A 143,098-nucleotide genomic window follows, 5' to 3' on the forward strand; every position below is an offset into this window, starting at 1 on the left:
CCCAGCCACAAACATTATTTTTAATTCTCACCAGAATCCTGCTAGGGAAGTAATCGTCACTCATATTTTACAAACAGAAAGCCTGAGAATCTGAGAGATTTTTAAAAACCTCCCCCCAGTGACCCACCTGGGCCATCAACCCACACACATGGTAACGACTCCTGGTGTTCCCACCCCCAGCAAGCTGACCGACCCCTCTCCTATAATCCTATCTCAATACTCCCATCGTCCAATAGGAAGCTAGTGGCACTGGCCCCACCCCACCCTGGAGGGCCGAGGCCTTGGATTTTCTGGGGTGACAGGAGTGGGCTATTGGTTGACACATTTGCTAAGCCAGTCAGCTTGGGGTGGGAGAGGGACGTTGGGGGAAGCAACAGAAAGGCTGGCCTAGCGTCATCCACTCTGCACTCCCACCACCGAGCTAAATGACACCAGGACCCCTTAAAGGAGACGCAAAAGAATCTTTTCACTAAACATAGAGCCACTATTCAATGCAGCAATCCCTACTGGGTAGCTATCCAAAGGAAATGAAATCATTCTATCAAAAAGATACCTGTTCTTGTACATTTATCGCAGCACTATTCACAATAGCAAAGATATGGAATCAACCTAAGTGTCCATCAACAGGTAAATGGATTTGAAAAGTGGTATATACACACAATGAAATCATATTCAGCCATAAAAAGAATTAAATCATGTATTTTGCAGTAACATGGATGGAACTGGAGGTCATTATCTTAAGTGAAACAAACTAGACACAGAAAGTCAAATATCACCTGTTCTCATTTGTAAGTGGATGCTAAAAATGTGTCCACACGCACACAGAGAGGAATGGTGGACAATGGACATGTGGATGGCTGACGGGGGTAGGGGGTGGATGATGATAAGTTAGTTAATGGGTACAGTGTACATGATTCAGTTGGTGGACACCCTAAAAGCTCTGACTTGACTAATATACAAACCACACATGTAACAAAACTGCACATGTACCCTGTAAATTGGTATGATGATAATAATAATTAGTAAATAAGAATCTTTCACACGGTGATCTCCCCATAGTCGGCATTGCCTTAATGAAACACTGTGAACTTCCTCCCTCGAGTATCCTCAAATGTTAGCACATTACCAAAGCTACCCTCAGGCAGAGGCCAGAAAACACAGAAGCAAAGAGTTGAGAGAGAATCTTTTGGCCTACCTGGTCCAAGGCCCCTCCCTGCTTGCCTTAGAAATAGGAGACGACCGGCTGCCGCACACCCATCTCAAAAGCAAGGGGTCTGAAATGCGTTTGGTCAAAGAGAAAGGATTTTGCAATTGCAATTGCAATCTGAAGTCATGTATCACTCCAAGAGGGTTTTAGGGCTAGTCATTTGAGTTTTCATAAAAAGGACAGAGAATGGGAGGTACAAAGTGATTGTGAATTCTGAAATGTACTTATGTGCAGTACTTTTTTATTGCTTTTAGAGAAACCTAAATGTATGTGATGAATCTTTTCTCTTAGAAAAACTGAAGGGACATTAAAACTGCCAGGCGTAGTGGCTCACGCCTGTAATCCCAGCACTTTGGGAGGCCGAGGCAGGTGGATCACTTGAGGTCAGGAGTTCGAGACCAGCCTGGCCAACATTGTGAAACCCCATCTCTACAAAAAAATACAAAAATTAGCCAGTGTGATGGTGTGCGCCTGTAATCATGGCTACTCAGGAGCCTGAGGCAGCAGGATAGCTTGAACCCGGGAAGGGGAGATTGTAGCGAGCCAAGATCGCACCATTGCACTCTAGCCTGGGCGATAGAGCAAGACTCTGTCTCAAAAACAAAACCCTGCACATACACTCACACATGTACACATTCACATGTATACACACACCCATACATGTGTACACACATCCATACATGTGTACACACGCACACCACCATCACCACCTCTGCGTTAATGAAACCAGAATGAAATTTAGCAGATTTTAAGGGTTTTATTTAAAGAAATGGTATGTTAAACCATTGAAAATGATAAAAAGATGATTAAGAAAACCCAAGATTTCATGAAACACGAAGCTGACAAGGAGCTGAAGTTTCTTCTTTGGTTTTGGAACACCCAGTGAGCCAGATGCATCCTCTGGAACCAGCCTCTCTTAGTAATGGCAGTCTAGAAATTTAAATGCAAGACGGTTGGTAAGGGAACCCCAGAAATGGGGGCACCTAGGCTGTGAAGCTGGGGTGGGCCCACGTCACTTTGCCCAGGAGCTTCCTACTGAAGAAGGAGCCCCTTTCCCGGGGAGGGGATTTAAGGGGACCAAATCCCCCCACCCCAGGCTAGAGTTTCCTCTAGCATTCCTAGAGCATTCTCCCCAGACCTTTTTTATGACCTTTAGGTCACATAAGAAAATCACTCGGAAAATCCTGAACATGAAATATTTTGCTCTTTGGAATACTTTGATATCCTAAGAAAAGGCATCCTTCAAGGACCAGCACGCTCTTTCCCCGTTTTCCTGGATCTGCTTGGTCTTTTTTTTATCTTGTCACACTCTGTGTCAGGAACACACTGTCACTAAGTGGCTGGGAGAAGTGGACCCGTTCCCCTCCGTGGGCGGGACCCTCCCAGGACTGCCCGGAGCAGGACGTTGTGGGGGACGTTTGTCACTCGGGGTCATGTGGGCGAGAACGGGGAGGCCACGGGAGCAGGGGCCAGGTCTGCTTGAATTGGGCCCTTTCTGGTACCCAGCACAGCGCAAGACACTCAGTAGCCTCCAAACACAGATCAGATTGCAATAAAATAGGCAACCCCCCTGAACGTTGCAACACCTGAGGAGGCGACAGGGATGAGCTGCTGTTTCTAGAACCATCACAGATGACGCAGTGGCAATGCTGGAGGTTATAAACTTATTGAAAAGACACTGTCTTTGCCACGAACATTCTGGAATTGCCTTCAGAATCCCATAGGAGGCAGGGGCCCTGGCCTCGATGGCGTTGAGGCAGCGAGGCAGCTGCCCTCCCCGCACCCCACCTTTAGGGATGGAGGAGGAATCATGGTGTCCAGGAACCAGACGGCGCGTCCCACAGCCATGTTACCTTCCACAGACTTCGGGAAGAAGCACCAGGGCACTTCAAAGATGAGGTTGGAGAAGCAGCAATTCCGAGAGGCGCATTCCTCGGGGCTGATGCCCCGGTAGCCACAGTCTTTTCGGGCTGAGACCTCCATGACGCACTGCTCCGACTCTGCCACGGGACAGGCACGACACCGAGACCCAGTCAGGCCTGCAGTGCCCTGGAAAGCTCCACCCCTTCCTCCTCTGAGAGCAGCGCTGGTTTGCAGCCTCCGTGGATGGTGAGGTGCAGCATCCCCTGGGACCGCCTCCCCCGGGGACCGCCTCCCCCACGGACTGTGAGTGTCCGCCCCAGCGACGCTTGGTTGGCCTGTCCTCCCCGAAGGTGGGGCCCATGTCGGGTGGTCACAGTCGGAAGCTCTGGAGTCCCCCACCTTGGGGAAATCATTTTGCCTCTCAGAACTCAGTGTTATCCTCTGTAAATGGGCTGGTCCCCCTGACCAATATGAGAAAAGGTTTGTGGGCACCTTGGAAAGATGGAAAGCGTTTGGACACGGTATTGATACCCAAAGACACTGCCATTCGGTGGGCGCTTGTGAACAATCCACCATCTGCCTGGTTTACCTGCCAGGCCCAGCAAGCCTCCCAGCAACAATCTGGGGGAAGAATCGCCCTTCTCCAGAGGACGTGCCCGGTTCCACGCACACAGGTGCTCGGCACACTTGCAATCTTCCTTTGAGCATCCTCGGTGGTTACGACTTGGGTCCTGATCCCTTGCGCTGACATAAAACTCACTCCCAAAGAACCCTAGAAGGCTTCACTTCCTTCCCCAACATCTGAGGTCTGTCAGCCCTTATGTTACTACTGTCCTATTAAATAACCTTCATTTCCCCATGGAAGCTTCCTCAGAAGTCACACTTCAAAAGCTAGAGAAGACCTATTATTGTTTTTTTTCTTTTTCTCAACTAAAATAAAACTGATGTCTCCACACATACATGTCTGCTGAAGGAAATAACGGTGTAGAAACGGGATAGGTGGAACATTTTCATCTCACTGTTGGCTGACCTGGGCTACCCTCTAGACTAACAGTCCAGGCTAGTCCCAGACTAACCAACCTGGGCTACCTCGAGACTAACAGTCCAGGCTAGCTCCAGACTAACCAACCTGGTCTAGCCCCAGACTAACAAACCTGGGCTACCTCTAGACTAACAGTCCAGACCAGTCCCAGACTAACCAGCCTGGGCTACCTCTAGACTAACCGGCCTATGCTAGCCCCAGACTAACCAACCTGGGCTAGCTCCAGACTAACTCACCTGGTCTAGCCCCAGACTAACCAACCTGGGCTAACCCCAGACTAACCAACCAGGGCTAGCTCCAGACTAACCCACCCAGGCTAACCCTAGACTAGCAACTGGGCCTCCTCCAGCCCCTGCTCTGATCTCTGCCTGTGAAGCTATGGCAGCCCAGAGAGAGTCTGTGGCTTCCCTGGAAGATTACCTTGCTTCGGGAGGGGTTCGAAACACCAGGGGACCCCAGCGACACTGGAGTCGAAACAGCATCCTTTGTCAAAGCACTGGTCGCTGGTGATGCCAGGGAAGCCGCAGTTCTTCCTTTTTTGGGGGCTCAACCTGGAGCACTGGCAGGGGGCTGTGGAAAGACCCTCGGTCAGCCCCGCCCGGGTACCCCAGACCACACTGCTCCTTCTCAGGGGTTTTAGGGGTGCCTCTACTGTCTTGCTGCCACATAGAGAAACACAAAGTCTTATCTTGCCCATATTTAAGCAATGCAGTTTCCTCCTGAGAAACTGGTAGGGCTTTGCTGAAATTGTTATATTAGTTTAAAAAAAAAAAAAAAAAAGCCAGGCATGGTGGCTCATACCTATAATCCCAGCACTTTAGGAAGCCGAGATGGGCAGATTGCTTGAGCTCAGGAGTTCAAGACCACCTGGGCAACATGTCAAAACCCCATCTCTACAAACAATACCAAAAAAAAAAAAAAAAAAAAAAAGGGCCAGGCATGGTGGTCCACACCTGTGGTCTCAGCTACTCAGGAGGCTGAGGTGGGAGGATCACTTGAGCCTGGGAGGCAGAGGTTGCAGTGAGCCAAGATCACACCACTGCACTCCTGCCTGGGTGGCAGACCAGATCGTGTCTGAAAAAGCAAAAAAAAAAAAAAATCCCTTCTAGAGGAAGATGAACAGATGGACCCAAGGCTAAGATCGAGGTGACAGGTGAGTGCTCTGGGACTCCAAGGACCCTTGGTGGGAATGCCCTGCTAGCCTGACACGGGGTCCACTGACACCTGCCATCACTCAGCCTTTCCCTAGGAGGGAGGCCCTTCTTGGAGCCACCCTCCTGAGCAGCAGGGAATCCCGTGTGAACAACACACATTGCCAAATGCCTTTATGGCTACTTCCCCTCTCAAGTAAATTTATTTCTTTAAGAGAAATAAAGAAAGCACGTAAAGAGACCCTCTCCTTCACTTACAGGGTTTCTCACCCCCCGCCAGGGCACACAGCCCCAGGACGAGGAGCACTGCCAGGAGCTGGGCGTCTCGTGGTCCCATGTCCAGCTCAGCTGCACCCCAGGACGGCTTGCAGAATGCATGGCGCCCACTGCCTGGTGTGTTTTATAATCTCTTCTCTGTTTGTCTAACAAGCACAGATAACCTTTCTTCTCTGCACCACGGCCCCAGCCCTTTGATAACCTTTCTTCTCTTCCCTGTGGCCCCAGCCCTTCCACCGTGGAGGCGAAGAGGAGGCAAGCGGCAGGCGTGCTCTGGGCAGGCGAGGCTTCCGGGCGAGGGTGACTCCCTGCTCGGTGAGGCCTCCTCCTGCCCTGGCCAGGGAGTCGGGTCGTGCCAGGCTGCCAACGTGAAAACCCAGCCACGTGCAGGTCTGGGGCCGGGCATACCCAGGGTCACACCCAGGAACGGATAAGCCATGCATTTCTGCTGATAGAGTGGGCGGCACCACAGGAATTCAGAAAATATTAGGGCCAAGTTTACTGGGGGAAATGAACAGGCCAGCAGGCAGTATGGAAAAGACCCTCCCCAAGGAAGGGAAGCATCTCAGAGGAGGGAAGAGACTGCTCCCGGTGTTGTGGTTAGAGCCTCCCCAGCCACAGCACCGTGTGCTTTGTCTCAGCTTCAGCAGGAGGAGCTGCTCTCCACGGAGATGAGACTGACAGGGTCAGCAGAGCAGCCTGTGACAGGCAGGTTTTAATAAGTTCATTTTCAGCCAACCCCTGAAATGGGTTATTTTTGTTCCATGGGAACGCTCTGCATCTCCTAAAAGATGGCACCTGGGACCCCGTCCATGGCCTCCCCGGGGTAGGATGTGCTGGAGAAGGAGTCTGTGGACTGGACAGAGAGGACAGCAGCCAGAGGGGAGACACCTGGAAAGAAAGAGGGGAAGGTGTGGTGGGAAGGACAGAGGGGGACCCAAAGTTCTGCATGCCGGGGAGTGGCAGGGGGTTGCCAGTCTCTTTCTGATGGCTGAGAGGTCAGGGGCCCAGAGACACAGGAAACCCAAAATTCTTGGTCCACCACAGGGCTGTCCTCAGGGTCTGGAGAGCAGGCCCCGTACTACAGGTCCCCATCCTCCAGGCTTCGTCCTCCAGGCCCTTGTCCCCTAGGCTCCGTCTTCCAGGCCCCCATTCTCCAGGCCCCCATCCTCTAGGCCCCCGTCCTCCAGGCCCCGCCCTCTCTGCTGCAGTCCTCCAGGCCCCCATCCTCCAGGCCCCCATCCTCCAGGCTGTCATCCTCCAGATTCCATCCTCCAGGCCCCCATCCTCCATGACCCCATCCTCCAGGCCCCCATCCTCCAAGTCCCTGTCCTCCAGGCCCTCGTCCTCCAGGCCCCCGTCCTCCAGGCTCCATCCTCCAGGCCCCCGTCCTCTAGGCTTCATCCTCCAGGTCTCCTCTGGATCCGGGTCAAGTGCCTCCAGGCTCGCCGCTGACTGTTCACCACTGGGCAGCCACAGGGACTCAATCCATGAAAACTCTGGCAGGTCACTTTACTCACCTTCATGACATAAGTCATTGTTTTCTCTCATATTCCCATCCACCTCTCTTCTCTGCTTCCTCCCCATCGACCCGACTCCCCACTACTCACTGCAGCCCCTTCAGGATTCCTGCTGCTGCAACCACCTGACCCATGCAAAAGAGACCACTTCTCAGCCTCTCGCACTTTCCTGGCCCTGGCCGAAGCCTGTGTTGTCCTAGGGATGCTTCCCTGGAATCCTGCTCAGGCCCCCACGCAGGGACACTGAGTGCCCACAGAATTGGGAAACCATTACATAAGATGGGACATCTGCAATAGAGTGGCATTGCTGGTTGAAAGTGGAGCTGCTCACAACCTCCACAACTGTACTTGGCCACCTCCTCATCACATGGGCTCAGACTAGGGGACTGGACATTGACTTTGAGCCCCAAGTCTTCACCCTCATGCAAAAACCATCCTCCTTGGAGATGCAGGCTGGGAAGGGCGCCATGTCCGGGGTCCCTGCCTTGCTGTCATCTACTGACCTTGGTGCAGCCTGTCCCTTTTGTTAAGAATTTCAGCACTGAGTTCACCATGTTCCTTGTCATGCTGAGACTTGGTCACATCCCAGATATCTTCAACATGGCGGTGGACGTTTCATCCAAATGCAGTCGCTCAGATTTTATTTTTCCTCATCTCTAGGAACTTCCGTCTCCACTCCACTTCTGCCACTTCTGCCACCCTCCCATGACCACACTCAGAACTTGAGCTCTACCTCCGAAAGATGGTATGCAAATGTCCTTTCTGCCCAGGATGTCCTAATCTCCTAACATTCTCCCTGCCACCACACCTTTGTCTGAATCCTGAAGCCCTCCAATCCCCTACCCCCGCGTGAGCCCCCTCCTGTCTATCCTTCCTTCTTGCTTCTCCAACCTGATTTCCATGGTGCTCTCTTCACCCATTGTCTTCCTCACTGCTGTCTCGCACTGTCTCTGTGCCTACGCCATCTGCCCAGCATGGCCGACACTTGCCTTGGATTGTTGTCACTCTCAATGCATGATCTCAGCACCATCCAGGCACTCAGGGCTGGCACCCTCCTTCTTTCTGTCTATCCTTCTCCACCCCTGCTCACTTCCATTCTGCACACTTTGGGGATGATACTCTCCATCAGTTCACATAGAAAGTCAACAAATGGGAACCACCTCAAATATCATCCATGTGGACCTCCGCTTTTGACTATGGAGTCATGGCTACCAGGCTAGCCTCCCACCGTGAGGCTAAACTCTAAAACTACATGAGTAACTGTCTGCAGTTGCTGAGCAGCAGGCAGGGCCAGACAGCGATCCCCGAGAGAAGGGAAACAATAGGGGGAGTCGCACGGCTGCCTTGGTTTTCTGGAGACACTCTCCAGACTACAGCACAGGGAGGGGAACCCGAATGGTACTGCAGTCCCACCGGGCTGAGGACACAGAGGCCGGAACTGGAAGCTTCTGAGGCAGGCGGGTTATCAGGGTAAGAGAAGGGAGCTCCAGAAATATAAATGGGGGTCCTTTAAGCTTTTCGTCAAATACTATGCTGTTCGTGCCCACAAGGCCAGGCTAAATAGCTCCTGGAGACAGAACAATCACCAGGGAGGCTGAACTGAATGACTAGTGCAGGGTTCATGGGGCCGGAAAGCATTTGAGCTCTGAGCAGCCAAAGGTGTTGACCACTTCAAACATTCAGTAAAGGCCATGCCGTAAAAGGAAGCCTGATCTTTCTAAAGGAAAGCTACTCTAAACCCATTTGAACAAAACTTTAACACGAGTCTTGCAAGAATCAAGTTAACCTCCAACTAAATTAACTGCTTGTATTAGTTCACTCAGGTTGCTATAACAAAATACTACAGATTGTGTGACTTAACCAACAGAAATGTACTTTCTCACAATTCGGGTGCCCAGAAGTCCAAGATAGGGTGTCAGCACATCTGGTTTCTACTGAGGCCTCTTTCTGCTTGCAGATGGCTGTGTTTTCCCATATCTCACATGGTCTTTCCTCTGTGCACGCACATCCCTGGTGTCTCTCTTCTTATAAGGACACCAGTCAGATTGAACCAGGGCCCACCCTAAGAGACTCATTTTAACTTGATTACCCCTTTTAAGACACTGTCTCCAAATGTAGTCACATTCTTAGGTAATGGAATTTAAGGCTTCATATATGAATTTGGGAGGAATAATTCAACTGATGACACTACCTGAGAGAGCAAAGCTTCCAACACTTTACTAACAAAGACAGCGAAACCTAAATATGCAACATAACATCCCTAATGTCTAACAGAAAATCAGAAGTTTACTAGATGTGTGGAGAGAACTAGGAAACATGGCCCACTGTCATTAGAAAAATCAGTGAACAAAAACAGACTTAGACATGGCATAAAATGTTCAAAGATTGAAAGAAGAACATAATATAATAAAGGAACAAAAAGAAATCTCAATAGATAGATGGAAACTAAAAATTAACCAGGTACAAATTTTAGAAATAAAAAATACAACATCTGAAATGAAAAATACACTGTGTGGGTTTCAGATTAGATACTATTAGATACTGCAGAGGAATGGTCAGTTTACTTGAATGAAGCCAGTGCAAGATAAACTATGCAAACTAGAGCATAAAGTGAAAAAGGACTAAACAAATAAACAGGATTCCAATGACTGGTAAGACAATATCAAGCAATCTAACATACATGTGATTGATGTACCAATAGGAGAGGAGAGAAAAAAATCTTTTAAAGAAATACTTGATCAAGAATGAGTATTGAGTAAATATTCATTAGATTTTTCTAAAGTTGATGAAAAGTATAAACCTACAAATCTTAAAGGCTTAAAGAATTTCAAGGAAAATAAATACAAAAAAAAAAAAAAAATCACATCAAGGCACAGCATGATTCAACTGTTGAAAATCCCGTGATTTAAAAAATTCTTAAAGCAGCTGGAGAAAAAGACTTCTAGGGTTTGAATGTCCCTCCAAATTAATGTCGAAACTTAATCCCCAGTGTGGCCGTATTGAGAGGTGGGGCTTTTAAGAGGTGATTGGATCATGAGACCTCTGCTCTCATGAATAAATTAATCCACTCATGAATTAATGGATTCATGGGATGATGGGTTCATGGGTTATCGTGGAAGGGGACCTGGTGGCTTTGTAAGAAGAGAGACCTGAGCTAGCACATTGACACATCCTCGCCCTTTCCATGGAATACCCTGGGCTGCCTTGGGACACATCTGAGAGTCCCCACCAGCAAGAAGGCGCTCAAGAGACACAGCCCCTCAACCTTGGACATCCTAGTCTCCAGAACTGTAAGAGATGAAGTTCATTTCTGATAAATCACCAGTTTCAACTTAGCAACAGAAAATGGGCTAAGACAAAGACATACAGCATGGAGGAGAACATAATAACAATAATGACTTGTAACACAGTACTATTTACTCAATATGCATTCTTGATCAAGTATTTCTTTTTATCTGATAATGCAAACCAGAAAACAGTGGGATAACATGTGTAAGTGCTAGGGAAAAGTTCTACACTCTGAATATATGCTTTCAAAACAATTTTTCAGGTGAACAAAAGTTTAGAGAAGCTCTCACTTGCAAATCCGCTCTTCAAGGAACTTTAAAGAAAATTAAAAAGTGCTTTAGGCTGAAGTTACAGGCATCCCTTAACACAAGACATGAATTCTCCAGGTTGCTCCAGCCAATTCCCACCTGGATGAATTTGTTCAGCTATGGCCCCTGCTTGACCTCTGTTAGCATTTGAGTTTACAACCCTGTCCGGTCTGCAGGATTTCTCACTTGGTTCACTACAACTGTCTCCTAACTAGACTCTAAAATGAAAATGGTGTTGTCCCTATCCAGGAAAAAAAACTTGCTTAATTTTTTTTTTTTTTTTTTTTTTTTTTTTTTTTTTTTTTGAGATGGAGTCTCGCTTTGTCGCCCAGGCTGGAGTACAGTGGCGCAATCTCGGCTCACTGCAAGCTCTGCCTCCTGGGTTCACACCATTCTCCTGCCTCAGCCTCCTGAGTAGCTGGGACTACAGGCACCTGCCACCGCACCCGGCTAATTTTTTGTATTTTATTTTTTTAGTAGAGACGGAGTTTCACCGTGTTAGCCAGGATGGTCTTGATCTCCTGACCTCGTGATCCGCCCGTCTCGGCCTCCCAAAGTGCTGGGATTACAGGTGTGAGCCACCGCACCCGGCCCTGCTTAATTTTTATATAATAAAAATCTGTGTCACTTCTCTGTCACTCTCTGGCTCCTCACGGCCTGTAGGGTAAAGACCAAACTCCTGAGTATGAAAAGCAAGACCCTTCATGAATGAACTGGACTCCACATGTGCCGCCACCTCCTTTTAATTGCTAAGCCCTGCCTCATCACACACGAGTCTGCATTTCTCTAAACACGCTCTCATCTTGGAGCCTTGGCTCATGTGTGCTCTCCACCCCCACAGCACCCTTCCCCTGCTCTTTGCCTTGCTAACACTCATCTTTCCCTCAGCTCTTAACTCAGGAGTCACTTCCTCCAGGAAACCTCCCTTTATTTCCTCCTGAGTAAAGACGTGTACTCTTCACCCAGTTCTCCACAGCACCCTTTATCTATCTGAATCATAACACTTAGCCACACCCATACTGTAAATGAATTTTTTGCTTCTCTGGGTCCTTTATTAATTGCACCAAAGAGAAAAACTAATGCTTACTACAGGTTTACGTGTGCCAGGCATTATTCTAAGAATTTTGCTTTTTGCTCTTTTTAATCCTTACATCAATCCGAAGTAAGGCTAAAATGATCATCCCCATTTTATCATCACATCGGCAAAATCGTTTGCCCAAATAACACAGCAAGCAAATGGAGGAAAGATCCAGAGTCAAGCCCATGCCTCATTCATGTGCATCCCCAGAAGCCATCCTAGCTCTGGTACATGGTAGACTAAATGAGAGGGAGTCAGTGGAGAAACAGATAACTGACATCGCAGGAGTCTGGGGGATAGAAATTTGCCACCTAGCGTTGCCCATCACTCAAATTACCTTTTGAAATTCATAAAATAATATCTGGGCATGGACAACATGAATGTATGCAAATAAATGAGTCAAGCCTCTTTACTTCTCTGATCAGTTTCCTTGTCTGTGAAGGGGAGGTGCAGTGAAAACTTATCAGATGCTCTCCAACGCATCTCCTAAAACCCAAGTGTGCTAATATCTCATCTTTACACTATTATGGGGGGACAGTATTTTATTACTAATATTTACATGCTGAATGTTTCTGAGTGTCGAAGGGCAAGGCTGAGTGACTTACACATTCAATTTCTCTTCCCAGCATCCCAGGATTCCAGAGTCGTGTTGTGCTGATGAATACAGTGGGTGAAGAGTAGAGTTTTTTAGAGCCCAGGACTAGATTTATCTACATCATAAAGAACTTGACCAAAGCTAGTAGAAGACATAAGCAGATGAACCAGTGCTGATGTTAATACTGAGTCTGGGGAAGAATGAAATTAGAAATGTCTTATTATATTTGGGAGATAAAATTGGAGGGACATAAATTTTAGCACATTTTTAATGTGCTGTGCAAGGTAATTCCTCTTTGCACTTCTTTTTTTTTTTTTTTTTTTTTGAGACGGAGTCTCGCTCTGTCGCCCAGGCTGGAGTGCAGTGGCACCATCTCGGCTCACTGCAAGCTCCGCCTCCTGGGTTCACGCCATTCTCCTGCCTCAGCCTCCCGAGTAGCCGGGACTACAGGCGCCCGCCACCTCACCCGGCTAATTATTTTTGTATTTTTTAGTAGAGACGGGGTTTCACTGTGTTAGCCAAGATGGTCTCGATCTCCTGACCTCATGATCCGCCTGTCTCGGCCTCCCAAAGTACTGGGATTACAGGCGTGAGCCACTGCACCTGGCCCTCTTTGCACTTTTTTGAGAAGACTTTACTCAAGAAGTAAATTACTTTTAAATGTCTCTTTAGTATCTGAATGGGTTGTTTATTTGAGACCATGCTCAGACAAGACATGATCTGACCAGCCTTAAACCTGAAAAGTATTCTAACCATTTAGGTTATCACATGTCAAAATAAAATGGTGGATGACAGTAGGGGTTGGACAATGATGGTTCTTGGTCTAATGGCCTGTTTTTTAAATAAAGCTCTATTGAAATATAACTAAGTCCATTGATTTACATATTATCTATGGCTACTCTAGCTACAATGCAGAGTTGACTTGTTGTGACAAAGACTGTAAGGTCCCCAAAAACTACAATATTTACTATGTAGCCCTTTAAAAAATCCAGGCCGGGTGCGGTGGCTCACGCCTATAATCCCAGCACTTAGAGAGGCCTAGGTAGGCAGATCACCTGAGGTCAGGAACAGCCTGGCCAACATGGTGAAATTTTGTCTCTACTAAAAATACAAAAATTAGCCAGGCATGGTAGCTCATGCTTGCGATCCCAGCTACTTAGGAGGCTGAAGCAGAACAATCACTTGAACTCAGGAGGCGGAGAGGTTGCAGTGAGCCGAGATAGTATCACTGCACTCCAGCCTGGGTGACAGACCAAGACTCTCAAAAAAGAAAAAAAATATCCATATACCCCTATATTATAGTCTTAAGCTGTCTAAAATTTTAAAATAACAATGGAGGGAAATATTCGCATTCTATTTTTCTTAATAAAATGTTACAGAAATGAGCCTTAATCGTTTTTCCTCCCTCTATAATCTTGTCCTGAAAATAAGATATTTAGTATACTGGTTGTTGGGAGACAGTTCTCCATAAATTTCTCACATTTCTGCACATCGCGTGAATAAGAAACTAACTATCCTTATGGCGTAAGACCTAAACTTAAGGCACAATATTAAGTGCTGCCTTGACATCTAGTGAAACAGGGAGGGCCTCAAGCAGCCTCACCAAAAGTTCCCCTCCCACCTCTACTCCCATGGATAAGGTCCCCTAGCCAAACAACCCTGCCTATCAAGGGATTAGGCACTGTGCTTGCTTATCCGTGAGCTGCAGATTTCAGTTTTCTGCCAGCCCACAGAATTATTTAAACAAGCCAATTGCATCTTCGTGTGGGAGCCACTGGCCACCACGCCCTCTTGATACTACAAAGCCTGCTTCCCACAACCTTTGCTTATTCTCTCTGCCCCTGAATGCCACCTCTGTGTGGTCCCACATGGCACAATGTCCTCAGCCCCTGGGCTATAAGGATATGGGACTCACAAACTGCTATTGTTCTCACCTATGCGATGTTGGGGGTGGCGTGTTCAGCCATCCCATCGTCCTAGGGTGAAATCCCCCCCTCACCAACCACAGGAGGCAATGAAAACAGTCCTTTCTTCCAGACTATCTCTCCAAGGATGTTTGGGTCACAAACAATCTTGGAAAGTGGATAAGATGTCTCCCTCTGGAGCAAAGAGCAGGTGAGCTCACTGTCCCTTATAAAACACTTGGATCCCTAAATCCAGGGCTTCTCTCCCATAAGGCAACCCACTGTGTGTGCAGGCACCCATCTGAGTGCATTCCCAGTCCCAGTCCCTTGGGGGTCTTGGAGGCAAACAGAACCGACACAAGTAACCTTTCTTCATGCTGCTTGCTGTAGCATGAGTAATAAAGTCATTTATCTTTGAACCAGGAATTTCCTGTCTTCTGGAAACAGGAAATTGTGGCAGACTCACCTGTTAGCTTGCACATAAGATATAATAAATAAATAAGCTCAGCCCTTCCAACTTCTCGACACTGATAGATGAGATCAGATGAAATGTAGAAAATCCTTCCAATACTTGCCTTTAGCTTCACTGAGTCCCCTTGTAGCACGTGCATGTGTGGGCATGTGTGGGCACGTGTGGTTTGATCTAATTTAGTCTGTTTGCTACCTCAAAGATGTCCAGCTCAGGGCACTGTTAAGAGCTGAAGAGAACAAGTCAGAAATCCTTTAAAAACAATACTATTTATTCTTGTGTTACCAACTGGTATCTTCTGTCTGCTTGGACCTTTAAGTCAGGGAGCCTCATGGGTATCCCTTCCTCCTGGTACGTTACTAGGATTGGGATTTGCCAGGCATGTGTTTCTTATGAGCTGATGTTTCCTATCAAATTCATAAAAATAAAATATTGCAACAAACCATCCCTCCCTTTACTTGCAAAGAAAGGTGAGGGAGTTTTCTTAACAATATCTTTCCCAACGACCCTACAAATATGAACTTAAGCTGCAGCTTGGCTTCGAGAATTAGTTCCTGGTCTGACCTTTAGTTCAATACATGCCCTGAACAGAACCCTATTGTGTGGGAAATTATCTAGAAGCAATTGTGGTCTCCGAGTACATGGCCAGTGGCAGAACAAAGGGGTGCGCAGACCAAATTAAGGTGTGAAACCTGCTATTTATTAAATTGATTGACAGCACGAAGTGGAAAATGAGGGAAAAAGGAGGTGAACACCTCATAGAGGTGTGGGAGGGTAAAAGGACCGCACACCTGAATTCTGGCCACGAGGCAGTCGTGCGTCCTCTCCTTCTCTCCACCTTCTCCACCAGGGTCATGGTAATGGAGATCTCAGCTGGGGACCAGGAGGTGGAGGGAGCCTGGCGCTAACACATGTTCTTGCTTCGTCTAAGAGATTCTGGGTGAGGGCTCCTGAGCCCAGCTGCAGCCCCGCATGATCCTCAGAGCAGCCCATGTTTACTGCGTATTTCCAGGGCCAAGTGCACAGGGCGGTCACCGTGAGATGCTGGTTCAAGGCTGAAGGAGATGTCAGCCTAGAGTGCACCATCGGTTCCCTGTGATGCGGCCTTCTTGTCGTTTTATTATTATTATTATTATTATTATTTTTGAGACAATGTCTCACTCTGTCACCCAGGCTGGAGTGTAGTAGCACAATCTCAGCTCACTGCAGCCTCCACCTCCTGGGCTCAAGAAATCCTTCCACTTCAGCCTCCCTACTAACTGGGACTACAGGCATGCACCACACACTCAGCTAATTTTTGTATTTTTAGTAGAAACAGAGTTTTGCCCTGTTGCCCAGGCTCCACTGGGTGGAGGCCCAGGGAAACCACAGGAAGGCAGTGACTCACCTTGTTAACTGGCTCTACCTGCAGTCCTTGGTGAGAGCAGTTGTTCCTGGCCATTGTGGCTGGGCCATAGGCTCACTGCTCTATGGTAGAGGGAAGATATGGGCCTTGGTAATATGCTGAAATGTAACAGGAAACCAAACTGGCAGTGGTTTAACCCATAAGCACACTTAGGTTTATTTAACATGATGTCTGGAGGTGGTTGAGGGGCTCAAATCAGCAACTCAGGGTTATTAAGGCTCTGGCGCTTGGGCCTTACCTCATTATCACAGAATGGCTGACTGCAACACTACATCACACCTACCTTCCACAATACCCAAAGGCAGGTTGCAGGGGCTGGCCCAGGAAGCCAGAGGGCGCTCTTCAATCATCAAGGGAGAAGCCTGTCCCACATTCAAGTAGATGCCCCCTACGTCTCATGGGCCACATAGAATTGCATGGCCATTTCTGGCTAAAAGAGGGGCTAGAAAAGTGAACTCTTTTCCCCCCTTCCTTTGTAGAGTGCAAATTAGGTAAGAAAGAAGGGAAGGAATGGATGGTGGACAGCCAGGAAACAGTCGGCTACGAGGTGTCATGGGGAAAGCCTGCCTTTCGGGCACTGGGGAACCGTGGGGAGAAGGGACAGGCCACACACCAGCTGGGCTCTGAGAACCCCCAGCCACTGCTCCACAGTGGGCCAGCAGGAATCCAAGGGGCATGGGCAGACCCAGAGAGTCCTTCACCCCACTCAGGGGTAGAGAGGGCAAGATGGGGTGGAACAAGGTAAGAGAATGAGCAATGCGTCCCCGAAGACTGTGACCGACAGAAGCTGTGCAAATTATTATGACAAACTGAATTTTAAGAGGAATTGGACTAAATAAATAGCTAGCTTGTTTTTGCCTGTAATTAGCAGACAGAGAGTGTAAGATCAGACATACTGTAGATGGAAAAGAGAAGCTAAAACTTCCTTGCACATCTGAGAGGTAAGAGGAGGTGTCTGTGGCCCCCTGACACATATGTGACAACATGTATTGTTACAGCTCATGTGTGTGCTGCTGTGTGCTGGGGGCAGGGGGCTTCCCGTTCCTGATGGTTCTTCATGGTGGGTGTCTCCTGGCCTCTTGGGCCTCTTTACCTGCTGACCCTAGTGGCCAAGGGTTTGGGAATGATTTACCGGACTGGTTAATGTGGAACGAGCTGGCCGCACTCAATTCTGCACCTCCCTCTTCCTCCCTGGAACCAGCTGGCTGCAGAGAGCAGTTTTCCAGAGCTCCTGGGACCCCATCTCCAGTATAATTGTGCAACGTATGCCCAGCACAAGAGCACCAGATGGAGGGACAGGTGGGAGGAGCAGGAACCCAGGGTGCAGTTGGCTTGGGGCTTGCTGAGCTGAGGCCCCTGGAGCAAGGACAACTAGGTCGGGGGGTACACCCTCTCCCAATCCTCGCCAAGAGGGGCCAGTGGGAATAAAGTGACATTTTGGCTTCTGTATCCCTCCCCTGCTGTTCTATTTTCTAGTTCATTCAGATCTCAGGCTGGGGAGGGGTTTTCCTGGAGGGGGCAGCCCATGCCACCCTCTGCAATTTTTATTACACATGCTTTCAGACACTCTGCTATGGGTTTCGTCTCCTACGCCAGTTTCTATTTGGGAAAGCAAATATATGGAAAGGGAACTTGTATCATTTGGTCGCTGGGGCATCCGCGGTGAGTTAAGAAATGCCAGGGGAGTTGGTGTCCATTTTCACTACTGGACAAGAGTGCGGCTTGGACTTGCTTCTGGGGGACTCTGTGGTTTCATAGAAGGAGCCTGAGGTCTGGTCCTCGGGCATCAGCACTGAGCGCTGAGCCGGGCACCTGCTGCACACCCCACCATTCCTGCTTTCTACACTCAGCTGCCCACTCCTATCCCAGCTTAGGAAGCCCAGAAGGCTCAGAACCCACAGAGAGAGCCCAGGGTGAAAGGCTGTGCTTCGCTTTCAAGAAAGGAAAATCATTCGTATTCTTTAAAAGAATGAAAAGCACAGATTAACATCGATCTCTTTTAATTTTTAGGCCAATTTTGAGTAGTCAAAGTCAGAGCAGTCAATCTGTGTTGTGAGCCGACAGCTGCAGAAGCGTGTCTGAGGTGTCCGGTGGAGGTGGTGGCTGAGCTCTGGGACTAACCACCGTGCTGGGGATGGCACCGCGTCAGGATGCAGGCAGATTCACGCAGAAGTGTCTAAAATTCACACTCCTCTACAGGGGTGAGGGAGAGGGAGGAAGAGATGCTTTAGTGAGGATAAATAGTTTCTTTCACATTTAAGCAATTACAGAGTTTTTACTTCAAAGTATCAACAGGCACATTCTTTAGAAAACATGAACTGTCAGCCGGGCACAGTGGCTCACGCCTGTAACCCAGCCTCTGGGAGGCTGAGGCAGGCAGATCACCTGAGGTCAAGAGTTCAAGACCAGCCTGGCCAAATGGTGAAACCCCGTCCCTACTAAAAATACAAAAAAATATTAGCTGGGCACAGTGGCACACGCCTGTAATCTCAGCTACTAGAAAGCTGAGGTTGTCCTGGCTAACCCGGTGAAATCCCGTCTCTACTAAAAACTACAAAAAACTAGCCGGGCGAGGTAGCGGGCGCCTGTAGTCCCAGCTACTCGGGAGGCTGAGGCAGGAGAATGGCGTAAACCCGGGAAGCGGAGCTTACAGTGAGCTGAGATCCGGCCACTGCACTCCAGCCTGGGCGACAGAGCGAGACTCCGTCTCAAAAAAAAAAAGAAAGCTGAGGTTGAACTCAGGAGGCGGAGGCTGTAGTGAGCCGAGATCCCACCATTGCACTGCAGCTCAAGGGCAACAGAGCGAGACTCCATCTCAGGGGGAAAAAAAAAAAAGAAAAGAATACATGAACTGTCTTCAAATTTTGTCATGCCTTCTCCCTCTATCCTAGGCAAGCTGGAAAACATTACCAATAGTGGCTCTTCACAGGCTTTTGGTTAGAGATGTGAAGAGAAGCCGGGGAAAAATCAGGTTTCTTCCCAAGCCCCTCAGCCCTGCCTTTCTATTCCCGGACCTGAACGCAGCCTGACTCAGGCTACCCCATTGCGCCACCACCTGCGGCCACGACTCCGGGGAAAGGCACAGCTGGTGATGCCGATCAGAGCCTCTGCAGTCTTATGTGGCTTTTCTAACTAATTCTAAATATTCAGAACCCATGGTATAAAAAGGTCGTACCTTCTGGAGGGATGTCGATGGTGTTAGGATGGAAGCACCAGGGGAACCCACGAACGCTGTCATTGAAACAGCAGCCCCTACTTGTACATTGGGAGGCCGTGATACCAGGAAAACCACAATTCTGTCTTTCACGGGGGGCCACTGTACATGTCTCTAGAAGTGCACAGGTAAGAAGCAAAGTAAGTTGTGGGCTGAATTCCTTGATGTTATTGTGCACACACCCATCCAGCTTCCTTCTCCAATGACATCAGCAACCGTCCGGTGAGGCAGATATAAAACCCTCAGGACACGAGAGGGAGATGTGGTCTTCACATCCTGATGTGCAAACATCACACTCAGGAAAAATGCAAGGTGCCCCAGGTTTGTGGACTTTGCTTCTTTCTAGGTAACTTATTTATTCACTTTTTAATTTCAACAAATGATTATTAAATTTTACTCAATACATAAATATTTACTGAGCACCATCTGTGTGCATGAGAAGTGGGAGCTAGCATGGCAAAAGCCAGGCACTGTGCCAGGTGAGAGGGACCCAGAAATTAAAACCAGAGAAGTCGTCGTTAAGAGTCTAAGGATCTGGGCCAGGCTCACGCCTGTAATCCCAGCACTTTGGGAGGCCAAGGGAGGTGGATCACTTGAGGTCAGGAGTTCAAGACTAGTCTGACCAACATGATGAAGCCCCATCTCTACTAAAAATACAAAAAATTAGCCGGGCGTCGTGGCACACATCTGTAATCCCAGCTACTTGGGAGGCTGAGGCAGGAGAATCACTTGAACCCAGGAGGCAGAGGTTGTAGTGAGCCAAGATCGCGCCATTGCACTCCAGCCTGAGTGACAGAGCAAGACTCCGTCTCAAAAACAAAACAAAACAAAACAAAACAAAACAAAAGAGTCTGAGGATCTGATGCAGGAGAAAGGCAAGAAAATGTGTGAGACAACCCAAGGCCATCATCCCAGGGTGCCCAGGGTAACCACGGGGGTACGGGGCACTCCCAGGAGGGGCCAATGACAAGCAGGCTGAACAAAGCAGGGGGGCCCCCTGTAGGAGGAGATTCACCAGTGGAAGATGGGGCCACATGGGCAAAGGCCATTCCAGAGACCCAGATGTGTTCAGGAGGTGGAAGCCCATTGCAGGTAAGGTGAGAGGACGACGGGGTGGGGTGGTCTAGGAGGAGCCGACAGAGGGCTGTGAGCTGTGAAACAGCTTGAAGCAGGGCAGTGAGGAAAGGGGCTAGAGGGGGAGGACACGTGGACAGATGGAGCTGGCTGGGGGCTGCCACAGGATCTTATGCAAGACATTCTAACACAAGAGCTTCAGACTCAGAGCTCCGCGGAATCAAAGGTCTAAGAAGGCAACCTATTAGGATCTGGCGGTTGACAGCCTGCAGCAGCAGGGGAAAGAGGAGCCCAGAGCACCCTCCCTGTCCCTGTCCCTGTCTGTGTCCCTGTCCCTGTCTTGGAGCATAGGAGGAGAGGAGCTCCGTCTGGCCACACTGGCTCAGGTGAGGGTGCCCCAGGGAGGCCCGGAGGGGCTGCTCTCTTGTCTGCTTTGCTATCGGAGATGGCCTCGAGCTCTCTTTGGAGACAGTGCTCCTGGCTTGCTGGGAAGGATCCGGGTTCACCTCCCACTGCCCAGCAGCTTCCATGGGAACGTTGCCCTCCTGGGGTCTGGATCCATCACGAAGTGAAGGTGACCATCGCCCACCCCCAGGGCATTGTGGGGTCAAGAGAGGCCCCGTGGTGAGGGAGGATCATCATCCTGGGAGGTGGGGGAGTTTCCTCCTCAGGAAGGAGGATTTCCAGCCCCGGCGCTCTGCCTCCAGCAGACGCTGTCTTGCCCACCCGCTTTGTCGCATGACAGAAATAAATGGAAATGGTTTCCACACGCGAATGCGCTAAATTGTAATCACAATTTTCTAGATTTCTGTTGTAAGAGGGTCATGGACCTGAGTGACCCACAAGGAAGCTCTGAGCCTTGAGCCAGAGGGTGTGTGGGGCCGGGAGAGGGGAGTTAACCGCGGCCTCTGTGATCCCACAGCACAGGGGGCAGGGCTGGGGGCTGGGTGGGGGCAAGGGCGGAGGCAGATGGGCCTGGGGGTGGCCAGCATGAGGACCCACCCGGTTCATTCTGTACACAGAGGCCGCCTCCTCTCTCGGGTTCCAAAGCTCCCCCGCTCCCTGCCATGGGCTTGGGGGCTTCCCACTGCCGCCCGATGCCGGCTTCTCTTCTATGCTGCGCAAGCCCACCCCTCAGGCCCCGTACCCCACAGCAGTGATCAACAGGTGGCTGGAGGGCAGTAGAGGCATGGACACCACCACTGGGCGCCCCCTCTTCAGGCCTCTCTGGAAAGCCTTGCTTTGGAAACGTGGAAAGCCCTTTCTCCTGCCCCCAGCTTGAAACTGAACCTAACAACAGCGAATAACTTCTTCATCTCCCTGCAGCTGGCGAAGTGCAAGTCCCAGACGCTGCCACGCCGCATTTCCCGACAGCCCTAGGGCAGACCATTGATCCATTCTGCAGGTAAAGGAGTTGAAATGCAAACACTTCCCAAGGAAGCAAGAGTGGGCTCTTCCTCCACTCCCTAGAAGGAGCCAGGGCAACCGATCCACGCGACAACACCGGGGAACAGGGGTTGCCAGCCAACGCATTCATGGGATAGATGGCTTTGACTCCCAGAGCATGGATCCCAGGGGAGCCCGGGCACCTGTGGGAGAGGGTCTCCCAGTTGGCTACCACTGGGATGGGCATTTGGGCCTGTGGAAGAGGGTCTCCCAGTTGGCCATCACTGGGACAGGCATTTGGGCCTATCTGGATGGGCCTTGGGAGGGCCTGCCCCTGGGGGAAATGTTGCATGAACACTCGGAAGCACTATTCTGAGACTCCACACCAACACTTCCTCTTTGAAACATGACACTTGGGAGGATTGTAAAGTCTTCCCAACACGGGAAAACAGCCCCGACCGAGGGCAGCACCCTCCTCGTCGCACATCTCAAAGGCCTCCCGGGGCCCTGCCACCCTGTGTTAGTTATTCTCCCCCTGCTTTTGCCGATCCTGTAACATGGGATATACTTTTAAGGGCCTAGAACAGCACCTGGCACAAAACAGGTGCTCAAAAATATGTATGTAAAACAGTGGCTCCCGGCAGAGGCTGCCCGAGCTGGCTGTGGCCCCACAGGGCAGGAAGAAGCACACCTTACCTGTCTGGGACTGGGCCAGGGTGCCAAGGGCCAGCATGGACACCAGGACCAGGGCGCAGATCACCTTGTTCTGCATGGGGGCCATTGCCTCCTCTCTGCTCCAAAGGCGACCCCGAGTCAGGGATGAGATTGCGTCCGAGCCCCGGATTTTATAGGGCAGGCTCTGTTTGCTTAAAGAGCGTTAGGTAACATTTGCCTAAGGAGGTTCTGGGATCCTCTGAGACAATAATCTCCACTGATTTTTAGCAAAGGTGTTTCCCAGACATGGTCAAGCCACATGGACGGATTTGCTGATAGAAGAGAGGGCATGTGGTGAGGTCATCTTGGCTGAGGGATCTGAGATTCAGAAAGTCCCTCTTATCCCGTGGGAGTCTCCTCCAACCTGACCTTAATCCGGGTCCTACTCATATCTGAGGGGCCCTCCCACCAGGGTAAATACTGCACTCACTGCAGAAGTGATTCATAGTGAGAGATGGCCGGAAAAGGCTCGGCCGTGACAAGAGTGGCTCACAGGGTGGCCACCGTGACCTTGCAGGGAGAAGGGAAGGAGCTCATGAAGCCCATTCCATCTGCTCTGGTCTCAGATTGAAATGGGCCTGTGAGCGGTTTTCAACTATTTTGAAATCCAAGTCTCCAAGTCTGTGTCTGAACAAGATGAGTAGGGAAATACAAGGCGTGTTCCTCCCTCTTTCCTTCTGTCCCCAAGCGATCTGGGCCTTCAAACTGCATCTTTTCTCATGAATTTCGTCCGGTTAGACATGTCCACAGCAAATTTGCATGTGAGCAAAGCACCTGAGGTCCTTCATGAGGGAAACGTGGCCCCATCTAAAGAGGCTCCTGCTTGGGTTTGCACGGACGGCAGTAACTATCAACCGTTCAGCATCCTAAGCCAAGGAACTGTATGCACATTTTTACTTATGTATCTGAGCTAATTCTTTTCTGTTCTTTTCCCTTTTACAGTGGAATTGTTTTAGTAATGAAATTGTAGGCCTGGCGCAGTAGTTCACACCTGTAATCCCAACACTTTTGGAGGTCGAGGCAGGCAGATCACTTAAGGTCAGGAGTTCAAGACCAGCCTGGTCAACATGGTGAAACCCCGTCTCTACAAAAAACACAAAAATTAGCCGGCATGGTGGCGGGTGCCTGTAATCCTAGCTACTCCCGAGGTTAAGTCAGGAGAATCACTTGAACCTGGGAGGCGGAGGTTACAGCAAGTCGAGATCACGCCACTGCACTCCAGCCTGAGTGACAGATTAAGTCTCTTTCTGGGAGGGGCTGAGGGCAGGGGGGGGGAAACAAATTGTATATACAAGCTGCTATCAAAAACTGACAAAGTGAACATGGTTCACTCCTCTGTGTCTATGGGACTCCCTCCCTCCCCCTCCCACGCCTTCCCAGTTAGTCCCCCGGACTCCTGTATTTTAAAGGACAGCCTCCTCCTCTCCTGCTCCAGGCCTCCAGAACTGTGCGAGAATCCATCTCTGTTGTTTAAGCCACTCAGTCTGTGGGACTTTATTACAACAACTCCAGGAAGTTAACACAACCAGAGTGACTCTGCCCTGGGAAGAAGAAAGTATCGAGATCTGACTGCACTAAATATTAGCTCTGAACTGACACCAGTCAGAGACCCAGACCCCACCGTGGTTCACCAAAGGCTGCAGCTTGTGGGTTGGAGGTGACGGGGCAGTCTGGGCCCACGTGGGTCTCACAATGGGTCTAATAAGGTCACACACCCTCCACTGGGGGAAACAGATACCTACAGACACAGAAAGTGGAAATCAGTGTCATCTTTTTGGAAATTAACATGGTACTTTGTATCAAGAGTCTGAGGAAAAGTCCACTCTTAGACCCAGTAAATCTGCACTGGTGGGCGTTCTCCCATCCAAGTCCTAACCAGGCCCAACCCTGCTTAGCTTCTGAGATTCAGACAAGATCAGACGCACTCAAGGTGCTACAGCTACAGACTATGTTGGTGGATGAGCTAAAGAAAAAATCCTATACACAGGGAAAATCACTTTGCATGAAGATGTCCATCAAAAGAAATCTTAGTTCATAATAAAAACGTGTAATATGAGGAATTATTAACTAAATGTTAGTTTAGCTACGTGATGAAATATTATGGAACCCTCACTAGCATATTTCTGTGGAATTTGTAATAACATGGAATAGTTTCATGCTTTAGTGTTAAATCAAAGAGAACAGGATACAAAAGTTTACAAACCACTCAGTAGAAAAAAGCAAAGAAAAAAAAGAAAATATACCAGTGGGCATCAGAGAGTGCTTAAGTATCAGTTACGTCTTTTTTCCTGGATTCTGCCTTCCTATTTACTGAAATAGCTCTATGATGAGCATCATTAACTTTTACAGTGGAAAAATACTGTATGCTTACAAATAAAATGCAATGATTTTACTCTCCCCAAAAAGAGAGAGACAGAGGAGTTCCCCTACCTTCCCCAGTCGATGACTCAGTGAGTAAGAGACGGAGGCAGGTGTTTAACTTTGGGGTTCTCTGCAGGCCATGTCCCATGTCACGCTTGCCCCATGACCTGTGTCCTCACACCTTCCCTGAAGTTAAACACAGGTCTAAGGTTGTGGTGTGAGTGGCCTGTAATCTCTTAGATTTTAGCACCTGCTAGGGAGAAGCTGCCTATTCCTGCCCGCTGAGTCCTCCTTGTCCCACCCAACAAATCCCAGAGGCCCAACTCAGTACAAATCAGTGAGATGCAGATGTGCCCATGGAGGGAGGAGAACACATCTGGCCCCCTCAATGGTAAAACGGCCCCCGGCCCTCCTCGCCACACTCCCTGCCCCTCACAGCCACCTGCTGCAGCTCCCACCACCCTTCCTGTTCAGAGGGGCACGGCAAGGCAGGGCAGCCCTTCCATCGATCATGACTCCAAGAGCCAAGAAAGCCTAACCGTGGCCTCCAAGGAGCTGAGAACTGGGAGTGAGACATCACTCACATCATCAAATGTCGAAGAGAAAAACCTGACAGAAGCAATGGGGAAAAGATTCCCTATTTAATAAGTGATGTTGAGAGAACTGGCTAGCCATATGCAGAAAAATTGAAACTGGACCCCTTCTTTATACCTTAGACAAAAATTAGCACAAGATGGACTAAAGACTTAAAGGTAAAACCCAAAACCATAAAAACCCTAGAAGAAAATCTAGGCAATACCATTCCGAACATAGGTACAGGGAAAGTTTTCATGACAAAAATGCCCAAAACAATTGCAACAAAAGCAAAAACTGACAACGGGTTCCAATTAATGAGCTTCTGCATGGCAAAAGAAACTATCATCAGAGCAAACAGACAGCCTACAGAATGGGAGAAAGTTTTTGCAATCTATCCATCTGACAAAGGTCTAATATCCAGTCTACAGGGAACTTAAACAAATTTACAAGAAAAAACAACCCCATTAAAAAGTGGGCAAAGGACATGAACAGACGTTTCTCAGAAGAAGATATTCATGTGGCCAACAAATGTGAAAAAAGCTCAACATCACTGGTCATTAGAGAAATGCAAATCAAAACCACAACGAGATACCATCTCATGCCAGCCAGAATGGCAGTTACTAAAAAGTCAACAAACAATAGATGCCGGTGAAGTTGCAGAGAAAAGGAACGCTTTTACACCGTTGGTGGGAATGTAAATTAGTTCAACCATTGTGGAAGACAAAGACAATGTGACGATTCCTCAAAGATCTAGAAGCAGAAGTATCATTTGACCAAGCAATCCCATTACTGGGTATATACTCAAATATAAATCATTCTATTATAAAGATACATGCACGCATATGTTCATTACAGCATGATTCACAATAGCAAGGACATGGAATCAACCCAAATGCCCATCAATGATAGACTGCATAAAGAAAAGGTGGTACACCAATGGAATACTATGCAGCCATAAAAAGGAATGAGATCATGTCCTTTACAGGGACATGGATGGAGCTGGAAGCCATTATCCTCAGCAAACTAACACAGGAACAGAAAACTAGGCACCAAATGTTCTCACTTATAAGTGGGAGCTGAATGACAAGAACACGTGGATACATCAGGGGAAAAAGGCACACTGGGGCCTGTGGAAGAGGGACAGGGTGGGTGGAGGAAGATCATCAGGAAGAAAAGCTAATGGATGCTGGGCTTAATACCTGGGTGATGGGTTGATCTGTGCAGCAAACCACTGTGACACATGTTTCCTTATGTAACAACCTGCACTTCCTGCCCACGCACCCTGGAACTTAAAAGTTGAAGAAAAGAATAAGAATAAGAATAATAACTCCTCTTGTATTGGTAATTTAGGTTGCTTACAATATTTCACTATAAAGGAAGATTTCTTTTGATGGACATCTTCACACAAAGTGATTTTCCTGAGTTTAGGATTCTTTCTGGGACGCAGATACACAGGTCTCAATTCTACACCCTGCTTTCCAGGTGCCACCAGCTCTGCCAAGCTGTAGTTACTTAAACTACCAATGCCTGGGCACAACTCCAACCAGGCTGGAATGCAGACCTGCTCCTCCCAGTGAGTGACTTCGGAATTAAGCTGCTGACTCCTTGCCAAGGTTTCAGCCTGGGTTAGTGTGGACGCTGTAGATTCTCATTTATCAGCACCCCAGTCCCTGCAGTGAGTGGACTGGGCAAGCCCCTTCCTCGACACCATGTCCCTTCCTCTCTCTCACGGGCACTGCTGGAGCCTTGGCTCCTTGACCTCTGTGCTCTCCCTATCCTGGCCACGTGCCCTGGCTGGTGCAGCCTCCCATGACCCAAGTATTCCCTCTGGCCATCTGCCCACCACCCCGGCCTCAACCCTGTGAATATGGCCCCTCGTGGTGGTCAACTCATACCTACCCAAGACAGAGACATGTGGTGAAGTTTTTAGTCCAGGTGTGAGGATTTTCTGTCTGGTTTGGACTGATGATGAACAGTTCCTGCTTCTACTGAGGAAAGGTCAAAAACTACAAATTATCTGTACGGAGAAGGTCCCAAGGATGGTGGTGGCTCATCCCTGGTACTGCTTCCAAGGCCTGTTCCCACCATGATACTCCATGAGTCCCAGAGATAAAGACATGATGAAGAAGAGGCCGGAGTGTCCATTGGTTTAGTGATCCATCAAGATTGACCAAGAGGAAAACTTTCATTTGCTGGACAAAGGCCCAGGATTTGATCACCTCTAAAGACACTCATTACACTTTATTTCTATTTTTATACCTTGTAACCATGTCTTCCCTTTGTCAATTACTTGCTCTGAAGCCCAGGCACCCTGACCGAATGTCCATCGTCTATCGGTGGGGGATGCGCGCGGGATTGTGCCGTCTGGGCATATCCTATCTCGTTGGTTGTGTCCTTATCCAAGTCTCTGTGTCCCTGCTGTGCTGTGCCTTTGGAGGACAGAGGCCCTGACAACAGGTGTGGCCTGGGCCGCCTGTCTGAGGGGGCCACCAGTCTTCTGCCTCTGTACAAACTTCACACCTGCAGGAGACACCGAAGACGTTCATACTATTCGACTTGCTGCTGGAAGTTAATGCAAAAGCATAGGGTCCCTCCCAACAACAATCCTGTTTCGTCATCCTAACAACCCTAAGATTTAGCTAAGACAAGTTACGAGGGAGGACTCTGGAGAAGAGGGGCTTAAGGAAAATGCCTGAGCTGCATGATCACCCAGGGGGCAAGGCCTGGACTCCTGGGGTTCCTATTCCCACCCCAGGTTCACTGCCCATGCTCTAGGGTAGCACTGCCTCCCTCTTGGGCCGTCCTCACCACTGAAGAACCACTGAGGCACTCAGCGGCACGCAGGCTGTTGCGCTTGGTAACAAGGGCCCACGCATGGTGTGGCCGCAGTCAGCACTGCTCAGCAGTCCTCCAGGATGTCACAAGGCATGTTAAATGCGTGACTTCATTGTTAAATATATGTTGGGGGAGATCCAAGCATCTCTCTATCAAGCTGCTCTCCCTCTTTTGTATCCTCACATACTTGCTTCAGCACGAGAGGAAGGGGTGACTGTGTTCTCTCAAGCTCAGAGCTGAACGTAGCCAGGCTCCCCGTGACAGACTCATCTTTAATGCACATGGCAGAGAATGCGTGAAGTGCACTCATCTGTCCGTTACTTTCTGTTTTAAATTCCTACTTTACCAAGGGGATGGAATGTTTAGAAAACTCCTTTGCAAGTCCACCCTTCATCTCTTTTCATTTTTCCACAGAAGGAGAAGTGTAAAAACATTTCCCAAGACTGATTAAAGCAGCAAGTCAGCTTCTGAGGCCCAGACCTCCATGGGCCTGGTCTTTCCTGCCTCTGTCTGCACTGAGGATGGCGTGATGAAGAAACGAATGTGGTTCGAGGAGAAAAAATGGGGTGTATGTATTCTCAAATGTGTTATGACAATTACATAGCTCTAAAAACGATTTTCCATTTAAATTTTTCAAAAGAATTAGTCCTCACCAAACAGCAAAGCTTCAAAATACACAGAAGAAAATGGATGGAGCAGAAAGGAAGAAGAGACACATCCATAGTTAGAGTGGGAGACTTCAAGACTCCTTCACAGCAATGAACACAGACAGAACTACTAGACGTACAATCAGCAAGGATCTGGAAGATCTGAGCTATCAACTAACCAATAGTGTCTCATTGATACTTATAAGGCATTCCACCCAACAGTAACAGAATACAGATTTTTCTAAGGATCCATGTAAATCCACCAGGATAGAGCATATATATCCCAGACCATAAAACAAACCACACCAACATGTAAAACAGTTGAAATCATACAGAGTGGGTTCTCTGACCACAATGGAATCAACTAGAAGTCAATAAGAGACAACAGAAAAATCTCTAAACCTGTGGAAATTAATAATACACTTTCAAATAATCTATGGATTATAAAATAAGTTTCAAAAGAAATTTTAAAATACATAGAACCAAATGAAAATAAAAACACAGCATATCAAAATTTGTCAGGCTCAGCTGAAGCAGTGCTGAGAGGGAAATTTACAGCACTAAATTACATCAGAAATAAGGAAGGCTCTCAAATCATTAAGCTAGGTTTTGAGAGTAGAAAAAAAAAAAAAAAAAAAAAGAGCCAAATAAACCCAAAGCAAAGAATAGGAAGGAAATAATAAAGAAAAGAGCAGAAATCAATGAAATCGAAAATAGAAAAACCACAGAAAAAAATATCAATGAGACAACTGGTTCTTTGGAAAAATCAATAAAATTGACAAACAGCAGATAAGACACAAATAACTAATGTCAGGAATGAAACAGAGGACATCATTACAGATCCCACAGATGTCTAAAGGATAATAAGGAAAAATGGTGAAATGCTTTACATTCATGAATTGACAACTTAGAAAAAAATGAACTAATTCCTCAAAACTCACAAACTATCAACACTCAACCAAAACTCAACAAAGATGTCAATTCTTTACAATCTGAAAAACTCTACAGCCATCAGAGAAATTGCATTCATAATTTAAAATCTCCTCCCCCAAAGAAATGTATAGGCCCAGTTTTTAAAGAAGAATTAACATGAATTTTACACAATCTCCTCCAGAAAAATAGAAAAGGAGTGAACATTTCTCAATTTATTTTGTAAGGCCAGTATCACGCTAATAACAAAACCAAAGGCAAGACACAAAAAAGAAAACATCAGACCACTATCTCTCATGATCTTAGATGCAAAATTCCCCAACAAAAAATTAGCAAATCTAATAAACAATGCATAAAAAATAATTAAATATGTGACCAAGTAGGGCTTATTTCAACTGCACAAGACTGGATCAGTATTATGAAATAATTAGTACAATCCATCTATCAACAAGCTAAAGAAGAAAAGTCATTTGATCACATCAAACTGATGTGGACAAATATTTGACAAAATCTAACACCTATTCATGATTAAAACTCTCAGCAATTCAGTAATACAGGGGAATTTCCTTGACTTGAAAAAGAGCATCTAAACACACTATGGCTAATGTCATACTTAACAGTGAAAGACTGAATACTTTGCCCCTAAGATTGGGAATGAGGGAAAGATGTTCATAGTCCTAGATGTTCTGGTCACTGGAATAAGGCAAGAAAAACAAAAAACAAAAATGATACAGATGGAAAGGGAAGAAATAAAATTAGCTCTTTGTAAATGGCCCTATGCACAAAATCTCAAGGAGTCTGTGAAACAAAATGAAAACAAAAAAACTTTCAGAAATAGGAGAGCTCAGCAAGATCATAGCACACAATATCAGCACACAAAAACTAACCACATTTCTATATACTATCAGTGAATGTGAAGAAACTCACATGAAAATCACAAATGCCATTTACAATCACTCAAATTGAATATGTAGGTATACACTTCACAAAACATGTACAGGATCTATATGCTGGAAATGACAACGTTCTGACAAAGGAAATTAAATAACAAATGGAGAGGCATACCATGTTTATGGATTGGAAGACAATGTAGCAAAGATGTCATTTCTCCCCAGATTGATTTATAGGGTTAATGCAATTCCTATCAAAACCCCAGTAGGCTTTTTGGTGAACACAGATACACTTATTTTAGAATTTTCAAGGAAAGACACACCCCCTGGAATAGCTAAAACAGTAAGAAGCAAATGGAAGGGATCACTCCACATGATACGAAAGTTTACTATAGAGCTGTAGGAACCAAAGTAGTGTGGTAGTGGCAGCAGGATAGACACAGAGATCAATAGAACAGACCAGAGAATGCTGAAATAGCACCACACAGATATGCCCAGCAGATTTTGGCAACGGTGTAAAAGTGATTTGATGGAAGAAATAGAGGCTTTTCAACAAACGGTGCAAGAACAATTGGACCTCCATGGGGGGAATGGGGAGAATGAAACTTGATCTAAATAAACCTTGTACAAAACTCAAAATACATCATAAAGTGTAAAGCATAAAACCATAAAACTTTCAGAAAAACATCTTTGGGACCTCAAACTGAGCAAAGGCTTCTTCAACTTGACACCATGAACATGATACTTAAAAGGAAAAATTGATAAATTAGATCTCATTGAAAGCAAAACTCTTGCTCCGTGAAAGCCCATGAGAAGAGGATAAAGAGTTAAGCCACAGACTGGGAGAAAATATTTACAAACTACATATTTGGCAAAGGAGTTGTATCTAGAACATATAAAAACTTTCAAAACTCAGGACCTTTGCAATCCAATGAAAATATGGGCCAAAGACATGAGCAGACATCTTACCAACGAGGATATACAGCTGGCAGAAAACATCATTTGCCATCAGGGAATCCAAATTAAAAGCATAATGAGATACTGATCAGAGTGGTAAACACAGTGGCAACACCAGATGCTGGTGAGGGTTTGGAAAATCATATCCCTCCTGTGTTGCTGGTGGAAATAAATGAGCGGCGCTCACTCTTGAAAAAGAATGTGGTGCTTTTTCTTCTTTCTTCTTCCTTCCTTCCTTCCTTCCTTCCTTCCTTCCTTCCTTCTTCCTTCCTTCCTTCCTTCCTTCCTTCTTTTCCTCTTCCTTCCTCCTTCCTTCCTTCTTCTCCTTCCTTCCTTCCTTCCTTCCCTCCCTCCCTCTCTCTTTCTCTCTTTCTCTCTTTCTCTTTCTTCTTTCCTTCTTTCTTTTCTTTTATTCTTTTTAGATGGAATCTTGCTTTGTCACCAGGCTGGAGTGCAGTGGCACTATCTTGGCTCACTACAAGCTCCGCCTCCTGGGTTCAAGCAATTCTCCTGCCTCAGCCTCCCAAGTAGCTGGGGCTACAGGTGTGCACCACCATGCCTGGCTAATTTTTTTGGTATTTTTAGCAGAGATGGGATTTCACCATGTTGGCCAGGATGGTCTTGATCTCTGGACCTCGTGATCTGCCTGCCGCCTCAGCCTCCCAAAGTGCTGGGATTACAGGCGTGAGCCACCGTCCCTGACCCAGTTTCTTAAAAATTGAAGTATGCAGCTATTAAATCCCTCAGTAATTGCACCTGGGCTTTTACTCAACAGAAGTGAAGACTTGTACACAAATGCAAAAACCTGAACACAAACCTTCGTGACAGTCTTAATTGTAAGGGTCTTGCCTGAACCTTATGGAAGCCCCTGGGCTGCAGAACTGTTCTTAGCATTGCCCAGCTGAAGGGCTGACTCCTAGTGAGATAAAAGACGTGTCTGCTGGGGCTGAAGTGGGTTGCAGACTCTAAACCCTTGACCGTGGTCCCTGAGGCCCGCCTAGCCATGGAGCCTATTTCCTGCTTTAGCTTTCAGGCCAACTCTCACTACAGAACCCCCAGGTATGGCTGCTGTAAGTAGCTCTGGTCTGGCAGGAAGTAGACCCCCAAGTTCCCCAGTCCTTCTTCCTCCAGGGAGCTCTGACAGCAGGAGGGAGGTGAGATGAGGCACCCAGGCCACTGGCCTAGGAGACAGCTGCCTAGGGGTCTGGAAATAGCACCTGATCTGGAAGTTTCCAGGTCCGTGGAGGAGTGGGACTGGCTGCCCTCCCCGGAGCCCTTCCTGGCAGCCAGGCCTGGGAAGTTCTTGGGTTTCCTCCGAGAGTGAGCTCAGCACTCTGGTCCTGGGCTCTGTCCCCCACTCCTGTCCCTTCCCTTTTCCCGCCTCTTCCTCTGTGGCCTCCAGGAACTGAGTACACAACTTTAATACTGCATTGGGAACCAATAATATTGTAGAAAATATAACTTAAAGGCTTGGCCAGCTCCTACACAACATCCCTGCCTGGAGGTGCCCTGGCCTCTGCTGGACCAGTCCCAGGTGCTAATGAGGGAGGATTAGGAGCAGGAGGGTTGAAGGTGGGGGGCTGCGTCCTTGCACCAGCGGCTCCTGGTGAAAAGAGTGATTGGTAAATGGCCACGGCACATGTGAAGGGAACAGCAGACCTCAGCAACTCCTGTGACCCTCCGGCCACTGCTGACACCCTCCAGCCACCACTCACTCCCTGTGACCAAGACCGACTCCCTCCGGCCACTGCGCACACCCCCTGGACACCATCCACTCCCTCCAGACACTGCTCACACCCTCCAGCCACCGCCAACTCCTTCCGGCCTCTGATCACACCCTCTGGTCACCGCTCGCTCCCTCCAACGACCACTCACACCCTCCGGCTACCGCTCCCTCCCTCCGGCCACCACTCACACCCTCTGTCCAGGTCCCACATCTTCTGATCAGTGCTCACTCCCTCTGGCCACGCCCACACCCTTCAGCCACCACTCACACCCTCTGGCCACCGCTAACACCCTTCGGCCACTGCTCACTCCCTCAAACTACTGTTACTCCCTCCGGCCACCCCTCACACCATCTGTCTGTTGCTCACACCCTCCTGCCACTGCCCACTCCTTCCAACCAGAGCTCATTCCCTCCGGCCACCGCTTACACCCTTTGGCCACCACTCAAAACCTCCGGCCATGGCTCACACAGTCCGGCCACCGCTTATACTATCCAGTCACCGCTTACGCTCTCTGGCCACCGTGGACTCCCTCTGGCCACCGCTCACACTCTCCGGCCACTGCTCACACACTACTGCCACCACTCAGACCCTCCATCCAGGCCTCACACCCCCAAGCCACCAGTCACTCCCTCCGGACACCACTAACACACTATGGCCACCACTCAGACCCTCCGTCCAGGTCTCACACCCTCTGGCCACTGCTCACTCCCTCCGGCCACCACTAACACACTATGGCCACCACTCAGACCCTCCAGCCACCACTAACACACTATGGCCACCACTCACTCCCTCCAGCCACCACTAACACGCTATGGCCACCACTCAGACCCTCCGTCCAGGTCTCACACCCTCTGGCCACTGCTCACTCCCTCCGGCCTTGCTCTGCTTTTGAGTTTTGTGTATGACATGAGCTGATGCTAATCTGCTGAGCAACCTGCTCCGACAGAAGAATGCCAAATGCACAGTGCACACAGGAGAGATGACGGTAACGGAGCCTCTGGAATTCAGTGGATGACTTCGATTCACATGACCAGTCAGTGTCCACTCAGACATGCCACACAATGAGGGAAGAAAACATATTATTTGGAATCAAAGGACAAGAATACATCAAGCACCAAATGCTACAAAGAAATCATGAAAATATGCCTTAAATGAGTCATTCATAGATTAACTTCCCCGCGTGTGAAAACAAGTCTTGGAAGTAGAAAGAGTGGGTTTGGTTCTGGTCCCTAGGGATAAAAACGTGCAATGACCACAATTCTGCAGTTCTGGGCCAGTACATCTTTACTGAGCGGCTGTTGGTGGCTTTGCACATGAGGTCACATAACTGCTTATCTCATCAGGAATTTTGCAAGACCCCTGGAGAGAAAACCAAGTGGACCAGTGGGAAAGGCCACACTTGTGAGTTGCTGCTTCTTTTGTTTTTAGTGAAGATCAGAAAGGAACATGAGGCTGGGCATGGTGGCCCATGCCTGTAATCCCCGCACTGTGGGAGGCTAAAGCAGGCACATCATTTGAGGTCAGGAGTTCAAGAGCAGCCTGGCCAACATGGTGAAGCCCCGTCTCTACTAAAAATATAAAAATCAACTGGGCGTGGTGGCAGGTGCCTGTGGTCCCAGCCACTGGGAAAGCTGAGGCAGGAGAATCACTTGAACCGGGGAGGCAGAGGCTGCAGTGAGCAGAGACTTCGCCACTGCACTCCAGCCTGGGCGACAGAGCGAGACTCCATCTCAAAAAAAAAAAAAAAAAAGGAGCTGGAATGTTGTGCTGGAATCCGATGGAAGGGCGCCTCTTTCGGGCCTGCTGCTGGTGCCGGAACGCAGAGCTCTGAAGGTGTTTGCTGATGTGCAGGTTCCCACACAGGCGGCCAGGGGAGGATTGGGCTGTCTTCATCACTGCAGGAATGCAGGTTTGTCCCCTCCCTCTTCAGGTTTTTAGGTCTCTCTGTAAATGAAAACAAAGGTGTTATTGTTTTTAGCACTTCCAGCCATCCGTCCAACATGGTGACGGAACAGGCACCTGCATTTTGCCCTACAGGAATTGTGAGGCTGTTCTCCACAATGAAGACAAGGTTGGCCTCCCCCTGGGGCTGCCAGCTGTGAGCGGATCCGAGGCAGGCAGGAAAAGCGCCGACCAGCAAAGCATCTGCAGGTCCCATCTCTGCCCTGTGACCGTTCCGTCACTTCCATAGGAAACCTCTAGGTCTTGGCACTGTGTTCCTAAGTTCTGGTTTGAGTCAGAACAATTTTGTTTTAAGCCCTCAACTAGACAGAGAAAAGTGCTGGATGAAAATGAAGATGAGGCCGCGGTCATGCCACCAACTAGCACACGGGACACTTCCCCGCAAGAGAGTGAGTCCTCGGAAGGCCCTCCCGTTGACATTCCTCACAACGGAACAACTGAAACGCACAGCGGGCCGCTGGAAAGCCCCCCAGGAAAGGCAGTTTCTTCTGAGTCTCCCCTAGGACGTCTGAAGAGGGACTTGGGAAAGGCTCTGTGTGTCTGAGGCCGCGCATCTCACACATGCACTGGTGGGTTGGAGGCAGCGGATGACTAAGGCGTCGTGCAAGGAGCAGGGGCTCCAGGCACCACCGGAGCCAGCGTCACAGACGAGCTCCTCCACCACAGCTTCCCACAGCTTCACCACAATAGGGGAAACTGCCTCCAAGACCCTCCCAGCGCTTCTCAGTGTGCCCTGAAGCCCCCGTGCAACAAATTCACCGGGGTCTTCACCCCAGACCTCCCCATCAGACTCTGGAGAAACGCCCTGTAATCTTCACATTTAACAAACAGCCTGAGAGAGGCTTCTGCACCCCTAAGTGTGAGATCTGTTGATTCCGCTGTGCAGTGGCGCTGGGGCCATGTCGGGGATCTGATGTGACTCACACTCTGCCCTTGTTAGCCGGGGGTCTCATGCAGGTCGCCTCCGCTGTAGTACAGGGAGGGTCACAGCCTCTGTGGCCCAGGATGGTGCTGACAGGGGAGGGGCTGAGGCGGCCCCGTCGTGGCACCGTTGTGAGCGGGCTCCCCAGGCTGATTTTGAACGTTTTTCTCCAGCTCGCCCACGACAGCTGGAAGACATGGGAGTGGGCTTCTCTGCCTTGCACCTTCAGTGTCTTAAGGAGGACTTTTAGGATCACCGGCTCAGTGCTCAGCCCCTGGGGATCTGTGTCCCGTGAATGCCTCCGCAGACGCGTGCGGAGGACCAGCTTCTCCTTTCCCGCCCTTTGCCTTCTGCACCCACGACCCTTCTGTGCCCCAGGTTCCCACAGAACCCTGAACAGTGAGGAGGTCTCCCATCCAGCTGTCCATCCTGGTCCTTTCTACAGTGCGGGCACGCTGAGCTGAGCTTTGTACTGAAGAGCACTGCAGGCCACTCAGTGCCCGGTACGAGGCCAGGCTGCCTCTCCCAGCAAGGTGAACAGGAGCAAGCACTTTCCACCAAGCTGGAGCACAGCCCTCGCCACGCCCCGAGGGTTGTGACTGCTCAGGGCTGCAGGGCAGCAGTGCTGAAGGTGAAACTAGCCCAGGTCTCAGTCCCAGGCCTCGCTCTCTGCCGTGGGCACCGTTCTGTAGTTTCTCAATTAAGGCACAAAATCAATGAGAGCAAAATGGGAATTAACGCCTGAGGCACATTCAGCATCTGATGTCCTTTCTTGGTCAATTTTTTCAAATTAAAGGTTTTTAAAAAGGTCCTTGAGCCTTGGAGACAGAAAGCTGACTGGTGGGTGCCAGAGGCTGGGGAGAAGAGTGGAGTGGGGAGCAACTGCGTGCTTCTAGGGTGCCACGTGTCTTTTGGGAGATGAGAATGCTGGGAACTGGCAGAGGTGGCGGCTGCACAGCCCTGGGAATGTGCTGATGCTACAGGGTTGTTCACTTTAAAATGGTGAATTGTATGTTATATAAATTTCACCTGAATTAGGAAGAAAACCGTACTCACTTTGACATCATTGTTAGTTATTGCAAACTACGACTTTAAGCAAAATGATATATAATGAAACCAATTTTTTTCTCATCGACCTTATAACAAAATTACATTGCAAGCAAGGATGTTGCTGGAGGGCCTGTGTACGCTGTTTCTCCTAAAGCTGCAGTTTCCAAGATCCCATCAGCCGTACTGAGTGAGGACCTCCTTTGTTTAAAACCATCCCAAGGAGTGGGGTGAGAGACTCTGAGATCGAGCCAGCAAATGTTTCCCCAGCGCCCACATGAGAAAGGCTCTGTGTTCACCTGCCAGGATCCCAGCGAAGCCCTAAGCCTCCTTCTTCCTCCTCCACCGTCTCAGGGTTCCCCTCCATGCCCGGGTCCTGCCAAGCCAGCCTCGCTGTTTGGTGCCCCCCTGTAGGCCCCTCCCACTTCCACCCCTCCCCCTCCAGGACTGCCCACCCCCACACCACCAATGCAGAGCTCTCCAAGCCCCTCCTGACTGCGGATGCTGCCTCACATCCCTGGCTCTCAGCGAGGTTCCAGCCCCTCAGCGGTCAGGCAGGGTCCTCTCTCGAACTGTCTCAGCCCCTCGCCCCCTCCCATTTTCTCCCTGCTCCTGGCACACAGGGGCACACCTGACCCATCCCCATCCCAGCAGGGCCTCCTCCTCACTGCCTCCTCCTTTCCCATGTCGTGAGGCTCCTTCTTCCTCCCGGCCCCAGCTCCTCTGCCTGCCAGGCTGTACCCACCCAGAGCTGCCCAGGACTAGCTGTGATCTCTGTTTTCAGCACAAGCGTCTGACACCCTGGAGCCACCAAATCATTGCTGCTGAACTGACAACCACTTGGTCACTCCCTGGTTCTTTATGGCAAGACCAGGGTTGCATTTAATGAACCCTAGGGGTCAAAAACCAGGGACAATGTGAGCTGGGGAGGGCGCTGCACCCACCTCCATCTGCTCATGGATCCAGTCCAGGAAGGAGGTGACGCGGGTGTACACCCCGGGCTTGTTCGCCTCAGCGCAGCCGATGCCAAAGCTGGTCGCTCCCACTAACTTCCACAGCCTCCTCTCTTGACACACCAGGGGCCCCCCGCTGTCCCCCTGGGTGACAGGAGAGAAGCAAACGTTGGGGGACAGGCACTGCCATGCGAGGTTGCTTTCTGGGGACAGACTGCCATGCGAGGCTGCTTGCTGTGGAGTTGGGATCCCCTTCATGATGTCACAATGGACCACCCAGGTTACAGAAGAAAACCCACCAGCCCGTCCAGACACAGCATCCCCAAGAGAGGATGTCCCTCGACCCCTTTGGGGTGCTGCCTCCAGCTATGTGTCCCTTCCAGAATGCAGACCCTGACCCTTTGAAGCTCAAGGGCAGCTGGTGAGAGGGAGGGTCCGCCTGGCCAGGGCCCTCAGGTAACCTGTGATCCACCTGCTAGAACTGGAATCCCACCCACTGCACTTTTGGAGGGCCAGATTCACTGGTTCCCTGCTACCTACCTCCCCTGTGGCCCCCCACAAAGTCAGAATTGGAAGGGAGCAGCACGAGACCCCTCCCACCACCCAGCACCCACACAGAGCCAGATCACTGGGTAAACACAGGCCTGGCAGCCAGGAGAAGGAGTGATATCTTGAGCAAATTTCTTCTCCACGCCCTGTAAATTTACTTTTTGTTCTGTCACAGGGAAATGCTGGCAAGGGCCTGTCCCAAGGGCTGGGTCACCCTGCCACGGCCCCACCCACCCCTGCGGCCCCGTACCTGGCAGCTGTCCACGCCGCCCTTCAGGTAGCCCGCGCAGAGCATGGAGGGGGAGATGATGCCACCGTACACATCCCTGTGGTTGCAGATCTTGTTGGAAATCAAAGGGACGGCCGCGTGGTTCAGGACAGGGGAGGCGTCACCTGCTTCAAAGCAAGTGAGGGGAGGCGTGTGAGAAGGAAGCCTGGCTCAAAACACAGAGGGCGCGTGCTGGGACCAGGGGGACGAGGGAACGAGGGACGAGGGGGGTGCTCCCTGGTGTGATGCAACAGCAGAAAAGGACAGGGCCCTGCCGGTGGGACGAGTAGATTCCCACTGTCTTGAAGCATGTCAAGCCCAGAGCTTGCCCACCTGTTAGGTGGCCGCAAGGGGCCACTCTGCTTCAAGGCAGGGCCACCGACTCTCCTAAAGTGTCCAAAGTGGAGGGGGGGGGCAACAGTGGCCAAGGCACCTCCCCAGGGCACCAGCCCAATCAGCCATCAGAATACCCCAAGTTATGGGAGGGAAACTGAGGCTCAGGAAGGTCACTCAGCATCTTTGTGAACTCTGGGATGGTCAGCAAAAAAATGACCCCCAAGGACATTCTCACCCCAATCCCCAGAAGCTATGACTGTGTCACCTTACAGGGCAAATGGGACATCGCAGGTTCATTGAGGCACAGGCCTTGAGCGGGGAGATGATCCTGAGTAAGAGGGTGGACCCAACGAAGTCACAGGGGTCTTTGGAGGAGCCGGAGGAGAAGCCGTGACGACAGAGCAGGGACCAGAGTCAGAGAGTCAGAGAGAGATTAGAAGATGTGGCACTGCTGACCTGGAAGACCAAGGAGGGGCACGAGCCAAGCAGTGCGGGCAGAGCGCAGATGCTGGGAAAGGCAGGAGGCAGGTTCCCCGAGGGCCTCCAGGAGAAGCCAGCCCAGCCCACACTTGACACCAGCGCCCTGAGACTGAGTTTGGACCTGTGACCTTCCTAACTATGAGATGATACCTTTGTGTCATTTTAAGCCACGAATTTGGGGTCGTTTGTTGCAACAGTCACAGGAGATTCAATCCACCTGCAGTGGGCCAAGCACGCCCCCGACACGGAGCGATGGACCCCTCCAGCCTAGCTGGTTTATGTGACCCAGGCATCTTGATGTTTTAAAGACTCCATAGATTTCATGGAGACAACAAAATCCCACAATGACAGGACCCTGAGGGGCTGCTCTGAGGAGCACATGGTATCACAAGACACTCAGCTTCCTGCCCGGAACGTGGCGAAACAGCTCAACGCATTATGGGAGAAGATTCCAGCACAGGCTGGGGCTGAAGCCGCATCAGGACAGGGGCTCGCTGGACCTTTTGTGCTGGACAGAGCAGATTGACAGCGAGAAGTAAATCTGCAGCAGGATGGAGAATCTCCTGGGAGGATGAAGCTGTTGCACAGCCTCCTCTTCAGAGCCCAGTGTCATTAGAATGACTCCGGTGGGCTGGGTGGTCCTGAATGAGAGCCCACCATGAGAGGAAGGGGAGCAAAGATTGGTCTCCCAGCTCCCACCACACACCAGGGGTGCTGGTTCTGATGAAGCTGGAAGGGCCCTGGACCAGCCGCACTGGCTCAGAGCTGGGCCTGGGCCACGTGGGTGGGCTGGAAACTACAGAGAGCTCTGAGTGCCCTCGGCCAGCTGAGCAGCACTGCCAGTGGGCGGGGGGTAAGTAGGCCCCACAGACTCGAAGCATCCGGGTCAGCCCCTGTGTGCCTTCAGCGGGGCGAGGGGCTTAAGTGATCGGTGTTGAGAGGAAAACACTGAACTTCCTGTGTTGGCCTGAACTGTGGGCCCCTCCAAAATATGCCTACCTGCCACTATGGAGCCCAACCTTATTTGGAATAGGGTCTTTGCAGATGTAATTAATGTAAGAATCTCAACATGAGATCTCCCTGCGTTTAGGGTGGACCCTAAATCCAACGACTTGGTGTCCTTATAAGACACAGGAGAGGAAAGTTTGAGATACAGAGACACAGGGGACAAAGCCACAGGAGGACGGACGCTGAGGCTGGAGATCCAACTACAAGCACAGGAACGCCGGTGCAGCTGCAGCCACCAGAACCCAAGGAAATGGGTCAGAGCCTCCAGGAAAACCACCCTACAGACACCACAGTTGGGTGTGGAAATAAATCTCCACATTTTCTTTTTTTGTTGTTGTTCTTTTTTGTTTTTTGTTTTTTTAAACACAAAGTCTCACTCTGTCACTCAGGATGGAGTATGGTGGAATGATCACAGCTCACTGTAGCTTAGAATTCCTGGACTCAAGCAATCCCACCCCAGCCTCCTGAGTAGCTGGGACCACTGTGTCAGGCTAATGTTTGTTTGTTTGTTTGTTGTTTGTTTGTTTTGAGATGGAGTCTTGCTCTATCACCCAGACTGGAATGGAATGGTGTGATCTTGGCTCACTGCAACCTCTGCCTCCTGGGTTCAAGTGATTCTACAGCCTCAGTCTCCTGAATAGCTGGGATTACAGGTATGTGCCATCATGCCTGGCTAATTTTTATATTTTTAGTAGAGACAGGGTTTCACCATGTTGGCCAGGCTGGTCTCAAACTCCTGACCTCAAGTGATCCACTTGCCTCGGCCTCTCAAAGTGCTGGGATTATAGGCATGAGCCACTGCACCCGGCCCAGACTAATTTTTTATAGAGACAGGGTCTTGCCATGTTGCCCATGTTGGTCTCAAACTCCTGGGCTCAAGCAATCCTCCTGCCTTGGCCTCCCAAAGTCCTGGGATTATAGGTACATGCCACCATGCCTGGCTAATTTCTGTATTTTTTGTAGAGACGATGTCTCTCTATGTTGCCCAGGAGGGTCTCAAACTAATGGCCTCAAGGGATCCCATAGACTTGGCCTCCCAAAGTGCTGGGACTACAGATGTGAGCAAACACACCTGGCCAATTTCCATCGTTTTGAGCCACCCAGACTGTGAGAATTTGTTACAGCAGCCACAGAAAATGAATCCTCTTCCTACTAACAAAGAAAGTGATTGATGGAAAAACCTAAGACTTGTGACCGGCTCTGTGCCCACACTAAGGAAAGGCACCCAGGCTTCACTTGCATGGACTATGGTTACTGCCACTCCTGCTTTCCTTATTATTACAGCAATCTCATCTGCTGCTGCTTCCACTTGCTCTTTGTAGGATGAAAGAACACATCTTCCAAAGTCCCACAAGGCAAAGAGTCTTCACAAACACAAATCTTTGAGTTCCAAATGAAGCCTGGGAGTGTTGTCTAGGTGGGCTCTGTATGTCCTCAGTTAACGAGGCTGGGGGTCTGGGCAGGGGAAGGGAAACACCTGCTGTGTTTAAGAAGGTCTAACTCTCTCCTGAGAAGGTCTGCAGTGTCATGTTGTCCCCGTAACAATGGAACCGTGACTCCTGACCCACAGCTCCTCGGCTGACTGTGTCCTGAGCAGTTGACATGCACTCCCTGGCCGGCGTATCTGGGCAGCCCATGGGAACATCACATTGGAACGTTGGGGGAGCCCCCTCCGCAGCCCTCTGGGTTCTGGGTTCCCGGGCTCAGAATCTTGGCTTCAGCCCACTGACCTCCATCCTCTGTGGCCCCCCATCCTGACGTCCAGCACACTTTTCCATCAGGGAAGTTCTCTTCAGAGTTGGGCAGGCACACAGGCTGGATCATCTCTGAAAGGAAACAGTAGTTCTCAACTCAATTGAAGCAGGAGTCCAAGAAAACCATCTCATCTGTGCTTCTTCCTCAGAGGAGCATGAACCATCTCCCAAGGGAAGGTCAAGCCCTTGGTTACTTGAAAACGATCAGCTCACAGCAGGAGCCCCTTACCCCACCCACCACTCCCAGAGCACTTAAAACTGTAGAACAGCCCTCCACTGTGGCAGGGTGAGGGAGCCTAGACCAGGGTCAGCACACCTCTTGTGGAAAGGGCTCAATAGTCAATGTTTTGGGCTTCGTAGGCTGTGCGGTCTCTATGGCTGCCATTGGAGCATGAAGACTGCCCCAGGTGATAGGTACCCACATAGGTGTGACTGTGCCCAGTAAAATGTCTATTTACCAAAACACGATGGGGCAGACCTGGCCCTCAGGCCAGCACGTGCCCACTCCTGGTCTAGATCACAGTACACGTGTTGCTTATAGAATATGGCTCCATGAATATTGCTACGGTTCCTGGGACATCTGGAGATGACAAGTTTGCCTGTGTGTAGAGCTGGGTCCTGTGGGCCTCCCCCAAAGCCAGAGTGCTCTGCACATACCTCAGGCTTTCATGTGAACACACCCTAAGGTTCTCCCAAGCTTTTCTGTGCAGCACAGTAATGGAGAGGTAGAGAAGGAATGAAAGAACTCACTTGAATTTTTGTCAAAGTACAAGTACTCATTTCCTGTAACCAACATCATTAATAATAGTTGGCAAACTGGCACCACCACAACCATTTTCCTGCCTCTCCGGAAATGTTTGTTTTCGGGCATTACGTGTCCATGAGATGGATGCAGTAGTGACTCTGCCAAGTAGAGCCTGCAGCTGGTCTCAGGCCAGGATTCTGCTCCAATAAGAGGGAATTCACCTATTTATTATGCTCTCCCTGTTTTCTTGAGAAGGAGAAAGGGCTTTAATTTATTTGGGAGTGGTCTCCTAGTACTTTGTTTGCATCTACGAGATGTTTGAAAGTTTTATCAGGTGTGTCTCTTCTGGCATTTTCGTAATGTCCAGAGGGCAGGGCTTGACTTTTTCAAGAAACAGGGTGTTTAGGAGCTGCTGGTAGGGAGAGAACTTTTCTGTACTTCCAGGGGGCTGAGGGTGCCCAGCATCTTTCAGCCTGTAAAGAAATGAGAGGATGCCAGCACACCACCTGGCCAGCCTGGGAGGTTCTGTTTCTCAACCGAGATGGCCCCTCTACTTGGAGAAAACAGGCAGGTGGGTGGCACTGGTGGAGGCGACGCATCCCCACTAGGCATCTGGACAGGGAAGGGCTCTTTGTCCCTACAGATGGATGACTCTCTTCCACCACCTAGAGGCCCCAGGTGGTCTGGCCTCAAGAAGCTCTTCCTGCCTCCAGGTGGCACCAACAGGGAGAAGGTGGCACCAGACAAAGCACACAGCCCACGAAGGCTCTAAAATTAAGTTATGGTTGGAACCACAACCCACCAATCTACCTGGCAGAATCATCAGTGCATTCATTCTGTAGGCCAGGATCTACAAACTACATTTAAACAGGGTAACATTGAAAAGGTACGTAGGACTCAAGTCTGCAAACATGATAGCCACATTGTCCAGGATACAACTGAAAATCACATGAAATCACAAGAACTAGGAACATCACAACTGTAATGAGAAAAGATAATCAACTGATGCCAACACCAACATGAATCAGGAGTTGGAATTATTAATATCTGACAAGGATTATAAAGCAGCCATCATAAGACTGCTTCATTGAGCAATTGCAAATCCTCTTGAAACAAAGGAAGAGTCACAGAACCACATAGAGACCCAGATGTACCATTGAACGTGAGCGGCCCAGTCAGCTTCATGAGGGCAATGTCATTCCCCAGCCTCTTTGGCTTGTACTTGCTGTGGTAGACAATCTTCTCCACCAAGTGGGATGGGGCTGGATTGTCCAGCAGGGAAACTAGACCCACCTGGATGGTCCATGACTTTGGGAGGTACAAGCTGAAATGAGAAGAGCAAGAGGTAAGCACAGGAAAAGTCTGACCACTGCACTCATTGACCTCAGGTGTCTTGAAAACCTAGGAAGATGGTGGGAGAGGTTATCAGGCAAGAGGTGGTCCCATCACCCTGCTTGTTTATGCTGTATACGTAACTGCACTCTCATGCCCTGCAGAAACACAGACCCACACCCCATGTGTTTCCCAGACAGGCCTCACTCTCAGCACCTCTGAGGTCTTCTTGGCATTTGAGGGCTGAACTCAACGTTGCTCACTGCAAGGAGTCTATCAGGGCCCATTCTTCATCAAACAGCAACAAAATCGGGGGTAAAAATATCAGGGAGAATCATTGTGTTTGGAAGTCTTTTCTGCAGTTTTCTTGCACTCTAAGCTCCTGAGATTTTAAGAAGAAGAGACCCAGTACCTGGCCCCCAACATATTCCCTCTAGCCTCCCTCACTACCGTCTCACCCTGTCTCTGCCATAACATGGTCCACTGGAATTAGCTACAGGAAGGTCTAGGTCCTTTCACTTTTGTGGGTTTCCTCCAGCACAAGAGCTTCCTTCCTCCTCTGTCTGTCCTTTCTGTAGGAGCTACAATCCTGAAAACAAGCTCAAGGTCACCAGTCACCACCAGCCGATGATGATGGTCCACAGTGAGGCTGGAGGCACCTCTCACCTCTCCAACTGGACATTACTTGGGAGTTGGTCTCTCTGTCTTCCCTCTGGACCTGCTTCTCACCACCCAAAGCAGTCCCGCCCCGACATGACCCAGAAGTGAACAGGGGTCTGGGAAGAAGGTCAGCAGCACTCACTCGTAAACACAGTGTGCAGCGGTGACGATCCACAGGGGCGTGATGACAGAGCCCCCGCACAGGTGGTAGCCCTGGAACTGAAGGCTGGCCTGCCAGGGCCACTGCGAGAGCGAGGACATGTTTCCACCCACGATGCGTGAGCTGTAGCCCCTTCTATGACCACAGGCTACGGAAGGGAACAAGGGCTTGTGGCTCCACCCTGCAGACTTCTTTGGGGGACATGGTGTCACCACCATGCACCTGCTCCTCTCTCCCCATCCTCACTGCCCCCGACCCTCCCAGAGCTCACAGCAGCTGTAAGACAAGTGCTGCAAGAGGGAGCTCAGCAGGGGAAGTGGTCAGGCTCTTGGGGAGACCTGAGGATGGTGGGTGCTGTGGGGGATGTGGTGGGAAAAGCATCTGCCCTACTTGGTCAGTGCCCAGCGTTGGCAGTGCCACACCCCATCCTGTTCCCCCAGTGATGACAACACCCTGGGATGTCAGGAGCAGGCAGGAACCTTCTGCAGCCCCCTCCTCATGGCCGCAGGTGCACACACCTCCCTGACTGCTCCAGACCCCACCCTTGCAGTGTGAACACTCCCCTCTGCCAGGAATGAGGGATACTGCCCGAGGCCTGAAGTGAGCACTGTGCACGTGTAAGGAGGAAGTGGGTACTAAGTCAGGGACTCAAGGCTCTACAGAGCGATGGGACATCATGGGCCTTGGTCCTGTCTGCTGCTAATGAGTTGCTCTGGCTGTCTCCCCCACCTGACAGGTGAGGCCAACAGGTGAGGATGACACTGCTCCCCTCGTCCAGCAGGTAGGGGTACACAGAGTTCCCACCTGGCACCCAGGAGGAAGGGACACAGAGCCCCATGGGAGAGAGGACTCAGAGGGCAAGGAGATAGGACTCAGCGTGTGCTTGCTTCCCCCAGAGCCCTGCCTTTCTAGAACTCTTACCTGTGCACTGCAAGGTAACCACGTGGCCAGAGGCACATCCTTCCCTAAAGCAGAGAAAAAGTAGGCTCCATGAAAAATGCCCCAGGTCTGTGAAAGGAACACTCTTAAAAACTTAATCTTAGGGTAACATAAAAATAAATTCTATTTCCCCCTCTCTTGAATATAGATTACAGTTTTAGTCTATGTTTAAAAAAATGAGGATGAGGTCACACAATCCATTCCAAAACACTCGACTGACAGTGAAGTATTGTGTATGCAACGGGCTGTTCTGTATTTCTAAGCTTTAGATAGCTAGTGATAAAGGATGTATAAGGAGATATGTTCTATCAACATATCACGCTGTCATTGCGTGGCGATTCAGCCCAATGTTCTCCACCTCCTGGTCCCTGGGGACACAAGAGTGCCCAAGGGACAGCATGGCAAGCTCTCCAGGACTCCTTGTAGCCTGGGTTCACACACCTGGCAGAGGACTCCTCCCCAGAGCAACAAAGTGTGATTGCCCCAAAACTGACAGTCCTACCCCCAACCCCACACACAGGTGGAGACCTGGGTGGGTGCTTTTCTTATAGTGAAGGGAAAAGGATCCCAAAATCTTTGTAATGTTTTCTGCCTTTTGAGCCCCAGCTCATCATGCAAGAGAAAGCTAGTGTCACCAGACTGTGGATTTAGCACCCAAGACATGAGCTGTCCCTCCAGACTGCACGTGGGTCCCAGGTGCTTATTCATCCCCGATGGACAGACCAACAAGCCTGTCATTCCCAGAGCAGAAAATGAGCATCTTAGGGTTTGGGCCAAGGTGTCAGGAAGATAATATGGAATTGGATTCAGAACTCTTGGCTGTATCTGCTATGTACCGTCTAACCTGGGGCAAGGCAGGTGGTCCCTGTAGGTTTCAGCTACCTGATGGTTATTTAAGGACACCTGGTTTTACCTTCCCCATGAGTTGTTGGGGAAAACATGTAAATTAAAGAATGAATGCTAAAATATTTAGTAAACAAAGAAGGATAAATTTCTATCTTAATTTCTGTTTTTCTTCCTTTTACCCTCCCTCTTTTCCTTCCTTCTTTCCTTCCTTCCTTCCTCCCTCCCTCCCTTCTTTCGTTCCTGTCTTCTTTCCTTCCTTTCTTCCTTCCTTCTTCCCTCTCTTTCTCCCTCCCTCCCTTCCTTCCTTCCTTCGTTCCTTCCTTCCTTCTTCCATCTCTTCCTCCCTCCCTTCCTTCCTTCCTTCCTCCCTCCCTCCCTTCCTCTTTTCCTCCCCACCCCCATTCTTTCTTGCCTGCTTTCATTCCCCACACACACCCAGAGTGCCTGTCATGTGACAGTACCTTGTTTACACGCACAGCACTGTTACCCTTCTACTCTATTTCCTTCGCTTTCTTCGTTGGGCCATACTTGCCCAGTTGGGACCAGGTTCTCACATCCCCAGCCTGGTGCATCCACCAGTCTCACCAAGGTGGCCAACTCCCACCTTCCATCTGAGATAACACACGTATGCCTCTTACATCCTTGTGGAGTTGAGAACAGTATCACAAATCCAGCAGGTGACTCAATACTCATGCAGACAACAGCATTGCCTGACCACCTACCTCACATATACCGAGTGGTGTAACGCAGTCACCTTGTCGTCTGGCAAGAGGTGATTGATGGACACAAACTCCTCCCGGAACTGCCCCTCCAGCGAGCTCACTCTGAGGTTATCTGAACTTACATAGCTGCAAGCACATCGGAAACACAGACCCAATGTGGTAAATTTACCCTTTGAAGCATTCAGCCCATGTGCGAGTCACAATATGACAGGGATTGTACCTGGGGGATGTCATTTTGTCCCCCCAAACCCGTCAAAGGCTTCCTTTTGCCAAGAGAATGAAGTTCACTCACCCTGGCAAGGCATTCATTCCAGGCCCGCTCTGTTCTGGGATGACCCCCGCTTCTGGCCTGCACCTGACGGCCCTGTCCACCCACCCTGGGCTGCAGCCACACAGTGAGTGACCACCCCCGATGTCCCTGGATGGGTCACTCTTTGCACATTCCAGTGAACTGCCCTTTGCTTGGCCTGAAGCAAGTCCAGAGGGGAGGTGAGCACAGAAATAGGCGCAGTATTGTCGGGGGGCACCCAAGCAGAGACGCCAAGCTCCCCACGAACAATGAGTTGGAGGAACAGGGGAGACATTTATCTGCCCAGGACCAGCGTGGGGCCCCACTGGAAGAGATGAACACATACAAGAAAGTGATTCCACGAACACCAGAGCCCAGCTCATGTTCGCAGTGCCAGGACACAGGTCTTCTGGAGAACAGTGGAGAAAGTGGAGCAACTTTTTAAAAAAGAATCAAATGTTTGGAGAGTCACAAGATGGAAGATGGTGAATAAACAGCCATGTTCTCCTTTCTTTGTGAAATGAACAAAACATAGTGCAGTAGCTTGTTGTCATGGCGAACACACCAGCTTATCAGTAGGATTTCTTCAGCTTACTGTAAATGCTATGGGATGTGTACGTAGAATACAAAGTTCAGTCGACTTTGAGTTTTGAGGAAAATGTAATCAAGGCAGCTGGCATGACCTTCGCAGGGAAGAGAAATGCCCGACGGGGAAGCTCTCAGCTGTGTGCAGTGTGTGTGTGTGTGTGTGTGTGTGTGTGTGTGTGTACCTCTTCCTCCTTGTCTCTGAGGAGTAATATATAATTCCTGAAGGTGTTAGTGTGGATGATTTTTGCTGTTCTCATTGAACTTGAATTGCAGCTCATTTCTGAACCTCAGTTGGTGTGGAGGGAGAAGGAGGCAGACCTCAGGGCTGGAGGCTGGAGGGCATTTTGGCTTCCACCGGCTTTGGAGAAAGAGAGCCGAGAATATGATGCATGGAATTTGAAAACTGAGACTGTGGAGGACTCAGGGCAGTGTGGCTTTAATGACCCCCTCTACTTGAGGGCAAAGCAGAATGCAGCCTGCTTGCTTTGAGTGCTGAGACTTGAGAGCAAAGGGGAGTAAGGAGGCTGCTAGGGGAACCCGTGAAAGTACAGCGGCTGTAGGAAGTCAGAAGGAAGGGGCCAGGGAAGAGAAGGAGGCCCATGCCTGGGCCAAAAATGTGTCACCCCAATGCAAAAAATCATGTAGGCAACACAAACACTAAAAAGTGAACAGTCAGCTGTTATAGTTCTTTGTTCTACATGTTGCTAAACAACTGTTTTGGATGATTTTGTCTTCACTAAATTTCTGACTTTCAACAATTGGTTCTGTGGGGTTCTTGGGGAAGCCAGGAAGCTACTCTAGGAGCTGCAAGCTGAGGAGCTGGAGGGTTTTTTGGTTTTGTTTTTGTTTTTTTGTTTTTCACTGTGAAGCTTTTTATTGCACGTGTGCATCTCCGATCCTGGCCTGGCCCTAAGAACCCCCAAACATGCCATTTCCCATGTGCCTTGAGCAAGTCACTTAGCCTGTCTGGCCTTGGTTTGCTTGCCTGTGAAGTGAGGATGATATCGGGCATCCTAAGGTGGCTGCGAGGATGGAATCTGAGAGCGTTAAAGCACCCAATAGTGCCCAACTAAATGGCAGTTGTCTTTCTTCATTGTTATCCTCTCTGTGTTTTGCCCATGGGTTGGAATTGCTCTTTAACTTACCTTGGGAAACCCAGCTGGGCACAGGCAACATTTGCGTAATGACCCTTCCAGTCATCGGAGCACATGGTCTTCCACGAAGCAGCTGTGAACACCTGGAGCACGGCATTCTGACCGCTCACGCGGACTGGCCGATGTGCAGAGAGAAAGGCTCGTTAGTGGCAGGTGGAACCCTGAGACCGCAGGCCGGGGTTTCTCCACAGCCAGCTCAAACCCCTCCTCTGCCACATCTGACCCACTTCTTGTCCACAGCAGCCTCCCCATCACAGAGCAGGGACTCTGGACCCCTGAGACTTCTCGGTGGTCTCATCTTATTGCTTCTGTGGTCTCCCCAAGTGAGGCAGAGCTCCATGGAAGGCCCTCCGTGACCCCCAGTCCAACATGTCTTTGGGCAAATGCCAGTTCAATCCCAGCTGAGGACATGGCCTAAAAATGGCAATGACTTGGACCCATTTTACAGATGGGAAGGGTCAGGGTTGGCTTCTGCTGCTTCCTTCTACTTCCCCGGGGAAGAGCCATGACCTTACCACAGCGGTACTCGTCCTCCCCATCTCTGCAATCTGAGACTCCGTCACATCGAGCTGTCAGCTCAATACACTTAAAGGATGAGCGACACCTGTACTTCCCGGAGCAGTCGAAGTGGACTGGGAAAGGGAGGAAGGCAGGAATTCACCAACAGCTCTTTCAGAGTGCCACACGAGCAACTGTCCACCTGCCACACGGCACGGAGCTGCCCGTGAATAATGAAACTTGTGTTGAAATTGCATCCCTGTCAGCAGCCTGTTTCCTGAAGCCCAGTTTCTGTTTTGAATTCCAAGGGGTGGGGCTGCTGTGCCCCACTTGGTCTCGCTAAGTGGCCTGGCCCAGGAACCACAACGCAAGGTGAACTGAGACTCTGGAGGGCTCAAAGTCAAGAGAGAAACTGCATAGCTGGGGGCCGACCTGCTGAACCGGCCGAGCAAGGAGTCCTGACTGAGAACTGCTCAGGCCTTCCTGGTTTCTCTTACCGAAGGCAAAAAGTGAACGAGCTGTGGACCACACAGTGGGGCAGGTGGCGAATTAAACTGACCTGTGATTCAGGTATTTGAAAGAAAAATTGTTCCCTATTAGAGACCCTTCATCCAAATGACCCACTTTCTCAAAAGTCACATGCACCTTATTGTAAAAGCAGCTGATGTGCCTGCATTGCTTGAATGGGCCGCTTTGTCTTCTCCCTGCTGCCCCGGTCAGTGCCTCCTTCCCACCTGCGGGATTCTATTTCATCAGCTGCCTTTGGCCACTCCTAACTGGGCAGGTTCCTTGGTGACAAAGCCATGAGCATGGCCAGCAGCCCTTGCTGCACCCCAGACTGGCTTTACATTCATGTGGGCAAATAAAACTTCAAGTCAGCAAACCAAAAGGATGTTTGCCTCCAGTAATTAAGGCTGGGCAGCAGCAAAATGCCGGGGCGAGAGGGGCCACTCATGAAAGTTTAACTACTTGGCTAGGTATTTGAGATCCTACTAAATAATGAATTGTACTCACTGCCCAGACCAATGGCCAGTGCTAATATCAATGCAATGATCCCAATGACGATGATTGGAAAAAACTTCAATGGCAGCAGTGACAGGATCTGTGCGGCAATGGCATCTGCATCTGAAAACCGGAAAGGAGAAGAGCAGAAAGTCACAGAGCTTGACTTGGAGTGGCGTAGAACTTACACATTAGCTATCCATTCCCCCTCCCCTCTTTGCAGAGAAGTCTCAGCCCAAAGAAAGGTGCCTTAATTAGGGAAAGGGCCACCAACCATGGGGCACATTCTTTAGAAGTTCAGTCCTACCTGCTTCACCTCTGACCCGGTTATTCCATGGGGGATGAGGGGATGGTGCTACGGGTTGAATAGTATCCCCCAGAAAGACACGTTGAGGTCTTAACTCTTAGTACCTCAGAATGGCATCTTATTTGGAGATGGACTGGAGAGTCTTTACAAAGTCATCTAGTTAAAATGAGGTCATTAGGGTGGGCTCTAATCCAAAGTGACTGTTGTCCTTATAAAAAGGGGAAAACAGCTGGGTGTAGTGGCTCACTCCTGTAATCCCAGCACTTTGGGAGGCTGAAGCAGGTGGGTCACTTGAGGTGAGTTTAGACCAGCCTGGCCAACATGGTGAAACCCCATCTCTACTAAAAATACAAAAATTAGCTGGGCATGATGGTGGGCACCTGTAATCCCAATTACTCAGGAGGCTGAGGCATGAGAATCACTTGAACCCAGGAGGCAGAGGTTGCAGTGAGCCGAGATCGCGCCAATGCACTCCAGCCTGAGCAACAAGAGAGAAACTCTGTCTCCAAAAAACAACAACAAAAAAAACGGGGAAATCAGGACACAGGGACAAACATACATGAAGGGAAGAGGATGGGAGGAGGCACAGGCAGAAGTCAGCCTCATGAAGATGAAGGCAGAGATGGGAGCAATGCATCTACATGCCAAGAAATGCCAAATATTATTGGCAAACCACCAGGAGCTAGGAAGAGGCAGGGCATAGTGCTCCATGGGTTTAAGAGGGAGTATGGCCTTGATGACACCTTGGAATTTGGACTTCCGGCCTCCAGAACTAAGACAACAAATGCCTGTTGTTTTAAGTCACCCAGTTTTGGGGACTTTGTTTCAGCAGTTCTAGGACACTAATATGGAGGGGAAGTAGCATCCCAGTTTCCAAGGCTGTTCCCCTGCAAAGGAGGGTGTGAAACCCACACAGGGGGCTTGCAGGCAGAGGTAGGGCTGAGATCTCCCAGAGGGGATGCAAGGACAAGATGTTGATTTTGTTTGTTTGTTTAAATTTTTTCTTATAGAGATGGGGATCTCACTATGTTGCCCACACTGATATCAAACTCCTGGGCTCTGGTGATTCTCCCCACTCGGCCTTCCAAAGTACTGCGATTACAGGCGTGAGCCACCATGTCCAGCTGAGGACAGGCTGTTGATACACCATTCTTCACAGTTGCTGTGCACAGACACTGACAGCTTTCATTCCAGATCATCTCTTCAAGGTTGTGTGTAGAGCAAACAGCCTTGGAAGATACAGAAAGTGTCTCCCTCCAGAGCAAGAGGCAGCTTTGTTTACTGTTCAGTTTAACAAATGTAATGTCTTCCTCCAGAGTAAAGTTTGCACGGGTCTGCTTTCAGACCATTATAAAGATGAGGGTTCTCTTGACTCTGGGATATGCAGCAGCAATGCAAACCGCTTGCATGTGCAGCATACACGTAGGCAGCTCCACATGTCTCTGTGGGACAGAGAAGGCAAAGGCAGCCAGCACAAACAGGATGCTTGTGCCCCTTGCTGCACTGAGAGGAACAGAGTCCTTTGTCTCTGACCCAGGACTCTCGTGTCTTCCAAAGCACCCATGAAACTGTAGCAGGCTAAATTTTGGCTTGCAAGTAGGGTGACATCTCAGACCCTTTACAATTCTTGCCTCCAGAACCAGGCAAATCTAGTGGACAATATGTAAGGAGTGTCCAGATGCCTGGACAGAAGTATAAGCCTCTCTGGGCAGCAGAAGAATTCCCACTAGCACTCTTCCCTCCTGGGGAGAGCAGGCCCCTTCACATAAATTACTTCATCAATCCTGAAAATGCATGAATACCCAAGTTGTCTTTGTTAAAAATTAGGAAGATTGGAATCCAGAAAGGGGAGAGAAGCCTGCCCAGGGCACACAATTGCCCAGGATGAGACTAGCACCTGCCTCTCTCCTCCTAGTCTTGGGCTTGTTGAGCCAAGAACTCTCTCATGGAAGAGCTAAAAAGATCTTTCCCTGCCTGTCCATGGAGACTCACAACTTCACCCTCTGGCAATAAGGAGTGTGATTATAAAATGATCAGTATCAGCTGAGGCTGCCTAAGAAAGAAGAGAATTTGAAGACAAAAATGATGAAAAGACGTGGAATGCGAGGAGAAAAGAGTGTGCGGAGGGGAGGGTGAGCGGGAGATGGAGGAAGAGCAGGGAAATAGGAGCTGCATGTCGCAGATGTGGAGGCTGCGAAGAGGACGAGAGACCGTGGCCAGCTCTGTGTTTCCGGCCTGGACAAGCTCAGTGGTTTGTTGAGTCTGCATTCTCCATACCTAGAACAGCAGGGGACACACCGTAGTCCTTGACAAAAATGTGCTAGATGAATGAATGAATGACGTCATGATAATGAATGCGGTTTTAACTCAGGGTCTGAGACCAAGTCCTTCCAGGGCAGCCCATCTGTGGTGGTGAGCGCGTAGAAAGGATCCTCGCTCCACCCTCACACCTCAATCCCCCGCACACTAATGATTCTCCTCTATGAGGATGCCTATCCTCCGTCTTACACTTAGAAATCTTCAGGAACCCCAGGAATGACCTCTTCGCATTCCACCTGCTCTGTATCTAAGTCAGATTTAGAAAATGACCCCAAATTGTCAAGTCAAAGATTGACATTTAATAGAAACGTTGTATCAGTTCCCGTTTGCTCTGCTTCTCTGCCAGGCTGCCCTGAGGGCACTGCAGGTGCCCCACGTCTCCTCTGTACTTGGTCCTTGAGGGCATTGCCTGGAATAAACAACAAAATGCACAGTATTTCTCCAAAGAAGGAATGCAAGTGGCACACAAGTGTGAAAAAGCTTTCAACTTCTTGAGCAGCCTGCCCAACATGGTGAAACCTGCCTCTACTAAAAATACAAAAATTAGCGGGGTGCGGTGGCATGTGCCTGTAATCCCAGCTACTCAGGAGGCCGAAGCAGGAGAATTGCTTGAACCCGGGAGGTGGAGGTTGCAGTGAGCCAAGATCACGCCATTGCACTCCAGCCTGGGTGACAGAGTGAGACTCCATCTCAAGGAAAAAAACAAAACAAAACAAAACAAAACTTTCGACTTCTTGAGAAATGAAAATGATGAACAATGCAAATTAGACATAACTATGTACAAACTTCACAATGATTCACATGAAGTGAAAGGAAATGGCCCCCCACCTACAGTCACAGGGGTAGAAATTGTATAAACTTCCCAACTGTGTAAACTTAGACACCAGAAACCTCAAAAACAGATGAAAGTTTTGACCTAGCAGTTCCACTTCTAGGAATTTATCCCAAAATGTCACCATAGATATACACAAATATCGACCCCCAAGGACACTTAGAAGAATGGCGCTTATAATATTGATGCACAGGAAATAGACCAAATTACCCACAAAAAAGAACGGATGAAATAACAAATGAGGTACATACGTAATGGAGTACCTATAGGAGGATAAGATGATATAGAAAAGAGGTGGCGAGCTTTTTCTGTAAAGGACCAGATAGTAAATATAGTACTTAAACTTTATGGGCCATGTGGTCTGTCCTAACAACCCCACTCTGTTGTTATGGCATGAAAGCAGCCACAGACGATATGTGAACAAATGAGTGTGTCTGTGTTCCAATAAAACTTTATTTACAAAAGCAAGGGGTGGGCCAGATTTGACTCATCAGCCATAGTTTGTCAACATCTAGAAAATATTTAATTATTTAATGCCATAGAAAGGTGAAGGTGATATTGTTAAAATTTTTTAAAAGCTTCAAAATAACACAAATAGTACATGTTACTTTCAAGAGGAAATATAGATATATAGATAGAAAAAGGCAAGAAATTCAATAGTACATTGCTAATAGGATTATCTCTGAGTAATGGTGCCATTGTGGGTAATTTTTTAAAAATCTTTTTGATGAACTGTATTTTCTAAATTGCTCTTCTAATGAACAATGCATTGTTCTATTTACAAGGAAAAGTTTTTGTTCCTCCCCACTACTTAGTCATAGCAAAATAATCAAAAAATAAGAGAAAGGAATATTATAATGCTATCAATATTTATATTATTTATATTATAAAATATTAGGAACAACTATAGGTCAAACTATGACCAAATGGCTATGTAAATTGCATATCTACTTAATGGAATACTGTGATTCCATAAGAAAAAATTTATAAAAACCTTTTATGGAAAAAACCCACCTACCTATATCTGTACTGTGCATGAAACCACACATATTAGCAAAAGCAGGAAGAGACTTTGCAGATGTAAAAACCAGGTAAGTTTTGGGGGTCAGGTGATTGCAAGATTTTTTTTTCTTTCATTGACACTTATAGTAATTTTGAGCCATATTTTTAAATAGTGTGTCTTTTCAGTTACTTGAAACCTTTTCTCCCACCTCCCATCCTTTCCAAACCTCCTCCAAGCCAATTTTCCAGGTGGTTTAAAAGAAATCATTAGGGTGACCCCCACTCCCGCTTTCTGGAACCTCAGGCAGAGCTCCTGTGGTTCCTCCCCAGAACCAACGGGTCAGGAATCTGCCTGCATCCAAGCCCCGACTTCCAGAGCCAGCAACTCCACAGCTCCCTTTGACCAGTCCTGACCATCTCTGGTCAAAAAGATCCTAGCTATATAGGTTGCTAGAGAGTCCACTGTTTTACCAGGCATTTGTGACTTATTTACAAAACCAACTCTTTTCCTTCAGTTCTTAGGAGCCACTCTGTCATCTGCTGCTCTATTTTAATCTAGGCCTCTAATATCTTTGGCAACACATCCAGTTTATCCTGAGTTTTCGGAAGGACTGGTGGCTGCTGCTTCTCAGGACTTCCTGGAGGGCTCAGAGATTTCCTGGCCAGGATCTGACCTCCTTCAAGATTGACAGGGCAATTGTGGAGCCCCAGTCTCTGAAAACCTCCAACAAGGGAAGAAAACACCCATCTCCAGGGAGAGAGCAAGGGGCTTAACCAAACGGTCCCCTCTCCAATACCCCTTCTCCCCGAGATTCCGCAGGTCTAAGGAAGACCAGCCTATGGGTGTCAGAACGGCTGGGAAGATACTTCCCCGACAGGGACAGTCAGCCACATTGGTCATCTACATGGGGCACGTGTGGTCAGAAATCACAGGGTCCTCACCTGGGTCTACTTACCTGGTGCAACAGGACTTATTTTCAAATCATCAAGGCCAAAAAGCGATCGGAATGAGAAGGGGGCTTCAGTGGCAGGCGGATCATTTTCCCCCATGGTGACTATTTCAGGACCTCTGACCTCCGGCTCCACCTCCACCTCTATCTCCTTAGCCGAGGAAGAACAGAAAGCATTTGTTCCCCTATTTATAATTGTAGCATCAGGTGCATCTTGGTCATACAATAAATCTTTGAAATTCGACAGTCTACACAAAGCGCATTCAGTATCGATTAACCGAAAACACTCGTCTGGTGAGAATGCATTTTTGTCTGAGCTACAGCAGATAACAGAAAACCTTCTAGAATTAGCAAAAAAAAAAAAAAAAAGTATGAACTTAATTCTGCTAAGACAACGACTTTCCCGCTGTTTGTCCAACCAATCTTCAAATCGATTGCTTTAGAGAGATTCCCTCTCACCATTTAGAAGTTACCATATCGTTATTCTTCAGAAGATAAATTACTCTCAAAGCCCTTTCCATCGCTTTTTTGCGATTGTTTTCTCCTGTCCCACATAAACGCAATTCTTTCCCTGTGCATGTGTACACCTACCATAAGCATAAGTTGTTTCGGTACTCACATAATTCCCGAGTCCCAAAAATGTAGATGGCACCACAGAAGAGATAGTAGGCAACAGTATTACTAGCTTCGCATAAACACAGACCTTTCCTGGCTCACACGGGCATGACCTAATTAAGAATGAAAGTATCCAAGCCATCCGGTGCTCAGTCCTTCCCCCACATAGCAAAGTGGGGAGTGGCTTTGGACCGACGGCTTGCATCAAAACAACCCTGGGGCTGTGTTTCCTATGAAACAATTCCACCTATCACAACGCCAAAGACCAGAGACCTTTCCAAGTCATTCCCAGTAACTCTGAGAGAGCAGAGGAAGTAGAAAAATAGCAGATGGTTCCCAATTAAACTCCAGTTCCCTCTCCCAGGTATCAGGGATGGCTGCTCTGGGAACCTGCTTCCTCCAAGCGCTAAAATCCACAGGGTCTCCAGCAGGCACATCAACACAGATACTCAGATCATCCGCTTTCATTCCCTCTGTGACTACCTGTTGTAACGTTTGAAATTCCAAAGGAAACTAGCAAAGTCATTTGAAACAAACCGTGTTTCCCAAGGTCATAGTAAAATCTAAACAAGAGTTTCATGCCAAAAATGTTTATTTCATTTCTATCGCAAGAAGAGCTTGGAAGACTATCTTAGAAAAACAAGTTCATCTTGGGCCATTTTTTTGGCTTTCATTTATTCATACCTCTGTTTACTGTCAGCATATAGCAAATTACATAGTTTATCCACATAAACAGGGTAAGAATAAGTGGAAAAATGGCTTCCAAAAGATGGAACCCGGGTGAGAACGTCCCCTCCCAAACAGGCTGTGGTTGGCAGGCTCTACAACATTGAGAAATGTTGAGAAGCATCTTCTCTCCCCACATCCATTTTACTCACCATTTCTGGAGCTGCCATCATTAAAAGCAGAAATAATTTCCTTTTTCATTATATAAACAAGTGTGATGGTAAGCAAGCCGCCAACAGGTTAGTCCAATCGGGGAATATTTTCACCAAGTCACTCAGCCTTGTCGACTCAATCATCACAGCAAATGGCATTATCGCGGGCATCTGTGTAACCCAAGCTGCAAGCGCCTATCGAGTAGCCCTTGGTGGTATGGTGGCAGAGACCAGGGAGGGAAAAATGTGGCTTCCCTTTAATTAGTCAGTAAGGTGAGCAAACCTTTTCAGAAACTTTGCATCACAGGGTGATTGGAACACAGGCGCTCCTTTTACTTGAAAGAAGGGGTGGGCTCTGCCCAGTGCTGACCGTGCGGCCATCAAGAGGGCAGGCACGCTCTTTGGTGGGAGTTTCTGTTCCTCCCTGTAACTGAGTCCCCAAGTTCAATTCTGCAGCTGCCCCTGCAGACAAAAGACAGGGAGTCTGAAGATGCTCATCGCAGCCAGCGCTCCACAAAAGACAGGTCATGTTTCCTTCCTCGGGGGCCTCTGCATCCCAAGAGGCTTCTGCACACAGCACTGCTTAAAAGGGTTTAACTGCTGCTGTGGGGACGGGAGCTCCGAGCATCTTCGAAGGGCTGAATTTACCATTGTGGATGGCAAATAGCCAATCCATGCATTTATTCAGCCAATATTTAGCAAGCATCTGCCGTGAGCAAGACTCTAGACACAGCGCAGCCGGCAAGAAAGACAAAGCGCTCCCATGTGGCCCCAGATGATAAGCGCTAGGAAGAGATTAGCCGGGGAGGGTCGAGAGAGATGAGGGCAGAGTGGTACAGGACGGCCTCTAGGGAGAGCGATGTTTCAGCAGGGACCTTGATGATGTTTTAGTAGAGACCTTGGTGACCAGCGAAGTGAGTCTTGTGAAATTCCTCCAGGGAGAGTGACCACCAACTCCAAAGCCTGGAAAAGGGGCCACGCTGGAGTGTTTGAGGAACCCCAAGAGGGGCTGTGAGCCTGGAGAGCAGGGAACAGGCAGTAGCAGGAGGTGAGGCCGGTGGGGCCGATGGCAGATCCCGGGACCCAGGGGCACGGGAAGGGCTCTGGTTTGCCTTTGGTATGTGGAAAGCCTTGGGGGGTCTGGATGGGGCAAATCCTGATTGACAGGGCATAGAGTGGGGTAAGGATGGGGGATATAAGGACAGCCACAAGGAGGCTGAACCTCATGGGCCACAAGGGCCATGACATGGACCAGGCACTAGTGGTGCCGGCAGTGAGGACTGGCTGCCTGAGGTTCATTTCGAAGGCAGAATGGGCGGGATGTGCTGACACGCCTGAGAGATGCGTCCAGGCTGTCCTTGATTAAGTCAGTCTTCCTTTCTCCCTCCCAGTAGGACCTGCCCACATACATGTCAGTGCCTTGTGGCTGTGATCTGCGGTCTCCTTCAAGCTCACACATTTCTCCTTCATGAACTCTTTCCTGACTACTCTCTCCAGTCCCTCAACGAGTGTTTGCCCTCAAAGGCAAGGACAGGAAATGTAACATGTCATTCTTTCCTTGCTTTTACCTGTATGTTACCGGAGATGCTCCCTGCTGGAGTACAGCTCTGGGTGGACAGAGTATGGAATGCACTTTCACTTTCACGGACCCTGCCGTGCCCAGCACAGCCATGTGTGTGTGACAGGGGATCTGTATGCGTGGATGAGCTGATCATAAACCCTGGGGGGGACCAATAACACCAAATGGACATGCAATAACCAACTATGAGGGCGTGTTAACACGTGCGTCAGATGTTGGTCCAAGGTCAAGCCAGCTCCCCAGGGGGTAGCAGGGAGAGGCCTCACAGGGGTGGCTGGTCTTCCTTGCTATAAAATATCCTCTCAGAAAGTTTACCTGCAAATCAATTCCATTGAGCTCAAACTAAAATTTTGAGGAAACAAACAAATAAGCTTATTTGGGGCCCAGCACGTGATAGTTACGCAGCCAGTATCCTGAACAGACTTGATATCAGGGCATGAACGCCTTATCCTATGCTGATGTCTCCGGGGAGCCCTGCGAAGCTTTAGTAACGATGTGCAAACAGCTTGAGTTACAGGTACGTTCTTTTCAGTTAAGTGAGGGAGGAAACTGGTAGACTCTTCCCTGATGTTCTTGGAAGAGAACTTTTCAAGTTATGAAGGAAGGATTAAGCTAAACAGGGCATCTCCTGGCTTACACAAATAAGATTTTTTTAAGAGAAATGCATAGAAGCATTTTTCATTTTAATATGTTATAAACATAACATAATTGCTCAAAACAGGGTTTATTATTTAGAAGAGAAAAATATACTTGAGTAGAGACTATATTTCACACCCAAATCTGCTTTTTCCCTCTGGGTCACAAGCTTTCTCTATTTGCAGACTTTCAAATGCAAGATAAATCATTTGATTGTGGAATTATTTCATCTTTTGAATTCCTCAAAGAAACAGGATAATGAACTGTGAGGACACTACGCTAAGTGAAATAAGCCAGCCAGACAGAGAAAGACAAATACTGCATGATCTCGCTTATATGTGGAATCTTAAAAAAAAAAAAAAACTTGACTACATACAGAATAAAGTGGGGGTTCTCAGGGGAGGGCGTGGGGGCAGGAAATGGAGAGGTGTGGGTCAAAGGGTGCAAAGTTGCAGATGTACAGGATGAAGAAGTCCAGAGACAGAAGGTACAGCTGACAGCCAGAGGTATAATATCTTATTGAATACTGAAAATTTGCCCAGAGGAGATTTTAGTTTCGGTTACAATGAAAAAAAAAAAGTAAAAAAAAGTAACAACGCAAGATGATAGATATGTTAATTTGCTTGATGACAGTGCTCATTTCACTGTTATGAATATAGCAAAATATCCCATTGTACCACTTAAATACGTACAGTAGAAAGAATATTATTATTATTATTATTATTTTTACACAGTCTTGCTCTATTGCCCCAGCTGGAGTGCAGTGGCACAATCTCGGCTCACTGCAAGCTCTGCCTCCTGGGTTCATGCCATTCTCCTACCTCAGCCTCCCGAGTAGCTGGGACTATAGGTGCCTGCCACCACGCCTGGCTAATTTTTTTGTATTTTTAGTAGAGACAGGGTTTCACCATGTTAGCCAGGATGGTCTCGATCTCCCGACCTCATGATTCACCCGCCTTGGCCTCCCAAAGTGCTGGGATTACAGGCGTGAGCCACCATGCCCAGCCCCAAAAGAATATTATTTAAAAATCAAGTGGAGTGCAGTGGCTCACACCTGTAATTCCAGCACTTTGGGAGCCTGAGGTAGGTGGATCACCCGAGGTCTGGAGTTCCACCTGAGGTCTGGAGTTTCACATAGTGAAACCCCATCTCTACTAAATACATAAAAATTAGCCAGGCATGGTGGTGCACACCTGTAGTCCCAGCTACTTGGGAGGCTGAGGCAGGAGAATTGCTTGAACCCAGGAGGCAGAGGTTGCAGTGAACCTAGATCATGCCACTGCACTCCAGCCTGGGTGACAGAGTGAGACTCTGCCTCAAAAAATAAAAATAAAAATATACAAATAAATAAGTGTCATAATACGCTCACATTTAATGGTGAAATATTGAGACCTTGTCCTCTGAGATGGAGAGTTACACAAGAAGGTGCACTAGTACCACATCTGTTCATCATTTGACTTGGGGTCCAAACCAGTGCAATAAAGCCAAAAAAATAATAGAAGGAACTATTATGCGTAGAGCTGCCACGAACATTCATAGACCAGTCTTTGTGTGGACACACATTTTCATGTATATTTACCTTTATAAGAAACCCTCCAAATGTTCCCCAAAGTGGTTAGACAGTTACGCATTCCCACCAGCACTGTGTGAGAGCTCCTGTTACTCCCCAGCCTTGTGTAAACCTGGTAGTTTCCATTTTAGGTCTTCTGGTGGGTGTGCTGTGGAATCACGTTGTGGTTTTAATTTGCATTTCCCTGATGACTAATGATGTTGTGCATCTTTTCATGTCTATGTATATATCTTCTTTTTGCAAGTATCTTTTTTGATATTTTGCCCATTCTTAAACTAGATGCTTGTTTTCTTATTATTTAAGTATCTATAAAATATTCTGTATATTCTAGATACAAGTCCTTTGTCAGGTATATGTAGAGTGATATACCAGTCTGTGTTTGACCTTATTATGTTCTTTATGGTGTCTTTCAAAGAGCAGAAGTTTTCAACTTTGGTGAAGTCCAGTTCATCAATTTTTTCTTTTGTTGGTTTATTCATTTTATGTCCTAAGAAAACTTTGCAAACTCCAACATAGCAAACATTTTTTTTCTAGATTTTCTTAAGGAGTTTTATAGTTTTAGCATTCACATTTTGAGTTAATTTTTGTATATAATGTGAGGTAAGGGTTGAGGTTCATTTTTTCGCATACCAATATGCAGTTTTCCTGGCACTAATTTTTTTTTTTTTCTTGAGACGGGGTCTCATTCTGTCATCTAGGCTGGAGTGCAGTGATGCAATCACAGCTCACTGCAGCCTTGACTTCTTGGACTTAAGACATCATCCCACCGCAGCCTCCTAAGTAGCTGAAACTAACACCACCATGGCTTTTTTATTTTTTTTTTTAAGATGAAGTCTCACTCTACTGCCCTGGCTGATCCCAAACTCCTGGGCCCAAGTGATCCTCCCACTTTGGCCTCCTAAAGTGCTGAGATTATGGGCGTGAGCCTCTAGCACCATTTATCAAAAGCATTATCCTTTCCCCCATTGAATTTCATTGGCATCCTTGTTGAAAATCAATTGATTGTAGGTGTGAATCTTTTTGCATTACCCAGTGACACACTGACACACCATGGCAACCTGATTTCTAAATGCTTATGACAAAGCAAGAGACAAAACCAGAGGGTTTAGCACTATAGTGATTAAAACAGTGTAGAATGGGCACAAAAAGGGACAAATCAAACAAGAGAGCATAACAGTTAGAAAAAACTAATCCACATGCAGTCACTTGATTTACAATAAGCCTCCTACTGCAATTCACTGGGCAAAGGATGGCCATTTCTTTTTTTTTTTTTTTTTTTTTTTTTTTTTTTTGAGACGGAGTCTCGCTCTGTAGCCCAGGCTGGAGTGCAGTGGCCGGATCTCAGCTCACTGCAAGCTCCGCCTCCCAGGTTTACGCCATTCTCCTGCCTCAGCCTCCCGAGTAGCTGGGACTACAGGCGCCCGCCACCTCGCCCGGCTAAGGATGGCCATTTCAATAGAGAAGTAGATGAAAGTTTACCCCTACCTCACACCATACACAGAATGAATTCAAATGGATCATAAAGCTAAATATGAACAGCAAAAGTAGCAAAACTTCTAGAACGAAACATAGGTGATCTTCATCAATGTTGGATCAACAACAATCTCTTGAACAGGATGAAGAAAACTAACCAGAGTTCCTACAAATTGGCAAGAAAAAGCAAACAACCTAGTGAGAAAAAAAAAAAAAAAAGAACAGAATATCTGAACAGGAACTTCCCCAGAGAAGATATTCAAATGGACAATAAGCCTGTGAAATGATGCTCAATATCATTATGCCTCAGGGAAATACAAATGGAAACCATACGGAGATACCACTACACACCACCCCCACCACAGAGTGGCTAAAATTAGGGACTGATAATATTAAGTGTGAATGAGGATGTAGAGCTTTGTACAACTGCTTGGCAGCTCCTAATGGAGTTTCACATGCTCTATGATCCAACAACCCCACTCCTAGATGCACACCTAACAGAAATGCATGCACAAGGCACTCAAAGACACATACAAGAATGTCCTCAGCAACATTAGTTACAATAGCAAAACAACTAAAAACTTCCTGAATGCACATCAACAGAGAAACGGATAAATGAATTATGTTATATTTATTTTATTTATTTATTTTTGAGCTGGAGTCTCGCTCTGTCCCAGGCTGAAGTGCAGTGTGGTGCAATCTCCACTCACTGCAACCTCCACCTCCTGGGTCCAAATGATTCTCCTGCCTCACCCTCCTGAGTAGCTGGGATTCCAGGCATGCACCACCATGCCTGGCTAATTTTTGTATTTTTTAGTAGATACAGGGCTTCAACATGTTGGCCAGGTTGGTCTCCAACTCCTGACCTCAGGTGGTCCACGCCCCCCACCCTTGGCCTCCCAAAGTGCTGGGATTACAGGCATGAGCCACCACGCCTGGCCGGTATATTTATTAATCGAATACTACACAGCAGTAACAGTGAACTAACTGTGGCTACAAGCAATAATGTGGATAAATTTTACAGGCATAATTTGAGGAAAAAGAAACTAGACATGATAGAGAATATGCTATATGGTTCTATTTATATGAGGCTCAACAACAGGCACAATTCGTGTACAAGCGATATAGCAGTTTACTTTCTGGGGGAGGGAGGAGATAACTGGAGGAGGCTGGGCTGGGGGCAGAGGTGCATCTGAGGTTCTGAGAATGTTCCAGAGCAGGCTTTCTCCACCTTGGCACTACTGACATTTTGTTGGGGAGACTGTCCTGGGCACTGTAACATTTCCGGCCTCTACCCACTAGTGCCAGTACCGCAATGTCCACCCCACCCAGCACCACCACCACCACCTCATTTTGGAAACAAAAATATCTCCAGACATCACTAAATGTCCCCTCAGGTGGAAGAGGTACAAAATTCCCCTGGTTGCCCTGTTTTATTTTGGGTCGTGGGGGAATTAGGGGTATGGGTTCATTTATGGAAATTCCTTGAGCTATACACATATGATTCATCAACTTTTCTGTACACATATTAAGCTTTTAAAGTTTTTAAAATAAAAAAACAAGTCAACGAATGACTGAAAGAACCAGTAAGTTTTCCAGCAGAGACAATAGATAAAGTGGGATTTAATGTCTTGTTTGCAGACAAGGAGACTGGGATCCAAGGTGGGTCAGGGCAGGGGGCCAGCAGGATCCAGGAGGGAACTCATTCCCTGACTTCTCCTCCCACTTCCTTCCCCCACGCTCTCACGCGTTCTTGCTCCCAAACACTAGACAAGTCCCTGTAGAGGCTGATCCCATGCAGGGGCTCAGTTGGACCTTTAGCCTCGAACCCCATGGAGGAAACAGTTAGGATTGGTGGACGCTGCACCCAGCATCCTGCAAACAGAATTCTGAAAACCGATATCTCATGCAAACAGGATATCAACTTTTGTCAGAAAGATCAAAAAGGGCTTGAGGTTTTTCTTCACAGCCTCAGCCTTGCCTCTCCCCCTCTTGCTTTATCTCCTCATTTCTGTGTGCAGGCGAGCTTCTTGGCCCACAGGCAGGAAGAGATGGCAGCCGGGGAGACGCAGCTCTACGCCAAGGTCTCCAACAAGCTCAAGGGCCGCAGCACCCCCTTGCTCCTGGAGCCCCTCCTGGCCATGGGCTTCCCGGTGCACACCGCGTGAGTACTGCCCAGAGACCCCGGGGCCCAGCCAGCGGGGCTGGAGCCAGACCCTGCTGCGGCCCCTCGCATGGAGCTGCAGGGGTGGAGGGCACAGCTTCCTGCCAAAGCAGTGCACCTTGCAGGGTGAGACACTGCCTCTGCACAGGGCCCTCCTCTGCTTTTCCTAAATGAGATGATCTTGACCAAGCTTGTCCAACCCACGTGTGGCCCAGGACAGCTTGGAATGCTGCCCAACACAAATTGGTAAACTTTCTTAAAACATTATGAGTTTTGTTTTGTTTTGTTTTGTTTTTTTAGCTCATCAGCTATTATTAGTGTTAGTGTGTGTGTGTATTATCAGTGTTAGTTTATGTGTGGCCGAGGGAGGCAAAAGAATCTCTCTGATGTTCTTGACCTTTTAAAGACCTGCTCCGCTGGCTGAATGGGAGACCCTGAAATGTGTGGAAATCAGAAGCCATGTATTACTCCGGGTGCTCCATTTTGGGGGTCTGGAGGAGCTTGGGGCCTGGTTGTAACCTCTTTGTGTGCAGCTCAGTGACTCTGAAGGTAGCATTTCAAGACGTTCAAACTCTAACATGAAAGGCCCCAAAGCCCGCTGTGTCTCTACCACCAGGACCACCTGTCAGCAGGGCTGTGCTTCCACGCTGCCCAGGGAAAGTCACTTGTCCTCAGGGAGAATCCCCTGAGTGTCTGATAACGAAACAGATGGGTAGGAGACTAGACACAGTGTGAGCGTGACCCTGCTGACCCAAGGGAAAGGCCTGCATGTGGAAGAGCTTAGCCCTCGGAGTTACCACTCTCGGAGAGGGAGGACATGATACCAACATTGGGTTACAGCTTTCATGGCAAACCAGTGCCCTAGATCCGACCCATTCATTTTTTCACATGGAAAAATGTATCAGAAACACACTTTTGGTAACTTTGAGTTGGGGAAGGAGCTAAACTTTCCTTCCACACTGTAACAAAAGCTTGGCCAAATTGGGTGAAGTAACTTTGAAGCTAGATAAACCCCTTTCTTCTCCCCAAGTCAGTGCTTTGTCGTCACTGTTATGTTCGAGCTAAGTCGGAGGGCTTTGAATGGGGAGTGGGGTCAGGCGTGTGCAGGGCGGCCACCAGGCACCGTCCAGGCAGCACAGACAAGGCAGGTTTCGTCCACTGCTTGCCACCCAGTGCAGGCAGGACACTGGGCCCAGAGAGTGCATTAGTGGCAGGGGTGGGACTCAAACCAGGTCTCCATGCCTTTGAAGGAGTTCACGCTGGATTTTACTACTAAACCTGTAGCATGGACTCCTACTCAAAATTCCTTCCAGTTTAAACATTAAACACGTGTTGGAGGAAGAGAAACGTGTATTAATTTTCCCACACCAGAGCACCTCAAAGTAAGGGCCCTGCACCAAGGCTGCCCTGTTCAAACCTCTCCAGGTGGCCACAGCCCCATCAGTACCCGCCCAAATAGCAGCATTGGGCATCACGTGGTGGGCTCCTCATGGATGCCCGCCATTTCCAGTACGCATTCCTGATAAATTACCTTATCTATATTCCATTCTGTTTCATCTGGTCCAGTTCTACCCAATTCAATGGAATGTACGTACGTCCCAGGTTACCGTGATGAATAAGACTCAGCCCTGCGTTCAGGGAGCTTTGGTCTAGCAGGGGAGAGCCGTGGACGCAAGGGGACTGTGCGAGCCGTGACAAGTGCCTGCCTGGGTGCTTTGGGAAGGGCTGTTTCCCAGCGGGGGAGAGGTGTGGGAGGCGAGCCTGGGGATCAGGCCGTTTCGCTAAGTGATGCTGGGGCGAAGGAAGCATTTGTCAGGGAAGTGTGTGTCCCAGCTGGGGGCACTTTCCACAAGGTGGGTCCATTTGCTCTAGGCAGTGGGGAGGGGCAGGCCAGGGAATGGGATTGCAGGAGCAGGCGGAGGTCAGGTCCTCAGCACTGAGACCCCGTGCCAAGGGTTGAAGCAGGTAGCCAGGGAAGGAAAGTGGTGGGGAGGTGTGAGCTGGTCAGCATTGTCCAAAACCACAATGGCAGCACTCAGGGGACAGGCGCCTGGGCACGCGCCAGCTGGAAGTTCAGCATCAGGCCCTCTTCAGAGCACATCCCAAAGATCCTGGGTGTGCAAGGCTACACCCCCCCACTCTGACCCTTTTCCCAAGAATGGGCTACGTGACTCTGTGCCTGTGTCCGCTCTTCTGCAGGCTGAAAGCATTGGCAGCCACGGGGAGGAAGACGGCGGAGGAAGCCTTGGTCTGGTGAGTGCAGCTGCTCCTGTAGACCTGGGGGTGTTTGGACTGAATGCCCTGTGCTCGAGGGCTCCCTCCCACCAGGGTGGACACCAGGAAAAGCCGGGAGCCTCTGGGTGGGATGGGGCCACTGCGGAAGTAACACAAAATAATCTCCCTGCCTATCCACAGTGCACTGAGGGAGCGGCACAGGGCTTTGGTTAACCATGGAAAGAGATGGAGAGAACTTTTAACAAGGCTTTTTTCACTTACAAATCTGATTCAATCCAATTTGACTGCCAAGAAGTACAGGTTCATGTGCTTTGTTGAGTAAATGGGGAAGACATAATTGTTGTGTTGTGATAAGCACATAAATTAGGGTAATTGTTAGAATAAAGTAAATAATTAGGGTAAAAATGGTAACATCTGGGTTATATATTAGTACTGCTACTATTCAACCTATATGAGTAATTCAAGAGTAGGCTAGGATTTTGCATCCTTGTGTTTGACTAAGTCCTCCTCAACCGCCTACTACAATGGACAAGATTGAGATAGATAGAAGGATGTTTGTGTTTATTGATAGAAAGATTTGAGACATAATTGACATCTTTGCTGATAGAAATAGCGGCCACCACACTCTGGGGCTGCCTCTGAGGAGAAGGGAGTTTACTGGTGGTCATGAAGCCCTCTAAGGGCGCCAGGTGTGTGGGTCAGGTGAGGCTCTGATTCGAGGTGGCCTCACTAGGTACCAGCTGCGTGAGTGATTCTGCAAGCCACCCGCTGCCATGGGCCTGTTCTCTGCTCTGGGGATGGAGAGGAGGGTCCCCAGTTCTCTAAAACCCTCTCCTGCCTGGATGTGCTGTGGGGAGTCCTTCATCCTCTGCCCTGAGGTAGCCTCGGGGAAAATCAAACAACAAAAGCCAGGTCCCTGGAGGCTGGAGCCCTCCCCAAAGCAGGAGGCAGTTACTGATCCTGGGCCTCTGAGTGTGCAGCGTTCCCAATGGGATGCTCCTCCTCCTCCAGAAAGTGTGGGCCACCGGCAAAATGGGCAATGCCTTCACAGACCCCACTCAAGCCAGTTGCCAATTTTGCATCAGAAACAAGCCCACTGCTGTGAGGGGCATGGCCAGCACCCGCCCATTGCAACCCAGTCAATAAGACTGGGAAACCCACCAAAAAACAGGGAGGCACTGGGGTCCCCTAGACTCAGTCAAGAGCACCCCAACCTCTCACTGGTAACCAGGGAGGTGGGGCAAATTAAGATATCATTAGAGCAAACAAGGTAACTCCAAGCGTTGATGAGGATGAGGGAAGCGGGGGCCTCACATGTCACTGGTGTCACTGAGGGAGGCAGTGCTGGGTGTCTGCCAACCCTGGCAATGTGCACAGCCCACCAGCCTGCTTGAGGATCTAAGCAGATTCCCTGTAGAAACGCAAGGAACCTAAAGAGACATGTACAAAGATCTTGATTACAGGGTTATTAAATGGTTTTAAAATAAAATAATTTAGATGTTCATCAATGCGGGAATGAACAAGTGCAACATTATATATGTACATGATGAACTATTACACAGCCTTTAACAAATTCACACTGACGAACTTCACTAGACACGTGTGTATCAACGGGGATTAATTGCAAAGACATGGCGGAGGAAAAATGCCAGTTGCAGAATAATTTGAACAACAGCTTATGATTTATGTTAAACAAGTGCTATCTGTAAGTCCATTACTTAACTTTCTGAGAGAAGACAAAGCAGCTTCACCCCCGGGCTGAACCCTGGAAAGGGGGAGGGTAGGAATCACGATGGGAAGGACAGGTAACTTCCTTTGTGATTTTTGTTGAAGAGAATATGGTCTTGCATAAGTTCTGTTTCCTTCAGTGATTGAATACTGCTTTCTAAATTGAAAATTATATCACAAGCACTTCGCTGAGTAATTAGAAATTCTTCAAAAGCATGATTTCTCGTGAATGCACGATAAATCGATTTGCTATCAGTTATGGAGTTTTTCTTCTTTCTTATTCTAAATAACCCTAAATAAATGTTTCACGTGTAAAGTTTTGCCTGTACAGTACTTCGTGCTCTTTCCTCAGGAGAAATTTCTGGAAGTAGAATTATTAGTTCAAAGGGTGTAGGCATTTTAAGACTCTCAATACCTATGGGCAAAGTGCTTCACATAAAAGTTGAAAAGTCCGTCCTTAAGTCCTGCTTCACCCTTGGCACGTTGAGCAGAACTTTTATACTTTTTATTTTAAAAAATCTTTGTTAGGCCGGGCGCGGTGGCTCAAGCCTGTAATCCCAGCACTTTGGGAGGCCGAGGCGGGCGGATCACAAGGTCAGGAGACCGAGACCACGGTGAAACCTCGTCTCTACTAAAAATACAAAAAATTAGTCGGGCGAGGTGGCGGGCGCCTGTAGTCCCAGCTACTCGGGAGGCTGAGGCAGGAGAATGGCGGGAACCCGGGAGGCGGAGCTTGCAGTGAGCTGAGATCCGGCCACTGCACTCCAGCCTGGGCGACAGAGCGAGACTCCGTCTCAAAAAAAAAAAAAATCTTTGTCAACTGGACAGACGAGAAAAATGCTGTCTCGGAGCTATTTTATTTTCATTTTTATTGTTAGTGACAAAAAACTCCTATGTTGGGTCATCCGTCATTTTTCCTTTAATTTAAAATAACTGTCTGCCTGAAATCCCAGCTACTCAGGAGGCTGAGGCAGGAAAATCGCTTGAGCCCGGGAGGCGGAGGTTGCAGTGAGCTGAGATCGTGCCACTGCACTCCGGCCTGGGTGACAGAGCAAGGCTCCATCTCAAACATAAAATAAAACAAAATAACAGTCTGAATCTAAAGAAACGTAGTGGCTACCAAAATTTTGTCTAGGTTTTTGGTTTTGGTTTTTAGACGTAATTTGAAGTTTGAGGTAAAATACAAATAGGAGGTTTTCCCACAAAATTTTCCCACACCATCAAAGAGATGCTGGGCCCACAGATCATTTGAAGACCAGGTTTTGGGTCTTGATGTCAACTTCCTTTCCTTTTTTTCCACCTTTGACTTTGGAATCAGACTAAGGTGGGTCTGAGAGCAGCACGGGCACTGACCAGGTCTGTGCCACACACAGCCCTGCTGCAGGTGCCTCCCACCAGTAGGATGGCTGTGAGATTAATTTATGTCATGAGCATATATGATGTGTTCAGTGTGCCCTATAATTCTGCATTGCTGTCATTGTCATTCTCTTGTGTGTCCTCGAAGGGGAAAAATCTTTTTGTTGTGACAGTGGGTGAAGCCGGCTTGCTCTCTGTTGCAGGCTGCATGATCATGGCAATGACCCTTCCCTAGATGACCCCATCCCCCAGGAGTATGCCCTTTTCCTCTGTCCAACGGGGCCCCTGCTGGAAAAACTTCAAGAGTTCTGGAGAGAGAGCAAGCGCCAGTGTGCAAAGAACAGAGCTCATGAGGTCTTCCCGCATGTGACACTCTGTGACTTCTTCACGGTGAGTCAACCCAGTGTGCCTTCGATGCTCATCATCACCGCAGCTGGAGGCATTTTTCTATGCTAACTAGGCCGTGATGGGACAAAGTTGACTTATTTAAATGGGATGGTCTAGAACGGCATCATTAGCTGGCACCTTCATGTGAGCAGTCCTTTATTTTCCTCTTTGCCTTCATCTGGTCAACTCCTATTCATCCTTCAGAACCCAACTCATTTATCCTCTCCCCTTTTTGAGTCTTTTCCAGCTCCCCAGGCAAAAGAAGTTGCCGCCCATTTTCTTGTTCACGTGTCTAGTGGCACTTTTGTATCATATGGGCCATGCGTCTGGTGCGGCACTGCATCCCTCACCAGACCGAGTCCCTCAAGGGAAGGCAGATGCTTCACTCCTCATCTTTGAACCCCTAGAAACTACCACAACCCCTAAAACAGAGTTGGCCCTTCCAAAATGTGTGATAAGTCAACTCAAGGACAGGTGATTGTTGGCTACTCCCAAATGCAGAACTTTTCCTTGTCTCAGGGACCAGCCCTCTGATTCAGAAAGAAATGGCCCAGTGGGTAGCTTCACGGTGACACAAAATGGCCCCGTGGGCAGCTCCACAGGGGCACTGGAAAAGCAAGAAGGATGTGGGGACTGCTCAGGAGAAAATAAGGAGAAGGGAGGGACAGACAGCCACTGCCCTCCTCAGCTCCGCCAGAGGGGCCTGAGGAAGGGCACACCCACTTCCACTACCACGGCCTGGCCCCAACTCTGCTGTTGGCAAACTGATTTGTTCCACCCATTTCAAGGGATTCCATCAGGGCCCAAGGAACCCTCCATTCCAACACCAGGCCCCTCGGTGCTGGATGGAAAGGAGGAATGCAAACCTCTGCAGGTAAAAGATTTCTGGAAGATGTCCCAGGAGAAGCAGCACCTTCCAAAGCCTCCAACCACCACCCCAGATTGCCCGAGACTTGCAGGGATTCCCAGAACACAAGACTAAGCCTGGGAAATCCCCAGGCAAACCGAGAGAGTTTTCACCCTACATCGACATCAATGGCACTTGTGACAAGCAGACTCCTTCTGGCTCACCTTCTGGAGCTAACATGGAAAGGCAAGGCAGCCCAAGTTGTGTGACACAGCTCAGAAATCAGGGTAGGCCTTGGCCCCCAGCTCCTTCCCCAGTCCACTGAGGCACAAGCACACACACACACACACACACACACACACACACATAGCTCACACACATAGACACACACAGATTGACACAGAGACTTACACATGCACACAGATACACACACATACATGCATACAGACAGATATAGGCACACAGACACACACAGATAGACACAGAGACATACACACGGCACACACAGATATACGCACATACATGCATACAGACATACACAGAGACACACAGATACACACAGACTTACACATATATACATATATACATGGATACAGACATACACAGACACACACAGACACACATACATGTACATAGGTACACATGCACACAGATACACACAGATATACACACACAGGAATACAAAGATACATGCACATAGACACACACAGACACACACAGAGAGGCACAGACACACACACAGAGACACACATTAGATACACACACATACACATGTGCAGACATGTAAGCACCACATACACACATATGCACACAGATACACACATGCATACACACAGACACACATATAGACATACACAGACACACAGACACACATAGACATACCCACATGCAGACACACACAGACACACACACATATAGACATGGGCAGACACACACACACTCACACACCTCCCTCTGTTGTCAGCTCCTCCCAGTCCCTCACCCTGGGTCTGGCCTGGCCATGGTTAGTGGAGCTCCCCTCGCAGCCAGAAGAGTGTAACGGAGACTCACTGTGTACCTTTGATGCTGTAAAATGAAAACACTATCTTCTGAAGTGTGATATTGATCACAGCTACATTTATAATCTGACTATTCTTGAAAATTACATATCCGAGGCGAAGAAACACAATGTGAGACGGATTCAGGAATGGACATGGGTTCACTGGGTGGTTTTGTGTTGAGTGCTGTTGAGGGCTGCAGACAAAATAGACAGGGAGGAACGTCAGGCCGGCCTGTCCACAGGGAGATGGAAGCCGCATTAAACACTGTGATCTGGCCTCATATTTGGGCTTGTAAGAAGGACTATGGAAAATTCCAAGGGCAGCCCGGTGCTGGGAAGAGAAGGGATCAGGTCATCTCCCGCCAGGAGGATGTGGTGTCAGGTTTCCCCTGTGGTCTGATGTGGCCAATGGCACTGGGAAGGTCTTCAAGCCCAGGAAGCAGCCTGGCCAGGGCAGTGGGCAACACCAAGCCCAGATGCCAGGAGAGGCTGTGTCTGGCTGGAGGATGGTAGTTGGAGCCCCATGGGCAAGGCTGTCGGGCCAGCACCTGTCGGGCTCTGTGGGCAGGCTGAACCCTTGAGAGGGATTCTCCAGGTGACAGAGAGCCTGCGGCCTCAGGGGTGGGAGTTGCATCAGAAAGAGGGTCCTACAGCCACATGGGGGCCATCACGGAGGCCCGGCCAGGGGCTGTGCAGGCTCAGGTCCTCCAGGGAGCAGACCCCAAGGCAGAATTCCAAGTGCAGGAGACGCACAGGGGACAGACTGCTGGTGAAGGCAAAAGAGGAGGAGAGGGTTGGAGGCAGGGCAGAGCCTCAGTCCTTAGAGGAGGCCCCTGTGGAACCTGACTCAGTGCTCAGCCGTGGACAAGACGGCAGCACCACAGCTGGAAGTGCAGCTGAGTTCCCCTCACTACAGGCTCTAAGCAGTGCCTGGGCAGCCCTGGAGTCTTCTAGAAACCTCCAGAAGCCAAGTCATGCAGACCTGAGCAAAGCAGTGGGCCATGGGACTGAGGAAAGGGCCTGGCAGGTGGTGAGCACATGCGGTGGAGGGAGGGGATGCAGTTCAAGGACTAGGGGATTTCTAACCTGGGCACCTAAAGGAGACTCCATTCCGCAAAGACACTTACCTGAAATATTTGAAAAACCGAGGTCCAGGTATAGAACAAATCCATAACCTCAGACACACAGGGACGCAATAAATTATGTTACAGTGCTTTGAACAGAAAAGAATCTCACTTGAATTGCTGCCTGATTGTTATTAATTAAATCAATAGATGACTTCTGATGAGAGGTGTGGAAACACAGGCTCTGTCTCTGTCCCCTTAGTGTGAAGACCAGAGGGTGGAGTGCCTGTACGAGGCACTGAAGAGGGCTGGCGACAGGCTCCTGGGCTCCTTCCCCACGGCCGTGCCCCTGGCTCTCCATTCCTCCATCAGCTACCTCGGCTTCTTCGTCAACGGCAGCCCCGCAGACGTCATCCGGGAATTCGCGATGACCTTCGCCACGGAAGCATCTCTCTTAGCAGGTGGGCAGCCCTGACCAGTGGCAAACACAGGGCCAGGTTCACAGCGAGTGAGCTCTGTGCGGCAGGGACGAGCTCCTGGCACATGGATTTCCGTGGGTGGGTTCCAGGGGAGCAGAGCCCAGCAGCAACGGTGGGATGGCTGGGTGGGCTTTCTTCCAGGCTCAGTGGCTGCACCTGTCCTCACCCAGGCACTTCCAGTTCCCACTTCTGGATTTTCAGCCAGGTGTCTGGACATGGCCTTAACCTGAGGCTGAACAATTAAACTAGCGCCTCCCTTCGTGAGCCACTACATCCTTCAAAAATGTAAGCCGTTAGAAAGCTTCCGGACCAGCTTTGGTCTTCTCTTTAGGCGGGAATAACCTTTATTCGCATTATGTGGTTTTTCAAATGCTTGGCTGTATGCCAACAGCCTGGGAAAGTGCCCCAGAAGGGTGTGCCAAGCATCAAGCCTGAGTGGGTGACCGTGATGGGGTTGGAGGCTGGGGCACAGAGGGAGTCAGGGCCTCCCCCGCTCGGCCTCGAGTGGGAGACACACAAGTCCTACATGACTTATTTCTGTATTTTCAGTATGAGCTTAGTGCTCTCTCCTTGGCCTCTCCGGGGAAAGATTATGTAGACTCATTTTGAGAATCATCAAAATTCCCTTCTCTCCAAACACCAGCCCTGGTCTGGAGACCAAAGCTACCACTGGGGTTTAGTGGAAAGGATTGTGGACTTGATGTCAGAAGACGTGATTTTTTTCTGTGTCCCTGATGAGTGGTGTGACCTTAATCAAGTCATGTCCACTGTCTCTGTCTCTTTTTCTTTCTCTACAAAACAATGAGGGCTCTCACTCTTCAAGAACAATGTTGCCTGAGTCTGTGGCCCATCCCACCATAGTTCCCAGGACACAGAAGGCACTCAGTATTGCCGTGATTTGCCAACTCTAAAATCTGATGAGGTTGCAGTGCCTTGGTGGGAGGGCTCCCCACTTTCTCTCCCCGGGAGTGTGTCTGTCTCTGTCCTCAGACATGTATGAAACACAGATCCTGGCCTGTAAATCCATCCATGAATCCTGGGCTTCCACTTAGATGGCAGCTTGTGAGTCTGGAGATCGAATCTGCTGGATAAGTAGAAAGTCACCCCCGGTCTTTGTGGATTAGTCTCCTTTATCAAATGATGGCTCTTTCACACCCAAGCCCTCCCCCAGTGAACCTCACTGGCAGCATCTTAAAAACAGAAAGACTGAGGCTGAAAAGGGTAAAGTGCCTGCCCAGGGTCACTGTGGTGTGTGGAGTGGTGTCCCCTAAAAATGTATGTCCACCAGGAACTTCAGAATGTGACCTCAGTTGGGAATAGGGCCTGTGCAGATGCGACTGGTTGGGAGGAGGTCACACAGGATTAGGGTGGGTCCCGGGAAGTGTAGAGGCCGCACAGAGACACGGATGAGTGGCGTGACCTTAATCAAGTCATGTCCACTGTTCTGTCTCAGTCATGTGCTGACCGAGGCAGAGACTGGAGTGATGTAGCCACAAGCCAAGGGATGCCTGGGGCCACCGGAAACTGGAAGAAGCCAGGAAGGACCCTTCCCGGGAGCTTTCAGGGAGAGCACAGCCCTGCCAACACCTTGATTTTGAACCTCTAGTCTCCAGACACAGGAGAAAATAAATGTCTGTTGTTTGAAACCAATCCAGTCCCCTAACCAGGCTGGTGGAGCTGGGACCTGAAGCCAGCTCTGTCCTGCTGCACGCTGCCTGGGTTCATGCTGGGCATCTCCACTTCCTGTGGGAGCCAGCACTGACCTCACATCCACGCCCTGAGCCTCAGCAGGCTCTGTCCTGCCCTTCCATGGCCCATGCCCTATGCCCTCAGCCTGACACTGAGGGGGTAGAAGTCCTCTCTCAGTGATGAGTGACCAGTCACTGCTCTGAAGTGGCCGAGGTCCCTCTTTGGGCAAGTGCATGAGGCACTCTGCCTGCGTTGGCCCTCCCCAGTGAAACGTGCCCATAGGCACAAGTCCCCAGAGAGAAGGAAACCGTTCAGAAGTCGGTGTGACTCACTGTGACGTCAGCAACCGGCAGTGGGTCTTTACCAGGCTACACTCACTCACATGGCAAGGCCGTCCTCCCCGACTGCTAAAAACAAAAGTCAGAAAAGGAATTTCCCCACCACCTACACACTCACGCCGCTCTGGGCTGCGCAGCTTCAGTGCTCGGGCTTTCCTAGAGACCGTGGGAGCTTCCCATTTGCCTCTAAAGGCTCACCTCTCACGTGGGAGACAGCAGTGGGCCCCAACTTCGGGGCTCCAGGGAAAGACTTGCATCACCCTTGACCTATTTTAGGGGATGAGCAGATCCTGTTTGTCAGTGCCTTGCCGTGGAGTGGGGGAGGGGACCTCTGTGCACTGACCCAGCATCTCTAGCAGGAAACTTGAAGTTAGGAGGCTGATTTCCCACTGCAGCCTTGGCAAGCAGGCACTCCAGCAAATGCTGCTGAAGCAGAAACTGGGCCAGGCCCAGAGGCTCAGTCAAGGTCGCCCTGCAAAAGGGGGCACAGCACGGCTTAAAACTAGGTCTATCCGACACCAAAGTCTGTGCTGTTCCCGTCAAGACACCGACCGCCTCCCTAGGACATAAAATACTTTGTGGCTCCACTGAAATCAGATCCTGGCTGCTTGAGTGATGCCAGCTGCTCTGCCCACTGACCCGAGAGCCCCTTGCAGACCAGGGAGGGCGAGGGCCGCAGGGGCAGAGAACACCCAAAAAGACCTGAGGCTCAGCCACTCCCAGGACTTCCTGCTTCACCAAAACAAGGTGAACCTTAAAGATACTGTGTGGTTTATAGTTTTGTTGCCTAAAGAGTTTTCTTCTTGAAATTAAACAAAAAGCCATTGAACTGGAGCTCGGGCCTGCGAGTCCAGGCCACTGGGTAACGCGCACAGCCCGGGAATGGAGCAGTCGTTACCTCTGTGCATCTGAACCGTGCATTCGGGCAGCTAGCCTGCAAACTGATAGGCCCCCAAGACCCTGAACCCACATCTCCACATCCTCCTCCTTCCTACTTCCTGGAAAAATCTACAGGATCCAGCCATCTCCTTTATGATGTGAGTTCTGGGCGGGCCGAATGAGCTCTGAGTTCTGACAGCCCTTGCCTTGTTGAGGAAGCACGGAGGTCAGAGGAAGGAGGCATTTAGGTAACGGTGCCCTGGCACCCTCTGTGTTCCCCTGATTTCACAGACTGCTCCGTGAAGCCTTGCACCAAGCAGCTGCATCTGACCTTGGCCCACAAGTTCTACCCCCACCACCAGAGGACGCTGGAGCAGCTGGCCAGAGCCATCCCCCTGGGCCACAGCTGCCAGTGGACAGCTGCACTCTACTCCCGAGACATGCGTTTTGTGCACTACCAGGTAAGAGAGCTGAGCAGGGGCTCAGAAGAAGCATATGAATGGGCTGGGCGTGGTGGCTCACGCCTGTAATCCAAGCACTTTGGGAGGCTGAGGCGGGTGCATCACGAGGTCAGGAGATCAAGACCATCCTGGCTAACATGGTGAAACCCAGTCTCTACTAAAAATACAAAAAATTGGCCGGGCGCGGTGGCTCACGCGCATAATCCCAGCACTTTGGGAGGCCAAGGCGGGTGGATCACGAGGTCAGGAGATCGAGACCATCCTGGCTAACACAGTGAAGCCTGGTCTCTACTAAAAATACAAAAACAATTAGCCAGATGTGGTAGCAGGTGCTGTAGTCCCAGTTACTTGGGAGGCTGAGGCAGGAGAATGGCATGAACCCGGGAGGCGGAGCTTGCAGTGAGCCGAGATTGCACCACTGCACCCCAGCCTGGGCAACAGAGCGAGACTCCATCTCAAAAAAAAAAAAACAAAAAAAAACATTAGCTGGGCATGGTGGCAGGCACCTGTACTCCCAGCTACTCAGGAGGCTGAGGCAGGAGAATGGCATGCACCCAGGAGGCGGAGCTTGCAGTGAGCCGAGATAGCGCCACTACACTCCAGCCTGGGCAACAGAGCGAGACGTCTCAAAAAAAAAAGAAGCAGATGAATGAACGGCCACTCACCTGACAGCACGTACCCCCTGGAACTCTCCAAGGGAGATATGTTAGTAGCAAGGAAAATTTCTATTGCTTCTCTAAAGACATTCTCTTTCTTGTGCAATTTACAACCAGCATTCTTTTATATGTGAGTTAGAGATGCACAGACATTTTTCAACAAAATAGAAGCATTTCCAATATTAGAAAAGGAAGCCAGATGTGGTGGCTCAAGCCTAAAATCCCAGCACTTTGGGAGGCCGAGGCAAGTGGATCAGTTGAGGTCAGGTGTTCAAGACCAGCCTGGGCAACAGGGCAAAACCCTGTCTCTACTAAAAATACAAAAAATTAGCCGGGCGTTGTGGCATGAACCTGTAATCCCAGCTACTTGGGAGGCTGAGGCAGGAGAATCACTCAAACCTGGGAGGTGGAGGTTGCAGTGAGCTGAGATCATGCCATTGCACTCCAGCCTGGGCAACAGAGTGAGGCTGGCCAAAAAAAAAAAAAAAAAAGGCAGAAAGAAAAGGACTATTGTAAAGATCTATGAATACATGTTTTGCTTATTAATTCTTTTTTATTTATTTATTTTTTACATTTAGGGGCCACGCTAATCTTCTCTGTATGGTTCCAAGTTTAGTTATATGTGCTGCCAAAGTGAGCACAATTCACTTTCAAGAATGATTTGAGTGAAACCTCACTCTGGGACTTCCTGCCTATGAATTGATGGGTTTAGAAACGAAGTGTGCAGCGCTCCTTTCAGACCCAGAGAGCGCATGTGAATGAATCCACCATGTTCTGTATTGTACGAGAAGGTGTCAATAACCTCACACTGAGGAAGGCGGATGTGAAGGTCTGCTTATGCCTTCAGATCTTTTGTAGACAAAAAAGTACCTAGATGGATAGATCCCCTCAAAAAAAAATGTATATATTTTTTATATACATATATATATATTTTTTTTTTCTGAGAGGAAGTCTAACCCTGTCGCCCAGGGTGAAGTGCAGTGGTGCGATCTGGGCTCACTGCAACCTCTGCCTCCTGGGTTCAAGTTGTTTTCCTGCCTCAGCTTCCCAAGTAGCTGGGACTACAGGTGCCCGCCACCATGCCTGGCTAATTTTTGTATTTTTAGTAGAGACAGGGTTTCACCATATTGACCAGGCTGGTCTCAAACTCCTGAACTTGTGATCCACCCACCTCGGCCTTCCAAAGTGTTGGGATTACAGGCGTGAGCCACCGCGCCTGGCCCCAAAATGTATTTCTAAATCTATCCAAAGAATTCTATGCTGCGTTTCATTATATTCTATGCTATGTATTGCCAGACAAAGCTTTGGACAGCGTCTTGAAGACACAGAACACACTGGAGGGGAAGAAAGCAGGAGGTAGCCGGTGATAGGCCTCCTATTGCTGCCATTTTCCAATGTAAATCTTTGCTCAAGACGTGAATCCCCTTGCCTCTTTTCTAGACCCTGAGAGCCCTGTTCCAGTACAAACCCCAGAACGTGGATGAGCTGACGCTAAGTCCTGGCGACTACATCTTTGTGGACCCCACGCAGCAGGACGAAGCCAGCGAGGGCTGGGTGATTGGGATCTCGCAGCGGACGGGCTGCCGGGGCTTCCTGCCGGAAAACTACACGGATCGAGCCAGCGAGTCTGACACGTGGGTTAAGCACAGGTGAGTGCTAGCTCTGGCTGCAGCGCCATCATCTCTGTCTGAGTTACTGTGTGAAAGTGCCCACCTGCAAACAGTGTGCTTCTAGGCCATTCCATTATTGGTAAAATTGCGTTCTCTATGCTGGCAAAATTATTCCTGCAGGTATATAGTAAATATCTTGGTTCATCCGTGGTTTTCTGATGATAACATTCAAAAAAGAATTAATTACTCTGCATTAGAGTAGTTTGAGATGGTAATCCCCAAATTATTGCAAAACACTACTTCCTTATCACAAACATAATAAATTATACTCAGAGGTCCTGAGCTTGGGTTTATGTATTCTTCTGCTCCATGTATGAACTGTGAAGTCCTAGGGCGTGTTATTAGTTTTCTATGACTGTGTAATAAATTACCACTAAAACAAAGCGCAATTATTATCTTATTGTATTTACGGGTTGAGAGTCAGAGTCCAGCTTCACTGGGTCCTCAGCTCGGGGTCTCAAGGCTGTAATCAAGGTGCCTGCCAGGGCTGGGCTCCCAGCTGAGGCTTCACGCCCTCACCTGAGCATACACAGTTGTTGGTGGAAGTGATTTCCTTGAAGCTGTAGGGCTCCTGGTGAGTCGCTTCTTCATCAGTTGGAGAATCCCTTAATTGTAATGCCTTTAGCATCATCTGGTGAGGCTAAGGATTTTCAGAATGGTTCTTTTTTGTTCAGTGTTCTTCCCTCAATGTATCTCTTTCCTCTCCCGCTTCACTATAAATAACATGAAGAAACCAGGTGATACATTTAACACTTTGTGTGGAAATAGCCTTAGCTGTGTGACCAACATCATCGCTTACAAGTCCTGCTTTCCATGGACAATTTCATTAGACTCTCTGGCACACATGGGAAGGATCCTCCTTGCTCCGATTTCCTGGAACATGCTTCATATTCCTTTCTGAGTTCTCCCCGGAAGATTCACCTTTAGCATCCCTATTTCCACTAGCAATCTGTTCATGGTGATTTGGGCTTTCTCTGCCGTGCTACTCAAAAGTCTCTCAGCCTCTACTCACTGCCAAGTCCCAAAGTTGTTTCCACATTTTAAGTTCGGAAGGTCTCCAACTTAGAATGGTTCAACTTAGGATTTCATAATGGTACAAAAGTGATATGGGTTCAGTAGAAACTGTACTTCAGGTGCCCATATGGTCATTCCATGCTACACTTTCAGTCCAACATTTAACGAATTACGTGAGATACTCAACACTTGATTATGAAATAGGCTTTGTGTTAGATGATTCTGCCCTATCGTAGGCTACTGTAAGTGTGCTGAGCGTGTTTAAGGTAAGCTAGGCCACGCTGTGATGTTCAGTAGGTTAGGTGCATTAAATGCATTTTCAATTTATGATGGGTTTGTTGGAACGTAACCCCATCTGAAGTTGAAGAGCATCCTGTTTGTTAGAACAGCACCCCATTCCTGATACCAAATTTAGTAAAAGTTTAACCAGAGATGCAGAACCAGTCACTTTCATACAATATATAATACATACAAATATATGTACAGTTGTCCCTTGCATTTGGCAAGGGATTGGTTCCAGGACCCCCACAGATACCCAAATCCTCACGTTCTCAAGTCCCTGATAGAAAACACTGTAGTATTTACATGCAGCTTATACACATCACCCTGGATCCTTTAAATCATCTCTAGAGTACTTATGATACATAACACAATGTAAATGCTATGCAAATGGATGTTATACAGTATTGTTTTATTTGTATTTTTAAATTGTTGTATTGCTATTTTTTATCAATTAATTTTTTGAATATTTTTGGCCTGCAGTTGGTTGAATCTACAAATGCAGAACCTCCAGATACAAAGGGCTGACTGTACATACAGAATATTTTATATACACATATATCACACACACATATATACATGGAAAGGTATATATATACACACACATCTATATGGATTTATTACAATGAATTGCCTTATGGAATTACTGTGGCGAGCTAAGCAAGGACAGACAGGCAGGAAGGGAGAATCCTACTCAGGCTGAAAACCCACGGGCAAGCGGAAGCTTATTGTCCACATGTGGGCAGTTGGAAGGACCACCCAGGGGATGGGAGAGCAGTTGCAGATACAGCTGCTATCGAAGTCTCTGAGTGTGGGGAAAGCCTAAGTTTTTAAAAAATGCCTTCCAACTGCATAAGTCAGGCCTGCTCAGAATAACCTTGCTTTTGATTAATTTAAGTTCATATGATTAGGGGTTCTAGTCACATTTGTAAAATCTCCTTGCAGCAGCGCCTAGACTAGCATTTGATGGGATAGCTGGGAAGGCTGTGTGTGATGCTTAGGATGACTACTGCCTCCCTTCCATCCTCCAGCTCTCATGAGAATGCCTCTTGTGGCCCACCCTGATCAGACATGTGCTATAAAGGAAGTCTAGGGACTGTTGTTCAGTCTGGCCAAGTTGCCACACACACCGTAAAGCCATTACAAAGTGCTAAGGTGGCTCTCGTGAGCTTTTTCACTCTCTTCTCCCAGGTTCCAGTTAGGAGAGTGGAGAGAGCAGGCAGAGGTCAGAGAACACAGGGTGAAAAAGGAGAAAAACTGCTCAGCCTCATGGGTGTGCATGTTGGGGTAGAGCTCTTGCAGGTGTCAAGACTGATGGTTGGAACAACTGAATGATGAGAGTGGGAGGAGCAGGGCAGAAATACACAGAAAAACCCTATGTTGTGGTTCTGGGCTTCCTGGCAGCTTCAGAGCTGTGTGGCTGGGGAAGAGAGCCTGGAAAAGCACCATCATGGCCATTCCTCTGTCTCCAGGCAGGAGGTCTTAAAACCATATATTTCACTCATTGGTTTAATTCTCTCCTAAAATGTTCCACAGCTTCTCTAGGGTTTCCCCCACCACCCAGACAAATAAATAAATCATTAAGTTGAACACAGATGTATCAGCATCTACTCAATCTACAGATTTTCAGATCTGTGCTGGACATTTGCTGTGGACATCTATTTCCAGAATCTATCCATCCAGGGAATTCTTTTCTGTACCCTTCCTATTGAGGTTCATATATAAGGCAAAACTATGAAAATTGTGACATTTTATTTGAATAGTCATTAAAAACTACTTAAAAATTGTCAGAGGTTATATGGATATCTAATAAGACTAACATTTTGAGTAAATTAAGAAAGAATATATTTTGAAGAGCTGAAATAAATGATTATTTGTTGGTCATTTTTATCCAAACCCCCCAAAAAAGAAAAGATGGTTTAATAGTACCTGATAGAAGCTCTTGGTGAAATGATTAGAATTTGCAAGAAATAGTAGTAAAAATAATGAAAGTATTGACTGAAATATTTATAGAAGGAGATTTGGTGACTATGGCTGATTTCTTTAGGTATTATATTTCTTTTTGCTAATTATTCATACACTGAGATTTGTATAATGAGCCAGGGACAGCACCTATGTCCCTGGGCTCCCCCACTAAACATAGTAGCCACTTGACACTGAAGGAGAGCAGATTCCAGCCAAAGCCCCACAGCTGTGCATACATGACATTTCATATCATCTTCTCTTGAGGCCATTTAACTTCTTACCCTAATGAATAAGAACTTAGGACACAAAATGCAAATATGGGATGAAAAATGCAGCCGTTGTCACATGTATTTATTAATGTGTTGACTTCTAATCCACTTAAATCTATTTTAAGGCAGCTTAAGAGATGCCCAATAGCTTTGCACACTAACATCACCTCCTGTGCCTGACTCTGTGCCATGCATTTCCCTTATTAACTGATTTACTTCTCCAATACCCCCAGGGTGGGCACCGTTATTGCTCCATTTTATAGTTGATGAAACTGAGACACAAAGCGATCAACTCACTTGCCTATGTTCACACAGCAAGTGAGCAGAGGAAACAGGATTCCAGCCTCATACCTAATCCCACACTTGGGCTTTCAAATCTGACCTCAACTGCCTATAGAAGAGATCATTAAAATTTAAAAATAAGTCCATAAAGTAAATTATGACACATCCATACAATAAAATATTTGCAGCTTTAAGATAATTAAAAGGGAGAATTTTATGTTATTTATTTGAAAAAATATGCAAGATTGATTGATAAATGAAAAAAATAAGTTGCAGAATGATGTGTCTGGCATGATATACTTTTGGGAAAGGGGAGAGACACACATAACCGTCTGTAAATACATGTGCACAATATGTATTTCTACATATACGTATTCCTAAAGGTTCCCTGGAAGGGAGAATGTCTGGAAACTTCTAATCATCGTTACCTGTGGGTGCTGGGAGTGGGAGCCAGGAGAATGGAACAGAAATGGGAGGGAGTCTTTTCAAACACGAACATTTCATAATGTTTAAATGTATGAAGCATATAAATGCATTACTTACTCAAAACATAAATTAATCCATTTTAAATTTTAAGAAGAGAATATAAGAAAGCTGGGTCAAAGGGAGAATAAAGGTGGAAAAGCTAGACAAAGTCAGGGCTGAGGTTTTTCCACACTGCGATGTGTGCTGTGAGCTCCCAGCTCCGAGCTTTCCTACATCCAATAAGAAAACAGACACACGTTCAACCAACAGTCATGGCCATCCCAGACGTGTGCAGACCAGCAGTTCAGGAGAAATACACTTTGTGACATAGACATGTCCATGGGTCCAGGGGCCACATCAAAATCACAGGATGTGGGTGCCACAAGGGATTGTAGAGATAACCTAAGGCAACTCGCCTGCTTGAGAGCTGAGAAGACTCGGGCCCAGGAGGCCAAGTGATGTACAATCAAGGGAGTTCTTGCTTTCTTGCAAGCTCAGTTCATCACCCGATCCAATCCACAGTTTAAGGAATAGAGAGGAGATGCTGGCTGTACCCTAACTAACCATCTAAATTTCAGGAAGGTTGGGGCTCCCCTGTGCCCCTGCATCATTCAGCATGTCCTTCGCTGTCTGCCCAGGACGGGAGAGTTTCACCGTCACAGAGGAACCACAAAGACTCTGCAGAAGATGAGTCAGCGGCTATGATACTTTTCATTTCACAGTGAATACATTAGACACCTGCCTATCAACATAACCATTCCGGCTTTTATGCTGGAATGTATTAATGAAAACTGCAGTGAAAGGAAAGAGAAATAAGCACCGGGCTAGGTGCTGTGGGGTGTCTGATTGGTCCTGCTTTGGAAGCACCCTCATCGTGGCTGGAGGAGCAGCAAGGCACCCTGACAAGCTGTGACCTGTGCTTACGGGCCAGTGAGGCAGATGATGGGAGCTGTTGGACTCCGCTGTGCTGGCTAAATCTTTTCAAACTGCTAAAAGTCCTTATTAAACATCTAAAGCTTTCAAAATCAGAAAATCATCCTTGAATGTCTCCACACATCACTCATGTATTCATTAGTGGAAAATGTGGTCAAACGGTAATGTCCAGAGGCCAACTGACCCATGGACGGACAGAGAGCTGTGCAGATGTTTAATAAATACTTCCTTCGAGCCCTGATCAGGACTCACACTTGCGCGATCCAAGCAGCAGAACCGCTGGCGTTACAGTGCCTGGAAACAGACCTGCAGGTGCACCAGCAGCAATCCCCCTCCTCACCAAAGAGGGCGCCCTTCCAGGTACGAGTCTGCAGCTCCAATGTGTAGGACCTGTCAATTAACACATCAATCACGCCGGGCGCGGTGGCTCAAGCCTGTAATCCCAGCACTTTGGGAGGCCGAGGCGGGTGGATCACGAGGTCAGGAGATCGAGACCATCCTGGCTAACATGGTGAAACCCCGTCTCTACTAAAAATACAAAAAACTAGCCGGGCGTGGTGGCGGGCGCCTGTAGTCCCAGCTACTCGGAGGCTGAGACAGGAGAATGGCGTGAACCTGGGAGGCGGAGCTTGCCGTGAGCCGAGATCGCGCCACTGCACTCCAGCCTGGGTGAGCGAGACTCCGTCTCAAAAAAAAAAAAAACAAAAAAACAAAAAAAAAAACACATCAATCACCCATCACCACCATAATGACCCCAACCTCCTTGCCGGATAGTGCTGGGATTCTTTGGACTTACCTACTGCAAACTCACACTATGATGTTTGTCCTTTGCTTTGAAGATCAGAGATGGCCTGGAGAGACTGGTGATGGAGGACCGTATTCACACACCACCGCAGCTTCCAATCCTCTGTACAGGAGAGCAGAGGGCGTGCCCCTGGAGGACAGAGAACAGGGAGGCTTGAGTGTGAGGGCTCAGGAGAATAAGTGCCATCCCCCAGTCAAGATGAGGACATTCCCGAAACTGAAGACAGACACAGCAGGATTACTTCAAAAACCTCACAGCAAGTTTACAGCAAGTATCTCAGACATAAGAAAGATACAATTAAGGGCTAAATTGCATCCTGCCAACATCCATATGTGGAGGTCCTGACCCCCAGTACCTCAGAATGTTACCTTATTTGGAGACAGGGTCTTTAAAGAGGTGATTAAGTTCAAATGAGGGCATTAGAATGGGCCCTGATCCAATATGACCAGTGTCCTTATAAGAAGAAATGAGGACACAGACACACACAGAGGGACAGCCTGTGAGGACACGAGGAGAAGATGCCTGTCCACAAGCCAAGGAGAGAGGCCTCGAGAGGAACCAGCCTTAACGATAGCTTGACCTCAGACTCACAGCCTCCAGGACTATCAGAGCATCTGTGGCTGTCGTTGAAGCCACTGTGGGACTTTGTTATGACCGCCCCAGGAAATGAACACAGGAACCTAGTGATGCAGCCCCCAGATGGCAACTGTGTCCTTTTAAGAACCAGAGAGAAGCGGGTGGATCACCTGAGGTCAGGAGTTCAAGCCCAGCCTGGCCAACATGGTGAAACCCCGTCTCTACTAAAAATATTTTTTTAAAAAACTAGCCAGGCTTGGTGGTGGACACCTGTAATCCCAGCTATTCGGGAGGCTGAGGCAGGAGAACTGCTTGAACCTAAGAGATGGAGGTTGCTGTGAGCCGACACAGTGCCACTACACTCCAGCCTCAGCAACAAAGTGAGACTCTGTCTCAAAAAAAAAAAAAAAAAAGAACCAGGGAGAATTCAAACACGTCTGTTTTATGATGAAACACGTCTGTTTCATCAAGAGATCAAGAGATCAAGAGACTCTCTTAAGTTAAAGAGAAAAATGGAAACGTGAAAATGCTAAGCTCTTTTCTTTCTCCTCCTGTCACCCATATTCACAGCGTAATCTTGATCATATTTCATTTGAAAGACCAGCAAAATGCACTCCGTTTCTCTCTGTAAACCTCACAGATGTCATCAGTTGATAGCAAAGCCCTACCGTCTGCAGAGCGAGCCGCAGGGAGGGTGTGGGTGCCCTCGCCTTGCCCTCAGGAAGGGGAAACCAACCAACATTTCCTGTGCTAATGTGGGGCTATAAATTGGGCCTCGCTGCTCTGAGCATGTTAATTTGAAGAGGAAACGCTCGATTGTTCCAATGAGACTATCTATATTCTTGGTCTACTTAGGATCAACTCAAGTGTGCATTTCCTATCTATTGGCATCTGACAGCTTGAGGTGATGCAAAGTAAATTGGCCTGGACCTGCCATAGTTTATAGATGGAGACAGGGCAGGCAATAGTGTGAGAAGATCAGGTGCAACGTGCAGATGATTCAAGAAACACATGAACTAAATCAAGATGCCGTGCAGGGGATGGGTGGTCCAGGGTGCATGTTCAGAGAGTGCAGGGCGGGTGCTGAGATGCAAAAGAAAAGATGCCCTTCCTGGCTCTGGACGGGTCTCGGTGGAGGCGCAGGAGCTACTGCTGGTTTTATGAGAATGTGGGGACTTAAGACCTCTATGGGAGAAATGCAAATATTTGCAAATAGGCTGGAAAAATAGAAACATGCCCTGTGCATGGCTGAGAACAGTAAACTGTGGCAATTCCTCCCATAGTCATTTCCAGGTATAATGAAATTCCAGGCTAAATCTCAAAGAGACCATTTGTTGGAACTTCACCAAATGCATGAAAAGTTTATCTGGAAGAATAAACAGGAGAGAAGACCTGAGAGAAAACTTTGAAAAATAAAAATGAGTTATTTACCCAACCAGATGTTGAAAATAGTTTATGAATCTACAATATGGTCCTGGCTTAAAGGAGGTTAAAAAACAGATCAGAGGGACAAGATAGAGATCAGAGGAGCAAGTCTAGTGTCCTGGAGAGGTCACATCTGACCAAGGGCGCATCAGAGATAGGGACAGAAATGGGTAAGAAATAGACAGTACTGGCCGTACGTGGTGGCTCATGCCTGTAATCCCAGCACTTTGGGAGGCTGAGGCGGGTGGATCACCTGAAGTGAGGAGTTTGAGGCCAGCCTGGCCAACATGGCAAGACTCCATCTCTATTAAAAATATAAAAAATTAGCCAGACGCGGTGGCGTGCACCTGTAGTTCCAGCTACTTGGAGGCTGAGGCTTGAGAATTACTTAAACCTGGGAGGCGGAGGTTGCAGTGAACCGAGATCCCCAAAAAAAAAAAACATTAATTAAATAGACGGTATTTCATATCCCTTCACATTGTACACTGAAATCAATTCCTGGCAGAGACAAGGATTAAATAGAAACAGAAAAACATTTTAAAAATAGAACTGCTTAGACCGGGCGCAGTGGCTCACGCCTGTAATCCCAGCACTTTGAGAGGCCGAGACGGGCAGATCACGAGGTCAGGAGATCGAGACCATCCTGGCTAACACGGTGAAACCCCGTCTCTATTAAAAATACAAAAAATAAGCCGAGTGTGGTGGCGGGCACCGGTAGTCCCAGCTACTTGGGAGGCTGAGGCAGGAGAATGGTGTGAACCCGGGAGGCGGAGCTTGCAGTGAGCCAAGATCATGCCACTGCACTCCAGCCTGGGGGACAGAGCGAGACTCCATCTCAAAAAAAATAGAACTGTTTAAATGAATGCATTTCTGATTTCTGGACTGGGGAGAGTTTTGAAGGGTCAGAAGCAGTGGAAGGGATCTTAAAGTGAGACTTAGCAGGCCTGTCTTTAATAACGATTGTCAAATGCTTAAACTCAAAGACCTCTGCAGGTTAAACATCATAAAGAACCCTACGCTCTAAAGAGCAAGCTGACAACAGTGCTTTTCAGAAGATATTTATAAAGTTGACGGTCCCCAGTGGGTCATCCACTTGAGCCAATTACCTGCCCCAGCCCCCGTCCCTCCAACGGTGACCCGGGGTCCCTGGATGCTGCTAGCCCTTGGACATTTTTGGTACCCAGGTAACTTATGCCTGCCTTTTTCACTTACTGACCAAGAAACTGTCTCCTGGACTCTTCCTCTTCAAAGACTACATTCAAAACTTGCTGAGAAAAACACTGAGGCTTTGAGAGAAGAAATGGCCAAAGAACATGAACAGGAGAGAAATAAATGGGGAAGGAGTTCCTGTTCATTAGTAATAAAAGACTGCACGAAAGAGGGAGGCCCGGCCAGGCACAGTGGCTCATGCCTGTAGTCCCAGTACTTTGGGAGGCCAAGCTAGAAAGAAGGATCCCTTAAGCCCAGGAGGTGGAGACCAGCCTAGGCAACATAGCGAGACCCTGTCTCTACAAAATAAAAAATAAAAGTAAATTAGTGGGGCGTGGTGGTGCATGCCTGTACCAGTTACTTGGGAGGCAGAGGTGGGAGGATCACTAGAGCCTGGGAGGTCGAGGCTGCAGTGACCCAGGATCGTGTCGCTGCACTCCAGCCTCAGCAACAGTGAGAACCTGTCTTTAAAAAAAAAAAAAAAAAAAATAGAATTTTAAACCAATGAGGCACCATTTCCCCTCACCTTCTACTAGACTACAATTTGCTTTTCCTGAAAAAGCAGTTCAAATTCAAAAAGCCATAAGGCAGCATTCCCAAATGTGGATGGATGAGGGAAATGGGGTTAGATTTTATGGTTAACTGAGCTGGAGGATTGCAGATACTTTTTCATCTTTTTAAAGTTGTTGTATTTTCCACATTCTAATAACCGTAAGAAACAAAGTATCCTGAATTTTCCCAATGGAATTGGGACTTTAAAATGCTAGAATTCGCTGAAAGCAAGAGCACAGTGTTAGTAGAAAATGTTGGGCCGGCAAAGGATGTTTTATGCCTAATTCAACCCAGAGAAATCCCGCAGAGCTCCTGCCGAGAAATGCCTGCGTAGCCACTGGACTGTGCTCGTATATAATTTTTAAACAGAGTTTTCAAAGATCTTTCCTTTTATGGAATGAATTCCCCCTTGGGGAAATCGATCATTTGCTGTTCCAAGGAGGATTTCTGCGGCCATTGGGTCTCTATTTCTCATTCTCACTATCTTCCTCTGACCCCTCTGCCTGTTTCTTCCGACACATTCATTTTGGGGACCCCACCATCACCCCCTTCCTAGTCCAGAGCCTGGAGTTCTCACCGCTGCTAGTTGCCGGCATCTTTCCCCTCAGTGGTCCCCAAGCACCTGAGTGCCTGTCCACCCCATGCCACGTTTCTCGATTCGTTGGAACACAGCAATTTCCTCATTGCCTGCAACTCCTTCCACTAAATGCATCTTCTTCCCTCCAGATGTGAGCAGAGCTCTTCAATGTGGCTGTTCACTGCTCGTTCATTCCTGAATCCCAGCTACATCCATCTGCACACCTATGACTGTATTAGAAAGTCGATCAAATGGGATGGTGTACTAGTCACGGTGCCCCAGAGACACAGACAGAGACAGAGACAGAGAGACCGAGAGTGACTGAGAGAGAGAGAGAGAGAGAGAGAGACAGAGAGAAATCTAGTTGAAGATTCAAGACTGTGGGCCTGGCAAGTCCACAGTTTGCAGGGCAGGCTGGCAGATGGGAGACCCTGGGAAGCACTGAGGTTACAGCTCTAGTCCAAAGGTGGTCTGGAGGCAGGATTTCCCCTTCCTCATGGCCCCCAGTGTGTTTTCTCTTACGGCCTTCACCTGGTTGGATGAGACCCACCCACAGTGATATGTTGAGTCATTCAAGGACCATTTTCTGATTTTAAAAGCTTTAAATGTTTTTAATAAGGACTTTTAGCAGTTTAACAAGATTGAGCCAGCACCGTGGAGTCCAACAGCTCCATTATCTAGAGGGTGGTCTGCTTTACTCAGCATAGTGACTCAAATGTTAATCTCATTCTAAAAAATACCTTCACAGTGACATCCAAAATAACATTTGACCCAATACCTGGGTACTGTGGCCTAGCCACTTTGACACGTAAAATTATCCATCATAGATGGTGATCGTTGTAATAAAACAACCACATCGTCCACACTTCCTGAGGCCTGAGCACTTCGCATGCACTACTTCATTCTCTGCTCATGGGAACCTTTCTGGGGAGGTTGTCCCGGACATCCTCAAGTACATACATGACCAGATGCTGGGTCTCCATGGCAACAACACGGTCTCACCTCTGTTCAAACCGTGCTTTCCTTCCCCCGCAGGATGTACACCTTCAGTCTAGCCACGGACCTGAACTCCAGAAAGGACAGCGAAGCCAGCAGCAGATGCAGTGGGGAATTTCTTCCACAAACGGCAAGGAGTCTTAGCAGCTTACAGGCCTTGCAGGTAATAAAACATTCCCTTTTTTCTTTTAAGTAAACTAAGCAAAACCACACTTTGTATTAACTTCATGGTGGATGCAGCTTCCTGAGTGTAGCTTCTGTTCCATAGACATATCCTCCCTGCTGCCCTAGAGCACAGACCCAGGTGTAGGTCAGCAAGGGGGCCTCCCACCGGTGCTGAGGTGCCAGGGGCTCCTGCCTTGGTCTGTCTGCTCTGGGCAGACAGGGAGCCACCCCTCCATAGCAGAGTGCCCCACTTTTGAGCTCCTCAAGGCAGCTTCAGTCATGGCACCAGGACACAGGGCACAGAAGAGGCAGGGACACAGCACTGCCCAGAATCCCGAGTTCTCACCCCATTCCCTCATTCATGAGCCAAGCGGCCCCCAAGACGTCACCTGCCCCCATGCCTTGGCCCCTCATCTTTTGAGGCAAAACTCTGCATAACCTGGGGGGTCAGCAGACTCAGGCCAGGGTCCAGGACACAGCAGGGCACCCCGAGCCTGCCACCCTCACAGGGTACATGCAGGAGTGCAGGCGCCAGGCAGGGACACCAAGGAGCAGGCAGCCCCTCCCTGAAGGCAAACAAGTAACACCGCATCCCTGATCCTTGAAGATCTGAAGCTTCACTTTCCTTACAGAGGAGCCCTCAAGAAGGGGCTGCACCTGCTGCTGGCCTTTGTCCGGTTGCCACAGTGGTGGAAATGCCTCTCTGTCCTGTTGTTCCCAAATTCACCCGCCTGTGCCCTGCCATGTGCTGCACACGTTACTTTAGGATCTCTCATGCCTGCTACCCAGTGCCTCTCTGTCCTTGTTGCTCCCAAATTCACCTGCCTGTGTGCCCTGCCATGTGCCGCACACGTTACTTTAGGATCTCTCATCCCTGCTATCCCCAGTCGACACAGCAGGCGCTATTCCTGCCCCCTACCCATTTTACAGATCTGAAAACTGGGGCTCATGGAGGCTAGGAAGCTTGTCGGAGAGCACACAGACTCCTAACCACCCTCCCATGAGATTGTTGGCAGGATTACATGAGATAGGCCATCCAGTGCCCACCACGGCCAGGCCCCTGTTGCGGAGAGACTGTTGTGCCCAGAGGGTGGGGTCGCAGGATCCTGGCTTTTCCCCTAGTCCCCAGGGCCCAGCCTGGTGCCTGGTCCATAAATCTCCAGAACAACCACAGGAAGACCCTGCCGGGACTTGTCACTGGCTCACCTTAAGATCAACGCTCACCCTCTGTTACGGACTGAATTGTGTGCCTCCGAAATGCCTATCTCGAAGTGCTTACCCCCGGTCCACTCAATGTGATTGTATTTGTAGACAAGGCCTTTAAAGAGGTATTTAAGGTTAAATGAGGCAACACAGATGATGCAATCTGATCCAATCTGACCGCTGGTCTTATAAGAAGAAGGAATGAGGAAACAGGCACACACAGAGGAATGACCCTGTGAGGACACAGGGAGGGGACACCACCTGCAAGCCCCAGAGAGAATCCTCAAAAGGAACCAGCCCTGGCAACGCCGTCATGTCTGACTTCCAGCCTCCAGGACTGTGGCAGAGAAAACTCCTACTGTGGAAGCTAAACAGTCAACCCACACGCAGCGTCCCTGTCGCCATTGGCGCCTCCTGGCAGCTGGTGCAAATCAGGCCAAAGCTAAGTGGCCTTGGCAGGTCTTTGCTGCCTTGGTGGCTAGGTGAGGAGGCCTTTTCTTGAGAAATCAAGAATGTGTCTCTGAAGCTGGGTGTATGTGAAGCTGGGTGTATGTGAAGCTGGGTGTATGTGAAATGGCGATCAGCGTTCACCATGCGAGAAAGGCCCAGACTTGGGAAAGCCAAAACTCCCCAGGGCTGTGGCCTACTTTCTGGATTGAAGGAGGGGGAGAGCCTGGAATGGATGTCTCCACTCGTAGCTCAGCCTGTGTCTAAACCGTGCTTTCAATGGCTGAAAACAGAACATGCGTCTGCCTGTGAACTGGCCCCCCTCACATGGTCTTCTCTATAGGGATTTCATCCCTTCCCTATAATAAGAAAAGACAACTGGCCGCAGGTCTGGTAGAACGCACCTGTGGGAGGCAGAATCATGGCCCCAGAGATGATGCCCTAAGCCCGGGAACCTGCGCATGTGACCTTATTAGGAAAGAGAGCTTCTGCAGATGGGATTGAGTGGAGGGTCTTGAAATGGGGAAATGATCCTGGGTTATCCAGGAGGGCCCTGAACCCCATCACGAGTGTGCTGATGAGAGAAAAGCAGAGGGAATCTGATACAGCAGCAGAGAAGGCCATGCAGCCACAGAGGCAGAGACTGGAGCAATGCAGCCACAAGCCAAGGAATGCCTGGGGCCACCAGGAGCTGGAAGAGGCAAAGAATAAATTCTCCCCTAGAACCTCAGAGGGAGCACGGCCCTGCCAACACCCTGACTTTGGACTTCCAGCCTCCAGAGCTGTGAGAGAATAAATGTCTGTTGCTTTGCACCACCCAGCCTGTTACGGCAGCCCCAGGACACCAATGCAGTACCTTCCACGTAGAGAATGTGTGCAGCCCTGCCTCATTCCACAAGTCCCAGGGGTCGGTCCATTCCACTCCCCACAGGCCTTTCTTTTGCTTTATCATCATATTCCTGTGGCAAAGCACCACAGAAGAGCATTTTAAATGCTCTGAGCTCTTCCAGGAAGAAAATACCCCAAATCCAAAACTTGAGGGACTTTGTTACTGGGCAGAATGAGGTTCCAAGCACATGCATGCTTTGCAACCTACTTGCAGATCAACGCTCTACAGGATAATGGGCTAGGATGTTTTAATATTCATTCTGGGATGGGGCAGTCGGTGCTGCCTCTTGGTGTCAGTGTAGGCAACCTCTGCATAGCCACACTTCATAATTGCAAGACAGCGAGACAAACCTTCCCCTGAAGCTCTTCCCCAGGAGATGAGTGTTTCTATCCTGAAACACACATCTGAAGTTCTCCAATAAGGGAAAACAATACTATTCACTTGGCCTCACTGTCTATCCACTTTGAAGACTCAGCCCCGTGACCCTTAAGAAAGTGTTTGCATGGCAACTGCAAACATTCTCGCCAGTTCACCAATCCCATAGTTTATGCACCTACCAAATGTAGTCAGGGCCATCAAGAACCGTCTGGCCCTGATAAATTTCAGCAGCTGGAAATTCTGCATTGTCCAGGCCAGTGTGGACTTCACAAGGCATCCACAAGATCTGGCAGGAGCTGCCTGTGGTGCTGACCCCAAGAACGCTTACAAGGCAGGTTAAATTGGCCCCCACCCTGCTTTCTGGTGTCCTTTCATTCCCAGTAGTTTCCAATCACTTCCCAAGGTGCAGGGACACCACTGGGGACCACTCTTGCCAGAGCCTATGGCCAGTTAGCCCAGACCCTTGAGACTGGATCACTGTTCACAGAAGCAAGTCCAGACAGGAATGATTAGCTGCACTGGCCAGGTGGAAAATGAGTCCCTTCCTCCCCGAGGCTGTTTGGATGTTAAAGGCGTTTGCATTTTCTTCTCTAGGATTTGGGGGAATCAGGACGATGCTGGGGCTGGTGTATGAGGGTTTACGCGGACAAGGCTCACCTCTCCTCACCTCTCTTCTTTACCCTGCTCAGTAGGAAAACACACACAAGAGCCGCCCTGTCATTTTAGCCTAGAGAGAGCTGTGTGGCCAAGAGGGAGCAGGGCAGGGATAGCGACTGTCTGAGCTGCCTCCTGCCCAGGGGTCCTCCCTGCCCTGTCCCTCCCTGGTTGCCTCGGCTCCAGGCAGGACTTGGTCCCCAGAAGGCCTCGCAGCCCACCTCCCGTGGCAGGCCCTGTGCGCTCTGCCCCCACCGTCTCTGTCAATGACTCATCTTTCCATGTTCATCTCTTGGCCCAGGAAGACCTGCAGCTCCCTAAAGCAGGGATGCTGTGGACTGCAGCTTCATGTCCCAGCATGTGACATGCTCCCTCCTGTGGTGCCGTGTCACAGGGAGGCACAAGTCCTGGGTGCCAGAGGGCAGCACCACTGGGCCTGTGTTGCTGCAGGGGTCCCCACCTCTTGCTCTGAAATGGACCCCCCTGGATAGCCTGGGCCTGGCTCTGGGGCTGGGAATGTAGGTGTGGGGCCAATGTCAGCTGGCACAAAAGTGCCCTCCAGGGAAGCAGCCAAGACTGGTGTCTCCCTCCAGGGTCCTGGTGCAGGGCTTACGCTCCACGCAGCTGTCCTGGTGGCCTCTAGCTGGCTTGGCCCCTGTAACTCTGCTCTCTGCTCCCGGGGGACCATCCTCAGCTCTCATTCACTCTCTCCATCTCATTTGCAGTGGGTTCCTCTCAAGGCTAGCACTTCCACTTGATCAGCCCGGCACAGCATGGGGAGAAGGGTGGCCCAGCACCCCCTGAGGGCAGAGCCCCCCAACACCATCCCACACAGAGGAGGCCCCTCCTAAAGGATAGCCAGCCTCCCTGCCCCAAGCATGACCCTTGGGCTACTTCCCCAAAGCACAAGCCTCCCAGAAACAGGGCGGGCACGAGCCCTGTGACTGGGAGGCTCCAAGGCCATCCCGGGGCTGCCTGAGGCCAGGGAAGAAGGTGCCAGAGAGCTGCTGTCCCCGGCTCGAAGCTGCTGGCCACCACCAAAGCCAGTCTTATGCCAAGAAGAAATAAATAAACTGTAAAATACTGTTTTCCTCTAGCATTCAGCCACACAGAGAATGACCAGCTATGGGAAAACAGCAAGGGAATGGATGAGGGCTTCTCCACTCAGTGCTCAGAAGCAGAACTCACACCTGGAAGCCATAAAAGGACGGCCCCTCAACCTGCCAGCACCAGGGCAGTCCTGCAGGGCTTCTCAGAAGAAGTGTGCCAGCAAGAGAGGAGACTAGATATACAGATAGATAATCTATATTATAACAGTACATATTATAATATAGATAGGGATAATGTCCTAAGACGTCTCTGTGGGAATGATAAGGACTTAGAAAAGACAGAAAAGTAGAAAAACAGATGTGTCATGGTAGGAGCCAATCCTGTCTCTTTTCATTTCCTTGATGTTAGAATGCCCAGGAAATAAAACGTCAGAAGAAATTGAAGAGATTGCCAATTTCACATCCTCTTTCATTCTAATAATTTGGGCAAAATGGGCTGAGCTATTGACTAACGAAGGAAGAGATTCCCTCCCAGTTGCTGGGTGACTGGGAGAGCTGCTGTAGGTGCAAGTCCGGTGAGTTGAGTGTTAAACTGTGTGTGCCTTGCTTCCTGCCCAGGCCACCGTTTCAAGGAAGAGCGTGCTGGTGGTTCGCCACGGGGAGAGAGTGGATCAGATCTTCGGGAAGTCATGGCTGCAGCAATGCTCCACTCCTGATGGTAGGTCACGCTCAGGCGGGTCTACGGACAGAAACACTATAGATCTGACCAATGAGATCTCCTTCTCAATGACCTTACATGGCACCAGATCCCCCGAGGCACCATTCTGTAGAATGACCATGGGTAGACTGTATATGTGGAAAACGTGCCTGCTACATCTTCCTCCAGGGGTGTTCCATGTATGCATCTGAGTGTGTGTGTTGTCTGTAAGAATCTTCCATCAACTTCTCTGTGGATGATGGAGGAATGGTTCTCAATAGGAAGCAGATCTGCTAGTGTGAATGCTTGGACAGGTCTTTTCATCCCAGCAGCACATATGTAGCATTTCGTTAGTGAATGCACCCCGACCTGTGGTCTCTGACCCTGCCGCTTCTGGCACACGCTGTACCTCTCAGTCTCATCTCTGAACCTCTCCAACCTAATCTTGACTGCTGTAATTTTTGGCTATGCTGCTTAACAGATGGATGTATTCTTGAACATGCCTCCAGTGCACCCCAGCTTTGCTCCTTTGAATGCCAGGAAGTAAGAACAGTGCTTATAAATACACATACCCACAAGCCAACCTCTGTACTTACAATCAATGTCCACATCAGTACTCATCTCCTAATAGGAAGCCTATAGTGTCACAATTTCTAAGCCATGACCCATTACATAAATTAAGGCATTGAACATAGTGACAGAACCAATTTACAGTTGCTAGGTTAGCTGAACCCTTTCAGGATCCCCCTCCAGAAGCCCAGCAGACCCAAGAAAGTGGGAAATGAGTAGGGAAAACCATTGGCAGATGACAACCACACACTAGAAAAGATTCTGAGCAGATAGCATCATGATCAAACATATTTCCAAGAACTCACAGAGCTAATAATATGGTCGCCTCTATAAAACAAGGTCAAGTAAAGATACAAGAGCTTAAAGAAGCAACAATAAGACAATAGGCAGCTATCAGGATGCATTAACAAACATATAAGAACTTTCTTGGAATAAAACACTTTTTTTAGCTATTGAATTACTGAAGCTATAGATTGAACTGACACACCATGACCATGGTGGGGAAAATCAATACAAAACAATCAACACCAAAAATACTTACTGGACTTCATAGAAAAAGAAAAAATATTTGGTCATCTGGACAAAAGATCAAGTCACTTACAAGGGAAAATATTTTAAAGGCACTGGAAATCCCCAACTGAAAGGAAACTCCTGGCGGATCTTTTCCCAAGGTAGAGCGGCCCTTGATAAAGTAAAGAACGACATCTAGTTTGTCTGAGTTTTGTATATTACAAGGTTTAATAAATCACAATGAGGTATAGCCACATCCTCCTCCAAGGTGACCAACCTCAGGGGGCCCCTCACCTCACCCCATATTCCACACAGACTCTGCTCCCATTGGGACCTGACCTTGGCCCACATCCTTGTCATCTCCTGAGCTCTGCCCTCTGCCTCCAGAGTGATCACAACTACAGTGTCGATGACAGCAAAGTACCTAAATGGAGTGTGTTGACATTTTGGTGGGGATCACAGATGCCTTTGAGAATACAATAAAATTGATGGACTTTCTCTCTGATTTTAAAATTACCTTTCCCAACAGCTAATGCTGGCATTGAATAAACACCTCTAATTTCAAACAAGAGTCTCTGCCCGTGGAAATCCCAGGGAGGGAGTCTTCAGAAAACTCCTACATGAAACCTAAAACATAGGCATGAAAAATAGCCATTGCGCCCCGCTGACCCCTGCTGCCTCCCACTGTCCCCCACCCCCACTCTGAGTTTGTGCAAGGCAGTGGGCCAGGATGAAAGGGCCTGGCATATTCCTGGGTGCAAAGGGCAGGGGCTGCTATGTATGGCAGAGCAGGTCTCAGGAAGGTCAGTGTGGCTGCTGGAACCTACTAGTAGCCAGGAGGCTTGGGGTCCCTTTGGAGAATGTGAAGGCAAACCAGAATGCACTGGAGGGTGCAGTGTGTCGTGGTGCCCTGTGTGAGGATAATCAGTCACTCTGACATGAGACCAACCTCCCGACTTGTTGGCCACTCCCTCTCGCACCAGACGCTGGGGTATGGGTGTTACCTCACTGGCTCCTCACAATTGCTACTCTTTCCCTGTTTTTTACTGATAAGAGAGATGAAATCATTTGCTTCTGGTTGCGCAGTGAGGAGATGGTGATGCCAGGATTTGCCACCAGACTGTCAGATCTTAGAACTCAAGGTCAAACTCCACGTGAACCCTGACACCAGGCAACCTCTGGTGGGAGACAGTCCCAGTGAGCCCACCTGGCTTCCAGCCTGGCTTCAAGCAATTGACTAAAGAATGCACAACACAGGCATCTCCAGTTCGAGCACTCTGTCCCCTGAGCAAGAAGGATACGTTTAAAGCTAGGGGGATGGATCATTGATGGCAACTTCAGATACTTACTGAGTTATGCTAAACCAGTCATGGAGATACTTTATCAGGTTCTTTATCAGGAAAATGTAGGAGTGAATCTTCGTGGGGCATTTGGGGAGGACAAAGAGGGTTGCATAGTTCCCGGGGCTGAAACTTAAGTTTTCTGCATTTGAGAAAATGTTGTGTGCACAGCCGAGCAGCACTTTCTTCTCAAATTGAAGCCACGTTGCAGAGCATATTCAGAAATCACACAGTTGACAATAATTTCAATAATAACCTTGCTGTTAGAGTGGGTCTTGGTCTTGGGGGTTTTGTGGAACAAATCTGTACTAACTTGATGAAACTGAACATCTGATGCTTCTTTACACTTCAGGGAAATACTACAGGCCAGACCTGAACTTCCCGTGTAGTCTGCCCAGACGGAGTCGTGGGATCAAAGACTTTGAAAACGATCCCCCATTGTCATCGTGCGGCATTTTCCAGTCCAGAATTGCAGGTATGTTTGAGGGCTGTATAGTAGGAAAAGTAACAATAACAGCAACAATGATTACGGCTAACAGGTATCCAGCCTGAGCCCTAGTTACACACCCTTTCATACAGTGTTAGCTTTGTCTCCAGTCTGTTGAGGAGGCTGGGGCACAGAGAGGTTAAGCAACTTGCCCAAGGTCACACAGCAAGAAAGTGGCAGTGCAGAGGTTTGATCTAGGAATGGATGATTCAGGAAGTTGGGAGGAATGAAAGGCAGGCATAGAGAAAACGAGAGAGGGGAGGAAAAATCAACAACCACTGTATGCACCAAGGAGCTCACTTTACAATGGAAAACTACATCCTCTCATTGGTTTTATTTCAAAATCTGTCACTTTGGGCTTCTGTTTCATATCTGGCGGTTCTGCTTCTACGTGACTGAGTTTTTTTAAACAGAAGAGACCACTGAGTTCATCAGGTCTTCATTTCCTAAATTCAGAAAATGGAATCCAAAGAAACAAGTTACAGCAATGGTTAATTGCAGAGACCCCCATGGCCCACTCTCCCGGGCCCCCACCCAGTGGTGTGCTCAGAAATGTTTAGCCACCTGCTCTGGGCAGGGTGGGAAGCCCGAGCAATAGAGTTATAGAGTCCTAGAGTTATAGTTATAGCACTTGCCAAGTGCAGTGGTGAGAATACTGCACTCCCTGACAGCTGATTCCAGGCTCCCACTGTGAGGTGCCAGGACGATGAGTCGGGAGGAGATGGTGGTCCCAGGCCTCTGTCCCTGGCTCGTAGGTGACATCTTTTGTCTTCCTCTCCTCTTCTCTGTGTGTTTCTGTGCACAGATTTCCCCTTTTTAGAAGGACACTGTCATACTGGATTAGAACCCACCCTAATTCAATTGATTGAGGTGCACACCCTTATTTTAACTTATCACTCTGTAAAAATCCTGTTTCTAAATGAGTCACATTCTAAGGCACCAAGGGAGAGGACTCTAACATGTTTTTCAGGGGAGGGGACACAGCTGAGCCCAGAAGAGCCTCCACTGGAACCTCGCTCACCAGCTTTGGGGCTGTGCAGTTTTTCTGCCGTAGGGACTCCCATATTTCCCTGAGAGCAGGGCTTCCAATATCACAGGGGGAAAGGCGATGTACAGGCTTGTCCTTCCACGAGCCGCAGTGGGTCTTGAGTTTTCTCAAATGACCACACATGTGAAGCCCGGCCCATTTCTGAACTCACAGTGGTGCAGATCCAAAGCCCAGGCCCACAGGGCTGCTTCTCTGCTGAGGGTCTTAAGGCCTGAAGTCAAGGTCTCTGCTGGACTGAATTTCCATTGGGAGCTCAAGTCTCCTTCCAGACTCATTCTGCTGTTGGCCAAATTCAGATCCTTGCAGTGGGAGGACTGAGGTCTGTTCCTTGCTGGCTATTAGCTGGGGGCTGCTCCCAGCTCTAGGTGCTGCCCACATTCCTTGCCATGCAGTCCCCTCCATCTTTGCAGCCAGCAATGGAGAATGTTTTGCTGAATCCTTCTCACTTCACAGTTCTCTTTTTTCCATGACTGGCTGGAGATAATCACTGCTTTTAATGGGCTCACCAACTTGGTCAGCCCCACCACCTTGGATCCCCTCCCTTCTGCCATAGGATGTAACTGTCCCAGGAGCAACAGATCATCTTGGTCACAGGTTCTGCCCATACTTGGGGGCTATGCAGGGTGTGTCACACCAGGGGGTGGAAACCAGGAGCCCTTTGAGGACCCTGCCTACCACAGGGAGCACATGGCTCATCTGCCATCAGAGGCTAGGATTATGAAGGGGCATTTTCTGCCTTTTTCACTATTTTCCAGGGGACGCGCTACTGGACAGTGGTATCAGAATCAGCTCTGTGTTCGCCTCCCCAGCCCTCCGCTGTGTGCAGACGGCCAAACTCATCCTGGAAGGTCAGTGAGAACCTCGGTGAGCTTCTCCTACTGCCTTGACCTTGTGGCTATTCTCCAAGGGGAGTGGGAAGGGAGTGGAAGTGGAATTGGATGACTGGCAATGAATGCCCACACCAAAGTCATCAGGCAGGTATGAGCCAGCCACCCAAGGATGCTGGCAGGCATGCTGAGTCCATGAGCGTGTCTGGAATACTAGGACCGTCAGACCAATAGGGGCTGGTGTAGCTGAATGCCAGGGCCTGTCCTCACACTGTTTCTCTTTGGCCTCTGTCAGCTAGACATTTTAAAAATACACCTGGAAAGGAGCATTCGAAAACCTTGAGAGCTGGAAACAGCTGCTATGGTTCCTTCTAAGTCTGAAATGCATGACCTTTCCCAGGGCAATGCACTGGGCCAGTGGAGCTGTCCAGCATCCTCAAGGGCTGATATGTGTCAGGAAGCCCTGGGCAGACCCTTCTGCAGCTCCTATCTACGGGAAGAAGAAAGTTTCTGCCCAGAGGAGAGCAGCCTGTCCCAGAGGCCTGAGCTCTGCCTTCAGCCTGAACCCTGTCCTGCTCCTCTTTGTCTGGGAAGAGGGATGAGATCTCGGTCCCCAGGCAGGGACTAGCTGTGGCCAGGAGCACGGGTGACATGGGAGAGGGCATGTGACCTCCATGGTGACAGGGGAGAGGGCAGAGCCCACAGACGCAGATGCAGCAGGAGGGCAAATGTCAGGGACAGGGCTTGCCTCGACTTTCTCAGAGACCTAGGAATTCGGGCCACCAGCAGAAAGTGGGGGCAGGGACTGTGGGAAGTTTGGAGTGTGCTAAAAGTATGAATGGCTGTCAGGGAGAGAGGGCCCAGGTCCTGGGAGATGCAGGGTGACCGCTGGGCAGCACTCAGAGCCCACCCACAGTTTGTGAGCATGAGCTTAAATGGAGATGCGTTAGCCAGACTAGGGGGTCTCTTCCAGCTTAGACCGGGAGTGGGTGGAGAGTGGGATGCAGCTAAGAGTGGGGTTGAGCTGTGAGTACAGTGGAGCCAGAGGGGACGGGAAGACTTGAGGGCATAGTGAGGGGGTGACCGTGCCCAAGGACTTCCAACTGGGTCAGCTAGGAGGCCGAGCACGGGGGAGGTGAGTGCAGGAGAAAGGAGGTGATCCAAGTGAGGGTCAAGATCCACGAGGGGGGCTGTTTGGAGACAGCAGAGTTTGGCACTGCACCATGGCAGGGCTGCCGTAGCTGGAATGACAAGTCCCAGGTGGAAGGAATGGGTGCTCAAGGCAGAGAGGAAGCCGTGTCCTGCAGGAAAGGGGCAGGAATGGAGGGGCCATGGAGGAGCCATCCCGCAGATGGTGGTCTTGCTAGGGCTTGCACATGGGGCCACATCAGAGCTAGGGCCACAACTGGTAGGAGCTGTTGGGACAGTAGTGCATCCATCACACACGTGTGCATTGCCATGTCCTCAGATCCCCTCTACCCCATCAGAGAGGCTCCCTCAAAGCACCTTCAAATCCAGGTGCCCAGGAAGCCCCGGCCAGGAGCAGACCTGACTCCACCCACAGAGCCTCTCAGGCTCATCATTCCTGTCCTGTGCTCTCCTGAACCTTCCATCCCATAATCCAGTTCTAGTTTCATGAGGCACAGAAATCCATTTTATCAGCATGGAGCATCCATGATCCACCTTCCACGCACTTAAAAATGTCGAGACACTTTCTGCCCACCTCAGTCTTGCAGCTTCATCCTTTCATTTCCCTCCCAATTGTGGCACAGGACCCCAGCCCCCTGCACAGCATCTCAGGTCACAAGACAGAAATGCAGATTTATTTCACTTTGCCTTGGAGGTTCCCATGTTAATTGCTTCGCCTCCCCTCTGGGCTCTCAATGAGCCCGATGAAGACCAAAGAACAATATCAGCTTATTTGACCAAACCACGAAAGGACTCAGGAATCCCCAAAGGCCTGACGGCAGTGTAGCCAGAGGCCAGAGGCAGCTCCACCAGGGCAAGCAAGGCTTCCACAATCCTTGTCCCTCCTCACAACGCTTGCATGCACATACGCATACCACACACCACACACACCACACACACACCACATGCCACACACACACCACACACACCACATGCCATACACACACACCACACACACCACACGCCACACACACCACACGCCATACACACACACCACACACACCACACACACACCACATGCCATAATAATACACACCAATAACACACCACACTACACATACCACATTACACACACACACCAATAACCACATAATACACCATGACATCAATAACCACATGCCATAATAATAATAATAATTCAATATCAATAACTACACTACCAATATTCACATTACACACACACACACCAATAACCACACACTAATAATAACTAATAACAACTCAATAATACTGTAATAATCAATAACTACATCAATAACCACATAATAACCAATACCACACATCACACCACACACACCACATACACACCACATACACACACACCACACACCACACACACCACATGCCATACACACACACCACACACACCACACACCACACACACACACAACACACACACCACATGCCATACACACACACCACACACACCCACACGCCATACACACACAACACACACACCACACACACACCACATGCCATACACACACACCACACACACCACATACACACACCACACGCCACACATACCACATGCCATACACACACACCACACTACACACACACACCAATAATAATAACCCTCCTTACATGCCATACACACTACTAATACAATAATAATCTCACATACACACCACACGCCACACATACCACAAGCCATACACACACCACAAGCCATACACACACCACACACACCACATGCCACACACACACACCTCACACACACACCACATGCCACACACACACCACACTACACACACACCACTTGCCACACACACGCACCACACACACCACATACACACTCACACACACACCACACACACCACACACACACACGCTTACACACACAGTTCACATGCTATACACAGCACACCCACACACACCTGCATGGCTATACATGTACTACACACCCATGCTTAGTACACACACCATTACTAATAATTCACATGCCACACACACATCTACACACACCACATGCTACACACATTGCCACCCACACGCCACACACACACTACACACACCACACGCCACACACACGCACCCACACACACCACACGCCACACACGCACCACACACACCACACACCACACACACACCACACGCCACACACACACCACATGCCATACACACGCACCACACACACACCACATGCCATACAGCCAGCTAACTACATTTACATTAATAATAATTCAGCACACATCACACACCACACCACACACAAACTTGCCTACTACACACACACACACCACATGCACATCGCATTATACCACACACACCACTTACACACACATCAACACAGGCGCACAACACACACACATACACACCACAGATACCACACACGCACACACCACACACACACCACATACACACCACAGATACCACACCACACACACATCACACACACACTACACACACCACACACACCCAGCAAACACACATACCACACCACACACATCACACCACACACACACACATACTACACACACTTCACGAACACAGTGCCCCACACACACACCACACACACCCACACACCACACACACCACACACACACCACACACACACACGCACACACCACACACTGGAGGGAGGAGTCAGGGAGGACTCGGGGGCCTGGTTGAGGAAGGAGGACTCAGGGGCCTAGTTGATGGGGAAGGACTCGGGGGCCTGGTTGATGGGGGAAGACTCAGGGCCCTGGTTGATGTGGGAGGACTAGGGTATCTGGTTGATGGGGGAGGACTCAGGGGCCTGATTAACTTGCTTTAACTCTCTTTTCTAAGCATGCTTGATGAAAGAGCGCCTTCCATGGACCTAAATCACATTTGAGGAACTAATTTTATGCCCAGCATTTGAGTTCCCAGTGAAAACATTCAGGTCCTTTTTTCCACTCAAAAAGAGGTGGCCTTACTTTATGGCTCTTCCTTTAATCAAAATATAGAATGCTCGGGAAGTGTGAGTTGCAGGGAGTCAGAATGTTCCAGAAGATGGCTCCTTCCATTGTTCACCTCTTGCCCAATCTGTGCAAGTGTTTATCAGGAAAGGGCCTCATGAGGCCAACATTCTTTGCGATGGGTCACATCTTGTCCATTGATCATTGGATCTGCCATGTTGGAGGATGCGGGTGGTGGGCTGGTTTCACGGGTGCTCAGGTGAGCCCCAGCATGAGCCTGCTGCCTGGGACACTCACCAGCTCTTGGGAGACTCTGGTCCTTCCTGGCACACAGGGGGCCATCACTCCTCTGATACCTTCCCACTGCTCATCAGTTTTGACCTCAGAAATAGCATGGCTATTCCTAATCACAGAACGGTATTTGCCAAGAAGAAAATCACACTGTTTAAAAGGTATGATTTAGACTTGTGTGTGACGGTCTGAGATCTAAAAGGAGACTTATTTATGCAGAGTCAGGGTGGATGTTGAGGATGATAAACACTTGTATTCTGTTGAGTCCAGAACTCAAACTGGAGAAAAAAATCAAGATACGAGTGGAACCTGGAATCTTTGAATGGACAAAATGGGAAGCTGGGAAAACCACCCCAACCCTCATGAGCCTGGAAGAGCTGAAAGAGGCAAATTTCAACATCGACACTGATTACAGGTATGCTGTTCGAAAGTTCTCTGCCACTGGGGCTTTTCCAGTTCTTATTAAGGAAAAATTTCATGACACTGTTAAAGTGGTAAGAAAGACTTTATTCAAGAGGGACTGCTGCAGTGGGGTTTTGCAGCAGGGAAGAGAGGTGGGGCTCAACTCCGAATACAAGGAAAAGTGGGGAGTTATAGCCACAGAGCAGGGTGGGAGTTGGTGGATGGCAAATTCCTGAGAAGGTGGGTCATTCTTGCTAAACTAACCTAAACGGGGACTCTTGCTAAAAGCAGGCCGAGGTGATCAGACATCACCTGGTGGGGGTGGTAGAGGACAAGGAACTTGATCAGATTTCGAGGGTAAGAGGTTCTTGCTAAATTCACTCTGCAAGAACAGACACAGAAGCCCAAGGGTCAAGACCTCATCGAGAAGAAGGTTCAGAAGAGCTGGACTGGAGTTTGGTCAAGGAGAGAGTCTTTGTCATTCTCCACCCATGTCTGACTCTGCCATTGCAGAGCCCTCCTGGTGTTGAGTAAGAATGTGTGCTGGAGATTGACTGTCAGTGCTTTGCCAGTTTCCAGCACAAAACTGGAGCCTCCCTGTTGACCACGAGCCTGCCTGGAGGCAGAGCCATCCCGGAAGAACGTTCTCCTTCCCCAGCTAACTGCAGCCGCGCCCTCCTAATCCCTACCAAAGGGCCAGGGCAGCAGCCTCTCCATCTCCTCTTTCCAGACCCGCATTTCCCCTGTCTGCCCTCATGCCGGCCGAGAGCTACCAGGAGTATGTGGACAGGTGCACGGCGAGCGTGGTGCAAATCGTCAACACCTGCCCGCAGGACAGTAAGTGCCTCACCATCCTCTGTATGAACGGCCCCTGGGGCTTGGGGAATTATCTCTGAGATGGAAATCGGCCAATTTTTGGAACCGATGAATGCCCCCACTTCCCCTGCCCCCCACCCCCCATTCTCCAGCAACAAAGTGTTCATCGCCGCTGCTACTGCTGCAGTAACCACGTGCATAGACACGCACTCCCCTGCCGCCCAGGCCCTGAGACCCCCCAGTCCTGGTACTGAGTGCTGATGGGACCCAGGCCAGCAGGGTCAGCACAAACCACCCGTGTCCAAGGGATTCGAGGCAGCTTCCTGGGAAACAAAAGAGACAGAGAGAAAGAACAACCAACTTCCAGGTGGAGCCCCCTTCCCTGACCATCACACGGGTCTCCTAACCCTCCCGTATTGCTTTGTCCTGGATGAAGCACATGCAGAAGCGCGGGCTTCCCACACCTTCCCCCGAGCTGGCAGGGACACGCGCGTCACCTGAGCGAGGCCCACTCGGCCTGTGGTCCCAGGTGTTCTTATCTAAAGCAGGGGTCGTAGCAGGCTTGTGTGATAAAACCACCGGCTGACCTTTCTCAAGTGAATCAGGTCTGGCCTGGGCGGCAGCCACCGCTACATCCCAGTCTGTGGCTGACAGGACCGAGGCAGCTGGCCACCACGGGGGTGGCTCAGCTCACTTCCTAGGCCTCCCTGAGGCTGGCGGGCAGCTGCTGAGTACAGGGGAATCCACGAGCGAGGGTGGGATGCAGGCTTCACTAAGCGGTTACCAGCCACACTACTTCTAGCCCGGGGGTCTCGCCAGGCTTCGGGGCACTCTGAGGTAGCTCTGCCCCCACCAGTTTGGGGACCCTGGTCTAACAAAAGGTGCTCTCTGGGGCTGCTTTGACCTGGAGGTGTTCTTGTTTCACACAGCGGGCGTCATCCTCATCGTGAGTCACGGCTCCGCGCTGGACTCCTGCACGCGGCCACTGCTCGGGCTGCCACCCCGGGAATGTGGGGATTTTGCCCAGTTCGTGAGAAAGGTACGTGCCCACTCTTGGCTCTTCGGGCTGCAAAGTCAGGCACCCAGAAGACACAGGTTTATCACATCCACTTCTCAGAACGAAAACAAGTGTCCGGCTGGCCCAGGGCCGCCAGGATCCACGTGCCCCTGGAGACTGTGCCCACCTGCTCTTGTGTGAAGGGCGACTTCGGGCCGGGGCTGGTGGATAGGTCAGTCATCCTCATCATCATTGGTCACTTGCCAATTTTTTACCAGTCAGCTCACGCCATAACCCCTTGCAGCTCTCGTAGAAAAATGGACAGTCTGCCGGACGTGGTGGCTCACGCCTGTAATCCCAGCACTTTGGGAGGCCAAGATGGGCAGATCATGAAGTCAGGAGATCAAGACCATCCCGGCTAACATGGTGAAACCCGGTCTCTACCAAAAATACAAAAATTAGCTGGGCGTGGTGGCGGGTGCCGGGCGTGGTGGCGGGTGCCTATAGTCCCAGCTACTCGGGAGGCTGAGACAGGAGAAAGGCGTGAACCCGGGAGGCGGAGCTTGCAGTGAGCCGAGATCACACCCCTGCACTCCAGGCTGGGCCACAGAGCGAGACTCCGTCCCAAAAAAAAAAGAAAGAAAAGCAGACAGTTCAGGAGGAGTCAGCAGTTTGGATGAGGAGGGAAGAAACGACAGTAGTACTCACTTCTGGCCTCTTCTGGGGACCTGGGGCAGGGTGGCTGGTGGATGAAGAGGAGCCCCTTGATCCTCTTGCCCTTGGAGTCACCCAGCACGGAACAAGCTTGAGCTAGTTGTAGCTGTCAGAGTGCTCAGGTGCTGGCAAGGGCCTTGTGAATGACAAACAGAGGATAACGCACAAGTGGCATCTTGAACAACCTTGATTATCACCCAGCAAAGCGAGAGGGTGACATCCAGTCCATGGGTGAATTGAGGCAGGCAGACTCAGGAGTGTAGATCCCGCCCCAGGCCCAGCCCTTCCCTGCAGATCTACTCAAGGCTGGACTCCCCATGATAATGAGTCCATTGGTCAGTGCTCAGGCAGCACGTGCAGCACGGACAATGCCTGGCATCGGAGGGGCTTGAGGCCCTGACCTGGCTTCTCCACACAGCACTGCCACAGGACCACACTGGCCACAGCTTGTTCACCATAAGTTGTGGGCAAGAGAGGGTGTTGCTGAGTCCCCCCAAGCGGTCGGGGGCTTCAGAGGAGCCCAACTCCCAGGCCCAGTTCAGTGACGCCAGCCAGGCGCCTGCAGGAAGGCTTAGCTCTCTAGCTGCACCTGCCTCAGCAGCTGGATGAGAGCTTACGCACACGAGGAGCATGCCTGCCACGGGTCATTGTCACTCAGCAAGTTGGCATCAGACACCCGAATCCCCCTTTCTTGCTCCATTTTCCTCTGCACCTGAGTAGAAACAGGCTTCCCCGGCAAAATGTCTCCAGGGTGGTGTGTCCCAATTATGATCCAGACGTTTCCAAACGCTCTGGGTTCCTGAGCCACCAGGTGAGCATTGTCCAAACAGGGCTGCTCAACGCCCCCAGGTCACACTGGTAGAGGTCTGCATGGATTTTCCTGGGGACTGTCCGGGCAGCCCCGGCACCACCTGCCCCCAAAGTGCTGCTTTTGCTTCTTTCTGCAAATGGGTCTCCCACACACGTGCTCTGGTGCATCCCTCCTGTCCCTGCCCGCCTTCCCACAGCCCCATATACACATACCAAGCCCCCAGCCCCAGGCGCTCCTGGGGGTCCCTGTAACCAAGGGTGGCAGCACGGCACACGGCAGCTGCTGACAATTCCCCAAATCCATGAGCCTTTGTGGCCAAAGCTCCACCGGCTCCTTGGACCCTTCACCCCCTTCCATAGATGCCAATCCGGAACTTCCAAGCTCCTAGACTTTCTTATGCTGATCACGTGGTGTCCACCCTGCCCCCACCCCAAAATAAGCTGGACTTGCTCATGCGTATCAGAAAATGCAAAGGGGGCTCTGCCAAAAGATAGGTCCCCATATCAGGGCAGCTGGAAAGGGAGCACTCAGGACCCTCCCCGGCCAGCCCATCACCGCCCCCTGCCCACAGCCTCTACAAGCACGAGGAGAGAATCGCCCCAGAGTCAACACCAGCCTCGCTCGGATCCCCCTGCCCGTTGGCATTTTCATCGGCCTGAGGAATTTCTAGACATTAGAAAGAGGACGGAAAAAAAGAAAAGCAAAAGACAAATAAAAGGCTTCACCACAAAGCTTTGTTCTCACACATGCATTTCACAGATGAAGGGATGGAGGTTGAAAGGTTCACTTTGTGCTTTTCTTTTGGGTCTGAAAACTTAATGTCTGTGTCTTTTTGTGATGCTGAATGTGAGAACATAAATCACTCCTTAAGTGGTAGACAGCAATCTCCACCTCGGCCTGCAGACCTTTGTGGTGGGGGTCGTTCTGTGCATTGTAGGATGCACCACCTTGTAGGACCTCTGCCTGCTAGGTGTCGGCAGCACCTCCATCCTCAGTTGTGACAATCAGAAATGTCTCCAGAATTACCCAGTGTCCCCTGGCTAGGGGACATCCCCCATGGGGCACCGCCTGGGCAGATGTTGGTGCCATTTGATGGTGGCAGTGCCAGCCTGGGCAGTCACAGACCCTCCAAAATAGAGGAGCGCCTGACCATTGGCTTTGGAGATAGTCTGAAGTTGATGGACTTGTAAGATATTAACAAGTGATTTAAAACTCCGTTCTAGATCCCTTCCCTGGGCATGTGCTTCTGTGAAGAAAATAAAGAGGAAGGAAAATGGGAGTTGGTGAACCCACCAGTGAAGACCCTCACCCACGGGGCGAATGCAGCATTTAACTGGAGGAACTGGATCTCAAGCAACTGAGAGCCACGGTGATGTTCTCATAACCTCAGAGTGGAGAGGCAGAGACCACGTGCAGAGGCTGGGAGATGCTGCTCTTTCCAGAGGCGTCTTAGTCTCACCCAATGTGATTTGTAAAAGCACAAGACGCACTTTTATATTCCGGAATATTTCCCTCCAGCTTTCGCCTTTGTAACTCCCATCTGTGGACCCATCCTCCGCCAGCTCAGCTGTGGGAAGCACAGGGCAGATGGCTGGGTGAGGACGCCACCCTGCAGCATGTACACTGAGTGTCTGCAGCTGGGGACACAACTGCTCCGGACTCTAAATTCCAGGAATTAAAGACTCACCACACACAAAGGATCTAACCACTTCATTTTCCATGGTCTGATCATTAAATTCCCAATCGTTTTTTCTTTTTCTGCGTCCATCACTCTTTAGCCATATCCACATGGGCTAAAACAGGTGTAATAGTCAATAAAATGGGCCCAGAATACCGTCTACCAGCTCAAAACTGGGTTGCTGTTCAGTGCTGTCAACACTCATGTTACTATGTCTCTGTGGTTGCTGTAACCAATGACCACAAACCTGGTGGTCATGGAAAGAACACAAAATTCACACACACAACACACATGCACATACACACATGCACATATGCATACACACACAGGCACACACGTGCATGCACACACACAAATACATGCACATACACATGCGCACACAGATGCACACGCACACGCACGCATGCACACGTGCAGGTACACAAGCAAACACACACACACAAACACATGCATACATGCACGCATGCAGACACATACATGCACACGAGCACACACAAATGCACACACTCACACACGCGCACATGAAGGCATACACATGCAATGCAAACACATGCACACACAGGCACACACATGCTCACAGGCACACACACACACGCTTACTCTCCTACAGTTCCGGAGGTCGGAATTTTGTCAGCAGGCTACATTCCTTCTGGAGTCTCCAGGAGAGGATCCTTTCCTTGCTTTTTCTCGCTTTTAGAGGCCACCTGCACCCTCCCTCCTCAAGGACGGCGGCGTAGCAGCCTCCAAGCTCTCTCGATCTCTGCCTTCACAGCCACATCGCCTTCTGCCTCTGACTCTCCTGCCTCCCTCCTACAAAGGCCCTTGTGTTGACATCAGGCCCACCCAATAACCCAGGATCAATTCTCATCTCACGAGCCTTAACCACAGGTGCAAAGTTCCTTTTGCCACATAAAGTTGCATATTCCCTGGTCCCGGGGATTAGGACGTGAACATCTTTGAGGGTTATCCTGTAGCCTGCCATAACATACCCCAATCCTTCCAAGCACAGCAGAGCTGCTCCTACAAGGCCTCAGACATAGGGATTTGAGACACTCCCCTTGCAGGCCTTTTTTGCCTTCTCCTATTCTTGTTTCCAATCACGTACAGGAGAGAAGAGGACTTTGCCAGTGGGAGAAGTAGGCTCCCCCGATTTAACGGGGCCCCAAAAGCAGGGCCACCAGCAAAGTGGAGTCTTTCCATGATGGTGATGCTAAGGAAGCTGGTCCAGCAGGGGATGGGGTCTCCCCAGTGGGGAGTCTCATGCCCCAGCCCACAGGTCACGCCTGCTCCCACAGCCCACACGTGTGGTGCCTTGTGCTGCAGGCAGAGATCCTAGCATGGAGCAGTGACAGTCCATCGATCTTTCATCTTTTCTAGCCCCCTGATCCAATGCAGGTGTTATTTCATGATTGCAGTTCGGGGCTGTGGTAGTGACTCTGTGAGTGCCTTTTATAGTGTGAATGCAGAACCAGGGCAGGAAGGACCTGTGCTACACCCTCAGCCTCCCGCTGTGAGCACCCAGGCAAGCAGAGGGCAGCACACACAGGGAGCTCTTATAGAAATAAAGACGGTGAACACCCTGGGCTGTGATGGAACCAGCCCACATCGTGTAGGATGCACAGGAGGCCAGACCCAATAAAAGGTTCCTCGATGTTTTAGTCAATCAAACACGACCTCCTGAGAAAAAGACACATCTGTCTGCTCCTTGTTTTATTTCGCTAGTGATGCAGTTTTTCTGTGTCCGAACATAAAGAAGTTTGAAGCTGGCACAGCCACAGAGAGCAGAGCGTGCACCCCACTCACCATGGGAACTGGCAAACACTGCTGCAAGTCAGCCCCTCCAGGGCTCGCTGCTAAGAGGGCATATCATGTCCTCAGAATGAGGACTAAGAAGCTGCAGGTGACGTGGACCCATCGACAGGCCGCATGATTTTACAGCGGTGAGCCTGAGGCACAGAGACTGTGTCTGAGGTCACCATGTGCAGAGGACTGAACTGAGCTTTAACGCAGAGCCCCTGGATCCCAGTGGAATTCCTTCGGATGAAGCGCTGTTGTTGATGTTTATCTGCATTGAATAATTAATGTCTCATTTGCTGTTGGAAATTACTTCCTGCAATCTCCTGAATGTGTGTGCAGCCGCTGTCTGCCAGCGCGTGGGGGTTCTTCACGAAAAGTGACAGGTGTCCAGCTGTGTGAAAGGCCTTTGCAAGTCGCCACAGCAAACTCCCAGAATTATGATGTACTTACTCCTGTGCGGTTTCAAGTAAATGCCACTTTCAGTTGTCCAGTACCATTTTTTCCTAGGACTTAAGGCCACAAAAATAAATTAAGAAACACGCATGCACGTATGCCATCTTCCTGATGAAATCTTCAAACAAGGAAGTTCTCTAAGAAGTCATTAAAAAATTAATGATCTGGAAATGTCATGTTTCTCCTTCTCTCTCCAAAATGTATTTCTTTCAACCATTAACTCATTCTCTTTCATTGTGTCCCATAATGAGACAAAACTGTGTGAGGACAATAAACCACGCAATTTTCCAAAGAAGCTACGCACAAAAGCAATGTAAATCCTGAAGGAGAAATGCCTGCGAATGAGCTCACCGAAGCTCACTCTCCTGCCAGGTGTCTCCCTGGAGAGGCAGCCCGTTTATTTGAGTTAGTGATTTTAGAAGACGCTGCATTTTCTTTGCCTCCAGCTATCCTTAAACCATTTTGTTCTCCTTTTCAGGTACTAATAGCACTTATTACCTAGAAAATATAACCAGACTTTGAGGAAAGGCAAGGGGCCCTGTAAGTTATTTATTTTTTTGCTTCTCAGACTCTGGCCTGAGGACCAGGATTACGGGCATTGCCTGGGAGCGTGTTAGAAATGCAGGGCCTCAGGCGCCCCCATCTCCCATGTCAGCAGCTGTGTCTTAGCAGGATCCCCAGGGGGTTGCCTCACAGTCAGGGTGGAACAAATGTCCTGCCTGGTGTCCTGGTGAGTGGACCAGTAGGTGGCAGGTGAGGGCAAAGTTATTGGTCCTTCGACTCCAAACAAGAACTTGCAGCTTAGCCTGTGGAGAGAAAATAGCCCATTTGATGAAACACATCTGATGATGTAAAGGATTTTTGTACTTATTCCCACATATTTAGACGCGGCAGCATGCATACTCTTAAACCCGAACTTTAACATACTGTGACTTAGAGCCACAAACAGCAAAAGACAGTGCAGGAACCAGAGCTCTCCAGAGAAACAGCCAGTAGGAAACAGGACCCACATCCATATAGATACAAACATACAGATACAGGCTGGGAGAGGAAAGGAGAGAGGGGGATTGGCTCACACAGTTACAGAGGCTGAGAAGCCTCACCATCTGTAGGAGCCGTTGGCCTTCCGTCTGGAGGCCAGTAGGCTTGAGACCCAGAAAGAATCGGTGTTTTCATTCAAGTCCAATGGCAGGAAAAAGTCAATGCCTCAGTTCAAAGGCCGTCAGGCATGAGGAGTTTCCTCTTAGCCTTTTGTTCCATTCAGACCTTCAACTGATTGGATGAGGCCCACCCACCCTGGGGAGAGCCGTTCACTTGACAATCTCCTGATTCAAATGTTCATCTCATCCAGAAACCTCCTCATACACCCCCAGAGTGACGCTGGGTCAAACATCTTTGCGCCCTGCGGCCCAGTCAAATTCACGCACGCAATTAACCAACACATAGAAATTCACCACATAGAGCTTCACATTGGGTGTTTCTGTCCTGGTAATGTCCCCCCATTACCAAGAGCCTGGCATTTGTCCTTCTTTTCAGGGGGTTTCACAGCCCAGCAGCAGGCCCTCTCATAGAGCAGCAGTCCCCAGCCTTTTGGCACCAGGGACAAGTGTCATGGAAGACAATTTTTCCACAGACCGGGGTGGGGGTGGAGAATGGTTTTGAGATGATTCAAGTGCAATTTTATTGTGCACTTTATTTCTATTACATCGTAATATGTAATAAAATAATTACACAACTCACCATAATGTAGAATCAGTGGGAGCCCTGAGCTTGTTTCCCACAACTAGACAGTCCCATCTGGGGGTGATGGGCGACAGTAACAGGTCATCAGGCGTTAGATTCTCATAAGGAGCCTGCAACCCAGATCCCCCACATGCACGGTTCACACTCCTGTGAGACTAATTCCACCGCTGATCTCACAGGAAGCAGAGCTCAGGCAGTAATGACAGCAATGGGGAGTGACTGTAGATACAGACGAAGCTTCACTCACTCACCCACCCACTGCTCACCTCCTGCTGTGCGACCTGGTTCCCAACAAGGGTGTGGGGGCCTCTGTTACAGAGGACCCCTCCTGATCGCCCATGAGCCCACCCTGTTGTCTGCCCAACCACAGCCCAGGCTCCATCCACAGCCCACGCTCCATCCACAGCCCACGCTCCCGCCTCAGCCCACGCTCCATCCACAGCCACTGCTCGCCTCAGCCCGCAGCTCCATCCACAGCCCGCGCTCCATCCACAGCCCACACTTCTGCCTCAGCCCGCTCCCGCCTCAGCCCACCCTTCCTCCTCGCCCACGCTCCCTCCTCAGGCTCAGCACTGGGAAGAGTTCGTCCTTCCTCACCGCGGCCCCCGTGTGTGGAGTCCGCCCCTCAGTCACCCACTCAGCAGACGTTTCTGAGGGAATGCCTGGGTGCCATTAGCACGGCTGGGACGGCCGCAGTGGGTCAGATACAAGCTCACTCTGCATGAGCTTATATTTCATTGGAAGGTGTGGGCCGTGGACTCATAAGCCAGCGAGCACGTAACGACACCTCCTCTGCCAACACGTGAGGTGACGAGAAGACAGCAGAGAGGGCGACAGACGGGGACGCCGCTGGCGGGCGCCATCTTGCTGCGGAAAGCTGACGTCACCCCTTGCTGACCCTCTGAGGTCCTGGCGGATTATTCTCACATCTGCTGAGCTAGTCCTCTTGCTTTGCTTATTCTGTAAGAATAGTGAACTCCTGTTTTTACCACTGGAGTTAAGAGTTTCCTCAGTCTCGAGACCTCATAGGAAGCGCCAGGGTTGAAGTGAGATGAACAGGGAGCATCTTCTACCTGAGCATCCCTGGAGGCGACCTCGTGATCCACCTGCCTCGGCCTCCCGAAGTGCTGGGATTACAGGTATGAGCCACCGCACCTGGACACTGTATTGTTATTTACTCACATACATACCTTGCCATGATGTTGCAGGGATGCAACATGAGTTTACTGCTCCATGCTCCTTCCACCTAACCACCCCCACTCCTGCACAAGCCTGACTCCAAGCGCAGTGTTTGATCATAACCCCATTCCATAAGTTGTTCATATTAAAAGTGAATAAAATCTCCAGAGTTTAGTTGTGTATAATTCTATTTCAATAGTTGTTTTTATTGGAGTGGCAAAACTAATATAGCCTAGTTATTACACTCTTTATGATATTCATATAGCCTCTAATGTGTCAAAGTTTCTAATTCTGTGGGCACTCATTTTTATTGTATTTGCAAAAAGCAGTAAAATCCAGGAATGCAGTGTACTCTTGTTCCAGACCAAGCTGAGTGTTGGGCACCTGTTTCTTGCGGCCCAATAACAAGATGCAGATGAACTGGGAAGGAGAAGAGTTTTTATTTCTGGAACCAGTTACAGGGAGAAGGCCTGGAAATTATCACCAGACCAACTCAAAATTACACAGTTTTCCAGAGCTTGTATACCTTGTAAGCTCTGTGTCTACATGTAAGTGTGCGTTCATCTAAAGACATAAGTGATTAACTTATTTTAATCTATAACTAAGGTCTGAGTCCTGAAGACCTTCCTCTAGAGCCTCAGTAAATTTACTTAATCTAAATGGGTCCAGGTGCTGAGGTGATTAACTTTATCTTGCCTTCTGCTAAATCACGGAGGTCTGGGGAGTTCCTTCAGACCTCCAATAAACTTGTTTGTGGAAGCCAGGGGAGTTTTTTTAACCCCAATAAAACTTGTTTAATCCTAAATGGGTCCTGTTAAGAAATCTTTCATTATTTTGTCATGCTTTAAGGTCCAGGAAAGGCCTAGGCAAAACCCTTGGTGGCTTTTGTTACATTTCAGCTTTTGTATAAGGGCACTGGCTTTTTTAAGCTTTTAATATTTAACTTAACCACTCGGTCAGTACTAAAACAGTTGTTATGGAGGCCTGCATTAGTGAAACCCGGCCTGCCACACTCTGTTTTATATACTCTTAAAAATCCAAATTCTAGAAAATTGTTTTCAAATAAATCTATTTTATGCAGCAGGTGTGTTCAGGATTGCAAGTGGAGAAAATGAAACATGGATATAACCATGCAGCACCAGTAACTACCAGGTAGGGGCTTCCCACCTGGAGGTGTCAAACGAAGCATGTTCCCTGCACTCCCTCATGCAATTCTCAAGATCACAAAGCTAGCCAGCCGTGACGCTTATGCCTGAATCTGGCACCTGGAAGTTACCTGTCTTTGGACTGGACAACTGTTACACTGAGCCATGAAAGCTGGTGGTTCTCAAAGTGTGGCCCCTGGTCTAGCAGCACTTGTCCTCACTGGGAACTCTCTTTGAATTCATATGCTCAGGGGTGGATCAGAAATGTGGGATGAGGCCCGGCCATCTGTGATTGGACAAGCTCTCCAGGTAATTCTGATGCAGCTCAGGCTGAGAATCATTGCTCTTGGGGAAGTGGCTTTGTAGAGGAATGTCACTACAGAGTCAATACAAAGAATGGTCCTGGGAGGTTGGCGGTCAGGTGTTCGTGTCAGGTTTGCTCAAAGGCAAGACTCCTATGTGACAGGAAGATGATCCTGTGACTTTATAACTACAGATGTGTGTGTGTATGTATCTAGGTGTGTGTGTCTATGCCATCTGTATACACGTTTTTTTCTTCCTACAGTGTGATGAAGAATCACATTGCAGGATCTTCACAGAAATTCCCTCTTGTGATCTGAGGCTCTGCAGAGCAGTGGCCCCTCCCGAAAGCAGCCCCAGTTTTCCACTTCCCTCCTGGCCCCACCCCGATCATGGCTCCTGAGCATTTTGAGTTTTGCCCAGGGGCTCACTAAGAGCTCTGAGCAGGAAGTTCTCACTACAAAGATTCAGCTGTGGGAGAAAACCATGTCATTTCCCCAGGTGAGGTGGGGTGTGAGGGCAGGGCTGAAGTGCCACTGGGCTCACTGGGGAGCTGCAGAGACTATTGCTTGCCTTCCAGGAGCCCTTATGCTGTGCCAGCTTCCACAGGACTGTGGTGGAAATGTGGTCAAGGTGTTAGGAGCAGGCCACACGGGGATGGTTCATGCACTGAGGGAGAGGTGTGGAGCCTCTGCTTCCAATAGGACTCCCAGGGATGCTCACAATGGCAAATGGGCTGCTGTTACCTCCTAGCACTGGACTCTGGGTCACCCGCACGTGTAGGTCACTTCCTTGCTGGTCGGCAATGGGGCACAAGTCACCACGGTATGCGTTGCTCTTCAAACTCTCTTCAGTGATAGCACAGGAGGAAGTGCAGGCAGTGGGCAGGGCATGTTCAGTGACGGCTCAGGAGGAAGTGCAGGCAGTGGGCAGGGCATGTTCAGTGACGGCTCAGGAGGAAGTGCAGGCAGTGGGCAAGGTGTGGAGGTTCATGTGGTGCTTGGTCACTATGGCAACTAGAAATCATAGAGCCACAGTCACCAGCCCCCTAGGGCACCTGCCCAGGGAAAATAGAAATGTAAAACCATGAGCATAAAATTAAGAATAGGTGTAGAGACCCAGCGGCTTCCAGGGCAGCTTTGAAGGGATCCCTCATCTCTCTGGTCCCAGGACACCTGTGCTGAGGCACAAGCATGGGCCTGATTGTTAGGGGGCAGCACTGAGGTGCCAATTAAATGCTCAACCCTGCCTGATCTCTTACAAGGAAAGGGTGTGATATGGCCCCACCCAAATCTCACGTTCAATTGTAATCCCAAGTATTGGAGGTGGGGCCTGGTGGGAGGCGACTGGATCTTGGGGGTGGATTTCCACCTTGCTCTTCTCGTGATAGAGTTCTCACGAGATCTGGTTTAAAAGTGTGTGGCACCTCCTCCTCCTGTCTCGTCCTCCTGCCCTGGTCATGTAGGACGTGCCTGCTTCCCTTTTGCCTTCTGCCTTGATTGTAAGTTTCCTGAGGCCTCCATGCCTTGCTTCCTGTACAGCCTGCAGACCCCTGAGCCAATTAAACCTCTTTTCTTTATAAATTACCCAGTCTCAGGTAGTTCTTTATTGCAGTACAAAAACAGATTAATACAAGGTGTCCGTGGGGAAAGACACAATGGAGAGATTTGGGCAGAGATGAAAAGAGAGGCTGGAAATTTGGAGCTGCCAATTCCCCTGAACCCCTGTTGTCTACAGAGGCGGCACCCCTTTGCTCTCCCTTCTCTTTCTCTCCTCTTTTCCCTTCCCCTCCCTTTTGCCCCCTTTTCCTCCTTTCACCTCCCGTCCCACATGGAACCCAACATTCCTCTGTTGAAAAGTCTTGCAATGACTGCACCTGGGGAAGCTGCATCCTGAGCTGATACCAGTCCCCCAGGACCCACCCCACACCTCTCATTGCCTGCAGTCCCAGAAAACAGTTGAGAACAGCAGAGGCAGGGTGAGGAGGCCCAAGACCTCCCTGGGAGGAGATTGCCTCAACATGGAGCTGCAGGTCCACTCTAGCAGGTAGCAGCTAGAGCCTGGGAGCAAGCGTGGGGTGGAGTCTGACAGCGCCTGCCCCACGTGGAAGAGAGTGAGCCTGGATTAGGCTGGGTTTCAGCGTTTAATATGTTGGCTCAAACCCTGAGAAAGTGGTTAATAATCCTCCAGGTTGGCTAATTGGACAAAGTTAATGGGATCGAAAAGCTTGAAATCCTGGCACACTATAGAGAACAGAGCTCAAAGTCTCAAGGAAATAGAAACATAGAAAGGCACCTACTATTTGCAACTGACTCAGACCTTCCCTAATATGCCTCTTCCCCAAGGGGCCCGGAAGAAGAGAGGAAATGCGTTGGTGAGTCCTTCACCAGCTCTGTGGACTGCCCTCTGTGGGCTGGAGGCAGTGCCACTCTAAGCACCAGAGTAGGGGTGGCTCTTAATCATCAGAGACAGGGCAGGTCTCAATGCCCCAAGAAGCAAGGGATGGCAAGTAACAGTTGTTTTGACCCATACTTGTCTATGGCAATGGGTCCTTGGTCACAGGCACCCCAGACATGAGACAGAGGCCTACTAAGTGCTGCTTGACATATTTAGGTGGGAAAAAGCTCAGGTCTGCTAAGAAGAATTCTGCCTCATGGCTAAGTCCCAGGCACCAGACTTAAGGCAGTTATGCCACCTTTACCACAGGTTTCCAACATGAGGGCCCTTGAACTCTTCTATTGTGAGAAGCCATCTGTTTCCTGCTGGGATCCTGACTGAGAAGATGGTGCCTTCACAGACCTCACATTTCAGTGAGGGGGAGAGTCAGCACAAAGGTAATTATGCAAATTAACACAGCAGGAAATTCTCCTTATCAGGAGATAAACAGTACAAAGTCGTGCACAGCACATCCTGTTAAACCAAAATACAAAGTAAATAGAAGTACGGTTTGATTTAGAGTCTATGTTGATCAATTAAATTAAAAATTATGAACATTGGTCCATTTTACCTTGTATTTTAAAAAGGTAAATTAGGCAAAATTGCAACTATGCCCAAATTCTTAAAATCATAGTAAGTCAACATTAACGGTGGCAGTGGAGTTCTTATACCTTTTCTGACTATGTTTTATGAGAGCAGAACGCCACATTTTTAACTTCATGTTTGAGGTAATACATCATGTGTTCAGCAAGAGAGTCATTGTTACAAAATATGTATGGCCTTTGATTTTCCCCAGCGCTCTTCATCATCCTTTGAATTAAATTCCTTGTTTTGTCAGGGCTGGTTTGTTTCTGTTTGTTTGTTTTTTCTTTTAATGCCCTAAGTAAGGAAACAAAGGACTAGTTGTTGACAGTCTCATACCCAATTGTTACTTAGTCTCATTTTTCCAGAATCTCCTTTGTCAGTAGCTTTGTGTATAATTTGAGCAATTCCCCCAACATAACGTCAATCAATTCCGTGAAACCTTACAGTGTTTGCAAGATTGAAAATTTCCTTTTACCATCCATTGGTGTTATATTTGTATTGAGTTGTGGAAAATTTGACAATCAGAAAAATTGATTGCCAAGCGCGTGGACACAACGGTCAGAGGCAGAGAGATGCTCATGCTAAACAGGGCAGGTGTTCAGTGAGGGTACAGCCTTTAAATGGTGCATTTGTGGCAAATATTTTCAAGGCAGTCTGACCACTTTTGCTTCTCTACCAACTTTCTAATACAGGGTCCGAATAACGAATCCTTGGAGGGCATCCCTGGCCTACCCCAGCCCCGGGCACAGTGCCTGGCACACCTTTAGCTTTCCAGAAATAGTTATTGACTGGATGAATTGCAAATTATGGTAAATGGCATTGGGAAAAAAAAAAAAAAAAAAAAAAAAACTTCAGCCAAATTAAGAGTTTCATTGAGCAATGAATGATTTGCGAATGAGGCAGCCAGGGTAGGCTTAGAGATTCTAGCCACGTGGTGGAAGCTTATTTATGGACAGAAAAAGGAGAGTGACGTACAGAAAACAGAAGTGAGGTAGGGATGCAGCTGGATTAGTTACAGCTCGGCCTTTGCCTTATTTGAATGCAGTGCGAACAGTTGGCTACATTTGGCCGAAACTCAGTGATTGGCACAGGTGTAGGCTATGCTCTTCTTACACCTCCGCTTGTTAGTGTTCACGACTTACAAAGAAACCCGTAGGCTGAACTTAAATATGTAAGGAGGCTAAACCTGGTTTAACAGCATAAAGAAAAACAAAAGAGCTAGGAAAGAGGACACCAGAGAGGCCTTAAAGAGTCTAGAGGCAGGGAAGGCGTCTGTGTGGGGTGAAATGGGAGGAAGAGGCTGAGGAAAAGAGGAGTATGGGGCAGGAGGTAGGGGTCAGGTCGGGCGAGGGCACCACGTGTGAATGTGAGGCAGGAGGGCAGCAAGGTGGACGTGGGGAAGGCGCGATGACGTGAGCCCTGCAATGACGCTTGTCTCTGTAAACCACAGAGCAGCAGCAGTGGACAGGGACAGAGGCAGCAAACACAGGGCATAGTCCCCTCCCCACACTGGGGCCAGCGGCCCTCACATGTCACTAAGGAAGAATGACTTAGGAGAGCAGTGCCTGACCAGCTCCAGCAGGGCCTGGGGTCTGCAATCCTGCTTGAGGGCTTCCAGAATTCCAGTGCTGCAGGCTACTTTAGGTTTAGAAATAAAAATATTCAGCTGGGTTTTGTGGCTCATGGCTGTAATCCAGCACTTTAGGAGGCCAAGGCAGGAGGATCGCTTGAGCCCAGGAGTTTAAGACCACTCTGGGTAACATAGCAAGACCCTGTCTCTATAAAAGTAATGAGTCTGGCTTGGTGGTATTCACCTATAGTCCCAACTACTAGGGAGACTAAGGTAATAAGATCTCTTGAATTAAAAAGTTGAGGCTATAGTGGGCTGTAATTGCACCACTGCACTCCAGCCTGGGCAATAGAGTGAGACCCCCATCTCTAAAAAAAAAAAGAAGAAAGAAAGAAAAGCATTCTCATAGTGTGATTCCCTTCTACCTGTAACGGGTCCATTGCCTGATGCACTCTGCAAATCAATATGCCAAGACCCCGGGCTACAGCGGAGAAAGAGGCTTAATCATGGGGCTACCAGAAGAGAAGATGGCAGGAAACCTCAACTCCATCTCCCCAGGGAGTGTGGAGCTAGGGTTTTTCAGGGTTCTGGCGTAGGCTGCAGTGTGGAGATTGTTGATAGGTTGGAGAGTGTGGAATGAAGCTGTGGACAGGGAGATGGAAAAAATGGTGTTCTCATCCTGACTTGGTTCCTGTTGTGGGGATCTTCAAACCGGTTGGCATCAGCTGTTCTGCTGGAATTCAGGATCTGCTTAAGCAACTCTTAAACAGAAGCCTTACGATTCTAACAGCAGAGAAGTTCCTAGATAGGAACAGTGGGGTGTAGATTGTTGGTATCTCATGCTATGGGACTTGCCCTTACAAGGAAGTGGGTCAAAGTGCAGCCTGATTAATGTTTAATTATAACAAGATTTCTGTCCAGAACCATTCTTAACCCTGAACCATGGCTCCACCATGATTTCAGATAGCAGCAGCAGCTCCCTTCACCCTCCACCTTTCTTTCTCCACCCCTTTCTATCTTCTGTCCCTTCCCTGCCTCCCTCTATTAATGGTGCCCTGACCACAGTTCCTCCCCTTTCTCCACTATCCACTTGCCCATTCAAAACCACCACCACAACCACGAAATGCTGTGTGCAGACCCAACTAGAGTATCTTCTGAGGCTGGGATCTCAGGACAGGAGAACAGAGAAGTTATCCAGGGTCAGGGCCAGCCCTCACACCTGCTGGGGGAAGAGCAGGTGGAGTTGAAGGGTGTCTCCAAGGTGGAGATCCCAAGACCCCCTCTCAGGAAGGCATTGATGCAGGGTGGTGCTAGATATCCCCTAGACAGGCTCCAGTGAAACTGCCTGTGCAGTATATTATGACAGTAAGAGAAGTCTGACATCGTCGACTCTATCTTGCTTCTGACTACCATGTCATCCTTGGTCATTCGTGGGCATAGGCCAAGCTAACTTTGGGGAGAATTTATAGTTTAACTTGAAAGCAAGGATGATAACAGTCCCTTCCTAAAATTAACCTCATCCATGCTCGGGAACTGAAAACCACCTTAGAAGACTAATGAAAGACCACAAGAATAGGATTATAGGAGGGACCTGAATTCTGCTAAAATGTAGGCATAGTTTCTATAATCCCTTCTTTCCAGGGGCCATGTGGGGATTTTCACAATTACTTCTATAAATAACATCACTATTGTAGAACCTACGTTTTTGGTTTTTTGGGGTTTTTTAAAATTTTTCCAGACTGACCCCATGGGGATCCAGGACTTATGACTCAACCGGTCTTGTGGCCCCACCCAGATGTGGACTTAACACATGAGGACCCTTTTCTGCACCCCTGTGATTTCATCCCTAACCAATAAGCAGCACCCATTCCCTAGCCCCCGACCCACCAAACTGTCCATAAAAACCCTAGTGTCTAAGCCTTCGGGGAGAATGATTTGAGTAGTAACTCCAGTTCTTCTGCGTGGGCCAGCCTCGTGTCAGTGATACCCTTTCTCTACTGCAATGCCATGGCTCGGTAAATTGCTTTTGTCTGTGCAATGGACAGGAAGAGCCCATCGGATGATTACACTGGCAGAGGGGATGCTCTGAGGATGCCGATGCCAAGGAGACTCAAGACAGCTGGCAAAGGCCAGGAACAGCCCAAGGTGGTAAGGATATCTGAAACAGGAATCACGCACATCTTGAGATCAAGATGAGTATCTTAATATTTCAGTTTATGATAAAGGTATTTGGTGATCGAAACTTTTCTCTACCCAGAGTCACGTGCTGCAGGCTCCATACCTAGTCAGCTCCTGCCAGAGCCAACTTTCTGCAGACAGCAGCTGTCCACGCTGGAGAAATTACAAAAAGCAATTGCCTGATGCCAGCGGAGAGTGAACAAGATGCAACCAATTCTGGAAGGGAGTTGACACTTGGAAGAAAGGAGGGCAGCGGAGAGCTTCTGTCAGGAAGGCTGTGGCGGTGGTTATCGTAGCCATGAAGAGTGCCCAGAGGAAAACAGAGAACCGCAGCCTTTCTCGTCTGCAGAGCCAGCGAACTAAGCTCATGGCAGTCGCAGCTGATAAACCGCAAGTGAGCACCCAGGACAGAAAAGGCCACAAGGGGGAGCCTGTGGCTAAACTCTTCCCAAATTAGATCATCAGAACTTCAGCCTTTGGTGACATAAGCCCTCATCTGCACATCTTCCAGCCAAATGGAAAGTGAGCACTCCCAGTGCAAAAACCAAGTGCACTAGACTTCCAGCCACTGGCCTGAGCTCTTCCCCCAGCAATGACTCTCCGCCGCTCCCAGCTGTCCTAATTGAAACTCAGAGTGGAATACCAAGGTCTTTTTGAAACAAACAAACAAAATTCAAACTTCTCATCAAGGACGAACTTGAGAAAACAGAAACCATTTGTTCTTGAGCCACAGATTAAGCATAACCTTGCTTCTGACAAAGGACAGAAAATGTAGAGGATTTCTATAATTCAAAGAACAAGACAGCTCAATACAAACTTGAAACATATTTGAACAGGCATTTCCCAAAGGATGATATACAAATATCCAATAAGTACATGAATGAATGCCCAATGCCATTAATATTAGCTAAAAAGGACACGATGGGGGCAACTGATACAATGTGAATATGCAATATGGATTACAAAAATTATATCAATGTGAAATTTCTTAATTTGACAATTATACTGTAGTTATATGAGAATATCCTTGTTTTTACAAAATAGATACTGAAATAGGCATATCATACTCAAAAGGTTGTGAAGAAATGGTGTAGGTCTACTGTGTATTTATATGTTCTCTACATGCTATTCTGTCTGTCTCTCAGCAAGATGATAAAGCAAATTGGGCAAGATGCAAATAATTGCTGAGTCTGGTTAAGAAGTATAGAGGAGTTTCATTCTCTACTCTTGCAAGTTTTCTTTAAGTTTAAAATTATACAAAAATAAATTACAAAACATCAAACACACTAAAAAGTACTGAAGTTCTCAAGAACCAATGGAGTCTTGTCAACAGGACAAAACAGTGGCATGAAGAAGCTACCACTGGCCAAAGTTGTGTCTGTCTGTGTGTCATAAAGGAAAGTGATTGGAGTGGATTGAAACGCCTTGACTCAGTGAACATCCATGGGTCCATGGTGACTATACAAAAAAGATCCAGAACAAAGGGACTTGTCAGCTTTGAAGCATCTGCTAAACTAACACCTCGCTTATAAAATTGGTCATTCAAGGGAAAGAATGAAAGGTTTTATTCTGTTTTTCTAGGAGGAGCTGCATTTCATGGGAACCAAAGAAATCCATGATTTACAGCCTAATAAATTCAGAAGGAACAGTGGAGTTGGAAAAACACCATCTCGCAAACCATACTTGTCGTGGGCTGAATCATGACCCCAAAATTATCAGGCCCTGATCATTATCTGGGGTTAACTGCTAACAGTGGATCAAACAGATGGGCTATGCCTTAGGCTGTAATGAAGGAGGAAGTCTGTAGCACCACAAATGTGAATTCCAGCTAAGAACATTTCCGTGAATCCACCAAACCTTTAGCTCTAGCTTCTTTGGCAGTAAGAAGTGCCCAGAGCTTGAAGAACAAGAGAGCCCAGATAAGCCCAGAAGGTGAGATATTCTGCCAGGCAGCCCGCCCAGTCCCTTCAAAGCCAGCAACATGAAAGGGACTGCACCGAATGAAAAGAACGGGGTGCGGGGATTTCCACGAAGCTGCCAGCCTCCAGCTTCAGACAGGGTGTCCACCCGGTCCTGTGTTTCGTCTATTTTGCAGAAGTGAAGCATTTTAACCATAATCGTGCCTCTGCCACTTTCACCTTTAATTTCAATCAGACATGTGTCCCCTCAGGTGGAAGGGCATTGAAGTGGCCACAGGCACCTTTCGAATCTGTTTCAGGGGGCACTGATTAAATCGAATCAAGGGTAGATGTGGGTGTCTGGGTTCTGGAGAGTATTTGTATATGCCACTGGTTTGCAGTAATTTTCATATGTAGTACAGTTGCCGCCACCTGTCCTGGAGTAGTATCACTTCCAGAAATACTTCTAACACCCATTTTGCTACTTACCTAGAATGGAGACACGTAAGTGCAGGGTCAAAGGTCAAATCCCAGGATGACCCTGTCCTCCAGCTCCAGCAACATTGCATGTGGGAGTGTAGAAGAAACTAGGTTCGAAGTGCACCGAGTCAGAAGCTGGCCTATGGAGATTATTTCAATCATCCAACGTGGAAAACTGTAACAGTAAACTGATGGCTGCTTCTAACCAGAATATCTCCTGTCAGGGGCATGATGATACATCATATACTTTTTTTTTTTCTTTTTTGAGACTGGGTCTCAACTCTATTGCTCAGGCTGGGGTGCAGTGGTGTGATCACGGCTCACCGCAGCCTCAACCCCCTGTGCTCAAGTGATCATCCTGCCTCAGCCTCCTGAGTAGCCCGGAAGCCAGGCTAATCTTTGTACTTTTTGTAGCGATGGGGTCTTGTTATGCTGCCCAGCTGGTCTTGAATTCCTGGTGCTCAAGTAATCCTCCACTCAGCCTTCCAAAGTGCTAGGATTACAGAAGTAAACCACCGTGACCAGCCCATCATATCGTATCGTCATATATATACGTGTGTGTGTATATATACACGTATATATATGTGTGTATGTATATATGTATATATGTGTGTGTGTATATATACGTATATATGTATGTGTATATATGTGTGTATATATGTGTGTGTATATATATGTATATATATTTTTTTGAGATTGAGTCTTGCCCTGTCACCCAGGCTAGAGTGCAGTGGCGCGATCTCAGATCACTGCAACCTCTACCTCCCGGATTCAAGCGAGTCTCCTGCCTCAGCCTCCTGAGTACTTGGGATTACAGGCACCCACCACCACTCCTGGCTAATTTTTGTACTTTTAGTAGAGATGAGGTTTCACCATGTTGACCAGGCTGGTCTCGAACTCCTAACCTCAAGTGATCCGCCCACGTCAGCCTCCCAAAGTGGTGGGATTACAGATGTGAGCCACAGTGCCCTGCCCCTATCATATCTAATTTTGGATGAGAATCACCTGCAATTGGATTTATCAGCATGCCTGTTTGTCATTCGCAATCCTGTAGCAGTTTTGTGCATGGTGTTATGTTTGTATGTGAAGATGAATGTTTTATGCCCCTCAATTATCAGTAATGAAAAAACCACCCTAAAGAAACAGTGTAATTATCTTGCTAATATCCCTATACAAAATATTACAAAATTGTCGTAAAAAGAGGTAATCAAAGGGTATGCTGGAAAAAAAATGCAGGAAAAGACGTATTACAGAGTTGCATTAAGCAGTGAATTAATAACAATATTCTAATAGTTTTCTAGATTTTGTGCTGCTTATCCACTTTTCATTTGTAATTTTATTATAATATATTTTCCTATTCTAAATAAACATTTGTTTTAACCTAATTTTATATTCATAATGCTGTATGCTCTTTCTTTTTTTTAGATTTTTTTTTAAATGTATTTCATTAAGCCGGGCATGGTGGCTCACGCCTGTAATCCCAGCACTTTGGGAGGTTGAGGTGGGCGGATCACCTGAGGTCAGGAGTTCGAGACCAGCCTGGCCAACATGGAGAAACCCCGTCTCTACTAAAAATACAAAAATTAGCCAGGTGTGGTGGCTGGCGCCTGTAATCCCAGCTACTCGGGAGGCTAAGGCAGGAGCAACATTTGAACCTGGGACAGGTTGTAGTGAGCCAAGATCACATCATTACACTCCAGCCTGGGCAACAAGAGTAAAACTCCATTTAAAAAAAAAAAAAAAAAAATGTATTTCTTTAGAGATGGGTATCACTATTTTGCCCAGGCTAGACTCAAACTCCTGGGCTCAAACAGTCCTCCAGCTGCAGCGTCTCGTGTAGCTGGGACTACAGGCTCATGCCACCACACCGGGCTTGTGTGCTTTGTCTTAAGGAGGCCCTGTTCCATAAAAGGGCCATGTATGCAAAGTAGTCCCCAAATGCCAAAGGAGCCAAGAAACCAAAGGAGAAGGCAGACAAATCCAGCTTGTCAGTATGGGTTGGTGTATTGGGGAAGTCACACATGGAAGCGTAACCCTGAGCAGCCACAGGACAGGTGACTCTCTGCACTGTTACTCCCCAGACCCGGGGCTTATATACCACAGGGAAAGAGCATACACGCTCCAGCAAGACAAAGGCAACCTTCAGGACAGCAAGAATGCCATGTGCACTATGGCCTCTAATCTGTGCGGTAACGTCAGGATTGACATGTTCTTACGCTAGAGACAGAAGATAAAGCGGAAACCAGGAGGTGTTCACGGGACTGGGGCCGAGCAGACGTCAACATGGTGGGTTAGCATCCAAGAAGGAGCCATTTTTGTCTCCACATGCCCCCTGTTTAGAGACATAGCCCCCAGATTATGTCTCTAAAAGACATTTTGGGGTGAACTGATAGTGTCTGGGGTGAGCTGTTTCAGGGTGAACTGAAGATGTCAGGGATGAACTGAAAATGTCCTTGACATTTGTTAAACCAACTCGAAAGGACATTTTGGGGTGAACTGACGACACTTGCCCTCTGAGTAACTCAGGGGAGGGGAGGGTACGTGAAGCAGAGCCATGCACGATGGGGAGTCGGGCTCCCCTGGGAGGTGCTCACTTACCTGCCCAGGAAGAAGGGGGCAGCCTGGCGCTGGGGAGAGAAAGGAGAGGCAGAGTCTGAGACAGTCCTCAAGAAATGTGAACGAGGTGCAGGCGGCAGCCTCCAGCACACTAAGAAACCGAAGCGTGTGCAAAACAGGCCAAAGCCTGGCCTGCGGGCGGCCCTTCTCCCCAGCCACCTGCAGGGCCTCCACAGTGGCCTGGGCTCCACACGGAGAGGGGAAGGAGTGAGAGGAAGCCCTGTAGGGCAGCGGGCGATCTCCTACCCGAGCCAGCCGTGTACCCATCACGCTGCATTTGAGGAGCGTTGCATATGGCAATCCTCGTGTTCTAAGTGCTTCCTACCTCCCTTGTGGGAAATCCGAGCGAGAGGTTTGGGTACAGAATTACTCTCCCAGCTCAGCCAGAAGCCAAACTTCCATTCACCGTCTCCCGCAGAGTTACAGTTTTCTCTATCCAAGGAGAAGACACCACTGAGAAGCCATGGCAAAACCACCTGGTAACCTTCAGTTTACAAAACTTGAAGCAGAGGCTATTTCAGAAAGAAAGGATAATGAAGAGGTTTATTTGCTATTGTAAACCAACTTAACACACAGCTGAGAAAGAGAGACTAAAAATCCTCTAATAAAGATTGTTAACTGACAGAAGGATTTTGTTTTTGTTCATTTTTCGAGACAGGGTCTCGCTCTGTCACCCGGGCTGGAGTGCAGTGGCGAGGGTCTCGGCTCACGGCAACTGCAACTTTCCAGACTCAAGCGATCCTCCTGCCTCAGCCTCCCGAAATGCTGGGACTACATGTACACAGCACCGCGCCCGGCTAATAACAGAAGCATTCTTATGACACAGTCTCCTCTCGGCTCACTTCATCTTAGTCCTGGAGGTCTGACTGTCTAGTTTCTTCTTCTTCAGAATTAATGTTTCCTGAAAAGAAAAGAGAAACATGAGTATATCACTATTTACTTTGTTCTATTTTTTAAAGTCTTTATTCACTAACAGATCTTTTGCCAAAAAAAATTATTATAACTATTAAGCATTCATCAGTCAAAAATGGAATGTTAAATTTTATCTCATATGCATTTCAACAGTTTTTTCTTTTGGTAATAGAAATAAAATAAGTAAAATACATACTCAAAGTAAATGCTAAGACAAGACTATCCTCAGTAACATCAGTAATCCTCTTACGCCTGCACACCTGTCCAAAACAGCCAGCTTTGTGGATAAAACATGTAATTGCTTGGCTGTTAATTAAAAGAAAAGCAGGCTGGGCACAGCGGCTCACGCCTGTAATCCCAGCACTTTGGGAGGCCAAGATAGGCGGATCACTTGAGGTCAGGAGTTCAAGACCAGCTCGGCCAACATGGTGAAACCCTGTCTCTACTAAAAATACAAAAATTAGCTGGGCGTGGTAGCACATGCCGTAAACCCAGCTACTTGGGAGGCTGAGGCAAGAGAATCACTTGAACCTAGTGGCAGAAGTTTCAGTGAGCTGAGATCGTGCCATTGCACTCCAGCCTGGGCGACAGAGCAAGATACCATCTCAAAAAAAAAGCAGAAATTTGCCACATTCTTATAAGATGCTACATTTAAGTGTTTTGTGAAAGGTGGAGTTATTTTTTATTATTAATTAAACTCTGTAACTTTCACTGTTGGGTATATTAAAGAAATTAGTAGGGTAAGTCTCCAATGTAATGTGGGATTCATGATGAATACATGTTGAACTTGGATTATTTTGGTAAATGTTCTGCCAACTAAGCCTATTTTGTATTACTCCCTTTTCACTTAGGGCCCTCCTGACACCGTGGCCTGGGTGACCCTTTGCTGGGGGCTGTCCTTTGCCCTGAAGGGTATTCAGCACCGTCCCCGGCCTCCACCCACGCAGATGCCAGCAGCATCTCCCTCACCATCCTCCCAAGTCTCCAGACATTGCAAATGTCCCCTGGAGCCCCCAAAACCACTGAGTTAAGGGGGTGTTCCCTCTGTCCAAGGCTGGTGCATGAACCCACAGTCTCAGACGCCCGCTGGTACTGGGCATCATCCACTGGGTCCCACCTCTCCCAGTCTGGTTTTCAGGATTCCTCCTGCTCCATGCCCCCCATGATCTCCTCCACCAAAGTTTCTGGGGCCTCCTGCCTTGCCTGGCTCCAGGGTACCCATCCTCATTGCCCCAGAGAAGCTCAGAAAGCAAGCCTGATACAGGCAATCCCTACGGCCCCCAGAGGTCTCATCCACTGGGCTCACCATCAGGTTCAAAGGCTATCCGGTTCCAAGGGAAAGGGGCCACCTCCCTACCTCCCACTCTTCTGCTGTCAGACTCTGCTCTCTGCCTGGAATTTCCTTCCTGGTTTCACCCATTCCTTGTCACCTCCCTCCCAGCTAACCCAGAGTATCCTGGTCCTGCCCCAGGTGAGTCATTACCTCTCCTGCGTAGATGGTAACACGTCCCTGTCACTGCAGGGAACTCACTGATTCCTTTATTCCAGCTTCCCATTAGGTATTGAAGGGTGAGAGCCCAGCCCCTCACTTCCACACTGCCTATCAAACCCAGTGTCTCCCCCTCCAGCTGTGCTCCACGTGGCTCAGGACTGACATCTGTGGGCACAGCTGGATGATGCTCTGACACCGCGCATACTCTAGCCGCGCAGCCCTAACAGAATCCTGTGGACCCCCTACCCACCGGGGCTCACTCTGTCCACCCTGTGCAAGTCAGAGAAGCAGAGACCATGCTCACTGGCAAAGCCAGGTTTCCACCTGACCCCACGTTGCGCCTCAGCACCGCCTCACTGAGTGCATCGCTACAGCGCTCAGGGCAATTACCGATCGCGAAAGTCTATGCGTGCTTCAAGCATCTAAGAGAAAACGCTTTATGTGATTTCATTATTTCAGGTATTATTTTCAAAGGAATGGGAAGTATATTCTCAATTTGCAACAGAGACAACCTAAGTGGAATGGGACTGCAGACCCTGTGCCCGAGGCCACCATGCCCAGGCTGTTCCCAGACGGCCGTTTCCCTCACAACCATGATGCCCTCTTTCAGTCAGATGTGAAAAGTGTGTTAAGGGAAGAGAGTCCTCTCTCTGGGCTTTCTGCAAGTGCCCACAAGCACTTGGGGAAAGATTTTTAAAGATTCCAGGAACCCGAAGCTTCAGTCAGTCAGAACTGAGGTCAGATCCCTGCCCTATGAGGTGGCAGAGGCAGAAGTTTCTAGATTAATCTTATATCCAAACCCATTTAAAAAGAGCTAGTTCCCAACACCACTCATCTTAAACCACACTCCGGTGAGTCAGCCCTGCTAAAAATCATGCAAATCCCAGCACTTTGGGAGGCCGAGGTGGGTGTACTGCATGAGGTCAGGAGTTTGAGATCAGTCTGTCCAACACGGTGAAACCCTGTCTCTACTAAAAATACAAAGAAATTGGCCAGGCATGGTGGCATGCACCTGTAATCCCAGCTACTTGGGAGGCTGAGGCAGGGGAATTGCTTGAACCAGGGAGGTGGAGGTTGCAGTGAGCCAAGATCGCACCACTGTACTCCAGCCTGGGTGACAGAGCGAGACTCTGTCTCAAAAAAAAGAAAAAAAGAAAAAAGAAAAAAATCACGCAAGAAAAGAATGCCAGGCTTTGCATGTCTGACTGGGCTCTCTGGCCTGGGGGCGGTCCTCCTGTGATAAAGAGCATGGGCACCGCTGCACACCCAGGCCATTCCCACTGCAGCCTAGCTTGCAGGAGGGTACAAGGGAGTAATATTTTGCAATGGCTCCAGTGAGGGCTCACAGGGGGCCCCCTAAGTCTTCCCCAAGTCCTTGGAGCCCAGCTGAAGGCAGACCTTGGTGGAGGGAAGCGGAATCCCACTGTTCATGGCCCCTGTGGGCAGGCCCTCGCCCCACTTCCCTGCGCAGGGACCTCACCCTCGTCCACGTCATAGCGGAACTCCTCCTGGTCATACTCCCGGCTCTCCTCCCGGAGGACGTCTGCATCTTCATCTCCAGGCCTCATGTCCGTCTCACCCTCAAAGCCCTCCAGCAGAGCCTGGGCCTCCTCCCCAGGTTCTCCTGCACCTGAGATAAAACACAGGTCAGAAGCCTGAGTTCCTGGGAACAATGGAGCCTGCAGACCTGTGCAGGGCAGCTGTCCCCGAGGCTGCCGTGCCCCCACCCTCCCCCTCCCACTGGCAGCACCTTGTGTTCCCCATCTCAACATCCACCCAGCCCAGCCCAGGCTTGGCCCGGGGAGCAACCCAGGCCCCACTGCAGTCAGTGGCTCAGGGATGGGAGCAGGTGGTCTGATAACTTTCATTCCTGAGGGTGTTGATGAGACTATTGAGAAAGAGACGTCCCCTGGGGTTCCTGAGAGTGCCAGCCAGAGGAGCCAGCACAGAGGAGAGCTGGGACAGAGGGCAGAGGCTGCCTGGCCATGCTGTGGGCTGTCCCCGAGCTTCCCAGTCACGTGAGCCGAGACATTCTTAGCAGCATGAGCGTTCTTTCACGGAGCCAATCGGACTTGGCTTTCCTCCGCTTGTCATGGAAGGGATCTCACCCGGTGTAGCCACCTTCAACTTTCCCCAGCATACTAAGGACTTCCAGGAAGACCACTGGGTTGGACATGGAGGCACCATGCGGACCCTTCTTCAGGGAAGGACTGTCCCCCCAGCTGCTGTCAGTGCCAGCCTGGGGTCATACCCACAGTCACTCACTGACCTAGGTGAGGGGATAAAGGTCCCCGGGACGCCACAGTGCTCCCCATGGAATGAAGCAAGGTCGTGGAGGCCACGCCTCTGCCTCTGTCCAATCAACCCTGTTTCTTTCCTCTCCCCTCCGCTCCCCGGGAGTGTCCTCCAATCCCAAAGGCTCTCCCTAGTAACATCCCGCACACTCAACTGACCCAGCATCTGATTTTCAGAGTCCAACTACAGCTGGCCTGAAAACAGGATGTCCACAACTCCCACAGCCTACAGGCGCCTCACACCCTCCACCCCACAGCCTACAGGATATCGCCCATCCAGATCCACGATGCCAGTTATCACGCCCTCAGATCCACGATGCAAGAGACATCGCATATCCGTCCGCAGTATGCCAGTTATCGCATGCCGTCCGCGATCGGGATTTTACGCCCCATCCGTCCACCGGTACTCTGAACATCACGCCATCCGTCCGCGGTATACGAGACATCACTTATCCAGATCCACGGTCAGTTGCATATCAGATCCCACGATGCGGACATCGCGCCCATCCAGATCCCGCGGTACCGCCGGGTATCGCCGCCTCCCGATCCACCGATACTCTGGTTATCATATCGATCCGCGATGCCAGGTCATCGCATATCCGATCCACCGATTACTGCCCCACCCTCCACCCCTCCATTCCCCCCCACACCCCTCCACCCCCACAGCTCAGAGGTGCACACCACCCCTGTCCCAACCCAAAGGTGCCCCACACCCTCCACCCCACAGCCAGAGCCCCACTCTCAGCTCCCTGGACCCTCTTGTGGAGTCCGTCCGTGAGTCGGCTCCTTGGGAGGCTGGGTGTCCCACAAGGCCAATTCATGTTTGTTGGCTTTCCATTTTGGAACAACAGTTACTAATTCTTCCTCCTCTTCCTCTTCTCCTCTTTCCTATTTTAAGTGCAAAAATGTACATTTACCAACATTTGTGTCATCTTGGTCTGGAATATTAAAAGTGAGGGAGGAAGGACAGGTTTTGAAAGACAGGTTTTGGCTTGTGTTTCGGCCTTTTTAGGATGTCACTCAGGAATCAGACCAGTTGCCGACTATCCATGGTATAATCTCAGGGTTGAGAACGGATCTCGAAAGAGCCAGGGTGAGAAATATAAATGTACATATAAAACCATAATCTAAAAAGAAACAGGGTGTGAGCCATGGGCTGCAGCTTGGCAACCCCTACTCTAGAGGGTATACATCCCCTTACCAGGGAAAGAGAACACGGAGGCTCTTCTGTTCCACCACCATCCTAATCCATCCCCACAGCACAGTGGGTGGCCTTTGACAAAGCCCTCAGGTTGCTGCTGCATTATTTCATGGGTGGCTTTTCCTAAACAGCAACAGGGCTTGGGGCTTATATCAGTAATTCTCCCTTAGATGTTACTGATGCTCTTTCTACCTTCCTGTCATCATCCTGAAATACTGACTTCTAGGAACTTTTTCCAGTAGAGTCTAAAGCTGCAAAGCACTTAATAAGATGGGCTTTATTTTTATCACTGCACAAATTTAAAAACTTTCTCAATCACCGGTAAACCTAAACAGTTATTACCAGTGCTGACAATATATCCATTTAACCAATAGGTTCCTTCAGGGAACAGGTGAGAGGTGTCCAACCCCATGGAAATCCCAGCAAAAGACTAAATACATCCCTGTCACAATCGAATCCTAAAGCTGACTGTCTTTCTTAAGCTTCTGACTCTGTGTGTAAGAGGTTACACACACACACACGTAAATGGAGTGGAACCTCGGGGGAGGACAGTATGTCAAATTCCTCTATGTTTTGTAAGATGCAGATGACTTATAGGAAGCTGCCGTCCACCCAGACCAGAGCACCCTGCGGTGCATGAAGAAGCCATGCTCGGAGGAGGTAGGGCCTCATACTTAGCAACAAAATCAAGCATTTTGGCCATTTCATTTTCTGATTTGCTAGGGACCTGCCCCTAGCCAGTGGTTCCTTTTAGCTGGAGCAAAGCAGGAGAAGCAGCAGCAAAGAAGACAGGGCACTGTGAGGCCACACAGGATTCTGGTCACAGCCAAGAAGGCGGACCGTGAGCAACCACGGGCTGTTTTGGGAAACTAAATAACCGTGGCCAGAGTGATGTGCAGAAAGCAGAATATCGCAGGAGCAGGAATCAGGAAAAGAGGGTGGCTGAGGTCAGGGCCGAGAGTGCCCTGGGGATGTCCAGACTCTGGCCACTCGGGAGGCAGCAACCGAGCATGGACAGTCACTCGATCATGGGAGGTTACGGGATAAAGATTCAAAGACTCCCTTCAGTTTTAGAATCTAACAGACTCTAGGAAGAAAAACGAGAAAAGTTTATAAAACTGTCCGGAGGGCTGGGCACGGCGGCTCACGCCTGTAATCCCACCACTTTCGGAGGCTGAGGCAGGCGGATCATCTGAGGTCGACAGTTTGAGACCAGCCTGACCAGTACGGAGAAACCCCGTCTCTACTAAAAATACAAAATTAGCTGGGCGTGGTGGCACATGCCTGTAATCCCAGCTATTCGGCGCGGGGGTGGGGGGCCAAGGCAGGAGAATCGCTTGAACCCGGGAGGTGGAGTTTGCGGTGAGCCGAGATCGCGCCATTGCACTCTAGCCTGGGCAACAAGAGCGAAACTCCATGTAAAAAAAAAAAAACTGTGGAGAGCACTGAATTGAAAAACTGGTGATGAGTTTAGACTTAGGATTCCAGGCCAGGGCCCTTGGGGTGAAAGGATGGAGCACTAGGTAGAGACAGCAGTGGGTGGCACAGAGCAGGTGCAGGACAGACCCTCGTGCACAGGATCTCCCGCAGCCTTCCAAGCTCCCCGCAGTGTGACGTCTACCTCCTGTGACCAAGGGGGGCCTTCCCCAGCCTCACAGCCAACCCCAAGGTGACGAGGAGTCGGTTTAAAGCAGGGCCTCTGGGTGATGCCAAGGGGTTGAAAAGGGACACAGCAACGAGAAAACAAAACAAGATGACTCGGCTCAGGTTGCGGCACAGTTCGGGTGTCTGTCCCCTTCAATTCCCATGTTGAAATGTGACCCCCAGGGTTGGAGGTGGGGCCTGGTGGGAGGTGCTTGAGTCAAGGGGGCGGATCCCTCATGAATGGTTTGGTGCCCTCCCTGTGGTGATGAGTGAATACTTGCTCTATTAGTTCACATGAGAACTGGTTGTTAAAAAAAAAAAAAATTCCCAGCACCTCCTCCCCTCTCTTTTCCTCCTCTTTTGAGCTGTGGTGCCAGCTCCCCTTCACCTTCCATCATGAGCGGGAGCTTCCTGAGACCTCCCCAGAGGCCAGGCGGTTGCTGGCGCCATGCTTCTTGTACGGCCTGCAGAACCGTAAACCAAATAAACCTCTCTTCTTTATAATCTACCTAGCTTCAGGAATTCCTTTATAGCAGCACAAAAAGGACTAACCCAGGTTGAAAGGGCACTGATGTGATGGTGGGCCCCAATAATCCGTTCCCCGGCTTTCTTCAGAAAGGAAATATGCAGATATGGGAGACTTTGTGTACAATAATATATTCTTAACTCACTAGGAAGGGACGCCTCGAAAACTTCAGAGACCAAAAAGCAAACAAAAGCAAAAAAACTTCAGAGACCAAAAAGCAAAAAAAATTCCACGCGTGTGTCTGCCAGGTTCACGCTCCTCCTTAAAACTCAAAACTTCTTACCATGAGAATGACCTCAGCTAAAGAAATAAGTCAAAAGGATCAAAACCAGCACCAGGGTCAGGAAAGGTTACTGAATTGCTAATTATCTACAGGGATTGGTCAGACATTAATAATGAGAGGAACAGGAACACAGATATTCCCACCTCAACACACATACACATATCTTGATGCCTTATAATGGCAATATTAGCTGACTAGCTTTACTGTCGACCAGGGAATGCCAATGTAGTGTTTTTTTGTTTTTTTTGTTTTTGAGATGGAGTCTCGCTCTGTCGCCCAGGCTGGAGTGCTGTGGCGCGATCTTGACTCACTGCAAGCTCCGCCTCCCGGGTTCACGCCATTCTCCTGCCTCAGCCTCCCGAGTAGCTGGGACTACAGACGCCCGCCACCTCACTCGGCTAGTTTTTTGTATTTTTTAGTAGAGACGGGGTTTCACTGTGTTAGCCAGGATGGTCTCGATCTCCTGACCTCGTGATCCACCCGTCTTGGCCTCCCAAAGTGCTGGGATTACAGGCTTGAGCCACCGCGCCCGGCCTAATGTAGTGTTAATATTAATGTTAGATATTGGAAAGGAAAAAAAGAGAGAAAGACTTACCAATGGCACGTTCAGAGGAGCATGCCGCACACCAGACAAGCTAACAGCCATTGGACAAACTGTGGCAACACCAGTTACAGATTCAGTTGTCACTTCTGGGACCTAATACTATTTAGAACCCTCCCACTCAGGGTTAGTTTATTTGTTGTTTGTTTTTGAGACAGAGTCTCACTCTGTCACCCAGGCTGGAATGCAGTGGTGTGATCTTGACTCACTGCAAACTCCGCCACCCAGGTTCAAGCGATTCTCCTGCCTCAGCTTCCTGAGTAGCTGGGATTACAGGCGTGCACCACTATGCCCAGCTAATTTTTGTATTTTTAGTGGAGACAGGGTTTCATCATGTTGGCCAGTCTGGTCTCGAACTCCTGACCTCAAGCAATCCACCCACTTCGGCCTCCCAAAGTGCTGGGATTACAGGCGTGAGCCATTGTGCCCAGCCAGGATTAGTTTCTATTGACAAAAACGGTATCTATCAACAAAGTCTAGAGTTCTGCAATAACTGGGAAATGATATTGTTTGCTTCTGGCAATTTAGTTCTGTACTAACACATGCAACCAAGGAAAATGAAAATGGGAAAGTTCCTAAGAGTTGGCAGAACTTTTAGGCAAATCACCTCCAACCTTGTAGGATCAATAGTTTTGAGCAGCTACTTGCCTGTTAATGTAAAAACCCCATACATGCTTTGCAACTTACCATATCTGTTAAACGATATTCACCATGTTGTTCACACCCAACATCAAATATATACTTTCCAGGGCCAACAGGCTGCGAGCAAAGAGAAACTATTCTTAAATGTCAACACCCAGCAGAAAATACAAAATAAAAATGTCACCACCACAATACCCACCTCAAATCACAAAATTGGGTAAAGTCTAACATGGATTAAAGAATGCTTTTATGAACGCATGGCTAATGGAATTGGGAAGTATGTGCCCTGTTTTGTTTACTTTTGAAAACTTTAACCACATTTTACTTTTTTATAAAAGTGCTGTATTCACTTTCAGAAAACCTCAGTGAGTCAGCATCCACAGGCAAACTAGCTAGAGATGGAACTACTACTAATATGTTGATGCATTCTTTGTAACTTTGCTTCTAGTGTACATTGTTAAATAAAAATCTGATCATAATTGTACATACTAACTCACACTCTATTTTTACTGAGAAATAGGGCATGAACTACTTCTCATATTTACAAATATTCTTTCCTAACACCAGTTGCCACCTGGTATTTTATTTCATCTATGGATTGTAACCTATTTTACTCAGTTACCATTGTTGGTATTTGGGATACTGATTTTTTTTTTTTTTTTTTTTACAAAGAACGCTCCGGTAAACATACTCTGAGTTACAACTTTATGTACGCTTTTGATACCGTTCTTAAATTCTCAGAATTTCTGGACAAAAGCATACATGTATTTTGATTAGATGAGGCTCTGACCACTTCATTCCCACAACTGCACTTAAGAGTCCCAGATCCTCAAACTCTTGATTTTAGGAGTGTAAAAATTTTCTATTTTTACATGTTTTTTTATATAAAACAATGGGGTCTCACAATTTTAATTCACTTCATTTCAGTTGTTGGTAAGCCTGCATTTTTTTCAAGATTTTTAGCCATTTGCATCACATTGATTGATAAAACACTTTATATATTAAACGTTGCAAATATTCTCTTCCATTTGACAGTCATCTCTCAGATTTTCTTTACAGCATTTTCTAATCTATAAGAAGTTATTTTTATGAAGCTAAACTTACTGGTTTTTCCTTTCTATTTCTGTTTAGAAAGTTCTCTTTCCTCATTTCAACGTTAATATTCATCGACTTTTTTTCCTATATTTCCTAGGGTACACTTAAGTCTTTACTTCTTCTGGAAGGTATCTTCATCTGTGTGAAGGCAAAACTATTATTTTCCTCCCAAATAATTATCAAGAGTTCCTAGCACTATGTCTTGGCTCCTCCCATCATCCCTTTATTAATTTGACATCCTTATTGTGTGTGAAATTATTTTATGTACTGGAACCTGTCTCTAGACTTTCTAATTTGCTTCATCGGTGTGTGTGTGTGTGTGTGCATCCTGGTATCACACTGTTTTAATTATTGAAGCTTTGTAGTACTGATAACTTGTCCACAAGGACATGTACAGGGAATTTTCTGAGGAAGACACACAAACCAGCAATAAACGGATGACAACATGTTTGACCTCACTAGTAATCGGGAAAGTACACATTAAAACAATGAGATGACATTTTTTACCCTTAAGATTGGAAAAAAACAAAAACAACATTAAAGACTGAGAATATCCAATGTTGATGAGAATATATGCCAAAGAGACTCATATTCTATTGGCAAGAGTATTAACTGACACCAGTTTTTAGGAAAACGGGCACTACCGATTGTGATTTTAAATGCCAATCCTCAAAGGTTTCACAATTCCATTATCTAACCTACATAATAGTCTCAAATGTGCAAAATGACAAAGATGTATCTTTATGTATATTTTTATATCCCGATACAGTATGATCCTAATTATGTAATTAAAACCCCCAAACAATAATTCTGTGTCAGATGACTGTATTAGAATGTACTTACATGACACATAGAAATAGCACGGAAGGATTGGGCCCAGGGCAGTGGGGCAGGATCCTCGTGTTTAAATGCTTTACAATTGAAATGTACTTGTGTATTATTTGTATAATTTAAAGTTTTTTACTAACTAGCAAAGCAAAGCCTCCATTTTAACCCTGGTTTTTCAGACTGGTTTAGGCTGGACAAGCTGATTGATTCTTCCAGATTCGTTTTCATCAAATTCCCTTCCTCTGCAACCACCTTCCCATCTCCTCCAAAAAGACCCATAAAAATTTGCTGGGAATTATATAAACAATGTGTGGGTTTGAGGGGAATGTGCTGTTTTAATGAAGACTAAAAGTAAAATCTGTGGTTAGGGCATGAATTATATATAAATGAAAACTGGGTTCTAAGAGTCTGAAGAGACTTCATTAAATCAGCTAAACATTCCCTCTGTCAACTTCTAACACCACCAATTTGCTCGCAAATTCTCTCTTCAGGGAAAGTTTCTGCTCAACCCCTGATCAGAGCTGCCACAACGGCCTGAGTATTAGCTTCTGAATTATTCAAGGTTTCTCTGTACAAGAAGGGCAAGAGGAACCACCAAGTCTTCCGAGCAGAAACGGCCCACCGTGGGTGCTGGAAGCTGGCAAGCCTCCAGACCCAGGGCCAGACCCTCGGCAGCCTCAATTCCCACCACGACTAGGAGCATGCAGGCTGGCCTGCAGCACGAGGAGGGAGCTGGGGGTCTTCCTCCCCAGGGATGGCGCACCACCCCTTCCAGAGAAACAAAACACAACCCCCACCCCCACGCTCAATTGCAGGAAACAGATATTTGGTATCTGATTTACCGATGAGAAGGAATACACACAAGAGGTTCCAATGCCCCCACGTGTTCTATAACAATGCAACAGGTCCCCGCTGAAAGACAGTGGGAGTTTGTACTGAGACCCAGAGAAATGGGCCAAACCCTCCCTCCCCCCAGTTCTGTCCTCTGTGGGTACCAGAGGCTCAGAGAATGGCACAGCTGTC

The 143,098-nt window shown here is 48.8% G+C and overlaps 4 protein-coding genes, 1 long non-coding RNA gene and 1 pseudogene across 12 annotated transcripts in view; 1 reads left to right on the forward strand and 5 right to left on the reverse strand.

Annotated features, from left to right (window-relative positions):
- Positions 1-18,089: 18,089 nt before the first annotated feature.
- On the reverse strand, positions 18,090-23,543 carry TFF1 (trefoil factor 1). The gene is made up of 3 exons (XM_003895448.3): positions 22,477-23,543; positions 19,282-19,434; positions 18,090-18,299 (listed from the first exon to the last, which is right to left on the reverse strand). Exons 1-3 carry the CDS (start codon positions 22,559-22,561, stop codon positions 18,283-18,285), a joined length of 255 nt encoding a protein of 84 aa, XP_003895497.1. The 5' UTR covers positions 22,562-23,543; the 3' UTR covers positions 18,090-18,282.
- A 10,933-nt stretch (positions 23,544-34,476) lies between these two features.
- TMPRSS3 (transmembrane serine protease 3) lies at positions 34,477-61,023 on the reverse strand. 3 transcript variants are annotated; one of them, XM_009202204.3, is made up of 13 exons: positions 57,661-61,023; positions 57,048-57,192; positions 51,644-51,754; positions 50,647-50,763; positions 50,123-50,246; positions 48,101-48,226; positions 46,515-46,558; positions 45,576-45,741; positions 44,596-44,765; positions 42,673-42,768; positions 39,101-39,246; positions 38,293-38,445; positions 34,477-35,361 (listed from the first exon to the last, which is right to left on the reverse strand). In XM_009202204.3, the coding sequence occupies exons 1-13, from the start codon at positions 57,859-57,861 to the stop codon at positions 35,344-35,346; spliced, it is 1,617 nt and encodes a 538-aa protein (XP_009200468.2). In that variant the 5' UTR covers positions 57,862-61,023; the 3' UTR covers positions 34,477-35,343. The 3 variants fall into 3 exon arrangements, with proteins under 3 accessions (XP_009200468.2, XP_003895496.4, XP_009200469.2); XM_003895447.4 differs by having other exon boundaries at positions 39,101-39,243; positions 57,661-58,042; XM_009202205.3 differs by having other exon boundaries at positions 57,633-57,693.
- Positions 61,024-65,472: 4,449 nt separating this feature from the next.
- On the forward strand, positions 65,473-114,596 carry UBASH3A (ubiquitin associated and SH3 domain containing A). 6 transcript variants are annotated; one of them, XR_644437.3, is made up of 14 exons: positions 65,548-65,956; positions 68,156-68,209; positions 71,479-71,665; positions 74,875-75,073; positions 78,289-78,458; positions 80,555-80,763; positions 92,171-92,294; positions 97,535-97,634; positions 100,386-100,508; positions 102,324-102,416; positions 107,030-107,174; positions 107,734-107,998; positions 108,907-109,016; positions 111,723-114,596. XR_644437.3 is itself a non-coding variant. In XM_021935476.2 (14 exons), exons 1-14 carry the CDS (start codon positions 65,625-65,627, stop codon positions 111,858-111,860), a joined length of 2,091 nt encoding a protein of 696 aa, XP_021791168.1. In that variant the 5' UTR covers positions 65,604-65,624; the 3' UTR covers positions 111,861-114,596. The 6 variants fall into 6 exon arrangements, 5 of the variants coding, with proteins under 5 accessions (XP_031521627.1, XP_021791167.1, XP_021791170.1 ...); XM_021935476.2 differs by having other exon boundaries at positions 65,604-65,956; positions 107,892-107,998; XM_031665767.1 differs by lacking the exons at positions 108,907-109,016; positions 111,723-114,596 and adding an exon at positions 108,130-108,886 and having other exon boundaries at positions 65,473-66,202.
- On the reverse strand, positions 79,659-79,755 carry LOC116274741 (annotated as a pseudogene).
- Positions 114,597-114,964: 368 nt separating the features above from the next.
- LOC110742759 lies at positions 114,965-119,648 on the reverse strand. Its single transcript, XR_002520795.2, has 2 exons — positions 119,541-119,648; positions 114,965-115,233 (listed from the first exon to the last, which is right to left on the reverse strand). It is a non-coding gene; the product is annotated as an uncharacterized LOC110742759 (long non-coding RNA).
- An 11,424-nt stretch (positions 119,649-131,072) lies between these two features.
- The window catches only part of RSPH1 (radial spoke head component 1), a 22,893-nt gene continuing 10,867 nt past the window's right edge, over positions 131,073-143,098 (reverse strand). The window contains 4 exon segments of the mRNA XM_031665770.1: positions 131,073-131,458; positions 134,442-134,591; positions 135,981-136,143; positions 140,198-140,269. Coding sequence (XP_031521630.1) covers positions 131,406-131,458; positions 134,442-134,591; positions 135,981-136,143; positions 140,198-140,269 — 438 coding nt within the window. The 3' untranslated portion in view covers positions 131,073-131,405.

Source organism: Papio anubis, chromosome 4 (assembly GCF_008728515.1).
Source record: "Papio anubis isolate 15944 chromosome 4, Panubis1.0, whole genome shotgun sequence".
In the NCBI taxonomy this organism is placed as follows: Eukaryota; Metazoa; Chordata; class Mammalia; order Primates; family Cercopithecidae; genus Papio; species Papio anubis.

Coding starts and splice junctions, on each gene's coding strand:
- TMPRSS3 (XM_009202204.3), bottom strand. CDS start 57,861: ATGCAAGCCGTCGGTCCAAAGCCACTCCCCACTTTGCTATGTGGGGGA. Junction 45,742..46,514: donor GGTTACCTTGCAGTGCACAG/GTAAGAGTTCTA, acceptor TCCCTTCCGTAG/CCTGTGGTCATAGAAGGGGC. Junction 42,769..44,595: donor TGGGCCGCTCACGTTCAATG/GTACATCTGGGT, acceptor GTTTCCTTTCAG/AGATGATCCAGCCTGTGTGC.
- UBASH3A (XM_021935475.2), top strand. CDS start 65,625: ATGGAGGAAACAGTTAGGATTGGTGGACGCTGCACCCAGCATCCTGCA. Junction 68,210..71,478: donor GCGGAGGAAGCCTTGGTCTG/GTGAGTGCAGCT, acceptor TCTCTGTTGCAG/GCTGCATGATCATGGCAATG. Junction 107,175..107,733: donor AACATCGACACTGATTACAG/GTATGCTGTTCG, acceptor GTGCTTTGCCAG/TTTCCAGCACAAAACTGGAG.
- TFF1 (XM_003895448.3), bottom strand. CDS start 22,561: ATGGCCCCCATGCAGAACAAGGTGATCTGCGCCCTGGTCCTGGTGTCC. Junction 19,435..22,476: donor CCTGGCCCAGTCCCAGACAG/GTAAGGTGTGCT, acceptor GTGCACTTCTAG/AGACATGTACAGTGGCCCCC.